Genomic DNA, 142,899 nt, shown 5'->3' with positions numbered 1-142,899 from the left:
TATGCCATTTGCATTGCCATGTCAGCCACCAAGCGCACTGGAAAAACACTGATTTTCTTAAATGTGAAATTGCTTTATTCAGTGTTTAAATGGTTTAAAACACCTGGGGTCTCATTTATAAAACAATGCGTAGGATCCATACTAAAATGGCGTGTGCCAAAAAAAGTTTCTACAATTAGGATTTCACCTCACCATCTGCGCGGCCAATTTCCCATCTCCAAAATGTTCATAAGCATGGGTCAGAGTTTCTCCCATCAAGTCTGTTTTTATAGATCATTTTGTGTGGAAAGTCACGTATGCCCTTTTCGGGCCTCAGTTTGGTGTGTACACAATGTTTATACTGTAAATGAGACCCCAGGTCCTTTTCTGTTGGAGAGGAGGAGACCTTTGCATTTAATTTGGCTGCTGGTAAAAACTTCCTGAATTATGATCACTGATCCCCTTTTCCACCAAGTTAGCTCTGGTTCTTGGAACCTTGGTGCTATCTTGCAAACGAGCCCGCTTTTCCACCAGTTTTAAACAGAACCATTGTAATCAAGGATGTGTTATCAACAGAGGGCATTGCACAATGCACATCAGAAGTGGTAGCAAGATGGCGGAACCTGCCAACTTTTGTTCTGTTATTGAAAATATTTGCTTTTATCCAAAAACAAGTATAGACCAAATATTAATGAGACCACTGATCATTTTTTTACTAATGATTTCTCACTTATCTTTATTGTTACTTTCTCCATCCTCTCCTGCCAAAATCTGGAATATGACACATCCACTGATGTTGTCACAGTTTGCACTTCAGGTCAAGGAAAACCTGCATGTTTTTGGTTCCAGCTCGGAAACCACTTTTCAGGTTCTGAACCAATGTTATGTTAGGTTGAAATGCTCTGTAAGGTTCAAAGCTAGGTGCGGGAATCAAGGAACTCTGAAAAATCTGAAACTCTAAGAAAGGAAGTTTTGGCTAGGTGCAATCTGTAATCATCACCACTAGATGCTACTATATCCCCCTAAATCTTACACGCTGTTCCTTTAAGGCAACAAAGTGACATTTACCTCTCATGGAAGCTTTTAAGGATTCACACAGTGTCACAAGATGGTTCTATGTTTTGGCAAAATAAAAGTTACATGTTGTCTATTCAGCAACTATTGAGACAAATACTTCATGCTCCTCTCTGGAAGTGAATTCTAATTTGATAATCCATGAATTGGCAGAAATAACATTTTAATTTTTTTTTTTAAAAATCATGTGATTCCAGTGTCTGGTTTCTTTACTCCTGTGTGACAGTAAACTGAATACCTTTGGGGGACAAAACGACATTTGAGGACGTCACCTTGGGCTTTTAGTTGCAGCTCTAGAAACAAGCCAGTGCAGTGTTTAGTAATAAAGTGGGGCAGGTTCTGGATAGACAAAGCAGTTATTCAGGACTCTTAATTTGAAACACAGCAAACAATTACAGCATATCAGATAAACACCACTGGAAACCACACACCATGTGTATGTAATTCAATGAAATGAAAATGATCAGTAGGTTATATTGACAAAATGACCAGCCATTCATCATAAAAAATACTGTAAATATAATTTAAAAAAAATGGTAAAATACCCCAAACATTATCAATATAAACATATTACATATGCTGCTTGATGTATGAATTTTATTGAATATGTCTAAAAGACAATGTAACAGCACACAATCACTTGGCTTCTTATGGGGAACCATCAATATAGATCAATCAATCATTAAAAACGGAGACCTGCAGTGCTCAATATGTTGCTGTCTCAGCCCTGCGACCTGTAAGGTTAGCTTCCCTGATGCAGTTTAAGTCTTCCAGCATCCATCCTGCAACACATCCTGCTAATGGAGGCACATTGTGCACTGACAGCCCCCTCTGAATATTTCATCTACCCCCTCCACCCCCTTTGAGACTAACAGGGATCAAGAGATAGTGGGGAGAAGATGGAGGGGAGAGCAGCAGGAGGAGTGCAGCATCGAGGGCCAAATGTACTCATACTGTCCCTCCTCCCAAAAAATGAGAAAAGCTGCTGAGGTATTTTAGTTCTCAAACTCGAAACAGACATTGATTTGGTTCAGACTGGTCTTTCTACTGTTAGTAGTATGAGTGGTTCCTGGGGTCTATGAATTCAACTGGATCCTGAAGAGGGCTAAAAAAGACAAATGTATAAGAATGACTGCATTAATCCACTAACCTTCTTCATTTACAGCAGCTATTGCCAAAAAGTCTTCTCAGATGATTTCCTTAGACAAAATCTTTGTTAACAGAGGTTTGATGTCGGTAATGTCTTTGACTTTACAAGAGAAAAACATAAGGGAAGTCTAATCCATTTCCCTATTAAATCCTATATTCAAAATTACACAGACACTATGTAACAGGATGTATTTGATGCAGAATGAGTGAAGACAGTGGGACTTACCCATTACTGTGTAACGTTGACCTAAATGTCGGAGCCGGGTGAGACAGAGACACACTACCCTCTACTGTACAAATAGCTGTATCACACAGACAGCTCCAAACAGCTGCTATTTGCAACTGCATCAGTTCATCCAGAGTCAGGACCAATTTGAAGTCTGATCACTTTTGCAAATAAATTTCCCATTGTAAAGTCTTCAAGTCAAGTTTAACCCTGCTTTTATTAAGACTGGAGACATTGGCTTCCATAAAGTAGTGCGTTGTGTTAAAACGTCCAGTCATGGGTGGATAATTCTGTTTATAGGAAGAGTTTTATTATTACATTTCAGCCAATGGTGTAATGACAGCTGGTGGGGTGGTTGTACTACTAGGTAGATGGGTAGGTTATCAAGGAGAAAGTGGGTATACTCTCTTATACACTCACTGGCCACTTTATTAGGTACACCTGGTCAAGTGCCCATTAATGTAAATAGTTAATCAGCCAATCACATGGCAGCAACTCAATGCATTTAGGCATGTAGACATGGTCAAGACGACCTGCTGAAGTTCAAACTGAGCATCAGAATGGGGAAACAGCTGATCTAATAATAATAATAATAATTACAAAAAAGAAAAAAAGCAATTGAAACAGTTAGAATTAATACAATTTAAAAGAATTATTAAAAATGATAGTGAAATGAACAGTTAAAAGGAGAACTTATAAAAGACATTTAGTAGAATGCTTTTGTGAAAAGATAGGTTTTTAGGTCTCGTTTAAAAATATCAGTAGTCTGTGGGGCCCTGAGGTGGTCAGGGAGGGCGTTCCACAGCCTTGGAGCAGCAGAGGAAAAGGCCCAGTCACCCATGGTGCGGAGCTTGGTTCTGGGAGCTTGTTTGGGAGGGTGTTTGTGGTTCTAGAACGGAGGGTGCGTGAGGAGGTCTGGGGGGTGAGGAGTTCCTTGAGTTACTCTACTGGGATCTTCACAAACAACCATCTCTAGGGTTTACAGAAGATGGTCCGAAAAAGAGAAAACATCCAGTGAGCAGCAGTTCTCTGGGTGAAAATGCCTTGTTGGTGCCAGAGGTCAGAGGAGAATGGCCAGACTGGCTCAAGATGATAGAAAGGCAACAGTAACTCAAATAACCACTGGTTACAACCAAGGTATGCAGAAGACCATCTCTGGACGAACAACACGTCAACCCTTGAAGCAGATGGGCTACAGCAGCAGAAGACCACACCAGGCGCCACTCTTGTCAGCTAAGAACAGGAAACTGAGGCTACAGTTCACACAGGCTCACCAAAACTGGACAATAGAGGACTGGAAAAATGTTGCCTGGTCTGATGAGTCTTGATTTCTGTTGTGACATTCAGATGGTAGGGTCAGAATTTGGCGTAAACAACATTAAGGCATGGATCTATCCTGGCATGCAACAGCGGTTCAGGCTGGTGGTGGTGGTGTAATGGTGTGGGGGATATTTTCTTGGCACACTTTGGGCTCCTTAGTACCAACTGAGCATGGTTTAAACACCACAGCCTACCTGAGTATTGTTGCTGACTGTGTCCATCCCTTTATGACCACAGTGTTCTGGGGGCTACATCAGGATAACACACCATGTCACAAAGCTCAAATTGTTTCTTGTTTATTTCCACATATAAAAGTAACAAATTATAGATTCAGTACAAATCACTCAATATAGAGAGTGGGTTAGAGAATGTGCAGGTGAGGTCGGAAACCCAAAGAGGGCTTATAAATTGACCCCACCCTAACCTTGTTTAGTCAAGGAAAATGAATAATGTCCATCTTATGGGGTAACGAGAAAATAGATATTTAAAACAGGTTAAATAAGAGAAACAAAAATGAAATAGGAAAGAAGAAATGAAAAAAATCAAATATCACATCATATCAGTAATCAAATAAACTTAAACTGGTTTCTTGAACATGACAATGTGTTCATTGTACTCAAATGACCTCCACAGTCACCAGATCTCAATCCAATAGAGCACACTTGGGATGTGTTGCTGAAAAATCTGTGGCAACTGCGTGATTGTATCAAGTCAATATGGACCAAAATCTCTGAGGAATGTTACCAGCACCTTGTTGAAACTATGCCACCAAGAATAAAGGCAGTTCTGAATACAAAAGGGGGACCAACCCAGTAATAGCAAGGTGTACCTTATAAAGTGGCTGGTGAGTGTATACTCCAATTGCTTTTTGGCTGATAGATCATTGTACTGTGAAGTGCCAAAACTGAGGTGGGTAACTATACAAAAAAACCTGTATACACCTCCTCTGCATCACTGATTTAGGCTTTAAGTTTTGTTTCTATGTTGATTTTGCAAAATGTTTTTACTGTTATTAATTTGCATTATAGTGTTTTGTATATCATGCTGTTATTTTTTCCTCTTTGTCATGCCTTCTGCAACAACTCTACAGTGTATCATTGTACTAAAAAGGTGCTAGTCTCATTTAACACTGACAGGACACAACTGCCTGGCTTTGTGTCTTCAGACATGTGTTGGCTTGCCTGCGTGTTTCACGTGTGTTTGCACAGCTGAGCTTACCAAAGCAATTAGGTTAATTAGTTTCAGCTTCTCTTCTTGAGTGTTGCAAAGTGTTGAATCAGCCAACACTGCTGGTGACCCGACACTGCCAATTAACCAATTAACTTCTTTCAAGAGGCTATAAAACAGGCCGACAAAAGCGCCGGCCGTCCCATAACATTATCTTTGGAGAAGTGTTGAAGATATTGAGGGAAAATGAACGGTGTGCGCAGTGGGAAACCTGTGTGCAGCCCACCGCTGCAGCTCTTCAACTGCGCCCACGCTGACTGCGGAGCGACTTTCACCAGACAGTGGAGACTGAAGGAGCACGAGACGGTGCACACCGGAGCGGTGAGGAGGAGATTTAAACCTATGATACTACTCGTTACATAAAGACACCACTGTGTTGACTATTTTAAAGGTGTAAAACTGTTGCCAAATGTCCACAGCGCCCGTGTCTGTGCACAATTGCCGGCTGTGGTCGTCGTTTCTCGAGAAAATCCCACCTGAGCCGCCACATGCTCCAGCACAGAGGGGTGAAGCAATTCCAGTAAGTCACAAGTCACAGTTGCACTACTGTTCACACAACCACAACCTATGATATATTTTTAATTTTGCCTTTTGCAGATGTAAATTTGCGAGCTGCACGCAGAGTTTCATCCACGCAGGCAAGCTGAAAAGACACGTGCGCTACGCCCACGGAGACAAAACCAAGTATTTCAAGGTTTGTCTAGTACTACACAAATGTGTCCACGAGATGGCGCCAAAATGCCACAGTATAACAAACAACCTGCACTGAAACACTTGATGTTCAATAACCAGTTTTCATGTCTTTGTCATTTTTCAACCACTTGACTGTTTCCCGCCAGTGTACCCAGCCTAACTGCTCCTCGACCTTCAAAAAACGCAGACTGTTCAAACTGCACTTAAAGGAGCACGGATCACCTGCTAAGTTCAAGTATGTCTGTAGGAAATTTCACTCAAGATGGTTAAGATTTGGCTGCAGGCTAGTGTAAAATCCTGTGGTGTTAAATCAGACTGTGCAGCTTTGTCCTGTGACTTTATGAAATGAGATCAGGACCAGAGGAGCCTGCTCAAGATTATGCGCTCGCCATTTTAATTAATCAGATCTTTGATGCCTGGAGTACAGGCTCCAGCAGGAGATAAATGAATGGTTACAGGCTGAGTGGGTGTGGCCCCAGTTGACTTAGTTAAATTTATTTTTACCCTTGCCTGTCCCTGGTGGGCTACTTAGGTGTACCAAGAACGGATGTGCTGCCACGTTCGACTCCCATATCGCCCGCAAAGCCCATGAGAAGAAGCATGCAGGTTGGTCTATTTCAGTCTTAGCAGGGGTCCTTTCATCTTCCATCAATGTAAAATTCTTTAATTAAAAGGGAGGCTGTGGCTGCATTTGCATGTGACCTTTTCTTGCATGTGATGATACTTTAATTTCCTGATACTCACTGGTCTTGTTTGGTCCCTGCAGGTTACCGCTGCCCACACGCTAATTGCCAGGTGTTTGAACGCACCTGGGGTAAACTTCAGAAGCACAAGGCAAAACATGCAGGTAAACATGTTGTCCTTAATTTACAAAATTCCTGAAATCTATCCCAAATTTTTGTGTTTGACAATTTTTAAAATCTGTTGTAGCCACGTTCACATGCCAAGTGTGCAAGAAGGTGTTTAAGAAAGTGGACGCTCTGCGGAGACATAAGCGGATCCACGCTTCCCATAAGCCCGTGCTGGTTTGTCCCAGGGACGACTGCCAGGCCTACTTCTCCACAACCTTTAACCTGCAGCACCACATCCGCAAGGTGCACCTTGAGCTCCTCAAATACAAATGCTCCTTCCCTGACTGCACACGCACATTTGCTATGCGCGTAAGTAACATGTCTTCTATAAGAGGTCCGTATAAGGAATATATATTAGACCTCTGATTCCCTTTTTTAATTTGCATCATGCAGAACTTCCATTTGAATAAGAAGTATGCTAATTGGGACGCTGCTTATGCCGAGCAAATTTATGTAGTTTTGTACAATGGTTGTAAAGAGCATGCTTGATTGGTAACAGCACAAATGAGTGACGTGATTTCTGCACATTTCGTTTTAAACAAAGTTCAACCTGTGTATTACATTATGGCTTCTTTTTATTCCACAGGAGAGTATGACCAGACACCTGCTTCGCCATGACCCTAGCGCCGGCACTCTGAAGGTAAGTCTGACGTCAGTATCCAGCAGTGCAGATGTGAACTAAAGCTACCACACAGCAGTGAGCTCTAAAGCTATCTGGCCAGGGGACTATTGATTTTGGATTTCTCTTTAAACGTGTTGAAATCTGACTCCTGTGTGTCCTTCCAGCTTCAGAGTCTGGCGTTTATATGATTTTGTGTCCAAGCATATCAGGTTTCTACAATTCAAGTGTTTTCAAACAGATGGTATCAAACTGCCACATTGTTCCAAAACTTCTCTCCTAAATGTTTTATGTATTCCAACAGAAACGTCAGCGACCTAAGAAGTCGTGGCAGAAGCGTTTGGACGGACACCATCTGCCCCTTGTTGAGGAAAACTTGCGTGGCCTCTTCGCCCTGCGCATGCGGATCTCCCGACGTGTCAAAGTGGAAACCAACCTCTCCGGCCTCTTCAATGAGCGCAAGATCCCTCACTATGTTGACCCCGAAGTCAATCTGCGCAGTCTGTTTGGTATCAAACAGCCTCGTCCTCTGGAGGAGAAGCCTCAGGTTGCTCCGTTGAAAGGTTAAATAAAAATCCAACCAGGCCAGCAGCACATTTTGACTGTTAAGTTTGAACTTCTTGAAATACGTGCAGACTTTTAAGTTGGACTGTTTCTTTAATTACTGAGAAATTGGGTTCCCTTTGTTGAGGTTTTTTATTAATGTAGCTGACATACATTAAAATATTTGCTTTGGAAATTTCAGATTGAATTCTGCTTAAAGACAACAGGTCTTAATTGAAATGCTTATTTTTGTAACATGACGTGTTGACCCAATAAAATGAGTTGCATTTTGATCCAATGTGGCATTTTAGTGCTGTTTTACCATCATTTGAGTGCTTAGAATCAACGGCGCTGGAGGCGTGCCCATCAGTAGCAGCTGCTGGAGAGGTGTCATCTCTAGGTCTAAGATTTGTTTGCTCAGGCTCATTTCATTGCAGTGGAAAGAGCATCTCATTGTTGGTGCACTCATACAGCTGTTCTCCTCCAGCATATCTTTTGTGCTTGCTTTGGCTTTGCATATTGGTTGACATTTGCTGAACATGTTGGAGCTCATTAAGTATGGACAAAAGGACTCGCATGAGTAAGAGCTGAGTCACAGAAAGCATGTCACTTTTGGGGGTGGATGTGACTTCTGAACACAAAGTAGATGAGTATCAGCTGTCAGATCTGCTCAGCTGAGGTTAAGCTGTTGCGGTTTAGATCCTGGCCTTGGGAACATTTACACTGAAGAGAATATTCGTGCTTGTGAGTACAAATGTAACCACTTAGATTAGTCTCACTGGCTTGCAGTAAAGCTGCATCCATTTTCATTAACCATCCATTTTCTCCTTCTCAAAAGGTTTGTGTTTTGTATTCAGATCTTGCACCTAAGTGAAGGTAGCAATACACTCTATGAACTCCCTACAAGTGAAAGTCCTGCTATCCAAACTTGAGTACAGAGCAGCATCAGCAGAATTAACTTAAAGCATTAAGGTGTCCACTATGCAGGCACCATTTAATGCATTGCTTCATTATGCAAACTGCATTTTAATGTGGACTGAAGTGGAGCTGATTTTAGCAGTTTCATACTGAGTGGCTTAATTTACTGTATAACACTGCATTGTGTTTTATATGCTCATTATAGGCATTTAAAATGTATATTAAAATATTTCCCTCTGAAAGTGGTGTAGAAGTATTGCAGCATTGAATTAAAATACTCAAGTACCTCAGAATTGCACTTAGTGATAGTACATGAGTAAATGTATTTGTTTCTCCACCACCGTTGGTCTGTAGTCAAGATGCTGTGACACTCCTTAATGTATATCTCAGGTTATTTCAACCTCTCTGTCAATAAGGGAGACTTTTTCAGAGTCTCGCCATAAAATATTGGAAATAGACTACAAACTCAAAGGCTACAATAAAAACATACATGTGAGGACAGAATGAAGCAGAATCTTCATGTATGTAAATTAAAACACTGCTTCAACTTCTTGCTAGTTGAGTTACTGGAACCTAAATACAATTAAGTATCATCAAGTAACGTTACGCTGAGGTCCAAACAACTTCTCTAAAGGTGAAGATAGATTTATAATATTGCAGGGAACAAAATACCCACAAAATAATACGTGGCTAGTATGATGTGTACTGCTCAAAAAAATTAAGGGAAAATGAAGGGATGTGATCAAATTATTCAAGTTGGAAATCTTTACTGATGTACACTTTAGAACAAAATGCTGTAACAATGGACAGTGGAAATCAAAATCATCAGCCCACTGAGGACTGGATTCAAAATCACACTGAAAATCAAAGCAAAATATGAAATCACAAGCTGATCTAACTTGAAATTGCAGCTCTCTGTGGCCACCACATGCAAAAACCATTCCCTTTGGGTGTTGTCTTTCTTTTGCCTCTCCATTGCACCTGTTGTCACTTTCATTTGCACCAAAGCAGGTGCAATTAATTCACAATCACTTGTGCTTCCCAAATGAACAGATTGATATCCCTAAAGGTTAACTGACTTGGTGTTATACTGAGGCATTTTTTAACCGTGTATTTTGATAGTAATCAGTGTTTAATGGCTGAAAGTGACACTCGCCTTGCTTCTTCATCTTTCGATTTACTGGTCATGCACCAAGAGGTGTAGAGGTCAAAAAGAAATCCACAGTGGGCACCACAGAGGAAGTTTTGAACCTCAAATTAAAAGTATGTAAGCGGCACATACTGTAGGCAAAGTATGCGGTAGGTGAAAATGTAGCTAGCTAACGTTAGATGTGTTAATGTTGTGTAATGTTAATTTTTAATGTTATGATAAGGAAGAGATGGTCACAGCCTACCTCATAGAATTTAATGTTACCTGCTCTACTTCATTAAAATCAATTTCTTTTTTTTTTTCAAAATATCTTTTGCACTGGCCTACACGTCCTAAACATATTGAAATATAAAATAAGTTGTAATTTCAGTAATTTATTGATCAGGTCCTATTTTATTTAAAGTTTTTTTTTAATGGTAATTTTCACTGCTACTTAAGTCATTTTTTTTATTGGAGTAATTGTACTTTTACTTGAGTATAGATTTTCCGTACTCTACCCACCACTGACTATACAACGATACAATGTATTTTGTGTAATTACATAAAAATCCGTAGCCTACATATAACCAGTGACATATAAAATGTTAGAAAATGGTGACTAATCTGTTTACAATGATGTAACACAGACGGAAGCAGCAAATCATCACACTGGAGGAGCTGGAACCAGATTTGTATTCATTTTTGCTTAAAAATGATCTAAATGATTAATCAATTATTCACATAGTTTCCAATCTACTTCCTACATGACCAATTGAAATATAAATTAAGTTGTAATTTCAGTAATTTATTGATCAGGTCCTATTTTATTTAAAGTTTTTTTTTAATGGTAATTTTCACTGCTACTTAAGTCATTTTTTTTATTGGAGTAATTGTACTTTTACTTGAGTATAGATTTTCCGTACTCTACCCACCACTGACTATACAACGATACAATGTATTTTGTGTAATTACATAAAAATCCGTAGCCTACATATAACCAGTGACATATAAAATGTTAGAAAATGGTGACTAATCTGTTTACAATGATGTAACACAGACGGAAGCAGCAAATCATCACACTGGAGGAGCTGGAACCAGATTTGTATTCATTTTTGCTTAAAAATGATCTAAATGATTAATCAATTATTCACATAGTTTCCAATCTACTTCCTACATGACCAATTGAATAATTGGCTAATCATTGTAGCTTTAGTTTGCAGCCAGGAACAAGCTCGCTGGATGTGTTACATTTCCCTGCCATCTAGGACAGAAATGAATAAGTGTATTTTTAGTATTATTAGAAACCGACATTTAATAACTTGCTCTGGTGTGCGTTCACAGTTAGAAATTACCTTGTGGAAAATTAAATAGCCTATAGCTACATTTTAAAATCAAAGGGTTTCAGAGCGTAAAGGCTTCCTTTTTGTTTCAAGACGTCTGTTAAATGGCTCCTCCTTGTATTAAACAATTCATTTTTTTCTGGTCCAGTGGAGCAAGGCAGAGCCCATTTCAAAGCTTCGGCTAAGTTGTGTAGCAGCTTGTCAGCTTGAGTTCGGACAGTGTCTTCACTGCTGTGTTTTTCTTTGCTCCGCCAAAGGTCATTTTCCTGACTTTGCAGCCTCAGGCTACCCTCCTCCCTTCTTTCCTTCGCTAGCTTCTGCTCTGCCTCTTTAGGGACCATACATTAACCTGTCCTACAGCAGTTGACCTGTAAGCTCTGTGGAACTGGATGGTCTACTCTGCACACCGCTTCATTCAACAGAAACACATGCCTCAAACAGCTGGCAGTGTCTGTTTCTTCCATAATGATCTTTCCTGTAGTAATTACATCTCTCATTCCTTTGTGAAATGTCAAAAGTGCAGATAAAAACATCAGTCAGACTTTGAGTGCCTCTTAAGATTGTAACGTTGGATGTGTAGCAAGGCTTTCAAATCCAACACATCTCCACTGAGCAGGAATTTAAAAGGATAGTCTTGTTTCTATGGCGATGCAACGCCATAAACAAAATTGTCTTTAATCTTTGTTCTGTTCCTTGTCTTGTCATTTGGATTTTTAAAATAAATGGGTCTGTGTTTGCAGGTGTTCAGCAGGTGTGGAAAGTACCGGAGTGATTAGATGTTCCTTCCTGTGCGAAGTTGTTTTCCACTGGTGATATGAAGTCCCACAAGAGTGATGACGCTGCCTGGTGTCATAGAGGTCGAGCACTGGACTGGTACCAGCAACACTATCAAACTGAATCACACACAGTTAACCACAACCTCGCCATCACCCTCTGACTCTGCGGAAAGGCCATGCCAATTATCCGGATAGTGAGCATGACATTTGGCATAACACGCCAAGCTTGATTTTTGCAGCATGTGCATCACAGAACAGAACAAAGGGAAAGTCACAACAAAATCACAGCATGGGAGATTGGGACACTCATTCCACATTCATGATTGCCTGATTAGCTCTAAGAAAACATTTAATAGGTTAATGATGGATTTTAAATAGTTTGTTTGTAACTCTCATTAGTGACACCTCTTTCTTATCCCTTTTCCATCGACATGGAACTGGTTCCGTTCTGGTGCCCGCACCTCATTTTGAACTGTTCAGAGCATTTTGACCAAAAATAAATTGGTTCAGGGCCCGAAAGGTTAGTAACTGAAGTGTGAATCATGACATTAGTGGCTACGTCATAGTCTCCTGGTTGGAAAAAGAGGATGGGGAAGGCAACAAGTCAAGTGAGAAATGGACAGTTTGTCCATGCTCGTTTTCCTGTGTAAAAAAGAAATGTAGCTGGTGGACAGTACCATGTTCTGTTTGGAGACCAATAACAAGGAAAACCAATGTGCATATATAGAATAAAAACATCAGTAAGCATCACTCAATGTGTGTTTTTTAATCTGATGAAAGGGTTTTTCAGTCCAAGTTTAAACAACATACGACAGGTAATAATGTGATTTGCCGTGCCCTTCCCATTGACTCCAATAGTCTGGCTCCTTGAGTACTGTCACTGATGTATGACCTTTCCTTCTTTGAAAATCCCTTGCTACAGGGCACTAAGTGAAGGTCTGTCTCTGCTGAGCTGCTGCTTAAAATGTATGTAATGGAAACACAGCATGTGTGGACTCTGTTGTGGTGGGTGCCGGTTGTTTGTTGACGTAAGCGGGCTCCATTTCTTTGCTAATGTTAGCCACTGTCGCACACTGTTAGTGCTGTAGCAGAGCTACGGGGAGGCAAGGCATTTGGGAACGCACGTAACATCACATCCTCTGGATTTTCCGGGAAATATTCAGTCCAGGCCCTTTTCATAGAAATCAATCCACAGGATGCTAAAGGCGACTGAGACAGTCTGAGAAAGTCTCAGTTACAACCTGTTGGCAATAAAAACTTATTTATACTGGTAAAAAGTTACACACAGAAACTTTAATATGTGCACTGTAAATGGCACAGAGAGTAGTTTTCCTTGGCCCTAACAGTCAGTGGATAATGATGGGAAATAATTTTATTTCCTGGAGATATGAAAAAATATTTTATTCATCATTCTACATGTAATCACTCTAGTTTTTTTGTTTAATTATACTGAACTATACTTTGATCCCAACTTACAACAGTATCATGCATATGGAAAAGCTCGTCTCACATTTTTAATCAAAAGTGAGCTGTTTAGTTGGCCTTTTCATTTCATGCCGTGCTAATGAGTGTAAGTAAAGTTTGACAGGGCTGAAATGTTCAATGCAAATCTCAAGCTGTCCTGCAAATCAACAGTGGACATCTGCGATGCCAAAGCTGCAATGAGTTTTGGCTGCCGCTGTTGGCAGTTAATCTACAGGCATGGATAATTAGTTTTTAGAATAAATGCAAAGTCTCAATAAACAGGGTGTACAGGCTCTGTGCAATAGGTCACAATTTGTTTCAATCTGCTGGTGGCTCCAAAAAGCAGTAAAAGCAGTGATTTTATCTGACTATTAAAGTGTCTGTGGTGACTTCTCAGCTTTATTCACACTTTGTGACTCAGATTGAAAAAACATACACAGTCTATTCACGTAAATGTTATCTTTTGCAGCTTTAATTGCTGGTGGCATACATTTCCTTGGTTGTTGTGCCCACACAAGGGCAGAAATGCACCCATAAAACACTTGAATCACCTTGATTCTGTTGTGAATCATGATTATCCCGGTGACGACAGCTTCTCGATAAAAATTGCCTCGACCTACAGGAACAAGCACTCACTGAGAGGTTTGACAAGCCACAAAATGACTCAACTAATGTCTTCGCTACAGTAAATAACAGCACTTTTTGCTTTTACCTCTAACACAACAAATAGTGACACTGGAGCTCTCTCTCTGTAAGGTTGTTACAGATCTGCCAGGAAACAATGAAGATGGTTGTTGTGGTCCAACTTTAAATTAACAAACACTGCTCTGTAGTTATTTGGCACACGCTTTCGTGCCAATGAGTATAAATAACTGCATCAACCTCCATAGGAACAATAACTAGAACTCATGAAAATTGTCTCTCACAAACAAACAACTAAGAGGATGTGTTATGTTTTATTTAGTAGTGCTATAATAACTACATCTGAGGCCTCTAGGTGCTATTTCTGAGATAATCTTTGAGGCCGTTTGTGGTGTTGGCACTCCTTTTGTTCACCCTTTTATTAGAGAAGTCTAGCTTTATTCCACCCAGGATCATTTTCTTATTTGAGTAGTAACCCACATCTCTCTTCTCCAGTCTCATTCACAGAACATAGCCACAGGGAAAAACTCAGGCAGTCACAGAAGGAGAAAAACGTTGCTTGAGAAAATCCCGAAACAAGGAGATAAATCGAAGTAGGTTAACCATATACAGTCGTCATGCCCTGATTTAGCCTGCTTCCTCCAGAATAGATGACCCAAAACCTCTTCTCCCCTCCCTTTTCTCCCTTTTCCCATGGCCCTGTTTGAAGGGAGCTTTTCGGAGCTGTAACACAACTGCACGCCTGCTAAATTGACAGGATTAACAAAATAAGCACAAGATAGGGAGCCTTCTGCAGAGGTGTAAACACACTCAGCTCCTCTGCCTGCATCAAAGTGTTTGGCACTGCAGCTATCTGGCAAACTACGTCAAGCTTAAAAAAAACTGTTGTGCTGAAAATGAATTAAATGACATGGTCAGAAGTGACGTATGTAAAAATTATTATAGATGTTTAAACATTTGTGAATGTTTTCAGATGTTACCTTGAAAACAGTTAAATGAGTGTGGATGATGGCAAGGCCACTGTCACAGGAAACAAATCACAGCTGACAGAAGGTTTGTGCCAGGACTGATGGTAGAATATGGGTGTAAAACCATTTTGAAGATTGAAAAATAATGAACAACTTGTGAAATATTGGTTCTGCTGCTTAGAACTTAGAAATTAAGAGCCTTTTTATACCTGGGGCCAGACGCATAAACAATGTTTAAGCACAAAAAACATGTGTACTCCTTTTCCCCCACACATAAACAGATATTTATAAAGTAAGAATGTGCATACCTCAAGCATTCTTCAGACCAGGCGTACACTCAGTTTTAGCTGAGATAGCTGTGGGTGAAATAATAATGACGAGAATAAAAATAGGTTGAGAGACGATAACATTGTTTTTAGGTTGTTCTCCCACTTTCACTGATTGAGTCATTGTTTTTGGAGTCTGTACAGCATTCTGTAAAATGTCAATCAAATGTGCATTTACAAATTTATTTTGAATAATTTATGAGCTATGAATTTCATCTTTTTAAAACACATTGACATTTATCTCCCTGTTAATTATTTCATTAATTTTGTCCTGTGAAGCATTTTGTAAAGTCAGTTTCCACATGAGTGCCACGAATGAATTATTAACCATCCTTCTGACGATTAATAATAATAATGTTGATAGAGATTTTGCCACAATGATGGTTTGCAGAAATGAAAAAATTGGTGATACAGAAACTTCAAGACAGCTGCTCTGGCACCGAGAATGACGAGACAGAGTAGGTGAAACTGCTCTTCTTTACTGTATTTCTCATTGACAGGTCTAATGAGAGGTGGAGGGGCACAAGTATCGATATGTAAACAGATGTTTAAGGGTGCTTCTACATCCATTTATGGCAGACTGTGAGTGTGGAAAGAAGGCTTGTGCTCGTGCACCCAGCACCATAGTGATAGAGATTTATAAAACAGTATGAGGCGTGCTCGTGGCTCTATAAATCTGATGAAAAGAATGCTAATGCACATCTCTGCTTTTGTGTGTACACACTGTTTTAGTCTTGAATCTACACACAGTTTTATGCATCTGGCCCCTGGCAATAACATGTGTCTTGGGTGATCCGATCACAAGTGGACAGTGCTAAATACAAGTTGTGATCCGATCACTCGAACAACTTGCCGAAGTCTGGGACGCGAATCTTTTGCAGCGTAAATGCTAATGTATTAGCTGGTTCCTGACAAGGAGTACTTCGTCATTTCAGGAGGTAGCGGTTGTTTTGGTGTCAGCACGCTAACACTCTATAACTTGTCTATTTTACGAGGGGTAATGAGGTGTTGCGTGACCATTCCTCATTCTGCTCTATGGAAGGAGAGTTGAATTTTGCTAACAGCTATATCTCCAGCTGTACTGACACAACCGCTAATGTGACTAACGAGTAGCTAGCAAAAGTGTGGATGTAATAACTGTGCATATGGGCCCTTTGACAATGGCAATAACGAAATCGGACGTAGTCAGCTGGCGACAAATGATAGGTACAGGTGTTGCTGACGATGTGTCTCGGCTGCCCACTTGTGATTGGATCACCAAAACGCATGTTAATACCAACTGGCCAGTGTTTCCCACATGGACACACACACACACACACACACACACACATTGTAAATTGAAATGAATTTGTATACAAAATGTACAGAAAGGTAAAATCATCAAGTTTTGAAAAAGTATTGCAATTTAATGTTGTCTTTAATTTTATTATCTTATATTAACTTATACTAACGATTAATCGTAAAACATTCTCCAGGCCCCCTGTAACTCTGCAGGACTTATTTCCACCCTGCCCAGCAGCAGTACCGTGGCGAACGGTCCCTAACTGCGGGGAGAACGAAGCAGGCTTCCTCGGAGGTCGAGGCGGGGGTGCAGCGCACCTGCGCTTCGCCAACTGGGTGTGGCCAGGCGGATTTTGCAAGTTTGGCACACCGTGCGCGCTGGCGCAGCTACTCGTCTGTCCCACCTCCATCCCTCCTACCTGCGCAAGTCGGAAAGAGGGAGGAGAGAAGGTGTGGAGTGGGTTTTACACACATCACACCAATCAAACGAGCCCCTCTCCTCGCCCTTAAATGCGTTGCGCGAAGGCGTAATGAGAGTTTACTCAATTCGCCATGGCAGAAGAGAGCAGCAGCGTCAGACGGCCAAACTTCTCCCAGGAGGAACCTGATGTTTTGGTCCGGGAGGTCTGCTCGCAGTGTCCAAATATACGGAACTGCGAGCAGACCTCCACGGGCTGATGATGCAAAGGTAGCCTGGGAGGAGGTCACCACAATTGTAAATCAATGATGCGTTTCTCTCATGCGCACACTCTCTCTCTTTCTCTCTCACAGTCTCACTCTGTTTCTTTTCTTTTGACTTTTCTAAGATGACAGATGATGAATATATTCTCCCTATCTGATGCTGTGGCTATTTGTGGTTGGCTGAGAGGGATGTGAACTCATTAATTTGCAGCTGTGTTAATCAAATCAGGTTGGGTTTCCATTACGTGTGCCAATCCCCTTTGATCTGACATCAGATGTGACGGGACAGCCGATATAGAGATACATTTATGTGCTGATTGCAGGTAGTTGCATTGAATAGTGGTTTTTGTGGGTATTTATTACATTGTTAATGTGCCTGATATTCTGGAAACCTGCCTGTGAGGTTTTGGTGATGTGTGCGCACTGTCCGCAAGCCAAACTTCAGCTTACACCAGCTGCGCTCCACCTGCGCTGACAATAGACCTGGTTTCAGATGGCGAGCTTTTAGTGCACCTTCGGCGAAGCCTTTTGGCACGAAACTGTCACTGCGCCAAGCTGGATCTGTCGACACCTCCCCCTGCTGCGCCACCACACCCATCTCATCGCACCTCGGTCTGCCAAACTACCAAACTGAGTGTGCCTCGGGTTGCGCTGCTCGAAACTAGCTCTGCGCGGGGTTCGCCACCCTGCGCCATCCTGCGCTGCGCCGGAAAACTAGAGCCCTTTGACTTATTTCCACGCTGCTGACAGTGGGACTTGCATTCATTGTGCCGACAGTGGCTTGGAAAACCGCCCATAACTGTGTCACACAGGGAAGAGGGAAGGCGACTGGAGTTCCTCCAACATTTGCGGTTAGATTATCATATATTTTTATTGACAAAAATATAGGCTGCTTCGGCTGATTTTTTTTTTATGCGCACATGTGCCCCTAAATATTTTTTACAGTTTGCGCACTGTCGAGCGCTGGATCTGACAGCCTGAGCACATCGGCACAAAACGCACGGCGTTGGAGATATTATTTATATCATGAGAAGTCAATACTTTCGGCAGCCTAAATCTTTTATTTAGAAACTATGGCAGGTTAAATTAAACTATGGCGGGCTGCCATAGTTTCGTTAATTAATGGGAAACAATGCTGGCTGTAAGAGTCTGCAGCCATGCTAGCAGCCCTGTGAGGCAGTACTTAGACACAGTAGTGCTTTTAGTAATTTTGGTTAGGGTTAGGAAAACATTATGTTTTGGCTTAAAACAGCGGTTTGGTCGCTAATGGGTGGAAATGTTCTAAACTCTTGTTAAAAATGACTTGGTTTTGTTGGTCACAAATAGTGGCCTGCTGCTGTCTGCTGCTTGGCAGCAGTGTTGCCAACTCTTTTCCATGAAAGTAGCTAGCACTAGCACTGGAAGGTGCCAGATGACATCACATGGTCATTGATGGAATCATCACAATTTTGCAGAATTATATTCAATATAAAAATACTCAACAAAATACTAGAATGGCCTTAGATCTATGGCACTTATACTATAGTGCACAGATTTCTCACACTTCCAATCCAGAGACCAAGAGCAACAACATAACCGCAGAAACTCACCACAACTAAATTCCCAGGGCGAACACCGTCTCCTTCTTCTGCCTGTCCTGCACCTACTGCGCAGAGAGGAGAGGAGATTGATGGAGGAAGAGCTGTGGACTGTGATTGCTCTGAGCAGCATGCATGAGAGTGAAATACAATGTAATATATTTCTGATTTTTTTGTTGCTAAATTTGTCACTAGTCACTTTTTAGAAATAATGTTGCTAAGAGGGTTTGAAAAGTCACTAAATCTAGTGAGAAAGTTGCCAAGTTGTGACACTACTTAGCAGCCATCTCACCATCTCACATCTTGAGAAACTCAGCTCATCCACATGTAATCTGAACAGTATTATACATAAGGGATGCACAAATGCATCGTATCTGTGGTTTGCAGAAAGGTACAATGCCAACATTTTATTCTGTGAATGGGCTGGGATTAACATGACGATAAGCAGGTATAACTTTTGCCACATCCACCATATTTTAGCATGTTAACATAGTAACATTAGCAAATTAAGTACAGCTGAGGCTGATGGGATGCCATTTTAAAGGCCTCTGGTCATAAAGCAAAGTATTGGACAAAGTGGAATTTTGACCTGAATGTCAGAGAATCATCAAAGTTATTAAAAATCATCCCGAGGGGAACACGAATGTCATGAAACAAAATTTCATGGAAATCCATCCAGTAGCTGTTATCTCAGTCTGGACCAAAGTGTTGGACTGACCAACCATCCCTACAGCCATGCTGTTAGCATGGCTTAAAAAATAGATTGGGACTTTAGGGATGAAATTTAAGCTTTTAACCCCTGAAGCTTTACTTACACTCACAGATGAGACACCTATGGTCCAGTTTTATTTGAACAGTGAAATAAATCTGGTGAGTATCAACACCAGATACCTACTACCTGTTGCATTATTCTATAAGGACATCTGCTCCAAGAGGCCGACGTGACCTTATGCTCCATCAAATTAACCCTGTTCTTTTCTCAGCCGTCATCACTGACCTTTCGGCAGACTTAATGCATGAGTACTTTGCTCAGGCCATCATGCCTATTGCCTCTTACCTCGCTAAGCTTTTACTCGAGATGATTTAAAATTCCTACATGAATGTTTGAACAGTCTAAAAGGGCCAGTTTTGCCCCCCGCTTTGTTGCTCGCCTTCCTTCAGTCAAAGCTAATGGTGCTGTAAATTCATGACTCACAAGCTGTTGAACAAAAGCAGCAGAGAGAGACTTCAGACGGACGCAAAAAGCGGTACAGTGTATGTTTATCTATGCGGGCAAAATTTGCCTACATAAATTCATTTGGTTCACAAAATTGACTTTCCAAGCAGGAGGTCCCAGTTCCTAGGAAACTGGAAGGGGCGCAGCAGTGTCCAGGACGCTCAAAGTCATCCAAAAAAAAAAAAAAAAAAGAGTAGATTGATAGTGTCTGTTTTAAGACTCCTTTGACGTTGTGTCGCGAGCTGTGAATTCAGAGAAAAAGCCTCTCCCCCGGCAGAACCGCCTCTTAATTGACTACTTTGTCAGGTACATTTTGTCTATTGGCATGACAGAGGAGATTTTGTTTTTCTCCCCATCCTCTTATAATAACACCTCTCAGTGACCTACCATTAGCTGTAGGCTGTTTATCATCTTTTCTCGATCATTAAATCTTGCCACATCATACATCAAAACTCTCCTTAGCATCTCTGCTGTTTGTCTTCATGCTCTCTCTCTGTCTTCTGTTCGGGGTGATTTTCATGGCAAAATATTCACTTCCATTTTTTTCCCATGCTACCTTTGTCTGCTTCTGCAATTTATAATCCTTACAGTTTCCCTCCCTGTCCTCATGAAAAATTGTGCAAACATGACTCCATGAAGAGGGCATAATGAGGTCAGCACATTTCTCTGTCTCAGGCAGAGACAGTGACAATGGTTATTTGTCTTTTCTTTTTTTTTTTTTTTGCATAAGAAATCACTTTGTGTCTTGCTATGCTGCAGATTATACAGTGTACTAGCTGTGCTGTGCCAGATTAAAGTGAAACTGAATTGCAGTGAGTCACATGTCCACAGGCTGACAACAGATTGATGGTGCAGGTTAAGAAAACCCCGTAATGTTCCTTCGCTGTGACAAGAATTTGCATAACACAGTCATGCACACAAAAAAAGGATCTCTGAAAATGAGACGCTGACATGATTTATCTTGGCAGACTATCACAGTCATTTTGATCAGATTAGATGTGATTTTCTTAGCCACTGATCTGTGCTGCCTCAGATGAGACCTGATTACCAGAGATGACAATTTAGGGTTGATTGCACTTCCTTCTGTTGACATCACAGGACTCAGCATTGCCCTTATTTCCTCATATTCAGTGTGTTTGCTGCTTCATCAATCAAAGCCTGGCTTCCGGTGAGTGCCGTGTGCTCCAGTCGAGCCTCACCAGTAATTAAAAATGCTGCAATGGGGCAATCAGGAAGTTTGACAGCTACCTTGTTTTACAACATCTTGAAATGACCAGATTAAAAACTCTGACCATTATAATCATTTATCAAAGCTGCCAAACAGTGAGAAGCTGATTAAATTGACCTTGATACACACCATATCTCTCTCCTGGTTGTATTCATTTTTCATAAGCTGAAGTTTGTGTGTCTTTGTGTCTGACTGTGTGAGACGTGCAAAGAGTCACTGATTGATTCCAACCCGCTGTTTAATCATTGTAAAGGAAAATGCACACTGAGCAGCGGGCGGTCCAGTGTTCAATTACCAGCCATGTAATTCTGAATGATTAGTTTACATGAGCTCAGCAGCATTAGAGGAGGAAAGGGTTACAATGATATGAACCAGCAGTCTGAGAGAGGCCTGGTTTATATGCAGTTTTGCATGAAAGACGCTTTATTGATCCCTTTGGGCAAATTGAGTCACTGTAGTAGCAACAGTAATTCAGCAGGGATCAAATGAAGTGGAAGTTAAGCACAGAACAGGATAATAGGAGAAGTAGAAAACTATGAAATAAAACATGGTAACTGTTTAAGAGACCTTATCTCAGGCTGTACTTTTAGGCTGATAAATCTATTTTGAGTTCCCAAGACTCTTGTGCGGGGAATGGAAAATTGTTATGTCAGTATGAGTAAGGTACTGTTTAATTCCTTTTAAAAAAAATATGGGTGCTCACTGCTCAGATAATACAAAGAACTGCTGATATGTTTTAATCATTTGGCAAAATGCACCAGTGTCAAGAACGGACTGTCAAGCTCAAAAATTTAAAGGAAAGGTTTAACATTTTGTGAAAAGTTAAACCTTCATCCATCCATCCATCCATCCATCCATTTTCAACCGCTTTTCCTAGGCCAGGTCACGGGGCAGCAGGCTGAGCAAAGTACTCCAGATGTCCCTCTCCCCAGCAACACTTTCCAGCGACTCCTGGGGGATCTTGAGGCCTTCCCGGGCCAGACGAGACATGTAATCCCTCCAGCATGTGGTCAAACTATTAGTTATGTTAGTCAAACTATTCATTTAGTATTTGTTGTAGTTCTGGCATATGGTGTTGCCCCAAGGTTAAGAAACAATTTTGTCTTGATTTTGGCGGCCCCTGTGGACCAAAGTGGTAGTGTTTTCATGAGTACCACCACCTCATGTCATAAAGATCTTGATCTGGCTAGTGCGTGCATTTGTTTCAAAAGCGAGTGAAACAAAGAACCAACTTATGTTTAATACTATTTTTCTTTTTTAAACAGCTGTTGCAGGATGCATAGTGATGAGGTAATGTATCCTTTTGTGTGGCTAAGATTAATAACTGTAATATGGCAATGATGAAATAAAGTTTCAGTACCGGCACATGTAAGCCTGCAACTAACACATTTGGTTGCTCTGTAATTGTAATTTTATTGAGAAAGGTAAAGTTATTACCATTCCCTGCATGTTGGTCATCATGCTCATAATCTGACCCTGTCTCTAAGAAGTAACAATTGTATGTTATGAAACTGCTTTCCTAATTACGTTTTGTGACAAAATAGTCGCTGTCAAGATGTTTCTTTCAAGTAACAAAACACTACATTCATGTATCACAGAGGCTTTGGAAGGAGGTGGTTGGGGAGGATGGCCAGCGTTTAGAAAACAAAAGCACTTTGGTTAAGTTCAGGGAAAAATTGGGATTTTGCTTAAATCTTAATAATGTAGTCACTGTGATACTGTGTCACAAGATTACTTATTTTGTCTGAAAACAACTCAAAAAAACAAGCAGGGCTTTCAAAGGCAAAATCATAAAAATAAAAAATGAGGGAAGCCACTGTGAAGCAAAGAATACATCCTTTAATGGCTCAAATCTGCAGCAAACCGCAAGCCAAAAAACACATACAGGCTTAAACATGCAGACCACTCTTTTTGGCCTGCCTAACGCTGTTTGCTGCAGATTTGAGCCATTAAAGGATGTGTTCTTTGCTTCACAGTGGCTTCCCTCATTTTTTCTTTTGTTGTCTGAAAACAACTTAAATAAGTTTTCAGTGAACGTTTTGCTTTTATGTTCATTAGAAACATTTTTGCAACATGCCAGAGATGTTAATTAGCAACGTCACCACATTATGTTAATAGAAGATGTAACTTGTTCAACATTATGTTTCCTGTACAACAAATTGTTTCAGATTAGTTGTATAGAAACACAGTTCTTGGAGACAGGGCTGCAACAAATGCAGCTAATGTTAGCTACATTCAACTAACTAAAGCAGTTGCTCGCTTTGTTTAAGCCACCAGCGTAAATCCATATATTAATGTAAAGCCATGTCTTGCAATGTATTTCATATACAAAATATACATATTATATTCCTGTCTATAAGGAAGAGGGCCAACTCAGGATCGGGTTTGAAAGATTTAAATCCAGCAATTCTCTCATCTGTTGAATGACCCATCAACGTTGACTTGAGTTTTGGCTCATGCTATATCAAGGTCTCTTCAGTCTTTTTTTCTCTTTTGTTTTTTGGTCTTTTCTTTGCTTTTGTCTCTCCTGATCATGCCGCAGCATTAGACTCAATGAACACAAAATAGCATATAATGTCAGAAATAAAATTCTCTGAGGAAAAAATTCCTCCTGCTTTCTTTTAACTGGTCGATGCCACTGCAAAACTGTGAAAATGTAAACATAGGCTCTTCTGGTCTGCGTGCTGTAAATTGTTTTGTCTAATTTTATGCATCAGACATGGACAGACATCAAGAATAATTATAAATCTTCTCACTGATGGTCCTGTTTACTTATATAGGTCATATAGAGACATAAGTATTAAACTGAAACTGTTTCATAACCAGTTTAAAAACTCCTTGTTTGATTAAATTAGAAAGTATGGAGACGAAACTGAGTTAATTTATGTCACTGCCAATGGTGAGTATTTTAATTTTGTGTATAGAGAAATGAAATAGTGTTAGGACTGTGGTTCAGGATTCAGTATGAGTGCTTCATCTTCTTCATCACCAGGCGCTCACAGTTTCATTTCATCTATCTGTCGACTAAAGTAAAGGTCAGCTGTGTAGAGAGAAGGATGACGTGAGTTGTTCACTATAACAGCTCATGTGTGTGTATGTGTGTGTGAGTGTGTGTGTGTGTGGGTGTGCGTGGGTATGTGTGCCACTAGCGATGCCTCTGGCTGCAAACTCCTGGGGAGAGAGAGAAGAGCAACAAGAAAGTAAGAGAGAGGGGGGAGGGCTCAGTGGGGCGGGTAAAAGCTCATGTTTCATTAATAGGGCATGCAGTGTGTGTATGTGTGTGTGTGTGTGTGTGTGTGTGTGTGTGTGTGTGTGTGTGTGTGTGCATGGGGGGATGCAGGGTCACAGATGACTTTAATTAGAGGGAGAATGTGTTAAACAAATGTAGGGCAATCACTGATTCACAGGAGCGTGGCGTCCATGTTAGTCTACCTCTAATCAGTGCCGATCAGGGGCAGGGCACACCGGGCGAGTCGAGCCCCGTTAATGGCATGAAGAAGACTGATGAGTCAGGAGCCCGTTTGAAGCATCAGTCATCATTACTGACTGAGTGCTGAATCACAGTCCGACCAGCGTCTCCTGGTATTATTTTCCACAGAGGGACAGTGAAGCTGCCCCGCCTAACTCCCTTCTTGCCTGTCAGTCACTTCCAATCATCATATCAGTAATAACCTCTGACTCCTGTCTGGTCATGGAGCGACTGACCTCCCCGGCCACCTGTCTGTCTGTGTGCTTGTCCATCGTGTCTCTCTACCAATAGGGATTTCTTGTTGACAAGCGCAGCCTTTGCTCTGCTGATAAGGAACATTCGCAGCCAGCCTCCTCAGAGAGAAGACAGGAAACAACAAGAGTCCTATTACAAGGATAAATAAATATATTCAGGAAATGCTCCATCTGTTCTGTAGTTGCCTTTTGATTAATAAAGACATAAAAATTATGCATGTATTGGGGTTAGATTATTGCTGATTAGTGCTCCATTTTTACATTTTAGCATGCACTTTGTCAAGAGAACATGCAGAATGTGGCTTGCATCTCTCACAGTAAGAAAGCCTGTTTCTCTCAACACTAGTAGCGTGGCTCTAAGGATGGCAACATTTTGCACATACACTCACGGTACCAACCACATATGACCAACACATACAACCACATACAAGGGAACATATGACCGCATAGGTTGTATGTTCTTACCCTCTACGTATGACCCATAGAATTGTTTCCTAAATCAGTGCCCCTACTAATGGATAACGTTATGAAACTGTCACAGCTGCACAAAACTGTGTTGTAAGGTTTAGGCAACAAATTTCCTTGGTAAGGTTTAGAAAAACTGTGGTTTGGCTTAAAATAAGTGCGCTTATTACTAAGGTATAGTCACATACATCACATGAAATACTGTGGCATATTATGTTATGCCAGGTTCACACTTAGATTTTCAGTGGAATGCCCATTTTACCAACTTCTTACAGGATGTGCCGTGCAAAATTCAGTCAGGAAGACAATAGTTTTTATGCTCTGGCTGTAAGTTTCTTTCTCCACTTGCCATTCACTCCTTGCATGGATGCCCGCTCATCTCTAGGTGTCGTTGTTTAGGTAGGTCATAGGAGTCATCAGCTGATTCACGATCAACCAATAGCACAGTGACACACCTTCTGTCAGCCTATTATCTCACTGCTCCTCATTTTAAATATGGTTCTCTCTCTGCCTTCGTGCGTGCCCTCCACCTCCCACGTCACTACCCAGCCTCAGAGTCAGTAGCCACCACGACAACCAATGTCTGGACTCCATGGGGGGGATTTATCTTGCTGCCGCTCAGATGTCCCTTGATCACAAAATATCTCTGTCTGGTGTCCAAGCGTCAAAAACGTCAAACCATCTTTTAATCTGCACACTCATATTCTATATTAACGATCATCTTTACTCAACTCTTCTGTCTCTCCTGATTGAACTATTATTAGAGACATTTAAGGTCCCTACAGGATATGTCTGAATAACTTTGGTGGTCCTCTGACTTTTTATTCAGTGTCACCAGCAGGTCTAAGTTCTCCTTTATTCACTGAAATATCTAAACATCTAGCCTACTTGATATATTGGTACACAAAATGTTGTACAGACATTCATGATTCCCAAATGATGAATCCTATTTACTTTGGTGATCTCCTGGCTCTTCATTCAGGGCCACTGTCAGGTTTATGATTACCAGCCAACCAAAGTTAGGAGTTAATGTTCGCAGGAACAGCGGCTATGTGAAGGTAGAAAGGCTATGTGCCTTAAGGGTCTGTTCCCCTGTGAATGTGTTAAAGCAGTTGGGGAAGAAACATAATGTGGAGCTGCAGTGTAGGTCACATGTGTCTGGGCTGCTTGGGAGGCTACCTCACGAAGTGAGATCCAGTTTCCGTTGCTTTATTTACACTGATCGCCTTCCCATCCCCACACTTCTTGACCTTGGACTGGTTAAGATTTAAAATTCAAGTTCAGGTGCCCGATACAGTTCAAAAAGGAAGGCTGTGACTAAGAAGAACCAAGGAAAGAACACAAGTCTGGGAAGGCCACAACCATCTTTCTAGGTTCAGAAAATCAGCCAGCTGAGGTCAAGCCTAAGCATACAGTCCCCAATGAGAGAATAAAGATATACTTTGAGAAGCTTGGGAATAGCTGGATGATACACTCCACACACGATAATGCTGGTGTTGTGTGTAAGCCCATGGAGCCTACAAGTGCAACCTGAAGATGTGTTGCCAGACATGCAATAAACAACACCTATTTGTGCCTCTTGAGGCAAACGAGAAGGCCACTGACAGAGCTGGGAATGGCGCCACCAAGGACACTCCTTCCACAAGCACCTGTTCACTAAGGACTGGGATGGAAGTACTCTACATTGATCAACCTGCAGAAGGATGCAGAGTTTTTCTGAAGGTCATCAAAGTGCTCTTATATAATGGAGGTCATACCCTTGAGTCACATGCCATCCTAGATGACTGGTCAGAAGGTACAATCATCCTCCATACAGCAGCTCAGTATGATGTATGCTCGACTGTAAGCATTGAGAGCACCAGAGCAAACAATTTACTCAACACATGAAGGATGATGTTTATATTCTTCTTCCCTCTTAAAAGCGAAGTTGACCACTGGTCCAATCGCTCCCAAAACTTAGTTTATTCTTCTGCTAGTTTATTCTTCTCTTCACTGCTTTGTCACACAACACTCCTTAATCCCTTATTTACATACCCACGCTGCTGTAAAGACAGAGATATCGTGTCTTCTACGAGCTTTGTTTTAAAGTGAGTGACTGAGATATGAAGAGGACCACTGATCATCTTTTTATCTCACTCGGCACTTCAAAACAAACCTTGTACGCAGCCTGGGTTTTGTTTCCTCTCCAAATTTGCTCTTTGTGGACTTTGTGCACTCGATGCCTCTTGAGTTTGTTGTTGTTGTGTGTGTGTTTTCTTTGTTTTAGTAAACAAGACTGTCCTTATGACATTTTTCCTCTTCTCTTTTGTTATGTGCAATGTAGGGAGAGGAAATGGGAGTGTAAATGGAATAGTGTGGGTATAAAATAAGAACAAACCTCATCCCCGCTTCTGTGCCATCTGTAAACTACATACTGTATATGTGACAGCATTATAAATTGCTTTTTGTCCCTATTTCTCTCTGCCAGCCCATACTCTATATTTATATGTGTTTGGTAGCTTGATGTCAAGGGGTAATGGTATGTTGTACCCTCAGCTGAAGAATTCTTTATGCTTCTGTCAGCCAGTATTAGTGACAGGTGTGTCTGTGTGTGTATTCTGGCAACCTGTCATTAGCCCTATTCCTGGAATGACTATTCATTTAATCACCCCCATTTTAGCAATTGGATTCCCCTGACAGCTGCTTTTGTAATTATTTGCTTTGCTTCGATAATCGCTCGCTTCCTCCCTGCACAAACAGAAAGTGTGAAAATTGCATACTTATAAAAAGAAACACCAAGCAGGGGAGAGCCTCTCTCCCTCTGTGTGTGTGTGTGTGTGTGTGTGTGTGTGTGTGTATTGCAGCAGGGAGTGGACTGAAATCTGTTTTGTTCTGGGATTTGGAAAAGACAACATATGCGACTTTCCCACACGAGACAATGCTTATTGTAACTGCTATTTCTGCCATGTACTGTAATAATTTGGTTCTGTGTATCATTTAGGTTTTGTAAATTCTGTATCTGATACTGATCATTGTTATAGCTTTCATCAAATCCCAGTTCTGACTTTTGGCATATTAATGTTATACTATGCAGGAACTGTAGGTCAAGAGCAGTGTTGGGTAAGGGATACTTTAAAAGTAATTAAAGTACATTACTGTGTTACTTTTTTAAAAAGTAACCAGTTACTTTACTTCCAACGTTACTCCCTGAGAAAAGTAACTCAAGCACTTTTAAAGTATTTTTGAGTATTCTACATTTCCTATCGGGCAATGGACCACAGGGCGCTAAGCCTACATTTTTTTGTCTCCAAAATTAAAGTTATGGACCACTTGCCCTTCACTGAGATCCAATTCTCCCATCACAGCCGCCACTTTGACCAGTAGAAACACAGAACGATCTGCTGCCGTAGACAACTGTAGCTATGACAACAACACCCCAGCATTTTAATATTTCCTCTAGGGATGTTACCACACAGAGTAAAAGGGGGAAATGATGGTGTGAAACAACAGAGGCACTTTGTCAACCCGCTGAGTTAACGTTACTGTCATTAGCATCAAGCTAGCAAACAATGGTACATCCTCACGGTCGGACATAAAGTAATAACATTAACAAATAGCGGTGGCGCTTTTACTCACCACAGCTGCAGAGGCTCCCAGCTTCATTTGAAACAGACTACATTATAGACGTCCCTTATTTATTAATCCCCCTGTGTGTTTATATATTTACTTTTTATCCGCTCCGCTGCCTTTGTAAAGTTAACATATCGCACCGTCATTTCAAACTCAACACTTGTTTCAAATTAAAAGCCCCTTATAACCTCGGCTCGAGAATCCCTCCATTTTCTAAACAGACTTTTATTCTGAAACATTTGTCAGAACTTCCTGTGGAAGATACAGTAGCTTGATAGTTTACTTATGGCGTTTCAAACGTAGCTCCTGCCATCTGCTGACGCTTTTAGGTGACTTCAACAACATGTCGGCTGGCACATGAACAGACACACTGACTCAAATAATAGTGAAAGTAATAAAAATAGGACAAGAATAACCCGATGACATCATACACGCCATGAAAGACGACCGGGGATAACTGGTGAGTACCAGCATGTAGCGTGTACCAGGCATAATGCAAGTCCTGAGTCTGAGATATGTCTGTCAGCGAGTCCTACTCCACCTATTGAGACTCCACTGCAGACAATGGCAGCATTTCTCCGACCACGTAGCAAGCCACAAGCTTGGTGGCTTCTTTCAGACTGATAGGTTTAACGTTATCTCCATTATTAGAACCAAACGACAGCCGTTGCTGTTTCGGAGCTGAAGGACCAGCGTTCTAAAAGTAACGGAAGTAACTGATGTCTTGTTTGAAAATGTACTTAAGTATTTGATTACTCAAACAGCAAACTAACATGTTAGGTTACTTGTTACTGCAAAAAATAATCAAAGTACTCTAACGCGTTACTTTGTAACACGTTATACCCAACTCTGGTCAAGAGTGAAAGTGAAAGCCAACCCCATACTCACTCTCATCTTGAATGAGCTTTGTCTGCTTCCCACTTTGGCCTGCTATTTTTACATTTTTTCAGTGCTGTGCCCAAAATTTTTGTGGCTTCCTCTTGGACGCCTACTGCTTACAGTCTGCCACCTGGTTGCTACCTTTTCAGTCCTAGTGCTACTTTTTCAAGTCCCAGCTTCACCTGTGCACTGTGCCCAGGCATGTCTCAAACACAGCAACAAAAAAAACCAAGAACAAAAAAAGAACAATTAGATTTACCGCCTTGCCGTTTTATGCCTCTGTGAACAAGTCAAGTTGCGGTTCTAATTTACATCCATGTCTGTCTAATATCAAATACAGCCAGTTGACAGTGCTTCAGATATGGATGCTTCACAAACATTTCAACCTGGCAGCACATAAGATCTATACAGTCAGAACAGTTTTAAGGTGGGCATCAGAGATTACTCAGTATCTGACCAAATGTCTCCCCTTCTGTTTCTGAGTTATGGTGTTGAATACTGACCAGAAAAGTGTTTTTGCAGAACATTATGAGCTCACAGTGAAGTTGACCTTTGACCTTTTAATATAGGGACATGGTGTCAAGCTCAGCTCACATCCCAGCTACATCAGCTGATCTCAAGCAGCCCAATCAACTGATGGAGTGGCTGATTGATGGAAGGGAGTCAGCTGATAGATCACATGATTCCTTTCTATGCATCCAATTGGCAAATCTCATTCAGGGCTCTGGCCTGCCTACTTTTGCTGCTTTCTCTGCACGCCACTTTGCAACCGGCCTCCACCCCAGCTCCTCCTTTTCATGCTGTGTCTGACTTATCAATGTCATTTCTGTTTGTCATTGATGCTGCTCTGCTCTGTTCCCAGGGGGTCTTTGCTGCTGCTCTCCCTGCCTTAGGCTATTCATGTAGGCACATGGAAGGGCAGGGAGGTCTGCTCTCTCTGCCTTAAGGCTATCTGCATGAATGCATGTAAGGGCAGAGAGGTGTGCTCTCTCCGCCCTTCTGCTTTCCACGGAGGCCCCAAGACAGAGCCATACTGCCAAATATAATACTGCAAATGGAAATAAAGCTTTCTTGGACTAAAATGTCCCTGACTGAAATGTTTTTATTATGTCCTATTAGACATTTGTGTGAAATTTTGTTAAAATTAGCATGTGGATTCTTGACTTATGGCCAAAAAGCTGTCTTGTGAGGTCAAAGTGACCTTTCACCACCAAAATCAAATAAATTCATTGTTGAGTCTAAGTGGATGTTTGTGCCAAATATGAGGAAATGACCTCAAGCCTTCTTGAGAGATTACAATCACAATAATGGGACAGATGGATATACAGGTGGACAACCAAAAAACATAATGCCTCCGACTATGGCTGTGGCCAGCAGTGAGGCATAACAAGTAAATACAGGCAGAGAGCAGGGTCTCTACAGATAAATGCACATTTGTAGTGGGTCATAATGATTGAGAGGGATTACTCTTATATGAGTCTATACATTTTTTTGTAAAATCCTGCATAGTATACTTTAAGAGACAAAACAAAAACATGATTCATATTTCTTCATGTTTTTTTTTTATTATAGGAGGGCAAAGGAAGGCAAAGTATAACAATTTCCCCCTCTGGTGATAAAGATGTTCAGCTGTAGTGAGCTGCTGACACATAGCTGTCAAGCAAAACTAGGTCTGTTTTGTTCCTCTTTCTCATATTGTGATTCTGTTCTACACCCAAGCCACAGTGGAACCTCTAGCACAAACATTTTGATGTTAAATAAAGGGACCACGTGGATGATGAGAGATAAAAGACGAAGAACACAATGTTCAGAACAGCAGCTGATGCTCTCTCTGTTCCCCTCTCTCTCTCTCTCTCTCTCTCTCTCTCTCTCTCTGTCTGTCTGTCTGTCTCTATTGATGTGATGGCTCTCTGTTCACCTGGACCAGGACCGAAGGCACAGGGGCTGTTAGTCCTGACACTTGCTTGGAGGCACAGTGAAAGGTCACGAGATGTAATAATAACAGCAGGGGACATTGTGAATAATGATAGTGGACATTTATTATACAGGAGCACAAGTAAACCCCTGCAGGGTCTGTGCAGGGTCAGCCGGAGAGACACTGGGCAAGATTTCAGAAATAACTACATGTACACCAGGCCCTAATTGTCCCCCTCCTGTTGTTTTGCTACCTGAGAAAGTTGTCATTATGGCCAAGCTGAGTTGGAGCAGCCAGCAGAAATGAGGCATTATTAATAGGTCATTTCACTTTTAGCAGCTTCCCCACCCCCTCAAATATTTCTCCAGAATCACATCATATGAAGGGAGTAATGATAATGCCTCCTTACAAAGACTTTAATCACAAGTCATGTCAAAACAAGAGCAGGAAAGAAAGAGGGAAGGAAACTGTCATTCTCTTGTTTGCCCCTCTCAGCTGTGTAACTCAGAGTCAGACTGACGCAAGAGAGACATCATCATGAGGGCACTGAAACTGATAGGAGAGGAGCAGAAAGAGAGACCGAGCCTGAAGATTGAGACAGTGAAAGACAGGGACTAGTCTGAAGGTCTGCGCCAATAAGTGAGAGTAAGAACGGAGGCAGTGAGTGATTGAAAGAGGCAGATAGAGCCAGAAAAATGAAATGAGAGGATTAGAAGAGGGAGAGAAAGATGGAACTGTTCAACGACGCCCCTCCACATTGGCAAAGTTTCATCAGCTTGAGAGGACTCACCGTACTCTGAGTCAGAGCAGATGGGCAGCACTGTCAAGTGTTAATAGAGGCATAGCAGCCACTGCTGGTGGCCAAGCCTTAACCGCTTCATGGACTAACCAAAGATCCCCTCTGTCAAGACACCGGCTATTGTTTAGCTGGTGTCAAACAAAGCCAAATTTATAGTCAAAAATCAAACACAGTTGGCCTTTATCAGCCAAAAAATGAAAATGTTGCCATTATTTATCCACTATAATGTCAAAACATTAGAAAGTAAGTGCAGCTTTGTGTCATCATGTGGATTAATTCTTCAGAACTGCAAAAAAGGCCCACAAATGATCCATCAGCAGCGTAATCCAAGTATTCTGAAGCCTTTTACACTCCGAACAACACACTGCTCTGTTCCAACTGTGATTTATAATGCAAAACACTTACAGTACCACTAAATGTACTTTCCAACAAAGAAGAAATCTGTAAATTAGTCCATGCAAGGATTCAGAGGAGAGGGGAACATAGAGGCAACTAGTAGTTAGCTGTGATCTTTATTACATCAAGTAGTAGCTGGTAAATAGTGTGTGACTTTGCAGTCAGTCACTAAGTCATTTATTAATTTTTTGTACTTGGCCAAGAAATGTCTGACAGTTGAGATAAAGTTAGAAGTAAAACGTGTTTACTAAAATTGAATAATCCTGAATGGTCTCACTCCGGGGTGAAGTCTAAGAGCAGACTGACCTGGCAAACACTGTGATGGTGAGAGCAAAGTGACCTGGCAAACATTGTGATGGTGAAACAAGTTCTGGGAAATGGCAGGAAATCACACACACACACACACACACACACGCGCGTGCACGGAAAGTTAGGTATGATGTTTGTCTGAGGAGGAGTATAAGAATGTCTGGTGAACTGCTCCACAGTGCTTTTTCATTGTTGTTGTGCTGTGTCTTCAATAAAATACCCACAGAAGGCTGTGAACCGATCCAAGTCATACGAGTCTTTTTTCAACTGTACAGGTTCACGGGGGGCTGCAGCCTCTCTTAGCTGACACTGGGCGAAAGGCGGGATACACCATGAACAGGTCAGCAGATTATCACAGGGCTGTGCATTGTGCAAATTTTAGGTGCGATTCAGTGAAGTTATTGAAAAAAAAAAATTGCATACATCTGGGCTATATTCATCTGCCTCATAAAAGAACACTGTTGTAAACTCTAACTCCCGGCTCAAACATGAGGTAGCAAACACCGACACTTGGTCAGTAGCCCTAAACGTCAAACTATGACGCTCTAGGTAACTCTCCAACCTCATTTTTGGATGTTCAGGGACAGCGTGACGATTTACGTCACATGCATTGTTTTTTTTTCAAAACAAACTTCTGTTTCCACAGGAAATGTACAGTTTCTGCTCATTAAATGCATACAGTCTCTTTTAAAAAACAAACAAACAAAAAAACCCCACAAAAACCCATACTTTTTAAGTGTACTTCCTTAGGTTTTCCATTGTCACGTGACATAGGTCATTAGCGTATCATGCTAAACATACTAAAACGACTAAAACACTACATGATCAAAATAACTTAATGGCCTTTGGTTTCACGTGTGAAACAAACAGCAACCCTTTTATACTACAGCAGCTGCCAAAAGATGCCGTCTCCTCATACTGCAGCTAAAGGGGGCCTCTGTGCGCCAATATCTGACACCGAAGGCCGCTGACCAAGTGTGTGTATTTGATGAGTTAGGGACTGAGACTGGTTTGAGAGGGCTCATGTTACCCATTACTATGGGTAACATGACACGTGAATGTGGTACAGAACCACTGACAATGTACGACTTACTACGCTGCCCACTGCTAAGTCATGCACAGCCACAGACCTTGCACAATACAATGACCTAACAAAAGACCGTGTCCAGCTCTGGCTGAACAAGATATACTCTGTGTTGACACAGTAAGAAAAAGATAAAAGCGCAGAGACGAGAAGAACATGAGGAGAGACTGGAGGGAAATCACAGAGGACAAGAGGCTGCTGAGCTGAACACAAACACACAGAGACGTTTGTATAGTCAGTACATTTGATGTTTGGGACAAATAAAGGCAGACTGCACAAATGGTCCAGCTTTCAATTTGATGCAAATGACGCACAACAAAAATTTACTGTGCTCTCTGTACGAGCACACCTTTGAAATGCTTAAAAGCAGAAACACAAATGCAGCCAAGCGAGCCTCAGCCCATTGAGTCTTCCAGGAAAAGCTTAAGCTGTCCACAAAATATTTTGATCTCTCATTTAAACACATAGGTAGTGACAGCAGTGTGGAGCTAAAAAAAAAAGACGAAAAGGTAAAATTAGTCTTGAGTGAGACTTTAGTCTGAGTTAAGTACACCTTTGCACATGGCAACAGGTTGAGTCTATCAAATGAACAAGCGCGTGTATTCAACAACAGCTTATTGTAAAATCGGCTGTGCATAGGAATTATTTCTAACAGAAGGTCGACTGTTTAGCCTTGAGAAGCTTGGCTTATGCTACATAACACTCCTGAGACAATGTTAAGCATGCAGCTCTCTTGCTGCTCTGACAATCATTCACATAATCCAATTTCCCTGCGTGAGTGACTAAATAAAGACTACTTTTTTTTTTTTTTGCAACATTTGCTTTCCTTGATTTGTTGTTTGCTAAAAATGTCATTACTTTCCCTCTGGTTCATGTAGCTGTGTGTGATTACATAAATAAAGGTCTGAATTACTTTCCCTCCAGCAGCGCCATCACATGATATTTATGTTGCTGCTGTTTTGAGCCTCATCTTGGCATTCCTCTGTGCACAGCAGTGTGTGTTTGTAGACAGTGCATTGTGCATGGATGTAACTGAAATCCACCATTACAGGCGTCTCATTTTTGTAGCTGCCTGCTATCTTGCAGGTGTTGAATATGATTACATATACAGAAAAACCCCCACTTAAAGCTATATGCTGTTTGTCATGCAGACCTACATGATCAACAGCATTCACACATGCACACATAGGTGTAGATTTAAGGGGGGGATGCAGGGCAATGGTATTTTATTCTGACAAAATTAAAGACAATTCCACTATAACTTGATGCAGGAAAAAAATCACTAGATTGTAGCAAATTTTTTTGGGTAGGACTCCAAACGCCCTGTCTCATATGTGTCACCCCCAAGTGTTGAAACCAAAGCTACGCCCTTGCGTGCACGAGCATCTTCAGCATGTGCAAATCATCTTTGTTTGTTCAGAGAGCACAAACTGTTTTGGAAAGATCTTTTATTGAGGTATGTGGCCAACCACTGACTCTAGACTCAGGATACATCCAAACACATACTTAACATTTTGAATTCTCAAAGGTGTGAACATGTGACGCTACATAAAACTAAGCACGATGCAAGATAACAAAGTGGTTACACTGGTAAAACTCATAAATCCAGTTCTTCTTCTTCTTCTCTCCAGGACAGTTGTATTGTCTATGCTGAGGCGTAATTCTCAGTTTTTCTCTTGACTTTAAAAAACCATCGGACGCACAAAGACAAGCCATCAGCCCTTCGACCAGAGAGCTCCATGGTGAAGTGAAGTCGCAGGTAAAGTATCAGTGAATACGACGGCTACCACGATGAACTAGATACCTCAACAGAACTTATTAAGATGACACAAAATAAAGTGCTATTCTTGTTATTACAAGAGAAGCTTATTTCTCACAGTCTCTAAAGGCTTTTTACAAATATTAAAATGAAGACTAAAGAAGGATCACGTTAGCTAGATCGCTGTGCTCTGAAAGAAGACATATGAATTAAATTATTACATCGTTTGCAGTGCCATTATCCTGCTCTTTCTTCATATTTGTGACACAAGCTGAGTTTGTATCCTCTCTCTGTAACAAGGTGTCCTTTTGAAGAAAAACATCAACTTTCTTTCACAGATGAATGAATCGATGGGAAGCATCAAAAGTGTGCCACCACACAGTACAGGAGAAAAAATACCTTCACTTTATGTCATAACCGAACAGCTGCATCAATAAAGAGAAGACGAGGGAGGCCAAACAGGGAGCGGAAGATGGAGATGACAGGCTGACATTTGATCAATGATGACTCGTGCACCCATGGGCACGACACTACCTGCACGCACGCACTGACTCATAATGGCTCGACACTGATGTCATTCCTCTCACTGCACCTCCTCCTCCGTCTGCTTTCCCCGTGTACTCCTCTGAGCTGTCAGTGAAACTCCTCACCGTGGTCAGAAAGATCCCCATTGTGTTGTTTTTCTGGCAGACCGGCCGCGCTTTATTTCCCACTGTTCTGGCTCCACTGAAATCGTGTTATGATACTGTGAAACGTTTGCAACACCCACTGCAGCTCTTCAGCAGGTCTCTGCAGAAACCAAACCTTTTATGTCCGTCAGGCTCCTTTATGTGAAAGCAGGAGAGCAGTAACCAACACTTTTACACTTGGAAGGTTTTACTCACAACAACCAGCAGAACCAGGCAACACCACCCTAACTTTTTCTTTCCTGGAGAGACACAAGTTTCATCTACCCTCCTTCTGATTTATCCTGCATCATATTTGCTTTAAACAACAGACAACAAAGTTAAGACCCCTATACATGTACACCAAAAAATAAGAGAAATTCCTGTAAGTTTAAGTTCCTGTCTGGTAGATAGTTGAAAGATAAAGTTTTTTTTTGCAAAATGTGTTGAGCTGACCTATTTGTGGAGCATATGGTCCTCAGGCAGATTTATGCTCCCTTACCAGAAATTAATATATGCTGATGCATTTTTTGTACCTTATTTTCATTGTTATATTATACTGAAAAAGTCAGGGGGAAAAAAAGTTTCTGAGTTGCCTGCGAAAAGATCATCAGAGCCTTCAATTTCCCTTTGAAAACCTTCTCATTGCTGCACTCTCAAGTTGGCAAGTGCATTTATAACTCAGCCTGACAGTGCCGAGGATTTTCGGATCGTGTCTCCTCCTTTCATCTGATTCTCCTCTCCGTCTGAATGGCAGCAGCTTTCTCTGGCAGGCAGTGGTTTGTCCTTGGCAAGTGCCCCATGTTGTGCAGCAGTCTACATGAGGCTGATATCAGTCCCCAGGCCACAGAGACCCTGACACGAGCAGATAGGGATGAGACATATGGAGTGGGTAGAAAGAAGAAAAGGACGCTGACAGAAGCATCATGTTCCCATGATGGGACTCAGCCTCCTCCCACGTCGGTAGACGTCTTTTTGATGGGGGAAAACAAAATCTGAGCCAGCATCTGGCGAGCATATTTAAAGCATTTGTGGCTTGTGAATCCTTTGTCTAACTAAACATTGATTTTTGTACTGGAAAGATAAAACTACAGTTCCTTTCTAAAAACAGGACTACTGCATAACTGTTCACTTTATTAAAGACAGTAAATCAATTCAACTGGACGCCATGTGTTCATGGGGGGCTGTGGCTCCAGCTCTTCACAGGAGTGTGTGTTTTTCATCCAGCTTATCTGTGTTTGGTCTAGTCAGGATTGGCTAGAGAGGCTGCGGCTGTTGTCTTGCCGAGGGCAAGGTGGGGGAGGGGTGATGGTGTTGGTCTGAGGATGGGTGCCTCCCATGGGGAAGTAGAAGTGGATGAATGGTGATGTGCACACAGACGCTCAGATCTCCTCTATGGAGTCAGCTGGGACCAGCCCTCTCTTCTTCCCGCTGCTTAGCTTCAGGAACAGCTCGCCATCTTCCCGCTTCCCCACACAGATCTGAAACAAGGAGGGAGAAACTGAGTTGCTCTATTTTCAGTGAAGAAACAGATACTGAACTATTTTCAAATTTATGGAATTCGAAACATTAATAGATCTTCAAGAACGTAGACAGAAAATCATTTGACTAAGTATCAGAATCTTTCTCTTAATGAAACTCAGCTTCAGGAAGACTAACTTTATGCTTCTCACTACCCCAACTTCCTCCAATCAGCTGATTATGGGCGTTTACTCTTCCAGTCAAACTAATCAAATTTTGCAACGACCTCTATCAGCCAATCATGTTGCTTCTGTCAAACTTTAAATCTGTTCTCCTCTCTGCTGCTGTCATTTTAGGTGATATCATTGCACCCTCCTCCATCCTTATCCACCCTCAGTCATCACATCCAGTGCCCAGGTCAAGCTCAAAGCCAACTCCTTATCAAATCCTGACCCTCAGCACCCTCTTCATCTCATCACCACCTCCACCAGTGTCTGGACTCACAAAGGAGGTTCCCTATTCTGATACGGCTTCACCACCACACACCTTTAAATACACGGCATCCTGAAGGGGTCGAATCGTCAAAGACTATTCGCATTTCTCTTACTTTTGTGCACATGTAAGGAAATATTCTTTCACTCTGAGTGAGTCTGTTCTGATTGAAATATGTTTGTAAATTAACAGAGCCAACAGAATGAATAAACATGCTGACAGTTGCCCACAGTTATTCAACGTAATTCATGCAAAGTATATCTTAATTTGTCAGAATCCTCTCTGAATATTTAAAGAAAATGGTGAACACTCATTTCAAAAACTACAATTGCTGCCCTGTTGTTGTATGCCTCCGCAAACCAGTGTAGTTACTCTTACAGTTTACATCCATGTCTGTGAAAACGTGAATGCTTCGCACACGTCTTTCCCCGGCAGCATAGAAAATCTATATCAGCACAGTTTCAAGGTGGACACCCAAGATTAGAGTCGCCAATTCAGTATCTGACCAAATCCCCCTTTGTTCCTGTGCTACATCATTCGAGAATGGCCAGAAAAGTGTGACCTTTTGGATATGCAATGTCATAATTTAATCATTTTATCCTATTGGACATTTGTTTGTTTGCAATTTTGTCATAATTAGCACATGAATTCTTAAGTTATGGCCAAAAATATTTTTTGTGAGATCACAGTGACCTTTGACCACTAAATTTTAATCAGCTCATTCTTGAGTCCAAGAGGACGTTTGTGCCAACTTTGATGAAACTCCCTCAAGGTCCTCTTGAGCTATTGCCTTAACGACAATGAGACGGACAGAAGGTCACACTGATCTTTCGTTTGACCGACAAATTCTAATCAGTTCACCGTTGAGCCCTAGTGGACGTTTGTGCCAAAGTTGAAATTTCCGCAATGGGTTCTTGAGATACTGCAAGGTCACACTGACCTGGACCCTTGACCACCGAAGTCTAATCAGTTTATTGTTGAGTCCAAAAGGATGTTTGTGCCAAAGTTGAAGAAATTGCCTCAAGGTGTTCTTGAGATATTGCATTCACAAGAATGGGATGGACAGAGAACCCAGAAATATGATGCCTCAGGCTATCGTCAGTGTGCAGGCATAACACCAACAACAACACTAATATTATATGATTTAGAAATACTGTTTTATAACGCAGCCCCTCATTTAACTATCCTGGAAGGATTTGGGAACATAATCCTTTCATAATTGAATTGAATTGAATTTATTCACAGAAGAATCATTGTGTTTTTAATTTTCATATTCAATTTTCTGACGTATTAAAGAGAAACTCTTAATGTAAACAGTGGTGACAGCGCAGAGCGTCTTCGCGCCGTAGGAAAACTAGTTTTGGATGTGTGGGTGAAAACAAATCTATGTATTTATTTGCTGAAAGTCTAAAAAGTGGAAATAATGAGCCTTGAAGTGCTGACACACAGACACAGAGATAATTTTGGTGCCAATTCTTTGATCATGCCTTGACCAGGATGTACCTCGCCTCTCACCCAGTATGTGCTGGGATAGGCTCCAGCCCCCTGCTATTCTGCACAGGATGAAGCGGGTGACACAAATAGATCATCACAAACAATGAATGATTCAAAATGTCAGTAGTTATTTGAGGGGTAAATGAGAGAAGGAAAAAGAACAATATAAGCGATAACACTGGTGTACCTGAGACTCCTTCACAGCCATGTGGCCTCTCTCTCGGTTGCCAGGAAAACTCTGGATGACCCGCCACACTCGCTCTCCTGGCCGGACCCTCTGCACAAAGTTGGCAGGGAAGAAGCCGACTTTGTCGCCACTCTTGCCCTGAAAAACGCAGGAGGACAGTACAGTCAGTCAGTCAGTGAAATGTATCTGGGTGTCATTGATGACTATTACATACAGTAATATAGTTGTGGGTGGACTGACTCTTTTTACAATTCATTTAAGTTGATACATGTAAATGTACTGAACCCTTTTCTTATCATGCAGCACAAACCTGGAATAACCTCCCAGATGATGTTAGACAAGCCCCGACCACTTTTAAATCAAAGCTAAAAACAGTCCTTTTTTACGCTGCCTACTCCACCCTATAATGACTGCAACCTTATTTTAAAACTCAATTTTTAATCATTTTAAATAATCTTTTTATATTTGCATCTCTTGTCTGCACTTCTGCTATTATTAATGGCGAGATTTTTAAACTGTAAATCATTTAGTAATTAATTTTACCTTTTATGTCTTTTCTCTCTTTACTCTTTCCTGTATCCTTCATTAAGTTTTATATTTCATTGCTCTGTAAGGCACTTTGAATTGCCCTTGTGTATGAAATGTGCTATACAAATAAAGCTGCCTTGCTTTGCCTTGTAGGAATGTGACTGACCAACAATCTGTTGTTCTTTGAGGGGCAAGTCAACCCAGTTACCTCTGCAGCCTTGTGCTCCATTCATGTAGCGTCAACATAATCTGAAAGTGAACTCCTCATCATGTTTCTAGCCTGATTTGTTTCTTTTGCTCTTTGCTATCATCAGCACAATAAATACAACACACCTTCTTTATAGCATCCATGATGCTTTCACATTACAATTTAAAGCTCATGGACAAACCAAAGGCGGAAGAGCAACCATTCAACGAGCATGTGAATGCACCATTGGCCTTGGCTAAGAGGTCTCCACTGGAGAACAATTTTATCAACACATTTTCACTCTAACCTCCTCACATATGGATGTTTGTACATGGACTTTCCACATCCACATCCGACGTGCAAGGTACCCTGGGTACGTTGGCTGTGGATGTTCTGGGACACCATGTCAAGTTCTGCCTGTTACATGCACTGTCTTCTTTCAAGATAAACTTCCGTTTTTTTTCCGTTTACATACAGTCTCTTTCAAAATATACACACTACATTGGTACAACACTGCAAATTTGCGTTTTTTAATTCAACAACTAACACACATGGTTGGGTTTAGGCAACAAAAGCACGTGGTTAGGTTTAGGAAAAAAGAACAGGATTTGGCTTTAGAATCTTACGGGATGCTAACACTGCTCTCTCGGGTGAAAGTTGGTGTTTGTAGGACCCATCCACCACCCCTCCCACCAGGCCCAGTCAGACTTTCGGCGCCTTAACTTTCGTCCTTGTCTCGCCACGTTTTCCCCTGACGCCACCCGGCGCCATTAAACTATAACTGCAACTGGCTGAGTATCATGCTGACGTTAAAGGACGCTTTTTAGGTTGGTTTCTGACACTGCAAGTCACTGCCCAAGCGCCAGATTTTGACGACTTCTGAGTGAGACTGGGCTCATTTAATCAGCCCTTGCTCTTTCATTCAGTGTTGTTGCTGCACTATGTTACAACATGTCACAAAGTCATGAGCAACCAGACGTTCGATAGGCTGATCTGTTACATAGCCTACTGGACACTAAAAAGAGTTGTTCAGAAATATAATCTTGTTCATTTTTGCCTATCACTGCTGCAACATCATCTCATTTTCATTCTTAATAAAGTAGTAGTGAATAAGTTTTATAGCTGCTTTTATTATGGCCACTAATCCCACTGATTCCAGAAGAATGTCGGTTTTGACTGACGCCGATGTCTAGACTGGCCGAACACTTCTGAACTTATTGATATGTTTCAGAGTTGTTGTCATCATCTTTTAAGTCACTGAAAAGAAAGACTTTCCTCATTCTGAATAGTAATGGCAAATTAAAAAACAGAGTGAGACGGACAGGAGGACGTTTCTGTCTGTGCAGTGACGAATCATTCAGGCTGCAGAGACAAGTGTAAAAACAGCAGTAAAAGAAGACGGAACACTCGCATTACACAAATTAAGGTAATAACTGTTTTGAAACGCAAAAAAAAAGAAATTGCTCCACCTTAATGTCAGATTTGTTTTCCAAAAAAACAGCAGTTTGTGCTGCTTTGCCTGCTTGTGAAAACAGATGATGTCTGAGCGAACCTCATTATGGAACAATATCCTACAGTTTATCATCTTCTGCCTCAGGTGTTGGTATTAAAGTGATTCATAAACCATATATTAGTGATGAACAGATGATTCACAAATTATACATAATTTAAAGGTTCTTTGGAGTGACAATGTTGACATGAAGTGTTTAATGACTGCTGCTTTCCTTTGGCTTACATGAGTGCTAGTAAATACTGGTCCACACACTCTGCTTTTTAGTTAAGCCTGGGTGCATCCTTCTTTTTCTGTGACTAAAAACCCAGACACACACAGATGCACATTTGTTTCCATCAGGAGCTCATTACAGTCTCAATAAAGATCTCTTTGAGGCTGCGAGACTAGTCTAGTTCATTATGTAAACTCTTGATAATTTTCGGAGGAAATTATGTTCTATTTCTGTCCGTGGCTGCCTGCATGTTTATGGCAGGCAAAACTGGAGCAGGTGTTATGCATTAACAGGCTTGTTTTAAAGACCTGAATTAACACTTGCGCACAGCCAATGCACACGCACACATTACACAGGTGCACACACATGATGTTTGCAAATGATTTATTACCTACCTTCCACCACTCTTCGTTGGAGTCGTCAGTGACCTGCACACGATCACCGGGCCTAGAGGAGATAAGACATAAGAGGAGATGAAAAAAAAAGGAGACATGAAAGGGGAGGTGATTGAGGTGGAGAGGAAAAGGGGGAGACGGGAGCCGGATACATAATGTGGAGATGGAGAGAGGGAGAGTGGCAAGCAAGAAAAAAAAAGTTGAGTGCAAGCACAAAAGATAACATTATCAAACTGTCACAGAAAGCTGTTGTACCGACGTTTACAAAGCTGTGGAGGTTAAAACGAGTCTTTGTGTCCCTCTGCAGAGGTGACAGAGCAGCTGACACCAAAGTCAGGAGGTCTACATGAAATACGACTGTGTGGCGTCTGCTGCAGTGGTGAAGGCTGGACCTAATCTGCAGCCAACCTGGCCTGCATGCTAATGATGCTACCAGTTTTTGATGAGACTTTTCTACACACACATTCACAGTGTACGCCCTGTCCTAGATACACAGGGAGGAACTGCTGTCCCAAATGCACTTCTGTATGTTGCGTCTCCTGGGTGTCTGCTCTCACTACTGCCCTATATGATCATTGCTCACACAGGCACACACACACAAACACACACACGCACAACTTTGCCCACAGTTATGTAAACTTACCAACTAGGGTAAGACCCATATATCTCAGCTGATACTGGCCATTTATGAAATATGAGACATTGTTCTGCTCACTGAGGTTTCTCCTAGGAGCACAGCTACTTAAAACCTAGGTGTATTTTTAGTTTGCTTGTATTTTGGATATATAGGTTATATTAAAAAATGTTCTTAGCCAGAGTTTGACAAACTCATTTATGCATCTTCTAGGTATCCGCATGCAGTTTGTATGTATATGCTGAACAGTAGGATTAGTCTGTGGGATGACAGCTTTGCTTAAATATGCCTCGATGATTCTCTAATAATGAATGGTCGGACATGATGTAATTTGCATATGCCACAGTCTTAACATTAGGACATAATTTATTAAACGTTGCATCAGTATTTCCTGTTGCTGTGCACCCGCAGACAGGGAGGCAGAAACAGTCGCTTCAGATGACAGTGTGAGAGTCTCCATTTTCTTTCTGCTAAATTCTCAAAAGAGTTAAATAAATAAATCAACCCTTAGTATCCCTTACTTTTGAAAGGATCTGCTATTGATCCAATCAAAATCTACGAAGAAAGCTAAACTAAAACGATCTTACTTCACCTTCAAACTACAGGCTTAAAATGGCTTAGATATCACTCTACATCTTTCCCTCATGTACTATCCTCTGATCTGAAAATATGCAAATTAGCCCCACCTCTATCATCACCCACCACTCAGCCACTTGCGTGTGTCTTGAGCATACCTTCTCGAGTGTTCAGTTTGAACAAGCTAATAACATATTGCTAATGTGAGATAAAACTCGTTCCTGATTGCCAGCTCTGACAAGTTGAAGTAAAAGTGAAAATTAGCTTGCTGGATTGGTTCCTTACATTTGTGACGTACCAATAGACTGTTAAAATAATGTACGTAGCTACTCTGACGTCACCCACCGCTTTGTGAACTCCCGTTTGGCATTACGACCGTCGCCATCTTGTTTGTTTTTGGAGCTAGAGGTGACCATATCTGAGCGAGAGGCTGGAGCTGTGGGGGAGCGAGGGGTGGATCTGACTGAGAAGCCAAGGACACAGACAGCCTGTCGCTCCAAGTGACCTGCCCTTGATTACGTGTAACTTTAAATCTTAATAAAATGTGAAGGGGTACGTTATATAAAAAAATCAGCCACATACAGTTGTGATGAAAGTTCAAATTAGCTATGGAGACCAGAACCATTTTTGTACCAAGCTTTAAGCATGTTTATTTCTTTTGTAAAGTTGGGCATTTTAACATGGGTGCTAATGGGGATTGACTCACTTTTGGAGCCAGCCACTCAAGGAACTGCAGTTTTTGTACCTTTGTTGGCTTCATTTTTCAGCCCCAGAGGTTACTGCTTGGATGTAACCAGTGTTTGGAGGGTTACGTTTAAAACATATTCCACCACATATTACTGAATACATGCCCTTAAATGTAACTTGTAATGTATTCCATTAGATTACACAAACTAAGTAATATATACTGAATAGTTTGGATTACATTTTAAATACTTCTCACTGCATTTGTCTGGGTCACATATTTTCATGCCAAAAACACATAACAGTGCCCTCTCTGTGAATCTCCTCTGCCAATGCCTTGTAGCAGGTGCACTGCACACACTTTTTAAAAGTCTGTTTAAGGAAAATGTGTGCCTCATTTGAATTTTACACAGTGTCCTAAAAGCAAATGTCGCTCTCTCTGTCTGCACTTAATCTGTTTAATGCGCACTTCTCTTACGTCATTGTGACAAACCACTTAGGCTGCCTATCAGCTGTGCGCTCCACTGGAGACGTAACCACTGAAGAGATGTGCAAATACTTAATATTTTTCGATGTTTGCTCTTTTAAAACAGAAAACACATGTTTTATATTGTGTATATATTTACTGGAAACAACAGACAGTATAGCCAACATTTACCAGAAACTTTCAGCTTCCTGGTCATCTCCCTCCAGCCACCTTATTTAGATTTTTGTAGTTAAATGAGGGGCTGTTATGTAGATAGCTCCTCATTCAGCCATTCTTTGCCCATTGTAGAGCTTTCAAAGCGAGTGACAGCAATAAATAGAAACAGGGCAATTCACAAAAGTTCAGCTCAAAACAGCAGCGCTGCCTCATTCACTGCCAGTTTGAACATTCCAATAGAAACAGTGGGGGGTCAATAAAAGCCCCACCACCTGCAGACCTTTTCCACAGCAGACATCTTGACTTGTCATAGCAGGAAAGGCGTGGGTGAAAGTAATTTTGTTAACGATGGCTCAGCTCCATCCAGTGTCCCAGTAAGCCATGACAGTGAGAACAGCATGTACAGGACCCTGGAACTGGCCCAATGCAGTCATTTCTAATGTTATAAATTACATGTAGTCTTCTCCTGCTATGAGAAGTCAAACTGCTGGCTGTGAAAAACTGTTCACAACATTTATACAACCAGGTGTGTTCACTCACTATGCTGGTTGTGGTTGTGGTAGTATGGTGTCGTCTGTGCTTGACTAACATGTCACTTTCCTGTTAGTTGCATTGCAACTGTCGGGGTTGGGCAACTTACACCTTCATTAGTCTTATTAATGCATAGGCTGTATCTAAAATCACTCCCTTATTCACTGTTTCTCTATAGACAGAGCGATAGATTCAACACTCAGTGGTTTACTCAATAGTGTACATGCCATGGATGTTACCTTTTCATTCCACTGTGGGAACAGGGCAGTACATATCTGCATAAATTTCACACTCAGAATACCAACAGTCAAATATAATGGCACAGGGTAAACAGTGCAATGTGATAACTAATATTTGTGATTTTGGACACAACAATGGAGCTTTGGTGACCTTAATTACCAGCATAGCTCCATTAAATCCTTCAGAATAACTGAAAACACCAGTGTGGGTGTTCAGCTTAAGTGCTCATGTTTTCTGTAAATCTTTTAGCTCTGCAATTTTAGAATAAATGCACCCAGAGTGTTCTCTAATACTGAAAAATATATTGATTTTACTTTTTCCAATTAAAAACATTAACTAGTTTTTGTCGCCTGCAGTCCATACAGGTCAAAACCCAACAGAAGCACAGAGACGTAATGCTTTCATTAGTGCACATACTGTATATTGTGCAGTCACACAGACACAGAGCCATAGCACAGATGGCTGTTGACAGTCCCATGGATCTACCTCTGTTGTCCCCAAACCATGCAAACACACATCCTGCCCTCATTTCACTGCTCCATCCTTCCTTTCTTCTATTTCCTCGCCCTCCTTCATCTTATGGAGCTTTTACTTCTATATTTGCACTTTGCTTTCTCCGCCTATTCCTCTCTCTTGCTCTCTCCTCCTATGATAATCTCCAGCACCATGCCATCTCCCCTTATGTCTCGCCTCCCTTTCATCTCTCGGTTGTTCGGTGTCTTTATCCTCTCCCCTGCTGGGAACACAGCTCAGTCGCTAGCTCTATAAGGGGACAGTGATGGGCTTCGAGTTTATAATTAGTCGTCCTTAAGGGCGCCCCGGCACCGTCCTCTGCAGATGGTGGGGACATTTTCATCCTGCAGGAACAACAGCCGGGGCAAAAACACAGACAAAGCAAACGCACAATAGCAAAAACACAATGCCACACGGGCCCTCCTGCACGTGTACACACATGAAAATGCTTGCCATCGGCAGTCTGGCTTCTACTCACTGAAGTTCCAGGTCATTCTGTTCCTGAGGCAGAAACTTGTAGAGCGCTACATAGGTGTGGATGGAGTGAACTTCGATTCGCTTGGGCACCTGGACACAGGGAGACACAGGGACGGGGAGGTAGTGAGACAGAAATACACAGTGGAGGAGGAAAACAACAAGGGGTGACAGTGTGCACAGGGTGATTAAACAGAGTGGTACCATTGCACTGCTCTCCTCTGCGGGAGTCTGAGCTTCTGCAGGAGTCTGAGCTTCTGCTTGAGTCTGAGCTTCTGCAGGAGTGTCAGCTTGGCCGCCGCTGTCATCATCCTCCTTCTCAATCTCGACATCGGGGACAGGGTCATCTGAGGGTAGCGGGAAATATTCTTAGAAGGTGCTTGGCACGTAGGCACCCACACATATGCAGTCAGGTGTGTAATTCTTTTTACAACCAGTCACAGTAAATCTCTCACTCACACATACGGACATGCAGAGGTAAACACCACATATGCATAGACACACATAGGCATGGAAATACAGCACATGTGCCTATCCACATCTATGGAGACAAAGACAGTGTTTTACCCCCTGTCTCCTGGGTTATCTCTTCCTCCATGCTGCACTGTCTCTGCTGCATCTCCTCACCTCCCTCCCCCTTATCAAAGAAGGAAATAGAGAGGAAAATGTTAGCACCAGGATGTCATTGAGGATGCATTTGATCGTGGGTGTAACACTTTTCTCTGCTCTGAATTATTCCAAATGCACTCCACACAGATTAGTTCTCTGTGTTGTAACAGGATCTGCATAAATGACTTATATGCTGTTAGATCATGTCTGAAAATGGTTTTGAAAAAGGAGACTTGCGTAGTGCTTCAGCTGCATGTCTAATGAAAAGAACACAGAGATCAGTGTCATCCATTATGCTCCTCACATATGATACCCTGGTGCTTAATTATAACACTTTCACCATAGCCTATGTCAAGTTAGATTTAAGTAGGGGACTTGCCTCAAATTAGAGGAATCTTTGAAAAAGCTTTGAAATTAATTTTTAAGCAAAAGTTTTTGGGAAATACACTCACTAATTCACTTACTGGTTGAGAGTTAGGTGAGAAGATTGATACCACTCTAGTGTTAGGCAGATGGTTAGTTTAGCTATGCAGGAAGACTAGAAGACCTACGCTGTGTCTCAATTTGCGATGTTCCAAACTTACATTTTGCTATTTTGAGTGCATAAGTGCGTTCACAATAACAAGTGTGGCGAAATACAGTGCACCATGAGTACCTGGATGGTGTACTAACCATCAAAAAGTTGAGTGTGGGACGTAGGACGACCTCAATGGTTGCCATCTTGGCTATGTAGCGGAAGAGGAGGGACCACAAAACTTGTGAAAATGGTGGCTGAAGAAGTTGCAGGTGCTCCAGCAAACACGTCAACAAGCCGGGAGATATTTTGGTGAATAATAATCGGTCAAGTATTGGCAGTAGCATCCCCAAGGGGGGGTAGCTCCTTGATACACTGGCCCCTTCTGGTGAAAATAATTGGAAGCTCATATTTTAAAATAGTCTGAAGGTAGTGGTATTTTGTGAAACTAAATAACGAAAGACATCCATGTTTGCATGGCTTTTCAGAAAGGAGATTAAATAACGCTCCAAAGTTAGGCTGGCGTAAGTTGGCGGTTTTCAAAGGCGTCCCATTGAACTCTCACCTCAAGATATCTGAATGAAAATGAGTTCTATGTATATCCCAGTGTCTCCCCTAACCTTGAGAAGACTTGTTCCCAGTGAATGTTTTGTTTCTTATTATCAAGGTTCTCCTTCAAATTAAAGCTGTATATTTGTGTTTTAAGGAAAAGGACAACCAGACGATTTGAAGAACAATGAATCATCTGGCCGCCCCTATGAAAACTTTCTGGACGTGCCACTGAATGTTGGTGGTAATGCTCCATCTGGTTGCAATTTGACATTAAAACTGAGAAGAGGAAGAGCAGGCGGTCAAATGTTGCAACTGCATTTCCGCCGAGTGCACAACAACTGTGTCCGATTTGAGACAAGTTATACCGTGTCAAAATTCATGCACTTTGCAACTAAGTACACAGCGTACACAGTGTACTACAAAGAAGTGTACTTACGGAAGAATCCAAAGTGTGACACAAGAAACAGTCCGGCACATAACCCTCCATAGAATGGCAAATTGCCTCAATTACAATTTGTTTTCTTTGTACAGATTAAATGAACAAGATATAACATGTAAATTGGTGAGATTTCGAGGTGCTAGTAAACAGACTTTGTGACGTTCAGATAGAGCTAGGCTAGCTGTTTCCCCCTGTTTCCAGTCTTTATGCTAAGCTAAGCTAACTGTCTCTTGGATGTAGCTTCAATCTCACAGTACATACAAAAGAGTTGTATCGATCTTCTCATCTAAGTCTCTGCCAGGAAATGAATGCACACATTTCCTAAAAATTCTTATTTATCTTTAGTAATCTATAGTATTACCCAATTCTGGAAAATATTTAAGATGATTTGTTTTTACAAAATATGTTACTATAAACTAGGGAGTGTGAAGACAAGTCACTGCAGTGCACTATCTATTGTCTCAGTACTTCACCAGTGAGCTGACCAATGGATCAGTGTCATAAAAACTTCATGTCTTAATCACACTGATCCAACTGTCCTCTACGCCCTAACAACAGGGTGATGATGTCATACCAGGCTGCGTGTTGGCGACTCTGACAAACTGCCAAAACTGGAGCGGCTCATCTGTGCCAAGGACGTCCCGTAGCGCAAGGCGGCATACACGGGGTCTACACGCATCCGCGCAGCCTCTGAAACCACACACACACACATTCATAAAACTCATGCACACACACACACACACTTAAGTTCACTTGATTTACTAACACACGTGTAAATTATTCACGCAAAGACACAGTGCCACACACAATTTGGACGGCACACTGAGATTACACTGTACATCATTATTTTTGTGCCAATCTGGAGGAACCAGAGGGTCTAAATATAACCGTAGTAACACAGTCGGTCCTGGACCAAAGTGACCCACTTTAGATCTGACAGAGGACAGCAGCCAGAAGTTAAGGAGACATCAAGACATTCCAATAATCTGCACTTGATTTATTTATACATTACTTATTGGCAGGAGATGTGTCTCAGTTTTAACAGCCATAATATATCTGTAGTTGAGTAGAAAGGGAATAGGAGATGGGATTTAAAATATGGAAATCCTCCGAAAGCCTACATTTAATGTAGATGGCAGTGCTTGGTGCTATCGGAGTATTTCTGAAGTTAGGAATTAAATTTTCTGCTCCTTTTCTCATCCAGCTCAACACGAGTCGAATGGAGGGCAGAAATGATTTCATTCTGCAGAGCCAGAACGACTCTATGCGCGTGTGTGTGTGTGTGTGTGTGTGTGTGTGTGTGTGTGTGTGTGCAGGATGAAGTCATAATGATTTTCAGTTAATACTGAAGTCACTGCCTCCATGCTCTTGTCAGATAGGTGATAAATTAAACAGGAACACTTACAGAAATTCTGCAGCAATAATGTATTTAGTGCGTCTGGTGTATTTAGAGTATTTAGAGGCGATACAGCTCATGCGTGCTGTAAATTTATTGCAGCATTTTCAGTGAAAGAGGCATTTCGGCAAAGAGCAATTAATTGCAGGGGAGTAAACAGCAGAAAGTCGTGCTCAGAGAGGTTTTGACCTTCGGCTTCTTTTCAGCGCTTAAAAGAGAATTCTATATGATATAGCGTCCTTCATAAATCTGTAAGCTAAAACACTCAAAAGCAACCACAGTTTGACTGACCCAAACAACATTATTCAAGAGGGTCCTCATTCCTAAACTAGTCCTTCTTTTACCTTAGCTTTAACCCAACACCACAGTGTGTCACCCAGCATTTCCAAATGGTAGAATTGTTGGCGGCGCTGTTGCAAAGACAACCACAATTTCCACAGTTACTCTGGTTGTTCCACCAGCCGCCATTTTTCCTACTGAGGATAATATCTGCAAAGAAATTACACTGATACTCCTTGGTAAATGGAGATAGCCAGTGATAGCTATCAGGGGAAACAAAAGGGCTATCCTCTTCATGTTTTATTGTGCAATGGTTGACACAGCTCCTTTCTGCTGTGAGTCAATACATTTTTCCCCACAAGATCGTACCCACTGGCAGACAGAGCTGCATAATGACAGAGTGGCTTATAGGAAACCGATCTAAATTCCGATGGTGTCAATATAATATAGCCATTACATTGTGCAGTCAACTTTTAGCCTACTTCATGATAATGAGTTAAGCAAAAAATGTGTCTACCATAAAGAAGCTCCATACGATATTCAGAGTGTATCCAAGGTTTAGAGGTGGTTGCAGGAAGACTGCCCTTTGTCCCCACTACCTAAAACTCCAAAGCCCATTTATTCAAAAATAGCTCTGCATTGTATGTTTCAAACCATGAATATATTACATGTGTCGACAACATTGTGGTGAATGTGTGGTTAGGTTTAGGCCCAAAAACTACTTGGTTTTGGTTTGGTAAAGATCTTTTGTGGCACAACAGTTGCTGGAAAAGCAGAGATGGGTTGGTGAAAAACTACTGGGATCGGTGGCTGAAATACCGCTGATACACACTGCGAAGGATCAGTTAAAACATCCAGGATCGGGTAACTGATGGGAAACTGAAACTTACTCCACAGAGTGTGTATTTTCAGAGGTGCTTTGGGAGAAATGGGCTTTCGTCTACTGGGGCATTTTTCTGATTTTCTGGGGCTTTGGAATTTTGGGTGGGTCTGTGGTACAGTGGTTAGCATTATCACCTCACAGCAAGAGGGTTCCTGGTTCAAACTGTGGGGAGTTCGAACCCAGGGTGGGTTCCCCAACCCAGGGTGGGTGGGAAGCCCTTCTGTGTGGAGTTTGCATGTTCTCCCCGTGTCAGCATGGGTTTTCTGTGGATACTCCGTCTTCCTCCCACAGTCAGAAGATATGCAGGTTAATTGCAGACTCTAAATTGTCCATAGGTGAGAATGTGAGCATTAATGGTTGTCTGTCTCTATGTGTCAGCCCTGTGATAGTCTGGCAACCTGTCCAGGGTGTACCCCGACTCTCGCCCAATGTCAGCTGGGATAGGCAACAGGATAAGCGATTATGTGAATGTATGAATGGAACAATGGCACAGAGCTAACATTGGTAACCAACCGGAGAGTGGGCGGTATGCTTCTGCGACAACTCTGTCCTGATTTCAACTGCTGTATGAACGCGATGCAAGCGGGGATGCTTAGCTAGCCATTGGGACACTGACAGGGACTCACATCCACTAACGTGCATGTGCTGCCTACCGCAACAAAAAGCAGAGAAACTCAGATTACAACACACACGGAGGGAGCGTGACTTTACATAGCAAATGTTTGCTGCTATATTAATACTCTGAATGTTGTATTCAGAACTTTTAAATAGAGAATCAAATCCTTGTTAAATTGGTGGATAATCAAATTTTAACTGTCATTGAAAAATTGCAACCTAGAGCTTTAGCTGTTAAGTACTTCCCTCATGCAGCTATTGGTCTCACCCTCATAAATGAGGTTTAATATGACACAATAAACTGCTCTGCCAAAAGGCATCTGATGTGAAATTACAGGGTCTGTGAGTGAATCCTTTATAAAAAAGAGAAAAAGCCATCTGATATTAATGTGTGTAAACATCAGATCAGTATTTTACCAAGCCTTTGGTTGGCAGAATTATGAGGACACTTTGCAGTGTGTGATTGTGAGTTTGGCAGGTTGCAGTGTCAGCTGGCCCTGGCAGAGTCCCAGGCGTCATGGCGCTCAGCACTGGGTGATGACAGCACTGTAGGTTAATTGCACTCTGATTCATGGATAGTGCAAGGAAGTGACAGCATGAGGTGCTAACCGTGATTCAGCGAGGCATACAGTATGTGAGACAAAGGACTGCATCACCTGCACAGATGTTCATCCAAAAGGTATGACAAAGAAAAACACGCTCCCATTCAGAGATTACGATGAAAGGAAGAACAAATTCAGGTGCATTTAGACACAAGAGTCTGTGCTTGCAACACTGTGTTTTAGCCTTCAGCAGATTTATTTGACAATGAGAGAGTAAAAATGTGACTTCTATTTTTAAAACCAATCAAAGAAAAGGCAGCATTTCAACGCTGTGAAGCTTTTTAAACGTGCAAACTGTAGTGCCAGACAATACCCTCTGTCAGTTCAAGGATAAACAGACAAACAAAGCATAAACAGAAATAAAGAAACGTAAACATTAGGACTTATAAATATTTATTCACATACTTTTAGGGTGCAGACCATCCGTCAGCCTCCAAGAGAAGCTGAATTTGTTCTTCCTCTTTATATTTTCCCTCCTCGGTCGTCAGGTGAGATGGAGACAGTTCTGGTTTTATTACAGCGCATGCACAAGCACACCAAAATCTACAAATAGACCAAAAGGCTAGACAAGAGCAGCATCACAAAACACAGGACGCATACACTGCACAACGATGCACATGTGCACTCACTCATAAAACACACACACACACAGGGACACTCAGGTATGCTCACCTTGGCTTGGCTGAACTTCCTTGACGACAGACAATTGGTCGTTGACGAGCAGCGGTGAGCTGAAGTTTCGTTTGAATGCTCCAGACTGATGGAGGAGAAGAGGAAAAGTGATTTTTTTCTCTTCAGTTTACTTTGTGTTCTTACGCTGAGCTAACGGGAAACTGGCTCTGTGTACTGACTTTAAGACATTAATAAAGTCATTTGAAAATTACCGAATCAGAAACACTAAGGACACACTGAGTGCTGCAAACACTGTGGAAAAAGAGCTAATTTTCTGTCACAAACCGAAGCAATGTGCAGCTCTCTTTTCTTCTAATTATGAACAATGAATTCACTCAACCACTTACGAGTGTGCACATGGCTTACACACAGGCACTGACATGTGATTCTGTGTGTGTGTGTGTGTGTGTGTGTGTGGTGCAATTTCACACTGAATTTAGCATAGTAAGTGTTTCAGCAGAGATATCAGTTTGTCTTCTCCTTGACTTGCAAATGAACCACTCAGTTTGTCATATTATGTTGACGTGAGAAATGCTCCGTAACACCTTTGTTGCTGTAAAGATACTCGAGTTCTCTGATGATATTTTACCTTTCCCTGGCCTCGTCACTCCCCTACCTCCCCCCGTCTCCGTCTTTGTGCTCCATCAAACTGCACTGAGCTGTTTTGAACAAAGTGCTCTTAAAAATTTTCCGAGTGGCTCTCAGAAGGTCTCGCCTCTTGCTGCATGCTAATGTCCTCTGCCCTGCACCAGAGGATAAACACAAAAGCTCTGTCTGAAATCTCTCCCAATTTGCTGCAGAGCGCGCCACACTCCTCAGGTCAAGAGTGTTCCAGTGTTTGTGTCTGCGAGTTCAATCTTCCACTTTTTTTATTTCTTCAAAAGCTGTTTTTAGTTTAAACACTGTACTTTAGACTGTTCCACAAAACATGTCAAAGTCTGCATGATCCAGCAGTACAGGTTCATGGTAAAGTTACCATGGTAACAGTGCTTTTGCTCAGGTTATTGAAATCATGATTGCAATCCAAACTGTTATTTTTGCCGATGTTTAAATTCACTGACTGTTGGAAATCTGAGGAATTGGAGGCTGGACTGACCGAGGAGGAGAAACTTGTGCTGCACATTTTCATTCTCTTCATCAATGTATGAAATACTTTGCTTGCACGTTAGTCAAGACAAATCATCACCTGGTGCATTTTGCGGTTTTCCCTTATTTTAATTGCTAAAGGACCAAAATTTAAGCTTTTCTTTGTAGCCCCAGAATTAAGGGCTACTTGAGATTTTTTTTTTTTAAACTGTCATCTGTCTGTTAAATATGACGCTACAGCCAGCAGCAGGTTAGCTTAGCTTTGCACAAAGACTGGAAATATTGGAAACAGTGAGCCTGCTGATTTGCTGTCTAAAGGTAGCACAATCTGTATACCAGCAATGGTGCTTATCCATTAACATGTCATATCTTGTTTGTTTAATCCTTAAATTAGATATTTTATGGGGGTTATATGCTGGGCAATTTCTTGGCAAGGAGCAGTTGCAAGGCAACCAGTGAAGTAACTGCTCCCAGCAGGAAAGAGTCCGGCACACATTCCCCCCCCCCCCGCGAAATAGCGAATTTATGGTTTCCATTTTGTTTAATATGTAGAAAAATCAACAAGAAATAACACGGTAATTCACTTTAGAGGTGCTGATATGCTGATTTTGCTTGTTCAGTGGCCCTTGGCGTCAACACTGAGGCACCAAGGCCCCTGTAGCATCTCTATGAGACACACTGGGTATGTCACACGCTGTTAGTAGCAAATGTACTTATTTTAACCCAAACCATAATTTTCTTTCTAAACCTAACCAAGTACTATTTTGAATCTACCTAAACATGAAATAAACCTTTGCTGGTTTAAGTTTATTTTGAAAAGACACTGTCTGCATGTAACAAGTAAAAACTGAACATTTCCATAAAATGTATAATGAGAATTGGATAGGTGCAGTGTTAGAGGCGGGGCCCTGTTCATTCATTAAAAAGTTGAAAAGGTATGAAATTGCCTGAATCTTACAATTTAGCTCTCCACTATCTAGAATGGGGATAAAATGATTTAATTTTAATTATTGAGAATTTCAAAATGTTATGGGACTAAATGGATCAAATCCCAACATTGAAATGTGTCCGTTTATGGAGGTTGTGAGGCTCAAAAAAATGTATCCACAGATTTACAGACGTCTCTTTCGCAATGAAAATCTATGACATCATGTGATAGACCTGGAAGTTGTAATTCCATGTTTGGCCACTACGCCAAATTGGCTTCTGTAGTGTATTATCATTCACTCTGAAGCTTTGGAATAGATGACCAGTAAGGGGCTCAGGGTCAAAAAAACATATATGGTTAGGGTCAAGAAGATATTTATAGCGTAGGTCAAGGATTGGAGAAATCCAACAAGAATGTCCCTCTGTTGTCTGTTTGACTTTGTCTCACATTTCACAAACACCACCAGGTCTATATAAGCAGGGAATTTGGGACTGTTTTCCAGAGCAGTTCATATTGGTATCGAACCCTCTCCAAGCATTCTAGATGCTTGATAGATGCTGTACTTCTTGTAATAAACCATTTCTTATGCAAGCAAGATGGTGTCATCGGAGACTTCTTCATCACCTTCACATCATCGCTATATAATAAACAACACTTCAAAGCCTGGCTCTGTTTTTGGGAGCATGGTCTCACTCCAAAGTCGTCGAAATCTGGCAAACCAAACCCTGTTCTTTTTTCTTAAACCTAACCACTTCCTTTTGTTGACTTAACCCAACCATCTGTGTTTATTGTTGAAGGAAAAAAAGCGTCAATTTGCAATGTTATTTTGAAAGAGACAGTATGTAAACCTTAAATGTCCTGTGAAACGGAAATGTATCTTGAAAGAAGACAACTTGACATAGTGTCCCAGAACGGCAACTAACAACGCACCCAGGGTACCTTGCATGTCATGTGGACATGGAATGTCCATGACCAAAACATCAATATGTGATGAGGTCGGAATGAGAATGTGTTGGTTTGGGGGCTTGTACATTTCCTGTGAAAATGGAAATTTATTTTGAAAAGACAGTATGTAGCAAGCAGAAAGTGACACGCCATCCCTGAGTGTCCAAAACTAATGGTAAGAGGAGTATGTAGAGCGTCATAGTTTGAAGCGTAGGGGCGTTGACCAAGTGTCAGTATTTGATGATTTAGGTGTGAGAATGTGTTGTTTCAGGGCCGTTTCTCTGTTTTAAGTCTTTGTGCTGAGCTACACTAACCAGCTGCTGGCTAACGGATGATTGCTGTATGGATATTTTGTCTTCTTTTGTAGGAAAATCTGAAATTTATCCTGAGATTCTTTATGCAGCTGGGTATTGGTATCAAACCAGATTTTTTGAAATTTGAAAACTAAGCCAAAAAACATCACATTATCGCCCACACTCTCTGATGTGAAGCACATAGAGACACCACAGCAGTGATTGCTTAGCACTAAAGATGTTACAAATTAAAAAAAAGGTGGATTCACAGATTACAGATACAGTGATTATGTTATGTCTCGGAGCATCAAATCAAACAATAAAATTCTGTGAGTGTATTCGCACCTTCCCGTGACACAGCTGCTGCGATAGTTCTGAGGTGCACCACAGGTGAGCAGCCATCTTGCACGTTTTACACCGCAGAGCCTGCTTGGAGTTTCCTGCCGAGAGGGACAGAGATGTGAGAATGAGAGCAGAAACATAGAGGCAGCCATGACGGCGAAGTACACAGCAGGCTGCAGATCTGCAACAGGCAGAAAGTCCTAACAAACCAAAGTGGCCTTCAGATCATGTGAGCAGGTTTCCCTCTGCTCAGGTAGAGAGAGTAATCAAAAGCCGTAGTGGTTTTACCAAGCTGGTGCTGACACTATCAGCTTCATAATCAACAGCTCCTCTTCCAAAACAAGCTGGAGAGATTAGAAAGCAGCTGGAGATATTTCAATGATAATCGATTTGGCATTGAGTCATCTTGCTTTTTCATCTTTGTTTTTAAGTGCTTCAGTGATAACAGCCACTGAGTACTGAGATGTTTAGTTCTCCCTTCATGTGTTAGGTAATAACAAATCCTCTGAAGACTGGTGAATGTTTTTAACGATTAAGGTGTTGAGTCTCTTTTTATCTTACAAACCAAAAATGAATAGATTTGTTGTAGATGGGACGACGTCGACAAGCCTATTATGGAGCACAAACAACAACAAACTGGATGGCTCGATGGAAACACCGCTACTACTTTGAAAAAAAAAAAAAAAAAAAGGATTCTACTTCGTCAGCTTAACAAGCAAACGGGCTGGACTGTGTTGAGGGACTGCAGAGGAGTACAGGGAGAGTGAGGTGATGCATCACATAAATAAACCCACAATGCATGCAAAAAAAAAAAAAGGCAGAGGAGCAGGTTAGAGTCTGTAATTGATCATAGTGACAGGAAGTAGATGTAGCAGAAATACTAGCAGCAGCTAGTAGCTCAGGCAAGCAGCAAATTGAGAGCACGCACATGTCTGCACTGCAGCTATCCCTGTTAATCTACTGGATTCTTCACGCATATAAACACAGAGAGAGCTGCGTTGAAGACATGTAGTCCAACTCTGAATCTAATATTCCTTAAATGAAGCAGAAAAAAATCCACCAGTGAGGTGAGGTAATTTAAAAAGTCATCTGTTTCAGGGGATTTTTCTCTGAAACAAGCGGCCCTATTATGTTCGTGCTACCATACCTGAAGGAAAAATATGACATTTTGGGAAATGTGCACATTATATTCACTTCCTGGCGGAGATATGAGATGAGATGATCTTCTTTTCTCCACCATAACGCAAATGCGTGTATTTCCCAAAAGGTTCAACCATTGCTTTAACGAGTTGTGGACTCCTAAATCCTAATGTGGTGATAAAACATTGTCCCCATATAACCGTCTTCAACGTCTTTAGCACAACACGTAATGTTCTCTCTAAGAAAAAGTGCTCTCCAGTTTGCAGTGGAAGGCAAAGGGGCCAGAAATCCTGTTTTGGCTTGCAGAAAGCAAAGAGAGTCCAGTGCTGTGTCTCAAATTGGATACTTATGTGCTTCCTATTTTGAGCACATGAGTGCGTTCACACAGAGATGTATGGCAAATGCAGTGCTCTACGAGTACCCAGATAGTGCACTCATGACGGTCAAAAAGTGGAGTGTGGAACATTGGACAGCAACATAGCAGAAGAGGCAAGGCAACAAACACATTTCAAACTTGTGAGATGAATTGTCAGCCAACTACTGCAATGAACACCAAACCAAAGCATTGTAGAGATGTACATGTGTATTTTTCCATTACCACTATACTGTTGTTGGATATAAGCCATCAGTTTGTTTATTTAGTTAATTCTGGAATAATTTGGTACTGCAAAAGATAACGTGAAAGCTAACGTTAGCTAGCTAGGTGCATCAGGCACTGATGTTATTGATGTCTTGTGGCGTCAGCTATACAGTCTTTGGGTTTAAGTTTTGTTTGGTTCTTATGCACGTTAAATTGTTGTCTTAATTGCAGAAGATTTTAGTATTAGATTTGTGGTCAGATGCTTGAAAAGGTATGAATATTCATAAATTGCAGCCACTACCATCGACGCGGTAGATCAGCTAGTGATAGAGCCGGCCAGTATCAACAACGGGCATTGGTAGAATCATGCCATGAAAGCATATATTGTGACAATTGTTCATCAAATGTTGGTGACAATGCTCTTCGTGGTTGTAATTTCCTGAGCAGAAGAAGAAAAGCTGCCAGCTCTTGTGATCGTCAGCGCAGCAGCTGTGTTTGATTTGAGACAGCACTACCCTGTTAAAATCATGCATTATGCAAGTGAGTACATAGTGTACGCAGTTTGGTACATGTAAGTGTACTAATGGAAGTATGCCATTAGTATTTGAGACACAACACAGGGCAGTGACCCTTGAGCCAAATCTGGCTCATGAGAGGGTGCCGGTTGGCTGGCCAACCATTTTCTAATTCACAATAAGAATAAGTTGATTCATGCAGGGAATTTTTTTGTACTTTGAACTTACATAAGGTGTCAGAGTGCATGAAAAAAGACACCCAAAATAGAGTTTGTCAAATGTAGTGCCAGAAATCCCCAACAGAGGTCCAGGCTTATTATTTATGTATGAATTATTTATGTTTGTTTATTTACTGGCCCCTGGCCTTTTTCCCTCCCAAGGGCAAAGCAAGTATCTCTGGTCTAGGGAGTAGATCGAGGACCTTACCCACTATCATGTGCTTGCAGTGCTGGCAGTTGGTGGGCTTGCGAAAGACATGGTCCTGGAAACAGTGGTTGATCTGTGGTCGGGGCGGCTTGATGGGCAGCGATGGGGAAAGGCTGAGAGACGGGGAGTGGGAGGAAATGGAGGGGTTGGGGCTGAGAGATGGCGAATTGGACGGCGAGCGGTCCCCAACGAGCGGAGAGCCGGGCAGCAGCGGGGGAGAAGGAGGCGGTGGGTCAGTGATGAAGTCCGGGGGCAGGCGAGCGTCGCTGTAGGACCTTTGGAAGAAGTTCTCCACGCTTTTGCTGCGCATGATGGTCTTGAAGGACAAAGAGCGCTTTAGTCTCTGGAGCTGCACACACACATTGACAGAGAGGGAGAAAGAGCTAAGAATAAACACAAGATAAGCAAGAATGCAGAGCCACATTTGGGAGCAATAACAAATGTCCAATGCGCCCTCGGGGCAGTGCAGGCAATATCCCGGCATCCATAATAACAACAGTCTGCTCTGTGCACCATGGGGGAAGAGGGTGACTCATGAAATGCAATATAACCTCATATGGAAACAACACATTAATAGCTACCTGTATGTTCCCCGCAGTGAGGCCAAGCATATTGTTCACACACTCACATTTAATGGGGCAGCTTGTGCATTTGGCCCATGGTTAAATAAGATAAGCTTTTTCTCTTTGAGAACACCCACCACCGTACATTGAGGACTGCTGTGTGCAATTGGCCCTGCTGTGGTAGTGGTGGCGGGGGGGCTATTGTGATGAAATGGGACAAGACAGTTTACATGGCGTTATCATCTATCAACAGCCTACCTTCAGGGCTCTTAATCTGATGGAGGATGCTCATTGGACAGATTGATCGAGCCACAGGATCCCTCTTGACAGGGCTAAACTCACATGCCTACAACATCCCACAATATCAAATTGCATGTACCCTCTATCATGTGTATTGATAGAAGCAGCCATGCTTGTGTCTTGTAAGCTGCATCGACCAAACGCTCTTCAGTAATTGATGGTTGCTGCATTTCAAAAACGGAACAATCAGACAACAAAACGTCACATCAGAGTCTTTAAGCTCCGTTCTCTGCAGCCATCCAGCATTGATTGGCTAGATAAATGCATGTTTCCTGACGTTTTGCACCGGCTCTGTGTACGGATGATGATGCTAGTTTCCTCGAGGGATAGGCAGCCATTTGTTACCCTGACATGCAGTGGCAGCGGGAGAGCAGCGTGAGGGCGTGGTCGTGTCGCAAGGGAAGAATGGATCAACAGAGACAGACAGGCAGACAGATAATCAGTAGGCCACAGACACTCTGTGTGCACACGCTCTGCCCGTCTGCGCTTGCTCTGCTCAGCGCCAAACATAATCACTTTACAGGGACATGCTGTTTACAGCTCTGCGTGTCTGGGAATAAGATATGAAAACAGTTTGTCTATTTGAGTTTGAGTGTGCGTTGGTGAGGCACACATGGAGGTAGAGCAAGAGAAACAAAAGTCGATGTGACTGAGCACATGTGCTCTCTGTATATGTCCCTTCATCAGACTCAGCACTGATGAAGACATGCTAAAGTAACTACCACAATACATTACATTGCTATTGTAGCAAAGGGTGCACATGGTGTTATTCTATGTATATTGTAACTATATAAACATTGTAGAGTCTGGGCCCCTATTCTAAAGCTTCAGATAGCTTATCAGAGTGTCCCATCTCATCTCCATTATGTCTCATGAATTGTACTTGTATTTTAACGGGGCTTTCTTGTGAATAAACTAAGGCTGACCCCTGACAGTAGAGGATTTGAATCATGAGTCCCAGACCTGTCAGTTGACTGAGATTCTTCAAGTCAAGCAGTTTTTTTGCAAGCTAGTGTACATCTGGGTTTTCAGTCTCCAGATTTAGCTGCAGAGTGAGCACTCCTCACTTTCAGGCTGATCTCCAGTACAGGCAGCTGCAGACCCAGACCCAAGGGAGTCTGAATGAGATGGAGGCAGCTGCTTGAAATGAAAAGAGGCTTTGCTCAGTCAGGCTCTGAGTGGCCAAGAAGTGGCCAATTTACAGCTCATACCAATCTGTCTTGAACCACAAAACATATTTTAGCCTTATTATTAAGGTAACACAGCCTATTAAGTCTAAATTAGCCAACTGACATTACTAAATGAGCATTCACTAACATGTTTTATGGCAATTCATGATTATTTGGAACTTTAACTTTGCAGAGCTGGTGGTGAAAGCAAATGAAGCTGTCCACACACTATTACATATTATATTCTCATCCAAAACTTTACTTTTTTGGATTTGGAATCCATAGCTAGCCTAGCTAGGGAGATTTAAGACTAGCCACTGCCCTTGAGGTTTGGCAAAATTTGGAGGAAAAGGCGTATGCTTGAATGCTTTCAGGGTTGTTTTTTTTTTTTTGGTGCAGGGTGCAGAAATTCTTAAGGCCAACAACAATTTTAATTTATTAAAATTAAAATGCTAAAGAAAAAATAGCTATTATTCATTTTCATATGATATTTTTTATCAAAGTCATAAGAGGACACCAAAGAAGGGCTGAAGAGCCATTTGTGGCTCCAGAGCCATAGGTTGCCTACCCCTGGCGCCGAAAGCACACATTTGCTAAGAGAGCTAACTTGGCTTGTTTACTATATTACATGAACATCGCTTGTTGCCCTGCTTAACCCCGTCCAAACTTTATATGGAAAAAAAGAGACAATCAGTTGAATATGTTTATTAAACAGCCAAATCCAATTCGACTGGTATAATTCTGAGTCAACTACTGCCTTAGAATAAAAAGAAACTGAATTGACTTGATACAAACAGAGTCAGTCTGACTAACGTCCTCCACTTTGATTTTCAGTTTTCACCCACTGGTAGAAGATTCAGTATTCCACAATGTAATAAGTGTTGCTACCTGTTCAGACCCAACCGACGCTGACTCAAGTGACATCACTTGAGGGAATTTATTAAACTTCACACAGCTCCCTGTGGAGCAGCAAAAGGCTCTAAACACTCTTTTTCAATCTTGGTAAACAGACTTTGATGTGTAAAATCAGCACGCTCTCCCTTTAAGGTGTTCAGAAAAATGGAATTCTCAACATCTGCAATTTTATGACTACTGGGCAAACTCCATCTGCTGATGGAGGCTGTGTGACACAATCAAAAGCTCCAGAGAGCTGCACATGGATGTTGTGGTGAGGCTGCTTTGTCAACAGTCATTTATACTTCATAGAGCGGTTATAATCCTCAAATGAACTCATGACCCTTTATGACTTACTCGTTTTCCAAAGAGCCATCAGTTCTGCAGTTATGAATGTTAGTGAGTCATTAATGAGGGATCATTTCTAACTCTCTAGTAAATAATCAAGATGAGTTGAAGAGCTGGAGGAAGTTAAGCTGAAGGAGGATATACGCCAGCCAAAAGGATCTTTCACAACCTGGCAACCCAAATGTTCTTATTTCTAATTTTCAGAACATTAACAAACAATCTATTAAACATTAATAAACTTTTTAAGAAGAACACCTTATTAGAAGGTGGCATGCATATTTAAAAATACTGTCTGTCAGTGGTGCAGTGCTTTGACACACGTCTCCACGTTTTCTGTGCAGTATCACAGTCGTGAGCCAAGCTCTCTCAATCAGAGCAGATGAGAGCTGGCATAACAGCTCCGGCTAGAGCACACGTCTCAATTACAGCTAATCTAATCATCTGTCAGCGCGCAAGCCTAAAAAGCATTCCCGCTAGCTTCCATTTGAACATTAACTGGGAGCGTCATACTTCTGAGTTACAGCCACTGTGATACCATGCCGGAGTCAGGGTCACGTGAGTTTCTTTGACAGGTGAAATGTCGATGAAGATGAGGCAGAGTGAGCCAAACTTCCTCAGAGATTACGCCCTGGGTGTGATGTATGATCTCGTCCCTTATGTATTATTGATCCCTGGCAATTTCATGACAATGCCTGTCAAGTGCAGAGAGAATTGCCTCAATCATTTCTCTTCTGTAATACTGAAATGAAGCCTTTCATCTGCAGGAACTGTTTCTCTCCCCAAAGAAACATTTGAGATTAGTTCAGCTTGCTGGTGTTACTCACCTAATAAATTATTTACATTATTCACATGTGACTCACAACACCGTGCAAAATTCAGGACCAGATATACACGCACCTGCATAGTCAATAAACTTCAAGTGGCAACAATCTCACTGCTATAGCCCAGATTTTGACAAGCTGTCTCAGTGGACGTTGTAAAAGCCCATAACTCTCACATCTTCGATCCATTTACCAACCCCCAGTTGTTCTCACATGATGTAGCCAACATAAATGTTCAAAATCGATGTTCCATGGAGAGACAGCAGGGCTGAAGCAGACATAATTCAATGATAAAGCTTTTATTTCATCCAAATATGCTGCTCTCTCTCCCTCCATCAGAATTTAATGGGGACAGGAGCCGTGGCTGAGATATATATGGGATGCTCCGGCCTGTCCAGAGGTCAAGCCTGAGCAACGAAGGCTTGGTCCCACTGGGAATGTGGCCATAAATACAGCCTGTGGCCATAGTCTGCTTCAGTTTGGACTGTTTTAACTGATTCGCCCAGTTGGGAACATTTTAAAAGGAAAAGCTTATCCAGTAGCTTTCGTTTAGAGGCTGCAAATGTCAAAATATGCACTCTGTCTGTTGGGAATTTGGTGAAAATGTCTTGGTGGTGGGGTCTGCATCACCCAACAGTCACCTCACTTTATGTAGAGAGAGAGATCTGTGCTGATTCTTTTCTCCAAATTTCTCTTATTTTACAAAAGCAAAAATAACAACTGCAATAAATACACACCTCCTCTAAACCGTTTTAAATCACAGTGTCAAAGTGAGTATTCAACAAAGTGCATGTCAGGAAAATATTTTACTTTCTGCAGCCTGTAATTTCCATTTTAAAACTGTTCACCAGCTTTGTGCCCGACCTTTGAGGCTGGCGCTCTATAAAATATGCACAATGAGATTTTTTTCTTTCACAGTGGACGTCACAGTGTTCGACCTTGTTCTAAGTGTGGATATTTCAGTCTCAAGAAGGATCGCCATGCTGTGAAAAACACAGTTTCTTGGCTCAGTCTAGTTCTAAGTCATTAGCAGAATATGTCACCCTGAGGTACCTGTTAGATGATGTATTTAAGGATATTATTATTTACACCTTCACTGTGTGGCTTCAGCTGTTCTGGGCAGGTGACTGAAAACTTAAATAAGGAGACAGGAAACAACTGACTGAACAAAGGTAAAGGGACAACACTGAGCTGGGCAATATAATGTTATGTCAATACTGTGTTATGAGCCTCGATATCATCATAAATTTTGGATGTCATAATATTGTAAGTGTTACGTTTTCCTGGTTTTCAAAGGCTGTAATACAGACTGTTCTAGCTGCTCTATTATTTGCCATTACCAGAGGTTTGGACTAGAGTCACATAACTTAACTTGAGTCAATCTTAAGTCCAAATATGATAACTTTATACTCGACTTGACAAAATCAAAAAAGACTTGCAACTTGAATTGGACTTTAACACCAGTGTCTCGTGACTTCATTTGGATTTGAGCCTTCTGACTTGAAAATACTTCACACCTTCTCCCAAGCCCAAAGATTAAAATGTATGATCTTTAATATGTGTGCCGCAAATAAATTCATTTCCCAACAAACTTTAACGCTATTCATTCCCAGCAAGTCGGCACGTCATTCCCAAGATCCACTTTGTTTGAACCAACCTGACAGCATCCAGTCAAGTTGCAGCAGAGATCCATGAAGGAGTAACATGACGTTACTGAGCACCAGTTGGAAAAAATGATACAAAAAATCACTTTGTTCATGTACAAAAACACAACAGGGGGTCAGAAAAAAGCAAATTGCAGTATGCAAAAAAACTTGTTTAAATAAAAGTGAAAAAAAATAAAAGCATTCATTATTTTTGTAAATTTCATATATTATTAGTCAGTTGTTAAAATGGCATTAAATTTGGTCAAGAGCGTGTTATGACTTGTTTAGGACTTGAAACTTAAAGTTTAGGACTTGCGACATGAGTGCAAAGACTTGAGACTTACTATTGACCCACCTCTGACCTCAAAAACTTTATTGCATGAATATTTTGTGAGCGCACCAATAGTCAACCCTACAATATCGTCGCTATATCGATATCAAGGTATCTGGTCAGAAATATCATGATATGTGATTTTCTCCACACCGGCCAGCACTGGGACAACCTGAAGGATTTATGATGGAGGAACAAAAAATTGCAAAAAAATACAGGTGTGATATGATCTTTGAGCACAGTGTGCAAACAGCTTTGGTCTTTACCATTACAAGAGGAGTAGGTGAACCAGTTTCATGTCCACCGTTTCCTTTCTTGGCTGAAGTTTGTCATTATGCATGGCAGCCTGGCAGATTCCTGCTTTGAATACGCGATAAGAGATGCATAATCACAGGCTGCTTCCACCATTCTGTCCCTATCACACATACATGTACACACGCACACACACACACACACACACACACACACAGCATAGACAGCCAATCACGTGCTGGCCCATACACACAGACTTTTCTCCCCCCTCTCTCTATTTGAGTGTTTAATGGAGGAAACACTGTATGAAATAGTAGTGTGGATTACAACCACTTCCCTCACTGCAGTGCAATTCCTCGCCCCCACATTCAGCTAACCCCAACATGAAGCTTTGCCCTGGCAACTCATCATCCATCACTCACCCAATCACTGTTCACACACAAGCACAACACAGTGACTGTCAGTGTCTGACGAGGGGAGGAGGATGTTATTTCTGAGTGAGCATCGGTGTCGACAAATAAATCTCCCTAACAGATACTTTTCTTCCCCTCATCAGCGAAACACAGCCAGTTATTTTTGTGGCTACTGTTAGCGTTCAGTATTTCAACAGCTCACACCTTCCCCTGAAGTGTCACATCAATAAACATCACAGCAGTGAAGGTGTTACATTAATCAATGAAGACCTTGGCCCACTTCAGCCTCCCTCTGCGACTAACTCCCCTCCTCACGTCACTCAGGATCAGTGTCATCTGGAGAGAAAGTGAAGTGATAGTTAATGGGATGTGAAGTGAACTTAAAAGTGTGTGTGGTTTCAAAGAGATGTTGGGAGATTAACTTGTGAAATGACAATGAACACACTAGGAATCATCCACGTGTGTCCTGCGGATCATTAGCAACACTTCAGCATTCACTACGCTGAGTGACTGTGTGACTACAATTAGCACTGTCCTGTGTGAACAGGTGTGTGTGTGTGATAAAAGCGGACCACTTCTAATATAAATGATGAGTCTGCCTAATCCATTCATATCAGAGACACACTCTTTCCCAAAGTGCTGACAGATGAACTGCAGCCATATTTCAAGCTCCTATCAGCTTTTCCTGCTCGTTATCTCTGCTAATCTTGGATAAAGACAGACTTTCATGAGGTGTCTGATTTTAGTAAAGCTAGTGGCGTGGCTGTAGTGATGGCAATGTCCATCTGTTAGTCAGTCCATCAGTCGTTTGGCCCACCACTTTGGTCCAAATTGAAATATCTAAAACATTATTAGATTGCCATGAATTTTTGCACAGGCATTCATGGTCCCCAGATCTTACTGACTTTGGTAACTCTCTGGCTTTTGATGCCACAAGCTGCTCAAACTTTTGACTTATCCTGTAAAATCTATCCAACAGATGGATTGGCCGATGTGTTTTACTGCCTACGAAAAAGTGATGCACTATAATGTGTTTATAACCAGCATAAAGGGTCTGAGAATAAGTGACCTATGCGCTACAGGTAGTCCTCCGTCATATGACAAAAGCAAAAAACGAAGTCAAATCATATAGAATAAAGAGCGACAAAGTCCATGAACAGAAGGGGTAGGGGTGGTGAATGGGTCAAACAAACAGGACTTTGACCCAGATCATCGGGGTTTGTGTCCCATGTGAAACCAAAATTCAAGGAGGAGCTATTTTATGTTATATATGTATGTAACATCGTGTCGTCATGTCACGTCACCACCAAATCATGATTCTTTTGCTAAACCTAACCTAACCTGTAGGGGCACTAATTTGTTAGATATGAACTGTTGTGTGTGCTTTTTTGTCAACCCAGTTTCACTCCGCAGTCATCAAAATCTGGTGCTTGGGCAGTGTCAGGCGCCAACGAAAAAAATGCCTATAATGTCAACATGATACACGGCTGGTTGCCGATATAGTTTAATGGCGCTCGGTGGCATCAGGGGAAACACAGTAGTAAAAGAATTTAGGTGGTGAAAGTCGGAGTAGGGTGGGCGGAAGGGGTGGTGGATGGGTCCAACAAACGTTTGCGTACCGTACTATTATAAAGCCAGATCCTGTTTTTTCCTCTAAACCTAACCACGCGTTAGTTGGTGGCGGAAAAAAACGCCAATTTGCATTGGTGTACTGATGTAAGGTGCTTATTTTGAAAAAAAAAGGCAGTGGCCTTAACTTGATATGGCGTCCCAGAACATCAATAACCAATGCACAATGAGTAATGTCGTATCTGGACATGGAAGTTCTATGACCAAATGTCGATATATCACAAGGTCCGAGTGAGGTGTTGTTCTTGTAAGATATCATTTGAACCACCGTTTAAGAATACCTTGTGTTGGAAGGCAACGTATCCTCATACAGTGGTTCATGTGATATCTTACTAAGTCTTATGAGTTAGTAACCAATGAATGACATTATGTACTTAATGTAAAGTTAGGTAGGTTAGGTTTAGGCCAGTAAAGGTCCTTTGGTTTGGTTCATAAAAAGAAACATGGTTGGATGTTTTTAGGTTTAGGCAAAGTTCTGTTGGTTAGGTTTAGGAAAGGTAACGATGTACCTTAAAATGACTCAAAGCTGGTTTCACATGGCTCTGACGTGGCCATGTTTTGTGACCCATCCATCACCACAACCTCTCTACTATTGGGGACTTTTTACTCCTGTCAGTGAATTGATGATCACATGATCGCAGCCTTCCCAACTACGTGGGTTATACATGAATTACTGGCCCATGATTATGTGGGATATAACGATAATTTTGGTACATTACTTTTTGTTGGTATACGTACAAACAGTGCATGAGAACAGCCTGACGGACATGAGGATGACATTTATGGGTATGAATTAAATGTCTTAGCTATCGAATGGATTACCATGAAATTTGATACAAATATTCGTGTTTCCCCAGGATGAATTCTAATAACTTTGATGATCCCATAACTTTTATTCTGGTGCCATCAACAGATCAAAACCTTTTGATGTAATTCCCATTTGCCTAATTTGCACTTCATGTTTATACTAATTAGCAAATGACAGCATGCAGGATCTTGAGAGTATCTAAGAGAGTTCACATGGTAAACATTATACATTACCCACCAAACATCAGCATGTTAGCATACTCACATTAGCATTTAGCTCACAGCACCATTGTGCCAAAGTACAGCCTCACAGAGCTGCTAGCATGGCTCTGGGCTCTTAATCTTGTTTTTTCTAGATATTTTTGTGTATCATTACAGAGCAAAATCACGCACAAAACTGTTATTAAATCCAATGTTGCAATAGGCAGTTTTGCATAACATCAGACAAAACAGTTTGGATAAAAACTTTCAATTTTCTTGGATTTATAGAAATTGCACAGCAGAATTTTGGAGAATATAAAACAACGCCATCATATCATCACAATATAATTTACCAGGAGACAGTAAATGATGATAGTGAATCATCGTTCAGCTCTAATAACATGTAACTGCATCTCTCTGGTTAATTTTCAGTCAGGGACCCGTTTCATTCTCCCTCATGTGTGCCTGCAACATCTTCTCCTGATTATTTAATAAAAGAGTAGACAACATCAACACTTTGGATACAACTGCCATCACTCAACATACTGCGTATTCAAGTGTTAGCATGAAGCACCAGAGTGAAATATCTCCTTCAGAAAACAGCCCGACTTGGCCATAAACTGTATGGTGTACAGTAACTTGTCATTTAGCTTTGGAGCCGTGACAAGTTCTCATTTTCACACTGTAGGCAATTCCAGTCACCTTTTATCACTCGACCGGCTGTGTGTGTGTGTGTAAGTGCTCACATCGAGTGAAGAAGATTGGTTCAAGAATCGAAAGGGGACACATGGAAGAATGGTGATGTTCTTGTCACACATTGGGCAAGCTGACAAGTGGGCCAATCTTCCAAAAACATGGTGTAGAGTATTATTTTAAGTCTTTATATCTCTGCACTCAGATATTGTCTTCTGCACTCATCTTAGAAAAGAAAGAGGTTTACCTGTGCACTTCCATCACAGAAAAGGCTCCCAAAGCATCAGCAGCCCCGAGAGATCAAACAGCTCTCAACAAAGAGTGACACTATTGGCTGCTGATTGCTGTTCAGGCATCTCATCTGCTCCACCAATCACATTTCTGCCAGCCTTGGCAATCGACCACAGCACATTTGTTGGGAGCCAGGGAAAAAGTCCATGCTTCCTTTCCTCTAAATCCTCTGGCCCTGTTTTCCTGTTCCTGGTTTGTGATATCCATCTTTGTGAGGAATTTGCTGCTGGTGGATCTCAGGGAGCATCTGTTATCAGAGCAAGTTCCCTGTCATCCTTATCTAATTAAAAACATCATGGACACATGGCTATGTGTCTGATTAGATTCCTTCAAAAATTAAACCCTGTGGCAGTGTTTAAAATAGATATGGGTGGAATATTGATGTGAAGCATTTTCACTCTCCTGAGACCACACCTGTACATATCAGAGCACTGACATTAAAGGGGACCTATTATGCTATAAATATACATATACACATATACATACACACACACACACACACACACACACATATATATATATATATATATAGATACAAAATGTTAACACAGCCAAAAAAGTAATCCTTGTTAGCATAAAATCTTAGACTTCAGACTGTTTATTATTGCAAGTGTTTACATTGCGTTGCCTACACTGCTACATGTAGCTACATGCTAATGTTCGTGAAAAGTGTGATCTTGGTTGGAGATTTGGATCTTATTACTGCTGGAACATGTCTGGCTGTGTTTTGAAACATTTATAAGTGATTTTTTCACAGTAGAAAGTGCTGCAATTCTTATTTACAGTAATTCCTGCAATGATCCCTCAAATGGCTGCATACAGTGCTGTAGCTGAAAGCATGTTCATTCCTATGAAAGTTGCTAAGTGGCACATGAAGCCAAAAAAGCTCAATTTCCGTGGTGTGAAATTACCCAGATCTTCCATATTGTGGGACCCATGCAGCAAGTACCCCAGAGACTTACCCTGGCTGTGCGGCTAACTTCAAGTTATGCCCTCCACTACCTTGAATAGGAAAAAAATATTATTTAATTTAATTATTATTTGATTATTATTTTATTTAATAATTATTTAATAATGCCCTTCTAGAAATTTGAAATGTTATCAGACCAAATGAATCGAATCCTGATAGTGAAATGAATCATTTCATGGGGTTTGTGACGCTAAAAAAATGTATCAAGGCCTACTGATTTACAGACATCTCTTTCCCAGTGTAAGTCTATGGGGAAAGGTCATTTTGGACCACATGGCATCATGTGACGGACGCGGTCACTGTAATTTCACATTTGGCCACGATGTAAAATTGTCTTTAGAGACTGGAGCTGTTCCTGGGGGCTTGGTGCAGAGATGCTGAGATATGGAAGACCTTGAAACACCAATCAGTGCAGACTTTTTCGGGAGGGGAGCTTAAAGAGACAGGCACTAATATAGAGCGTCTTACACAGAGGGTGAAGAGGTGTCCCAGTACAGAAAGTGTTTTTTGAACTTTAAAGTATGAAAACACATTCAAGCATAGACCCAAAATGCCAGTATGAACCCCAAAAGAGCATAATAAGCCCCCTTTAACATCAATATTCTCCTGGAAGGCACCTTAATGTACTCCTGTATGACTCTCCAGCAGCAGACAGCCAGTATTTAAATTAAGTTTAAAAGATGTTACAATTGACCTTTCAACTGAAAATCAGACGCATGTGAGCAGTGCCAGGAAGTGAAATCTATTTCACACAGAGCCTTGGAATTCAACCAGTGCAGTCTCAGTCGATTGGCAGAGCCGAGGGAGAAAAGGAACAGTGATTGAACGGCCAGCCCGATTAGTTTGTGGTATTAATGGTTGACCAGTGAATCATGTGAATACCAAACAGTTGTGCCTGGCACAGAATGTCGCCTAATTTTCTTTGGTAGCAGCTGGTGAGGAGTGGGGAACTGGAGTGGACCACAAACCGCAGAGGGCTCACCAACTTCCATGCTTCTCACAAAGGACATCAAATATTTAGATGAAGCATCTGAGTGTCACTTTGCTCCAAACACAGCCACAGCATGTGTGTGTTTGTGAGTGGGCGGCGAGAGGAAGAATGAGGCTGAGACAAAAGACTTAGCTAAGGGGAAAGTTGCATCAAGTGTTTGGGGCCTAATGAATCAAGTGTCCTAAAAGCCTTCCATTAAAAAGCAGACATTGAGAAAGCTTTCACAGCTCCCGCACTTGGAGGCCGGCCCTTGAAATCTTTGTTTATACAGTCAAGTCAACAAATTGAATGGAATCATAAGGACACTCTGTAAGGACACTTGAAGCTCAGGCAGGTCCACACTGTACAGTACAAGGATCTAGTTCTGTATAGGCACAAAATACACATATAAATAAATGTGGACATTTATGCTTATTGCAATATTCTTGCAGCGTAGAGGATAAAGTTGTTTTACACAGCGTGTGTGTGCAGCAGTGTGCGGACATAAAAGATGTGACTATAATAACCAAATAAAACCTATATTAATACAAATCTGAAAAGCATTAACTGTAACTGGTCTTAGATGTAAATGATACTCATTAAAATGCATATAATGTATTAATACTAAGCATAAATCTCCTTTGCATGTGTGTGTTTGTGTGCGCAGGAAGTGAATATGGAGAGACAGAGAGAAAACGGAGCAGACAGTGACATCACACCTTACGTGTGAGGTTACACCTAGTGACGCAGTCATGATGAATACAACTGCAATTGTTAAGGGTTGACATCAATATTACATAAACCAGTGAAATAACAAAAAAAGGGGGAATACAAAACAGGAAAATCTCAGGTAAATAAAATCTTTTTTTTTAATTACACAAGGAATCATTTTGCTTTCAGTGTGTGGAGGAAACTGCTCTGCAAAGTTTAGTGTCTCATTTCTCTTCGTTACAGAGATTAGACTCGTAAAACAGATCATTAGGGCTGAGTGTACTGAGTTTATACTTGCCTTGGATGACATCGGCTGGATGGACATGGTGCTTGGAGAGCGCTGGAGCTGAGAGTCGCTCTCCACCTCGCTGTTCTCAGTCATCATTGATACCGTGATGGAAAGAGTCGTTCAAGACACAAACACTTCAAAAAAAACTTCTAACTCCTCAAACTGTGTCCAGTCGGTAGGAAATCTCCGGCTTTAGCCACATAAAAATCTTGGCAAAGTGTGACAGATCCTCATTGCAGGAATTTGTGCGCGCTGCGAGGTGGACGCCTTATTTCCAATTTCTCTCTCTCCACACACACACACACCAACAGCAGCAGGTTGATTTAACAGTTTCTAAACATACACACGCTCACACCAGCTGTTTATATTTCGCTCAGGCCATGCAAGGACAAACATTCAGGATTGAGACTCGCGTGTGGGTAATTGTATCGCCCCTTGACGCGCATCGGGAAACTCCAATGTGCCACAATTCCGTCCTACAGTTTTTTAAAAAAGGTTCAAACCAGAAAAAAACATCGATGTGGAAATCTCTTTTCAGTGTAATAAATCCAAACAAAGCTGGTGCTCTGGAAGGCGCTGGCTGGGTATAAATCCAAAGCGAAATGTGCCCTTCACCAATGCACACACTTAAATTTAAGCGCAATCCGAGGCACGCCTTCCCGTGCGTCTGAGGCGCATGATTGGGTCAATTTTTACAACTCTGCCAGGATTCATTTAGACTGGATTCACGGGGCGGGGGCTTGTACTAAGACCAAATATAGACTGCCTCACAACTGGCAAACAGAGCGCTAATTTTCTCTTTGAGGTGATAAACAGGACGTTCCCTCATCATTTCTCTCCTAATTACTGCTTTTTAAAAGTCAGTTTTAAGCAGCAAAGCGAACCTGTTTAATTCATTGTTTAATTAATTTGTCTCGTCCTCGGTGCAAACTTAAACACCCACGAAAAGGTACCCTAACTACATGATTACAGCTCGTTCCAACAGGTCAATTGATGACACCATCTGGCTTTTATTACCATCTGCGCATCTGTCTATAGTTGATCAATCTAAAGGGGTTTCAGATCATGCAGTGTAAGTGATACAATATAAAAACAATATAAAGTATGCAGTTATTATGATTCAATGTCCCAGGCAGTGGTGTATCTCCCAGTAGGTGCCTAGGGGGACCACCCAAAGGGGGGTGGGGGGCAAAATTCCCCTGGCAAATAAATACAGTAAAACTTCAATTAGTAGCCAAGGCTATTATTTGCTTACATCACTGATGCATATATTTGCTCTTGCTTTGCAAAGATGGGAAATGCAATCAAAGCAAATTGTTTATTTAAATGAGTGTGAATATTACTTGTATAAAAATTAGGCCGCCAATAATATATCAATAATGAATCATTCATTTGATCTAGTTCCAACGTACAGTGCATCAGGATTACGGCACCTGACATACCGACACAAGACCACTTTATCCTGTTAAAACAATACTAACAACTTGGATTATTTTTAATAAAACATTTTTTGATCTGAGGACCTTTACGGACTTAAGGAATATGAATAACTTACAGGGTAATCGAGGAACAGACACACAATTTTAGGTAGCCAACAACCCGGATTTCATACATTTGAAGAACTACTTCTGCTACTACTACAAAAAATGAACTGCTTGGCAACCTGACCAATTGAGACAGATGATTATTATCAAAATGTGTAGCCACACCGGGCTAGTAAAAGGGACTGGGCATTTAACTGGGACCAGGCATTTAATTGAAGTTTTATGGTAAATAAATAAATAAAAATAATAAATTGAAATCAGCTGTAAGGGAAGTATTGGAGTAAATGTGGAGAGCATGAGAATAAGACAAAATGAAACGGCAAAAGCATCCTGGGTGCAGTAGTAAAAATGGGAGAAGATGAAATTAGCAAATTTGCACATACTGTGTTGTTCATTTGCTATTGTTTGTTAACTAAGTGTTTTTTTGTGTTGATCAGCTCTTATTTTTGTTAATAATACATATGATAAATACTTACAATACTTTTACAACTAATAATAATAAGATGGGGGTGGTTGGGGGGGATTTTGCCCAGGGTGCCGAATGTGCTGGGTGCGGCACTAGTCAGAGGGATGTTTCAGTGGTGATAGAAGTGGGTGGAGGATGTTGTTGCAGAGCTTTCTGCTGTGGGTCATCAGCAGTCCTACAGCAGAACAATGACCCATATAGGATGAGCTGCACTACTTTCAGTCTGTTTTTTGGGGGGAAAATTGTTCCCAGCCACACTTTTATTTTGTTATCAGAGTAAATTCCAATTGTCATTTCCCACCTGCCCTCTGACTGACTGAATAAAGCCGTAGCTGCCATGCTGCCCTACAGAGTTAGAGCTACATCAGGGTTGGCATGAAGCAGCTACAATAAGGCCAGAGGATTGGTACCTCTGATGCTTTCAAATGCACTCTCATTTCCTACCTGCTTCTTTTACCAGCCTCGGGTGCGTTTCAACTGATTGTCCCCTTTATAACACATCAGATGAAGGAGAATGAAGCAATAAGCTTGTGGTCACAGCTACTGATTTTTGCATTAACCTGATGAAGGTAGAAGACAGGGAGAGTTAAGGTAATAAGTGGTATTTTAAAGTGAATTTAAAGCGAATAGTGCAGCGTGAGACAGGGACGGAAGACTTCTGAATGTGATTAAAGTTAGTTTTTTTTCTATCTGCACTGCCTTATTTCACTGTAGCCTGACATCAAACTTTGCTCTAAGCTGTCAGAAAGTCCTTGTGCGTGGGTGCGTTGGCGAAAAGAGACAGAAGGAAGAAGACAAAGGGAAAGAGCCTCTGTTATCACATTAATTATTGCTTCACTCAGAGCCAGGGCACAGCAGATAGCACAGTGACTGCTGAAAGGAACACTCTGTGAAAAAAAAACAAACAAAAGCCAAGTCAAAAGTTTTCTGGTGTGTAGCAGTGCTGTCAAAAATAAGCTGTAACACAATGTCTTGGTAGGGCTGGTGTGCAGCGAGCTGTGATCTGATCCGTCTGTGTTCAAGCTCAGAAAACACAAAAGAGTTGAGAGAAATGCTGAAGGAGGGAAATACACATACACACACGCATTTAAATGTCTCCCTCTGAGCCACCCACCTTTCATCCTCCATGTGATCCCTCAGGTGCCGGAATGCGGCTGCTAAAAATGAACATTAAAACGAGTGTGGAAACACATTGATCTCTCGGTGATTTAGAGACGGGAGGGGGGGAACAATGGGAGGATGAGAGGCACAAAATGAGTCCCATGCGGCGGAAAACAGATCCCAGCCATGACAGCAGTCGTCATGGTGCAATCACAGGACCAGAGCTGCTGCTCTCTCCCCTGGAATAAACTGATACTGATTGTTCATCTGTGCTTTCACCTCCAACATGTGTACGTAAGTACACACAAACACAGAGACTTGACTCTTCATGTGGTGTCCCATGAGCTCCAAGAGTATATCATTTCATAAACACCCAAAGAGCCACATTTTAAACTGCAGACACACCCATCTGATAAAGGCTGTGCTCTTAGGATGTTTGCTGTTTGTTCCATAAATAAGAAAACTTACACTTGCACTGAGCATCTCAGTTATTCACTGAGCTTGTGAGTAAATTATGCTGACTTACAGTTCATCCTCAAATCAAAAATTCATATTTTCCTCTTACCTGTGCTATTTCTCAGTCTAAATTGCTTTGGTGCTAGTTGCCGAGTGTTGGAAATATTGTCTGTAGAGATGTCTGCATCTACTCATGGACGAGAGGCTTGTGCTCCTGACTGCACAAGATGTAAACACTGAAGGCGTCCTCCTCAGCTGAGCCGTAATGTTGGTTAGTCCAGTGGTCTGAAGTGAGCCAACAGTAGATGCACACTTACTTGTGTGTGATGAATCAGTTGTTGGGTGTAGTTTGGTAGAAAGAAAATAGTTCCTACATCAAAGAGACACTGTTGATGAGTTTTCAAATGTATTTTTTTTTTCTTTCTTTTTTTTTTTTTTGCGCTTTGAGCGCCACGAGCCGATTGCTATCTAGTTCCAATATATTCAAGAGAAGGCAGACATGTCTACAGGCGATATCTCCAACACTTAATAATTCACAACAAAGCAATCTAGACTCATAAACAAAACTACAGGTATGAGGAAAAACATGTTTTTTTGATTAAGAGTAAACTGTCCCTTTAAGGTTCACAATTTTGGAGGTTTTTCTGAGTGTTTACTTGATTTGTCTGCACCAGGATGATTAGGCCTCACAGTAGCCAGTGTGAACAGTAGGAATAATTACAGCAAGCAAAACCTGCTACAATGTTCATATGGGGCTACTGTTTTAAGAGAATCCACAACAAGCTTGAACCTATTCACTCAACCAGGGGTTCAGTAACTTTTACTGTCAAAAACCAAAAAAGTAAAAATACATATTTGTGCCTCAGCCTATTTAATCTAAATTAGACTATAAAATGTAAATTAGTTTCAAATGAGCATTAATTAAAATGGTTTACAACAAAGTAGCTACCCTGCAGTCTACTATTTATGATTATTTAATACTTTAACTTTGCAGCGTAAGAAGTGAAAACAAACAAATCTGTCCACTCACTATGAAATTTTCTATTTTCCTCCGAGATATTTTCTTTTTTGGATTTGGAATCACTAGCTAGCCTCACGAGGGAGACTCAAGACTGGCCATCGCTACTGACATTCGGCAAATTTTAGGAAAAGGCGCTGTGCTGTAGACATATGATGCACATAGTTGACGAGATTTTAAAATATTTTCTATTCCGTGTATAGGCTACACATTTGTACAGTTGGAAAATGTAAGTATCACTTTAGGGCTACAACAATACATAAACATTAAAATGTTAAAAAAATAACTCTTATTCATTTCCATATTATTTTTTGTCAAAGCCACAGGAGCAACTGGAGAAGGGCTAAAGAGCCGCAGGCTGCCTACCCCTGCACTAGACCCAAAAAACAAATAGGCCCCTGTAGTTTCATCTTAATTACTGTAATGCCCACTAGTGTGTTTTGATGCTGCTTTCTTGACTGGGTCCTCAAAACAAATCAGAGGAAAAGAAAAAACTTGTGACATCTAAATCAACAAATACATTTTTAAAGGTCTAGTGTGTAGGGTTTAGTGCCATCTAATGGTGAGGCTGCAGAACTGAAACTTCTGTTGCATGCTTGGAGTGCAGAAGAACTACGGTGGCTGATGCAAAAACATGAATTGGCCCTGTCTAGAACCAGTGCTTGGTTTGTCCGCTCTACTTAGGACAACATGGCAGACTCTGTGAAAACGGACCTGCTCCGTATGTAGATATAAACCATGTGTTAATTTGGCAGCTATTCTAGATTAAGTCTTAGTCTTTGGACAAGTTTCAGTTTTAGTCACATTTTAATCCGTCTTTTTGGTCGATGACAACTCACTGTAACCTTTTAGTTGACAGTAAGTAATGACATTTTTGTAAAAATGTTTTTTCCCCTCTCTTTAAACTGATCCAATTAGGCTAATAGAGGTATCAAAAATTGGAATCAAGGTGACAGGTGGTATAAAAAATTCATTTAGATATGTATTTTGTTTTGAAACTACAAATCATTTCTACACATTTCAAAACTTTCATTTCTTAAGCAGTGATTTTGACAGGTTTAAGATATGATTTACTAGCACACACTTACTGATCATCATCTGAAAAGCTCAAAATCTTTCAATATATGCTCCCAAAAACATTTACACCATAATATTTTGTGCCAATAGATGCCCCTAGTTCCTTCACACTGGGCCTTTAGCAACCACTGCAAAGTGGTGTCTTGAAGAATAGCCACATTTAGTAAGTAGTGATGCTAGTACTGGCCATTTTAAAACTGCCAAGATGTTTATATGAAAACAAAATGTTCCTCTCTATGATTCCCTTTAAAATAAAAAAGGTATTCTATCTGAGAGCCGGTGGCTCACCTCATGTTACTCCTGACTAAAGCAAATCAATCCATGACATTGGATAGCTGATAGATCCTGAATGTTGCCAGCAGCTGAGAGCTGAATTCAGACCAGCAGACGTGATGAGGAATCATTACAACTGGCTCACTGCTGCCATCTGCTGCTCTGATGAGGCTAAACAACCTGTAAACTGAGAACAAGCTGAACACCAGAGAAAACCAGACAAGTCTTAATAATATAGGTATATATTTATTCATACGTACATATTCATTTATATCGGTTAATTGTAAAAAAAAAAAAGAAAAAAAAAAAAAAGAGGAAAAGATTTACAGTAATTATATGAACTACAGTCATTGTCAAAATTGTTTTTGAAATTTCTCAGGTGTCAATCTACCATGAACACACACTGTAGATTCACTTCTTGTTGCCCTCTGTCCTAATCCTCAACCTTACTCCAGTGTTTGGGACCGAACGTGCATGAAACAAACTGATCTAGAGCGCGACAGCTCGACTTCCGTGTAAACTGGTGAAAGGTCTGACAGAAGGACACAGGGGTGGTTTGATACTGTGAGGAAAAATAATGAGTCCGGTGCTTTGCTTTGTAGAGCCTGTAGTGTATGTTGGTACCATGAAAAGCGTGATGTCTGGTTGTTTCCTTTTGTACATATAAAACCATCAGGAGTGGGTCTGAGTATCACTACCTGCAATTCATTCAAAGTGTTTGCCTTGAAAGCACGTGTTGTAGCTGCATTTATGACTCAGCCCCGTGCCACGTACGGAGCATGACGAGGGCCAGCAGGTGTTACAACCAGGCTCATCGACTAAATCCTATGACTTTTCCTTTTTCCTCCAGTTAACTGTCTTAACCCCAGAGTGCAGAGACAGAGTACATTAGATGTCTCCGCCATTTTGACTCTTAGTTGTTCCCTAATCCCCCATAAACCCCCATTCAAACAAAACAGATCAGACTGGATTACACTGGATTCATCTGAGTTTGTATTATCCTGCCTGCCGTAGCTGTCAAATCTCAAACTGAATAGAATCATCATTCAGTGTTTTTGCCCGTTGCCGTGCATCTAAAACCAGAACGGGGATCAACATTCCACACTGGGTTTACCAATTTCTGTCTTGTTTGCATTTGGGCAGGGTGCATTATGGGAGGGGAAAGAAAAAAAAAAACTTAAGGAGAGGAAAGCACGTGTGTGGGAGAAAAATCTGCTAAAGCGGCACACAATGCCTCAACAGCCATCCCAAGGACTTCTCCTTGATGGAAACATTCAGTAAGAACCAACATCATACATACATGTCACCGTGAACTCCTCCTCAACTCACATTTAAAAAAAAAAAAACACTTTTAACATGTATTACAATTGCACTGGCGCCAACACTTCCCCTGGACAAAGGCTACACTCCCTGGACATTTAGTAACAATAAACTCTTAATAAAAACACAAACACCATCAGATCAGAACTGAGGACTGGAAGAGGGCTCGAACTCAACTTGGAGACACTTAACTCATGACTTTAAACACAAAAGCAGGCGCAATCCAAACCACACCAAAACAGAAATGCAAAAAAGAAGAGGGTGAAGGTAGAGATCCAGAGGAAATCAAGAAAGAAAAGACACATTTATAAAAAGGAAGAAAAAGAGACACAGAATAAAGCAGGTGCAAGTGCAGGAGAGGGTAATCCATAAGAAAAAGGCTTCAATACTTCATAGGGCCCGGGGGGGGGGGGGCTAAGTCCATCATAGCCCTCCGTTGTGACAAAAATCATCCGTCAGCAGGCCAGAATTGTGCGCTCAAGACTCAGTTGACGTCCTCTTGCAGTGACTCCACCGCTCTGATCAAGTCCATGCCTCCGACAAGACGGAGGAGGTCACAGGTGGCAGGCTCCGTCACCCTGCAAGGCCTCATGGGAGTTGAGGAGTCGCCGATGCCACTCCCGATTTCTGTACTCGCCGCTGCTTGTGGTTCCTCGTCATCACTGTCCCCGTCACCGATGCGAAAACAAGAGCAACTAAATGAAATCAAACTAACTGAAAATAGACGTACTTTGATTGTTTTCAGTTGGCTTTTTCTTTCCATTGTCCTGGTCTGACCGCATCAATTCATGTAGTGATGTCAGACTTTGTTTTTTTTTTTTTTTTTTGTAAGTCTTTAGAACTTCTCTGTCGTTGACATGAGCTCTCACAGGCCAGCATCAGTTCTTCGGTTAGACTCCAGGTGAAGCGCTGGCTCATTTCGACTGTCCAAAAGCTCCAGCACATTTTTTGAAACACACTTTCACAACATGTGTGTGTGTGTGAGCTTTGCCACAGTTCCCTCAGGGAGACGGCGTCGTCAGAAACCTCTGCCCCCCGTCTCGTATCGTCATCTGTCGCTTAGCTGGCTTTGACTCTCAGACTCTGCGGTCCTCGCATATTTACAATTAGATTTTAAAAAACTAGAGGTGTTACATGCAACATTTGGCATCTTCGAGTCCCAACTTGTGAGTCTGAATTGGTGTCCTTTTTTTTTTGTTTAGAAAAATATTAAACTTTCTCTTCTTTTTTTCTCTTCAGTATATTGAAGCTTCTGATTGTAACAGAGAGACAGAGAGAGGTGAGGGTACAGGTGGTGCAAGCTCAGTGTGTGTGCGTGAAGACTTGTGTGTGTTGTTAGTACGATGCCAGTCTTAAATTCTGAGATGGTTGTCTTTGTAAAGTGTCTCATCATTGCTTTACGATAAGTGCAAATAGCTGCAAGTTTGTTTTTTTTAAATCACACAAAAAAGGCTTTCTGCTGCGTCCTGTGTGTGTGTCGGGGGTGTCTGCAGTTTATCGGCTGCATCGCTGCCCCTTCTTGAAATAAACAGCCTGCAGAGCGAAGTTAAACAGGTCTTACTTGAGTGCAGTTCCCGTCTAGAGGTAGCTGTTAAGTGACCTTCAATGGCGAGGGAAATATGTGTGAGAAGTTAGAGGGATTTTTTTTTAACCTTTTCAATATTCTGTTTAAAGGCTGTGACTGTAATCTGTCTAAAAGTGCTAAATAACTGAATTGCGTCACTCCCCTCAAATACACAATTTGATGAAGAGTTAAATCCCTTAACGGTGATGATCACATCTGATTTTTACACAACCCTCTTGTAATACTGGTTTGTCCACTGACCAGGAATGTTCTGATATTCTTCTAAGAGTTAATCTGTGTGTGTAAATGTGTGTGCGTATCAGAAAGCCTGTTGAGTATGAGCTGTCCGTGTGCGGTGGAGAGATTCGGGAATGTTTTCTGGGGGAAAGTTACCCAAGACCGTGTAGCGTGTTTTGGCTCTCTCCCTCTCTCTGCAGCTCCAAAGGGAAAGGGACACACACCAGCACGTACTCTATGACAGGGCGCCGGGAGGGAGACAGCAGGTCAGGGGTCAAGTGACGGGCTGCGGGGAGCTTGTACGAGGGACACGGGGAGGGGAGAGGGGGGGTTGTTGTCTTTACATCATAGCAGGACGCAGCAACGGCAAAACCTCTGACGGCTGCCCCCGACGGAGGGGGGCGGAGTGACGGGAGCAAAGTACGCATGCACTTTGATGTTAGGCAGATGGGTCTGTGGAGAGGAGAGAAGGACAAGTGTATTAATGAGTCATACAATTACCTTAATATCTTGAACTCATGCTTTCCAACTCCTTCAACATAATATATGTTTATTAAAATCCAAGACAGTCATGAGATCTGATGCTGATGAGACCAGCTCTCTCTGGACAGAGTGATCGCTTGCTTCCTGTTTTTCACCACTTAGTTTTGATGCATCACTTCTTGTGGATGGAGCAGCGATGCCAACATCAGAGTTGAATTTGGACAAAATCAATAAATCTCTAATGATGATCTACCTCTGAAACTTCTTTCGTTATTGCCTTCTATTTAAACTCCTTCTTCCTGCCTTGGAGTCTTTAGTAGAACTGCAATGTTTGGTCGACCAGTTAATTAATCGAGCAAAAGAAAAATAATCGACAACTATGCTGATAATTGATTAATTATCAAAGTAATTTTTCATGCAAAATGGCAGAAAATGCTGTTTTCAGTCTCTCAAATATGGAGATTCCTGCTTATCTCTGTCTTATATCATATTAAGCTGAGTATCTCTTGGTTTTGGACTTACAAACAAAGACATTTTAAGACATCACCTTGGACTTTGAGAAAGGGGGATGAATATTTTTCACGTTTTTCTGACATTTTATAGACCAAAAGATTAATTGATTAAGGCATTTGCAGCCCTAGTTATAAGACAGCATTTAGTGCAATGCTGCTGAAATGATGTGCCATCTTAAATTTTAGGTTCAACTGAAATCACTGGGATTTTGCACTGACCTGACATCAGATATACTCCTCATCATATGTCCCTAAGAACTCTGTATTTAACAGGCTTTCATTAAAGAACTAAAGGTGCCATGTGGAGCCTTTTAAAACAAATAAAAACAACTTTAAAACAAATAAAGACAGTGTGTGTGCCCTTCAGGTCCAACAACAGGTTGAATGAATTTCCCTCCTCATAATATTTGCTAAACCAATGTTGTTTTGAACAACTGCATTGTTAACATCCATGTTTACTTGCCTGCAGTCTTCTTGTTTCCTTTGATGTCGCATTAATGTGTTTATTAGCATGGAATAGTGTGAACCCATCGACAGGGACGTGCTTCACGTGTTATGATTGAGTTTCACAAAATCACACGCCCCATTCGCGAGATCTCAAGCCCATACATCAGAGCTGACCTTCAGATTACGCTTACTATGGTTTATATTTTGAAGACGGTGTCAAGAACAACTCTCTTGCCTGCATTCAGTGCAGTTAAGTGGATGAGATCGCCACGTGCTGTGCACATATGCAGATTTAGGAGGAGACCAGTGAAGCTGAGAAATGCCTGTGCAACTCTACCCGTCGAGTAGCTACTCATGTTAAATAGCAGTCCACTTCAGTGTTTTGATACAGCGGGTTTTCACACCTGATGTGAATCATACCTGAGTACACATGAACTACACTCAAGACCTCCTTTTTAAGTGGACCCAGGCACAGACTGATGAACTGTGCCGGGGTACGGTACACAGTGTTCACATTAATCAAACAAAGTGGACTTCTGGGTCAAGTGTACTCAGATCTTGGCCCTGGTTCCTGATGTAAAAGCCTCCTAAATAGCACCTTAGGGTTGTGATATATTGTATCACAAACTCACAAGCTGTTTTGTGGTCACTGTACTTTAATTAATAACATTCCACAATCCAAAACTAGCCTGGACGGCTGAGCCCAACAACACAACCAACTGGCAGTTCCAAGGATAGAAAGCATATGCATGTAGAGGCTCTGAACCATGTTAACACCATTCAGCATAAACCTTATTAAATGTGTTTATAAAAAGTGTGTTTACAGTATATTCCACATATGAATCAGTGCTTACTCACTGCTGTCAGCCCACACAACTCACCCTTAGTCTCTTGATGCCTGCGCGGGTGATCTGCTGGCAGTCATAGAGCTCGATGCGATCCAGACTATGGCAGCTCTTCAGGTGCTCCAGTGAGGCATCGGTGATCAGGGGGCAGTTGTCCAGCTCGATCACCTCCAGACGGTCGTGAGCGCAGGGGCCGCTGCCGAGGTGTCTGATGCCGTCATCGGTGATCAGCTCACAGTGAGACAGACTCTGCGGGAGAGCCGACAGAGGAGCTCCATTACTCAGTTGTCTGCTAGAACAAGCTGCGATTTGGTGCTTGTAAAAACAACAGGAGGGGCAGCCACACACTCACCAGGACTTGCAAACGAGGGCAGTGGATAGACAGCTGGATGAGTGTTCCATCTGTGATCTGATGCACGAATAAAAAACAGAAATAAATGTCATAACTGCAGTCTTAGTAAAACAGTGAGAACAGTGTTTGTGTTGCTCGGATTGTTTATTTACCTGCACACATTCTTCTAAATCCATCTTCTCAAGTTCATGACAATTCTGCGGCGGAAACAGAGACAACACACAGAGAGGACACATATGATCTAATGCACTTTGGTGGAGATTTTGATTTTTATGACAAGAATCTTGAAATATTTTGTTTTTTAAGAAGTTTTGCGACAAAAAACAATTTTCCTTGTTGTGTTTTGAGCAAAATCACTTTTTTAAGAGATTTCTTAGCACCACTCTGTACATGTATTCAAGATATCTTCTCTTTGACATCTAACTTAATACCTTAGATTTTTTTATATACGTGATGTAGTTTGATGTTTTATAAATCAAGAGATATATGTTTGATTTTTTGAAGTATGGCTCTTGTAAGACTTTTTTTCTGTGTCCTTTTTTGAATTTTTTAGTGTGAATTGTTTTATCATCCTGGACAGTTTGGATGGTTACCACACCTACCCTCATCTTGTCAGGCTATTGGTGTACAATATGTATAAATATAGGTGTGGTTTCCACTTTTCAGCATTTTGACCTGACGTAGACCCAAGTACAATCCAAACGTTGTCTTTATTAAACTTTTGTGGCAAGGAGTAAGTGTGCGGTGTAACTTTTTTCTTCATTTATGCTGTTTCCTGACAGCCTTGCACCCAGGTGAAGTGTGTATAAATACTCTCCAACAACAAAAAATGACTGTGACATTCACTTTAAATATTTGAGTCACTGAGCAAAGAGTCTACATGTATGTGTTTGCAAGAAACCAAAGTAGCAGATGCCACACTCACCCTTGCTAATGTAGTGAAGCCCACATCTGTAAGCTGAGAGCATCGAGCCACTTCTAAAATTCTGTAGGGAAAAAGAGAGCAACAAAGAGTTATACATGGCATCGTTTACAATCTTTGGGACTCTACAGTGGAGGGGCTTGAGATAACTTTGCACAGAAAAGGCACATTTATTCATTGCTCTCCACAGTCTCCATTATAAACTTGATCTTTACTGCAGGATTAAATAATTCATCCGTTTTTATGGTAATTATTTCCGCAAGCCATTTAATCTAAAAATGAGTCTTGCAAATGTTGTTTTGCCAGATATTTAAAAAAATCTGTGAGAGAATAGCTCCACTGAAGTTTGACCCATTTCAGAAAAGTCTCTTGAAGCAACTTACATCAGTCAGCCAGGGTTGAGCAAAAAGGTAAAATAGATAGATTAGATAGATAGCGATAGATTCTACAGTTGCAGGGCCTTGGAAGTGGTGCATGGTCTCGTTCAGATTGAGGATGTAAGTGTAAGCGTGTAAATTCACCTGAGGCGGGGGCAGTTCTGTCCCAGAGCGTGCAGGATGGCGTCTGTGATATTGGCACAGCCCGACACACACAGAGACTGCAGGCGGTGACAACCCCGGCAAATTGTGATGAGACCCTCATCTGTGATCTGCTGCTCACACAAAGAGAGAGTGTGTGATTGCATGTGTGGGATCACTTCCACATCCAGTGCTGGAATTTAAAAAACAACCACCTTTTCCTGTGCTCGCTGGTATGCATGAAAAGCAATCAGTGTATGGACTTGGCCTATATTTATGTATTTACACTCAGCTAATGAGAGCAGTTTCTTGTCTCTAGCATTTTCTGTTTTAAGTGTTGCTCAGGGAAAAGTCTGCGGAGATCAGGCAGAGGGAAACCAGGTGAGAAATAGCTCGGCAATAGAAAAGGAAGAGGAGGAATGGCTGTGACAAGATGAGATGATGAGTCCTGAGGTGTGAGACGAGGAGGAGAAGGAGAGATGAAGGGGGAGGATGAGAGGAGCATTCGGGTATCGACCAAAAGGAGGATTTTTAAAGACAGAAAATTAAATGCATTATGTGAGCAGACTATTGGCTATGTGGGCTGGAAGTCCACCATGAGCTTTGAGCTGATGAGCACAGTGTGTACTTCGTGCACATCAGCCTATACAACAATGTTGTGTGTACTTTTTTCTTTTATGCCAAAAATCCAGATTCAGGGGCACAAAAAAGTTTTTTCCAGTTTCATATGATTCATCTTTTATCCTTGTTAGCTGTACTTACTGAGCATGTCTGCAAGTTGAGTGTGACCAGCTCTGGACAGTGAGCCCCGATATGCTTCAGAGCCTCATCCTCTAGCTGTGAAAGAGATTGACAGAGATGACAGTCATCTGAAATCAAACTACATTTATTCAATTAATCATAAAGCATATTAAGATTATCCCACCAGCACCACAAACTGCAGCCTCTAAAATGGCCATAAAGTTTAATTAATGCTTCTGGCCACTGACTGTATATGTTTTGTCCTTTAAATTAATGATCTGTGACATCATCATCGAAATACGTGGTTGTTTTCACACTGTAGTGTTGACTGTTGATAGAACAGGATGGTGCTATATGAAGGCGTTCACAGTGTAAACAGTGTCTGGCATGCCTTTCCTCAGTCACATCCTCTGTTGCACAGGAAGTGATGCATTTTATGTTTGCGGTAGTATGATTGTGTTCTATAGGAATGAAAATAAGAGGAACTGGCTGGTATGGTGAGGGAGGGCCTCTATGATGAAATGTACAAAAAACAGTGCCACCTATACATGAGCGCAGTGTTGAGCAATAAGAACAGAGTGCCTAAGAAGACACCAGTGGAACCAAATGAGAAAGTTCTACAAATTCAATTGCTTTCAGATTAATCCAATTAAATTTTAAAGTTATCTGCATCTCATTATACTCTAAGTATCAAACACTACGAGCCTTGGTCTGCAGCATCTCCAGCTCACACTAGTTCCTGAGCCATACCTGTGTGCATCCCTTGAGGAAAAGGCCTTTAAGTCCAGGACAGCAACGCACCAGGGCCTGTATGCCATCCTTGGTGACCTGATCACACCAGGAGATGTTGAGCTGCTCCAGCAGGGGACAACCCTCACTGACAGGACAAAATCAGAAGTGGACAAGTGAGAGGTGGGAAACAAAAAAGCAAGATATCTCATTTGCTACTGGAGTGGTTTTGACAGAGAAAATCAACGAGGGATAACAGGTGGTATATGAAGGTGTCCAATACAGATTTTTAAAGAGTAACTTTGGTATTTTGCAACTTGGACCCAATTTTTCATGATTTTATGTCTAAATGTCTAATGGGAACAACAATTTTTGAAATTGGTCCAGTATTGAGCGATAGTGCTGCAGCTGGCAGCCGCAAAACAGACTGAAATGTCACCATGTGGGGCATATGCATCGTCAATGTACAGTACAGGCCAAAAGTTTGGACACACCTTCTCATTCAATGCGTTTTCTTTATTTTCATGACTATTTACATTGTAGATTCTCACTGAAGGCATCAAAACTATGAATGAACACGTGGAGTTATGTACTTAACAAAAAAAAGGTGAAATAACTGAAAACATGTTTTATATTCTAGTTTCTTCAAAATAGCCACCCTTTGCTCTGATTACTGCTTTGCACACTCTTGGCATTCTCTCCATGAGCTTCAAGAGGTAGTCACCTGAAATGGTTTCCACTGCACAGGTGTGCCTTATCAGGGTTAATTAGTGGAATTTCTTGCTTTATCAATGGGGTTGGGACCATCAGTTGTGTTGTGCAGAAGTCAGGTTAATACACAGCCGACAGCCCTATTGGACAACGGTTAAAATTCATATTATGGCAAGAACCAATCAGCTAACTAAAGAAAAACGAGTGGCCATCATTACTTTAAGAAATGAAGGTCAGTCAGTCCGGAAAATTGCAAAAACTTTAAATGTGTCCCCAAGTGGAGTCGCAAAAACCATCAAGCGCTACAACGAAACTGGCACACATGAGGACCGACCCAGGAAAGGAAGACCAAGAGTCACCTCTGCTTCTGAGGATAAGTTCATCCGAGTCACCAGCCTCAGAAATCGCAAGTTAACAGCAGCTCAGATCAGAGACCAGATGAATGCCACACAGAGTTCTAGCAGCAGACCCATCTCTAGAACAACTGTTAAGAGGAGACTGCGCGAATCAGGCCTTCATGGTCAAATAGCTGCTAGGAAACCACTGCTAAGGAGAGGCAACAAGCAGAAGAGATTTGTTTGGGCCAAGAAACACAAGGAATGGACATTAGACCAGTGGAAATCTGTGCTTTGGTCTGATGAGTCCAAATTTGAGATCTTTGGTTCCAACCGCCGTGTCTTTGTGAGACACAGAAAAGGTGAACGGATGGATTCCACATGCCTGGTTCCCACTGTGAAGCATGGAGGAGGAGGTGTGATGGTGTGGGGGTGTTTTGCTGGTGACACTGTTGGGGATTTATTCAAAATTCAAGGCACACTGAACCAGCATGGCTACCACAGCATCCTGCAGCGACATGCCATCCCATCCGGTTTGCGTTTAGTTGGACGATCATTTATTTTTCAACAGGACAATGACCCCAAACACACCTCCAGGCTGTGTAAGGGCTATTTGACCAAGAAGGAGAGTGATGGAGTGCTGCGGCAGATGACCTGGCCTCCACAGTCACCGGACCTGAACCCAATCGAGATGGTTTGGGGTGAGCTGGACCGCAGAGTGAAGGCAAAGGGGCCAACAAGTGCTAAACACCTCTAGGAACTCCTTCAAGACTGTTGGAAAACCATTTCAGGTGACTACCTCTTGAAGCTCATGGAGAGAATGCCAAGAGTGTGCAAAGCAGTAATCAGAGCAAAGGGTGGCTATTTTGAAGAAACTAGAATATAAAACATGTTTTCAGTTATTTCACCTTTTTTTGTTAAATACATAACTCCACATGTGTTCATTCATAGTTTTGATGCCTTCAGTGAGAATCTACAATGTAAATAGTCATGAAAATAAAGAAAACACATTGAATGAGAAGGTGTGTCCAAACTTTTGGCCTGTACTGTATGTCCACTAAAATGGTTGTTTTTGCCACCGACAGACTCAGATTGTTTTTCTACGTGTCTGACAACATTATGGAAAGGATCCCTACAGAGACAGACCTTTTCTTAAAGAGTAAGATCCTTTTTATTTAACCAGGAACAGCTCCGAAATCGCCACTACCAAACCAACCAGACTCCATTTAATAAACAGCCATTTTAGCGTGTATAGAGCCAGCATATTTTCACATCTAACTGGGTGAATTAAAGGTTTATTTCAACCAAACCAGAGTTGGTAATTGTTGAAACAATAGAAAAATGAACCAGTTTAGTTTTGTGAGTTTTATTTTGTATCTTCCAACTTTGAGTGAAATTCATCTTATGATGATTAAATTATCAATTATTTGAATGGAGTCTGGTGGCTTTGGCAATAGTGATTTTGAGGCTGTTTTATGTTAAACAAAAAGGTCTATCTTTGTAAGGATCCTTTCCATACTGTTGTCAGACACTTATGATAACAATCTGAGCCTGTCAGTGGCAAAAACAAGCACTTTTAGTGGATGTCTATTAACAATGCATATGCCCCAAGTGATTACATTGCAGTGTGTTTCATGGCTGCAGCACACTCGTTCAATACTGGACCAATTTCAAAAATTACAGCTGCTATTAGTCACTTAAACACAAAGACACGGGAAAACAGGGTCCAAGTTGAAAAATACCATAGTTACCCTTTAATATGTTTTAAATTCAGGGGATCTACACATCACAGTGTTGACAGTACACACCTGAGTGCTTTGAGTGACAGGTTGGTGATTGAGGTACAGGAAGCGAGGTCCAGATGCTTCAGCTTTGGACAGAACTTACTGAGGCTGTTACACGTGCTGCAAAGGAGAAACACAATGAGTGTTTTGAAGGAGAAGTGACACTATGACACACTGGCATCCGAGAACAATGCATGTACCTGTCAGTAATCTTGGTGCAGCCATTCAGACTAAGCAGCTCGATGTTTCTGCAGTTCTGCGAGAAAGTCCTACAGGAAAATATAACATTAATTTGATCAAACAGAACTTGCCAGCCTCTCTCTGAACTAAAACTAGAATTTCCACTGGGCAAAGTCTTCGGCAAACTCACCTCAGGGCGCTGTCACCCACACCCAGACAACCCCGCAGGCTCAGCTTCCTAAGGAACCCTCCACATCGCTTTGAAATGTTCTCCACCACCCGGCCCTGCAACAAAAACAATCCACTCAGTGTGCTGTATTTGCTTCTACACCTAAAGTAATGACAGACTAGGAGTGAAGCGTGAAGGGAAAAGTACACAGCAAAGATTGAAGTTACAGGTGTGAGTAAGGAAGATCAGATTTACTCACCTCGATGTCTCTCTGAAAGTCAAAGAGGTCGATCCGTTGCCAGTTGCTGCCATCCAAGGCCAGAACATTCCAGGACTGAGAACAGGGAGGGAGAAACAAGCATTTAGAGTTGTTTTTTTAAAATCAGACCACATACACACACACAGGACGCACACTAAAAACACACAGACAGTCTCGCACACATGCATCCACACACATCTTGTGAACACAGACTCACCCGTGAGACCTGGGCACAGCGACAGAGTGTCACCACATCCAGAAAGGAGAAGATTCTGGAAGACAGACAGGGACGGTTTAGAGACCCTGATCCCCGCTGCCAGAAGCTTCCTCTTTACATTAAACTGCCCTCAGCACAACCCTGCGTCTGCTTCCACACACAGCACAGGGGTGTGAGTCAATCAGCTAATATTGCCTCTGACTGCCGGGAAGGATAGATATGTTTACCCTGTTTGCAGGATAGATGTGTTTACTCAACCTGGGGTCCTGGCGTGGTAGACACGCAATGTGCTTCTGAGAAATGGAGCTGGAAACTTTCTATAAGATGCCCACGATGCAGCAAAAAACTGTACTCTGGTTGAAGCGGGGATGCGGCAGGTCCCAGCGCAGCCTGCCAGCCTCACAAATCAGGGTGCTGGACCTGGCCGGGCAGCACAGAGTCAGCAGCCGCAGCACAGGCAGCTTGGCTGGCAAGGCCGAGGCTTGAGTTATGGCCTTCATTTTCTGTTTGCTCAGGGGCTCTTGATTTTCTTTTTGCCTGAATTCAATTTGAATGCTTTATAGCCTCAAGCATCTGTTTTTAATTACAGTTTTTGCATAGGGGGAGCAGCGGTAGGGTGGGGAACAAGGGGAAACTTTCATGCTGGTGGTTAGTTTAGTTGAAATATTTGCTACAGGGCACATACAGTACATGACTGAGATGCGCAGTGTGTGTCTGTGTTTGGGGGTTGTAGTGAGAACGTGGTGGTGCAAGGCCAATTGTGTCTAAGTGTGGGATTGGCTGTGCCGATCGGGAGCAAAGGCAGGGAGGTGAGTGTGACGTATGCAACATGCCATTTTTGCTTGCAAAAACCCCACAGAGATTCTGACTGAAGTGTTTTGAAACGTCACTCACCGTAGCAACAGCTCCTTAGGCAACTTCTTATTGATGACCGCCTCATCACTGTTTGTGAACATCTGAAAGAAGTGCAGAGGTTAATATTAGTCCTGGTGGTCTGTTTTAATATAGCTGGGCCACCCTCCATCCACTCACCTCACTCAAGGTCAAGGATGGCCCCAGCATAAAAACAAGGATAAATGATCAGAATCTAAGCAGCTGAGATAGAGTCACCCTCAGTGTCAAGTCATTGAGGGTGACAGGAGATAAAGCAGCACAGGAGACTGGAATTTGTGTCTTCTAAGCAAAACCAGCAGGATAGGACTTTGTACTGTTGAGTAGAGCCGTGATGGCCTCTGCTTTCATGTTATCTCTTCCGCATGCATATTCCCTGCTTACTTCCTGTGCCGTTTACACTGTTGAACTCACACTAGCGTCAACAACAGCATGGACTGAGAGTGTACACTGGAATTAGAGCTGCATCGCTTAACTGATTCGCTGCCATGTTTCTACAGTAGCTCAAAGCGGACAAACAGAGTTTTTAATGTGAAGCTGCCTGAACGATTTAATGAGTTCTTAACAATTTAAGGTGAGCACAAATTAACAGGTGCTGGGCTATGATGAGATGAACAGTTTACGAGGAACACTGACTTGTAACATAGAACTATTTCATTCTGGTTTTAATCACCTGCTTCATTTGTTTCAGAGAGACAAAGATCTCTGCTGATAATTCGGCTCCCAGTAATGACCAACCTGAACAGTAAACACTACAGGAAATATAAGTGGGAGAAGTTTAAGCTCGTTGCAATCTGCAATCCTCAAAGCTAGGTGTCACTAATTCCCCCCTAAATCTTACACACTGAACCTTTAAATTAATCAGCAACTAATTTGATAATCGATAAATCAGTTTGAGTAATTTCTTAAGAAAAAGAAAAAGGAAATGTTCAGATTCGGACTTTTTAAATATGAATATTTTCTCGTTTCTTTGCTCCTTCATGACAGTAAACTGGATGTCTTTGGGTTGTGGAACAAAAACAACACATTTAGGGATGTTGTTGGCAAAAACTGGTTTACATTTTTCACCATTTTCTGACATTTCATAGACCAAACAACTAATTGCTTAATTGAGAAAATAATCAACAGAATAATCAACAATGAAAATAATTGTTATTGCTGAAGCTGTAACTAGAATTAGTTACAATATATTGTCTGTGACTCTTTGATGAATTACTCCAGATTCTGCAAACAACTAATGGATTTCCACACAAATAACTGCATGCTGTGGGAGCACAAATACGTGCCTATAATCCACAGAAAAAGCCTCAGTACACAAAGAGACAGTTAATTAGCATTTATTAAGACCCAGCTACTTAGATGCACACACACACACACTTACTGAAAACTCCAGGCGTCACATTATTTGTGGGAAGTAACACTGTGCTAGATTGTAAAATGTAAGATGTCGAGAAGATGACATTTGCGTGCATCCACTGAGTCACAACAAGGCGAATGAAGCAGCATCTGGCACAATCCATTTTCCTCCATAGATTTAGAAAGATAAATCTAAACCAGAGACGAGTAATTAAGGGGTGGGGGCTCTGGTGTGTAAATAAAAAGTGCACATGCTATTTACAATAGGCAAACATCTGTGACAAGATCAGCGAGGAATTTGCATGTCCTTATTTGCACTTCCTTACAGGTACAAACATGACACAGTCACGATCCCAAAATAAATTAAATGTTTATTTATTGTGTTCAAACAAAAAAAAATGAATGAGTCCTAATCGAGTTTGCTCTGTGCCTGTCCTAAAAGCACATTCACAATAGCTTCAGATTTTGAGGGACGTAAAAACTTAAGCAAACCTATTCATCAGCTCATAAAAACAAACTGACAGCTCTATCTGTTTAGAAATCCAGTCAGCTCTGGGTGGGTCAAAGCCTCTCTATGTCTCTCTGATAGACACACACACACATAGACACAACACACACACAGCTGTCTATGCAGGGGCTGCCTGCCAGCGCAGACGTGTAAAATTTTGAGGGAGTAAGAAGGGACAGACATTTCGCGTTTGGATTTGGGGCAAATTGACTCTGACAGCTCGCCCTCCACAGCGCTACTTTCTGGCCAAATAATCCAGGGCCATTTCCAAAGAACCAGATGCGCATGGTCAATGGGCATACACTGTCCCCTTTTGTAATCTAACATAAAATGAACCTGATGCTGTATGAATGTGAGCATTATGTTTTCTCCACTGGTCAGCTATAGCCAGCGAAGCAGGCCTGGCAGGAGGTAAAAAGCTGGGCGCACTGTAACCTCCAGCTAGAGATCATTGTGAAGCACAACAGAGACATATTTTTAGAAAAACTCTTGTTTTGTTGCTTGCTCAAATTATTTTTATACCAGTATGGCACTTAAACCTGTTCTTTACACTGTGTGTTGATGTTAAACCATTGGCTACATTTGGTTCAGATAATTACTTTATCCTTATCTATCCATGGATGTAATTAAGGACAACTTACTTGTTTAACACCCAAGAGACGAGCCATCAGCAATAAACAGACTGTTTTGCTGCCTCCTGCTGAAACGGCTTCAACAAGTCTTACATCGCTTCACCCACTCAAACACAAGGAGTGATAATGTCAATCACAATATGGTTATTATTTACATATTGTTTTAATTGGGAAATGAAACTAGGGGTCATTCATGTATGTCTACTTTTCAGAGAACTGTAGTCTTTTGTTAAAGGCTGCTATACAACAACAGATCTGTATCTACTGCAGAGCAGTAAAGCTACATGGAGATTAAGAGGAAACTTCTGGAAATGCCTGTCAAAGTAAAACTCTGCCTCACAGACAATGTAACAACTGGGTTCAACTACTGTGCATTTGATGACCTGAAACTGTTTTACCTTTACTCTTGGGGTTCCTTCCATTAGTCTTTTTCCATGTATTGTGTTTTTATCCTATATCCTTCAACTACCTAAGTACATGGATTGATTGCATTCATTTTCATCAATAAAAATCAACTAGTAACCAATTTGTATTGCCCCGCAAAAATAGACAAGGGAATGAAAAGAGCATGTATACATGACAAATATCTCAGCTCAAAAATCTCAGAGATTAGTCTCAAATAAAGCCTTCTTATAGACTGACAGCATCATGATCCATATAGAGTAAAATATACCATAGGCTAAAACAAACTGTATCACATCAATCATGCTCGTCGTCAAATTCAATGATTGCATGCCTTTTTCAAAAAACCTTAAATAGCATTTTGCATTTTAAGATTAGCACCTTTGTCAAACTCTACTTGTTATACTATACTACCAGGACTGATACAGGCTGATACATATGCATAGTAGACATACTGTATTGTATGGGCTTGCAGTGTCTTTATACTTCATACTGTAAAAACTTTACACTTCCCCTTGACAATAATTTAGCACATTTCTGCTGGGGCTGCAACTAACTATTACCTATTAATCTGTTGATTATTTTTTCAGCTAATTGGTTGGCTGTTTGGTCTTGTCAGAAAATGGTAAAAAAAAATGTCAGCTATTCCCAAAGCCCAAGATGACATGCTCAAATGTCTTGATTTGTCTACAACCTACAAATATTCAGTTTACTGTCATAGAGAAGGAGAAAAAACAGAAAATGTTCACATTTAAGAATCTGGAATCAAATTATTTTGACTTTTTTTATTACGATTATTGGATCATAATTATTAGATTTTTAAAGTAGTTGACAATTAATGTGACAGTTGACAACTAATCAATGAATCTATTAATCATTGCAGCTCTTACTTCTGCAAAAAACTACTGGGCTACTTCTAAAACTAATTCGCCTTTGAATTGTGTAGGAGAAATTAATCTTATTGTATGTTTTTCTTTTTTATCTCCATGTTTCCTGGCTTTATAGTACTTACTTTTATTTTGTTTTCTGTCATGCACCAATACACCAAAGCCAATTCCTTGTATGTGAACATCTACTTGGGAATAAATCAGATTCTTATGTCTTAACGAAAATGTTTTATGAACAGGGCTGTTGCTTTGTAAACCTATATACAATGTAAAAATATACAAAATGAAATAACCTTTCACATAAACCTACACGAGACAAGTTGAAGGAAAGACTGGAAATTTCTCCCGTTAAAACTAAAAGCTCCAGAGCAGGTACCCCCTCAACAGGAGCCCCAAACCATGACAATACAAATAATATTATGTTTTATTTTGAAGTCAAGGTCGCGGCACTTCCGGTATTCTCCTGGCCAAAATCCGCCGGAGTTGACACAGCAGCTCCACCGCAGCTGTCGGGCCAGAAGGTAACGGCCTGAATCTTCTGAGTCGTCAGCTGTTGCACCGTTAAAAATAAATAAAACCACACACAAATCCCACGCTAGCTGGGGATTAAACAACACCAAGTGCTCAGGCTACACAGCCCAATGTCACCGTCCGGATACATACATTCATACATACATATCGCGTCTGAGTGCAAGTTTTAAAACAAAAATATTGAGCTACGCTCGCGGCTGCGACACAAAGTTTAATACAATGGTAAATGCTACAGAACAACGGCGTAGCTTACGTGTGTGTGTGCGTGTGGCCCCTTGTGCTATCAGTGCAGGTTATGGTGTGTGTTACATTGTGGCAGCTCGGGCCTTTTTGTTGATAGTTGGCTGTGCTAACACGGGGTGCGTGGAGCAGTCAACCCGAGGCCCCCACAACCGCAGCGGCCGTGGATACACACTGCTCTCCATGCCAATAAAGAAAGGTCCTAGCACGTAAAAACACACCTCTGCGGATATGTGCACAATGATAACACACCTTCTTATAAAAGTGAAGTCAGCATATTCCTTTTCCTGGTGAATATGTTAACATGCGCTTCCTCGGCTGCTCCATGTAGCCTCTGTCTTTGTTTTGACGGCGCAAGGGGAGGCGAGGATAGCATTTTAGGACCTTTAAAAACCCTCCATTAATTGATGAACAGCTCGACAGGGCTTAGTGGGATATACCAAGTTGTGTCCTCACCGACATGACACGCCAGGCCTCGGCTGTGTTGTTTGAACAAAACAACAGCGTTTGACCTAATCCCAAACATTGACTGCGGAAGCTGCATCCACAGCACCATAAGCGTAGTTTTACAATAAATACAGCGACAGTCACCATGTAGGCCCATATCCTAACGTGTTTAACTGCTGTGTATGATGTGTATCAGTGACTGTCAGGTAATATTAGTGGTAGACTCACCTCAAACCGGCTCCGGGAAACACCATTTACCTCCTTCCCCATGTCGGGACGCTGGTTACCGACTCAATGAACTCGGTGTAGGCGAAGTGAAATGCAGATACGGGCCCTCTTCCTGCCGATTCCCCTCCACGACTATCATGCTACCGTCCTCTCGGTAGCTCCCGGGGTGCGATGTCGTTGTTTTTTCGGCCTGTAACACAAACGGCAAAGCCTGGTTTCTGATAAAATATGAGCTACAGGCAGCAGCCAGCCAATAAGCCAGCTCTCTTATCTGCTGGCTTCGCCCTCACCTCCTCCTCCTCCCCCTATACAGCTTTCCATCCATCCACACAATAGCCCGACAGGAATAGGACCTGGCAGTCTAAAATGGAGCTGCTACTACGCCTACATCACTTAGAAATAATAAATATAATGATGCTGAGCAGAGGCATGTATTGCCCAAACACACACACACACACACACACACACACACACACACAGAGAAAAAAACACGACAGGCTTACTCACTTGTTGGCTGCTCCTTTAACCACAGCTCGCAGTGCGGACCCAGTACATGCACAGGAGCTAAGATAAATATCAAAGTGGGGTGTCAACCTTCTGATAGCTCACGTAGCACGAATACATGGCCACAGGCAACAGGTCCTGGCCTAAATATTACATTTAGCCTATTATTAAAAAAATAGTCCCCAGGTGGTGGTAGATCTTAACACAGCGTAAGAAAAATAGAAACCATTAAGGGTGTGCGAGAATATATAAAGCTGAAGCCTACCTGGTATAGCAACAACAAATAACCCACATCTTAATTTTTCAAATCTCTAATAATCTATTAATTTCTCCGTGAAGGCTCTGTCATTGAACTGTAGGCCAAAGCCTAATTTTGTCTGTAATAAGCACACAAGCGGAGGGTTTGCTCCTCTTATGACACATTTACAGTTTGCATGCGTATTAACTTTATTCTGGTTCATGTTTTGTTCTCGAGAATACATTCTAACTTTGTTACTACTGTAAGAAACGACACTTCCTGGTTTTATTCTCCACCACGCCCCATTAGACAGCGCATCCAATCGGCAGCCAGGAAAGCAACTCGTCATTTTGCGTAATCATACTGGGGAACACAGCTTGGATGTCGTCTGCAGTGCCACATTAAAAACTGAGGGGCCTTATACATTGTCCACTGAGAACCCCCTTATTTCTTTCTCACCTACAAAAAAAGATTTTCGTTATTTCCATTCTTTTAAATGCTTTTTGACAGAAACATTACCTACAGTAATTGTTTTATTGCTGCTGCAGGTAAAGTTATTACTCTGTCTTTAGAAACATGTTGATTTTATTTCCATGTGATGTTGAACTGTCAAAGCAGACACTTCTTTTTGTAATCTAATTTTTATAAACTAATTTAAATGTTGTCACCCTATTTATTTAGTTTAAAAGTCATTAAACTTAGTTTACTTGGTAAGTGAGCATATGCAATTCTTGGCTTTTTGTCCTTGTTATACAAATCCCAGCTGAAACAGCACAAATCTACTATAGAATAGGTGTGTGAAGTTTGACTCCAGCTACCATAATAATCGACTTGACTTAACTCACTTTACGAAGCCCAAAGGAAAGACTTGTAAAGTCTTGTAAGAGTTCTTGTAAAGAGAGGCATTGGGTCTTTCCTTTAACTAGATCACTGGTTCCCAAACTGGGTGTCCCTTCCCCCACTGGGGGTCGCCAAAGCTGTAGCTGTGCTTTTAAAAGATATACAGTTGGCTAAATATCTCATTCATTTTTGTCAAGAAAACAACATAAAATCATTTTTAAAGTTTAGAGTATTATTCAAGATATAAACTTTAAAAAAACACATATCAGAGGATAATGACATAGTGAAGACCGGAACACAGGCTATATTTACCATCTTAACACCCTCGTCCTTCATAAAAAAAGTATGCCGTAAAAACAACCAAAGAGCAAATATTACAAAGCCTCAGGAAGAAGGAAACTGTAAATCTGCCAAAAAAGAAGCCTATAAGTGTGCATGAATGTGGTTTTTTTTTAAGTACGAAATACAGATTACATATGCTATTACATATTCCTTGTTCAACTAATTTATGTTTTAATGCATGTTACATTTTTCTATTTTTTTAATGAAAAGAACTTAAGTTCCTTGAAAAAATAAAAATCCTCAAAAACTATTATTATTATCTCAGTGTTTGTTATACTGATGCTAAGTTTGACTTGAGTGGTTTCTACTACACCTAACCTGATACTTGAGTTGTGAGACCAGTATAAGAGATTTGTTTATCACATAAAACACTTATGGTTTCTGTGCTTTATCTGCTAGATTACCTGGCCCCAGAGCTGCTGTGGAGTCATTTGATTAAAGACATCAATATAGAAATCTGCAATCAGATAAGCAGGGTTTTCAACCTAGATTGTGTCACATGGGTCCTCCTCAAGACAGAACCTCAACATTAGCAGAATTAACAAAGTGGAACCCACTATTATCATGTCAGTGGATACTGTACTTCAGAGGTGCATATTATTCCCCAACATATTTTCAGTTAAAGTAGCACAAACCATGACAAACAGAAAGCTTGGAGCTCTCAGGGCCTCAAGGCAGGTGCCCACGTTGCCTGCTGGTAATCCAGCCTTATCGTTTTTAAAATTTTAAACCCACCATGCCGATGCTTCCGTTCTCTCCGAGGCCATTACTGTGTTCTTTTCTTGCAAACAAAACCCTGTAATAATTGTCTGATGAACAAATTATTTTCTAACTTGCACAGATTGATGCATCTCTCTGACCATTTTGTGCTGCTGGCGCGCGACCACGACTACAGTAGGAGGGCTGTGTGCTGTGATAGGCCGTTGCTAAGATACGTACAAGATTGACAGCGTTCCGGTTTCCGGTTCATTCCGCTGTGCGCAGAAGTTGCTAGTCACAGGAGCCACAATGGCGTTTGTAGTCTCCTTCAGCTAGGGCTGTGGATGATATTAAATCCACTAGCATCGCCCTAAATATAGGCCTGGTTGATTCCCAGAGCCATTGATAATAAACTGGAACATCTACTGCACACGAAAATACTATGATTTCTAATCAATATTGAATTCATAGGGGATAAAACTTACATTAAAGGGAACATGTAAACAGTAACGTACCAACCGGGTCAAGTTTTCATTTTGTTCGAGAAACGAGCGTCTTTTTAATGAAAGCATTAGCTTGTTTCTGAATGCTAAGACCGTAAATCTGTGGAATAAAAACACCTTTACTTAACTTGGCACCGGACAAGGACACCTTTCACAAAGGGACTTTTTCTTTTTTACGAGACAGCTCGCTAGCCGCCGAGCATTAGCTAGCGGTGCTAGCTAAATTGAGACGGAGACGACACCACAATGCTCCGATGTTTCGTTGGGATCTTTTTCATTCACTGACTTATTCAAAGTACAAACTTCACAGCACTGGAAAACCACCGTGGCATTTTTCTGCTTTGACGAACTATGCTGGCGATCTCAGTGGAATGAACTGGCGCTGAGGAGGACTGGACGTGAGCGGCCTAGTGTGTTTATTTTGTGTATTTTCCTGCCCTGTTTTTGCTTGGTAACACTTTTGTTTTGGCATTTGGAGTAGTTGCTGTTCTCCTGTGAATGAATTGCCTGGACCACCGAAGCCCAGTCGCAGGAGAGGTAACGTTACCGACGCCGGCGTGAGGGATGCCTGGGTCGGACCGACACCATGGGACCAAGAGGAAGCCGGAATCTAGCAACAGCGGTGTGCCACACCAGACCCAGGCCTCGACCCATACCTCTGCGGGAGACAAGGCGAGCAAAGACGGTAGGGTGCAGTTAAAGTCTCCAATGTCCTCTTCCTCTTCAAAACGCAAACGGCATAAATCAACCAAACATAATCGGGAGTCCTCGGCGGCACCGGGACCCGAAGATTTTACCCTCGGCGATACGGCGCCACCTGGTGTCAACACGGTGAAGCCTCTGGTGGAGTACGATGATATCAGCTCGGACTCGGACACTTTCTCGGACCCACCGTCCTCGAGGCCTTCAGAGAGGGGGGGCGCGGACCGACTGGAGCCCTCACCTGACTACGATAGGGACGATATCGACAGAGAAGCCGAGAGAGAGGACAGGGGCAACAGACACCCCCGGAAAAAGTCCAAGGACCCTAATAAAGTTAGAGACTCTGGGAATGGTGAGCGTGGTTACAGAAAAAAGAGCAGCAAAGACCGCGAGAAAGGCAGCTCTGGGAAAAGCAAGGAGAAGGTGTCCTCCTCGGGCCCCTCATCCAAACGCCAGCAGACGGAGGGTGACTCTAAACGTGGGGAGCTGATGCTCTCCACCCAGGTACAGCCTGCAGCCAGTGTTGGTAGCACCACTTCCTCCACATCCTCGTCTCGCAGTAAGGAGAGCAGCCGCTCAGGGAAGTCTCGGAAAGACAAGCAGCAGCGCAAAGAGGGCCGAGGGGAGGGCAGCCGCAGCTCCTCCCAGAGGAACCGAGCAGACAGGAGCCACCGTAAGTCCTCCAAGGGCCACAAGTCGAGCCCTAAGGGCAAGTCCTCGAGAGGGGGCAGCCCTCGCAGGAAGGGCACCAGCTCTGCTCTTTCACCCAGTCCTAGAAGAGGGGCCGGCAGTGAGAGTCCGCAGGGCAGTGGCTATGGCCAGCAGGGGGATGACGGCTACTCCAAGCGGAGAGTGGCCCAGCAGAGTCCCAGTCCATACGGGGACATGTCCCGCCGCAGCAGGCAGAGATCAGAGAGCCCATATGGCAGCAGGCACAGGTCCTCCAGCTACGAGAGGGACAGCAGCCCCTACTCAAGGAGACGCTCCATCAGTCCCTATGGTACCCGCAGGTCCTCCAGCACCAGCCCCATGTCTCGGTGAGTACATACACCTTAGGGTGCCCTTAAAATCTTGGGGAATGTGTTCTGATTAGTTAAATATCTTACAACCACACACACATGCTGATGGAGGAAGTGTAGAATATCACAATTGTTTTATGGATTGAACACCATTTTACCCATCAACCCATCTATGTCTACATATACGTATATTTCATAGTCACACACATCTTTAAGTTTCGTGATCAAGGTTACTACTTATTTGACTATTAGATTAAACAAATATGAGCAGCCTGCTTTGTAGGTTTAAAGGCAGGCAAACCTGTTGCACACGCAGAGCCCCTCTCCCTCCAGCAAAATACTCCGTTTAAAAGGAAGTTAGCTTTAAGAGTCCTCTATTTGCCTATGCAACACAGACAAAAGCCAAAGGGTGAGAACATTAAAGGATGGAGGATGTCAAGACAGACAGGTGACCGCATGGTTTAACAACAGCCATTTTATTTTGCAGTGCAAAATGTTAGTGATGCAGGATTAAATTATATGTACTGTGTATAGTAAGTATTGAAGGAACAGAGATGCCCCTTTTGAGTTAAAATTTTATGTTGCAGTGGACAGACTATTTTTTGCACCAACAGAAGAGTAATGGTTATCTGTCGTTACTTGGGGTAAAACAGTGCTGAGTATCTGTGACTGTACTGGAGTCAAAGGAACAAGCTGTATCGCTTCAAAGTCTTTTCCGCTCTTGGCCTTACGTCTATATGAACTTCTGTTACGTTCCATATCAAAAGGTCAACATGATTTTCATTAAAAAGTGATCAACAGCCATTTTACTTTGCGATAGAAGATGCTTTTCAATTTACTAATAACTATGGTCCTTTTGTGAATGTTTTCAAAAAGCATGCAACGTGTTGTATCCTGTTCTCTGAGGTCAGGAACATGCTCTGGAATGTGAAATGTATATGGCATTTTTTATGACATTAAAAAAGCATTTCTTTTATTTAGACGCTCTGGCCGCTCCAGGAGTCGCTCCCCTCTGCACTACTCAACTTCTCGTCGCTCCTCCTCTCGTTCCCGAAGCAAGAGGCACACTTCCTCTGTTGCAGCGGGGGCCAGCTCCCACAGCAGCCGGCCAACTAGCCGCTCCCCTCCTTCCACCCGCCTGCCGCTTAACTCAAGCCTGGGAGCAGAACTGAGCCGCAGGAAGAAGGAACGGCAGGCTGCTGAGGCAGCTGCTCGTGCTAGTAGTGGTGGTGGTGGTGGTGGTGTTTCTTCTTCCCCTCCTCCATCAACACGTAAATCCGCAGGCCCCTCCTCCTCCTCCTCCTCCTCCTCACGGCCCACTAAAGCCGTGGCTCCCCAGCCAGAAAAAGACTTGGCAGCAGCAGAACCTCTGCCCCCACCACCACCTGCACCCTTACCCCAGGACGCTCCTAGTGGAGAAGATCAGGTTACTGCACCTCCAACTTCCTCTTCCACCTCCTCTCCTGCCCCTCCTCAGCCCTCTCCTCCTATGCCACCTGCTCCAGCCACCCAGGTTCCACCACCTCCACCTCAGGCAGAAATGATTATTCAGCCTCCTACACCACCCACCACATCCCAGGCAAAATCGCCAGCGCCGGCTTCTATACGCAGCCCTGCACGCCAAATCCCATTCCACAAGACGTCGACTCTGCCTCTCCTGCCTTTACCACCTGCATTGCTGGGAAACACTCAGGACAGGTGAGTCACACTGGACACTCGTCTCAAGGCAGTGAAAGTCAGATTCTTGGCAGCTTTCATCTGTGCTCTTAAGAATAAAGCCCACAGTACATGCATCATGATACACTATTGAAATCATCACCTTTTTCTTTTTGTTGTCACTTATGTCAGGTAAGAGTAAGACATTTCAAGATATCCCCTAGATTTGGTAACTCGTGGTGACGAAATGGTATCAATTCTGCCTCCTTTAGACAACAGACAATTTTCAACAAGCTTTGTATTATGGCAGTGTAGGTAGTATGTGTTAATGAACTATGGAAAACATCCCTCTGTCTTACCAGGTCTCCCTGCTCAACTCTCAGATCATGTTCCATGTCATTCAGCAGATTTTCGCTGGCTGTGTGTGTTGCTTGAAGTACAGATAGTTTCCTTCACATTTTTGTGTGCCTGCCATCACGAACACAGAGTATAGAAGTGGATCGAGAGACTTGATTCCCTCTCACTTTCTCTCTCAAACTCAGATCAAATGGTAAAACTAAGCAGTGTAGATAAAATACAAACCAAGATTCTCTTACTGTATTGCCTATTTCCCTCCTAAAATATCTCCAGAAACATATTTTAGTGCACTGTTTGACTATAATATGATAACAGGAAGGGGGTGCCATACTGTTTCTTGTTTTGTGAAAACAGAGGCTGAAAAAAATTAGATCAAACGGTAAAACTAAACAATATTGATCAAATATTAAGATTCTGTCACTGTGTTGCCTATTTTTCACCGCAGATGTTGTACGGGGCACATTTTAGCTTACTGTTGAGCTGTAATTCAAGTTTTTTACAAGTGCTTTTGCCATATTGTAAAAAGGGATGAGCTTGCATTATGTCACCCACCGGTGGGAGCATTTATTACATTGGTGCATCGCAGTGCATTCTGGTAGTTGTAGGTTTTCTAGCTTTAGAGCAAAAGCAAACACCACAGCCCTTTTCCTGTTTTCTCTCATCGTGGAGCACCAACTTCAGAAGTGTTTCCATCTTTCTACTGCATAGGCAGTTTTATGAAAAGATTGTGTCATTCCAGCAGTACAGTACTTTTTTAAATGATAATTATTGTCATACTATAATAAAAGGGAACAGCACACATCTGGATCAAACTGACACACTTGATTGGCACAAATTCTCCTTTGGGCTTACTGTACTTCAACTCCTGCATGTTAAGCCCCTGTGATAAACATTTACTAAACAGAGAGTGAGAGTTAAGTTATAGGTGTGATTATAGATTATCACAACCGTACGCTTGAAGGCTCATGCTCTTCTCTGTCCTACTCATAGAATTACATAGTTTTTCCTGCACAACTATTTGACAACAAACAACGAGCTTTTTAAGTACATATCTAATGTCTGCCTCTCCTCTGTCTTTAATCAATTACACTTTTCTCTAATCTCTGTGTATTGTTTGGCACTGTTAGTCCAAAGAAGTCCACCCCTCCGCAGAGGCTATCCAGGAAGGAGAAGGAAGTTCGCAGCCGGCCATCCCTCATCGACCTTCCTTTGCCGCCCACCCTGCTTGGTGGTGAATCCTCGCCCCCACAGTCCCCCATCCGCCAGGCCCCACCGCTACCCCAGGCAGTCCTTAAGAAGAGACCAAAGTCAGTTTCCTTTATTTCTCACCCACTTCCATTCTTCCTTTTCTTTAATCCCCCTTCAGGTCTAATCTGTTTTTGTTTTCTTTTTGATGGTCTACAGGATTTGCTGCCCACGATATGGTGAGCGCAAACACACCCAGAGTGACTGGGGCAAACGCTGTGTAGATAAATTCGATATAATTGGCATCATAGGGGAAGGCACCTACGGCCAGGTGTACAAGGCCAAGGACAAAGACACAGGTAAGGGAATATTACCTGGATGTAGTCTCTGTAGTGCTCTCATGTGTTTTATGTTTAATACAAGCAGAAACCGAATTCTCGCTGTCACAGGTTCTCTTAACTACTCTTTTTTACATGGCAGGTGAGCTGGTGGCTTTGAAGAAAGTGCGTTTGGACAATGAAAAGGAGGGTTTCCCCATCACAGCCATTAGAGAGATCAAGATCCTGCGGCAGCTCAAACACCGCAGTGTTGTCAACATGAAGGAGATCGTCACTGACAAGCAGGATGCACTTGACTTTAAAAAGGACAAAGGTAAGAGGATTAGTTATCATCTGCCAGCGCTGGGTAATACTGAAAAATAACAGTGTTGCTCCACTGCTGTCTCACTGAAACTTTCAGACATGTTGTACTTCTGACGATGATCAGTGACACGTAGGGCAAGTTTTACAACAGCTGTCAAGTTGAAACACCAGCTGTGAAATGCAACATGTCTGAAAGGAGGGTTGCCATGATGTTGATTTTCCTTTCACTACCATTGAGCACACAGCTCAGGGCTGTATTGATAATCAGATGAACCATACCACAAAAATGTCTGAAGAGAAACTCACTTATTTACCATGTAAGAGACAGACCTGTGTGACGGTGCCTTGTGTTTAAAAACCACAGACTTGCTTGATGCAAAAACATTCCTGTGCCCAAAACACAGATTGTTATACTTCTTACATTTTGCATTGAATAAGTTAGATGCTGTCTGCCATAACTCAGTTATTTAAATTCATGTACAGTTAAAAGTATCAAATCATAGTCAGTCTAAGATAAATTGATCAAGAATTTGAGGTGAATTTTTTTGGTGAATTTAAATTGCAGTGTATCATGTTATAGGCCTTGTTTCAAGTATGTTTTGTACAACTGAGTTTGATAGATGTATTGGAAATAATAGTTTTACTTCAATTTCAAGACATTAATAATGTAAAATGTTTGGCACCATCAGAAGCATTAGTAACTCAGATTTTAAGTGAAACCATTCTCACTCACATAGAAAATCCCCCAAAACTGGGAGTGATATAATTACTACATTTGGTTTGGGATGAAATTAATGTGATAAGAGTACCCTCTTCTACACTGCCCACTAAAAGCAGGAATATTGCCCTGTTACTCCGCATTGCTCTGTATAAAAGGTACGAACGCAGCATTGGTGGGGACAGAGTTGTCTGGCCTCTGAGCAGGGAACAGAGGTAGTAACAGCGCCAAAATTAGGTCTGTAAAAACGGGACAGCCGGCAGGATGGGATCATGGGCAGGTTTGGTGTGAGGTTTTCACGACGTGTTATGCGTGCGACCTTCCGTGGGACATTAAAAAGTAGCTGCTAACTACTAATAGTAGTTCTAGCTGCTAGTAGCTGTTAGCTTCTAACTGAAAGAAGAAGAATGGTGCCCGAAAAAGTCAGCAAATTGGGAAAACAATGAGGTCCTGAAGCTCCTTACCCTCCGAGCAGAGGACAAGATCAGCCTCCATTTAACAGGGACAGTAAATGACTGTTACTGCCATGTTATGCCATTGTTATTGTTTGTAACACACTGCTGGCGCACATGTTATGTCACACTAGAGGCTGATGCTGTTGTCTTACATGTCACACCTGTCACGCCTTTTTTCATTCTGCGATGCTGGCATGCTGTCTAAAATTATGCAGGAGCAGTATGATGCCACCATTGTTTGGTTCTGTGAGGCATAAAGAGGAGACTTCGTGGTGGGCCTTTAACACCATCTCTGTGAAAAGGGCTGATGATGATTCACTTTAGCAGCCCTTCTTTTAGGCTTTCAACCTACAGAGAGCAGTGATGCCCAGTCCTGCCATTAGCAATTACTGACAGGGGTACAAACTCTAGCAAAAGGACTCCCGCACACTGTCCAACTTGCAATAAATCATTTATTTGCGACGTTTCGGTACTATACCTTCATCAGGCAAACAGGCAAGGGGTACAAACTCCAAATTTTGCCCTTCATCCACACCCACTGCAGCATGAGCGGTGCCAGTGGATGCCTTAGGTCGTCCAGTTTCATATGATTCCAGTATCTTCACTCTAGCTTTAAAACTGACCCCGCTACAGTGGTTTTATATGTTAACCTGCCTTGCTCCTTAGTCTTGCCACATTCAGCTATGCCCATCATACCTGGTGCTTCTTTACACATTTTTTTGTGCCAGAAATTTGGCCATTGCGTCTCTACTCCTTTGTATTCTCTTGTTCTCTCTGTAACCTGTCTATTCTGTGTTGAGCCCCAGATTTTTGGTGAGGCACACGTGTGTTCTGCACATCTGACTGTTGAGACTCGGTTGTACCATTTTCATAATAACTGTAGGGGCTGGGGTATCAGATGACAAGTTGAAATTATAACAAATGTAATTGTAATGTAAATACATATAATTCATATTGTTGGTGATATAAGTCAGTAAGTAAATTGTTGTACTTGATCCCATTTAAGGGTCAACCATAGAGCATTGCATGGGTCCCTCCTGGGCCTTGGGCTGGGCTTGTCTGTACCCTTTGAAACCCCCTGTCAATAGGGCTGATGCTAATGGCAGCGATAATTTACACTTTCAGATTGGAAAATACACATCGCATTGTACTGTAGCTGGCTGTGCACTTGTGACAAAGCACAATAGTTGCACAGTTTCAGGCGAGTACTCATTGTAGTCTAATCACTGACTTTGAGCCAGGTTAAATTTACTGAGCTGGTCAAAGTACTTAGCAACCCTTTCATCACAAGACCACTTCTCTAACCTCTGGACTTGTATAATTGTGTGTCTGATATCTGAACACATCTTCCCTCTGCTGTTTCAGGTGCTTTTTACCTGGTGTTTGAGTACATGGACCACGACCTGATGGGCCTGCTGGAGTCGGGCCTTGTCCAGTTCTCCCATGAGCACGTCCGCAGCTTCATGCGGCAGCTGATGGAGGGTCTGGACTACTGCCATAAGAACAACTTCCTGCACAGAGACATCAAATGCTCCAACATACTGCTCAACAACAGGTAATAAACAGAGGACATGAGGTTCATTTGCAGTAGCAGCAAAGGCTTTACTTGTTGTTGTTGTTCAGCAGTAACAGCTGTTTCAAGTGACTTTATATGGTCAGTATGGCCAACAGGTTGCCAGATCTACTTTTTATTCATGTGTTTACTACCTCTGATTGCCTCACACAACTGGACGTTAACAATATCAGCTAGGAGCAGCACTATCCACATCAACAGCTTGGAACATTCCCTCAGATGGTTTAAATGCAGCTGTAATACTGTAAACTCAAGAACAAAAGCAGTCGAACGCTAACTTTAATGATCAGAATGCAAGCGTTTTGAGGTGCGTCAGCAGCAAAGCTAATTACTTAGCTACTAACCGGGTGCTTCAAATAACAGCAATGAAGGAATACAGCAACTTCTCACAGATGTTTGCTCAGTACAGCCCTGCATCTAATTTACAAACATTACAGGATGCAAGGGAAAGCTCCATAAGCTGCAACAGCTAAGATGCTTATAAAAAGTTGCTTAAATGCAGGTTTTGTTGTGGAATGGAGCATTTAGAGCCACGCTATAATTTGCTCTCACTCTCTGCTCCGCTACTGTACAACTGACTGTGTGTAGACACTTGGTGTTTGGACATTTGTTACTGCACCTGTCCTGTCATTTGCTGAGTTTTAACAGTCAATTTAATTTGGATTTTACCTTCTCAAAGTGCAGCATACATTTTTCATTCAGTTTAATATTACTGAAGTGATGCTTATATCAGGATTTAGTAACCTGAATCAGACCAAAAATAGATTTTGGATCTCCCCAGCAACAGCAAGTTTCACAGTTTTGTTTTGTTTAAATGCAAACTAGTTAGTCAAAATAACCTGCCTGGCTCAGGTAGATGAGTGGTGTTGTGTTTGTGTCTCAGGGTTGGTAACTATAATTCTCATTGTTGACAGAGCTTGTTTTTTTGTTGTGTGTTTCTTTATGCAGAGGTCAGATCAAACTGGCTGACTTTGGTTTGGCCCGACTTTACAATTCAGAGGAAAGGTAAGACAAGAGTGTTTGCCATCTACATATTGTTCTTCCTAAATTGTTATTGTATGAGACCTCATCTGTGTGTTTCTCTGATTTTACTATATGATTAATTATGATGATTGAAGCAGTAATTAAACCAAAACCTGAGCATGGATTTTCCTCTTCATTTACAATGAGTCACCACTAGATGGTGGTGTCTGTCACGTTGTTGTCCTTCAGAGAGATCCCAGTCACGGAAAGCGCTGGGGGCGTAGCTACTCTACAAATGATATCCAGTTTATCCTGTTCAATACCAGATAGTTTATCAACAGACCTTTTCACATGGCACATCTTAAAATTACTAAAGAAATTATTTGGAATAACTTGCTTGATCTTTATAGAATGGTAAGCAGCAAAATTATGGAGGCAGTCTGATATATTATTAACGAGTCACTCATGTTTATTATCTGTTGTTGTTTTTTTTTTCGATTTTGATTATTGTAAAATTTGTCTTAAATTTCATTACGAGTGGCATTTAAAAAGTCTTAGAAATCTGACGTGCCTTAAGCCGTAATATAAAACAGGGTTTGCACTCTGACAGAAGTGTTCTCTTCAAAGCTGAGCTGAGCTGAGCTGGGGACCAGTGTTAAAAGCTTTACGTTATAGAGCGGTAAAGTGTGAGGCGTTTGTGGACTCTCAGGGATATTATCTGTACACCATAGTCCTGCAGAAGGACAGCACCCAGATGGCACTCCTTGTGAATGTCCATGTTGAGCAAAGGTCCACTCAGAGCTCAGATATGAGCTGCAGCCATTTCGCAATTGATCAACAAAAGAGTTAACATTACAGCTCGGTGGTCTGTCCACACAGCCAATGATAACATGTCCTAGAAAACAAGGTTCATCTGATAAGTCAATAACAATTGATTCAACATTTCCATCTGTATTAGGATTACCACTTACTAAATCTTTTTGCACAGAGTACCAAATAGACTTATAACATAGAGGAATACTCCACTGCCTGGTCTAAAGATGACTGCTGCTATTTATTGAGTAGAGAGACACTTGAGATTAATTTAACCAAGTTTCAGTAAGACCCACAACAGAAAAATGTCAAGGTAATGAGGCAAAGTAGCTAATTAACAACTCAAAGCGCTCCTAACATCCAGTTAAAATAGTGTAAAGAAATTGATTTTTAGAGTAGTTTTTTAGAGTCAGTTTAAGTGTAATATTTGCAAATATCTAACTTCCAGAGGTGGGACCTAAGCCACAAATAAGTCTTTGCATTCAGGTCCCAAGTCCAAGTCATAATGCACTTTTCAATAAAAGTTATGCCAATTTTATATTTACAAAAATCATGATTGCTTTTTAAAACTTGCATTTATTTGTTAAAACAAGCTTGTTAAAAAGTTACTTTGTTGTTAAACTAATCTGAGCTTAGTATTAGCGTGCTAACTATGTGATATTAGCTTTGACATAACATTCTTTGTTCAAGTTCCAATGCCAAAAGACATTGGAAGTTGCGGGTCGTTTTCTGTAATTTTCAACTTGCATGTTTTGCATACTGCAATTCGTTTTTTGTTGACCACTGTGTAGTTTTTATATGTGAACTAAATCTTTGGGTGTGAGAGAAGCTATCAAGTATTTTCAAATCAAAAGGCTGTAGTCCAGGTGAAGTCATGAGGTATTAGTATTAAAGTTCAAGTTGAGTTGCAAGTCTTTTATGATTTTCTCAAGATGAGTCTGAGGTCATCAAATCTGTGATTCAAGTCACAAATAATCAAAAAGCATGTAAGTAATTATCAGAATCAACATGTGAGAAAGGTGACCGAACTGAGTAGTTGGAAAATGCTGCAGAGTCACTCACTGGTTGAGATCAACACAGTATGTTTGGATCACCTAAATGCATTTTAAAGTTTAAAGCGGATCTATTTGTACTGAGTCTCACTATCTTCTCTCTGTTCTTGCTTTCTTGCTCCCAGTCGGCCGTACACTAATAAAGTAATCACACTATGGTACCGCCCCCCTGAACTCCTTCTGGGAGAGGAGAGATACTCTCCAGCCATTGATGTATGGAGCTGTGGGTGAGTATGATACTGTCATGGTAGCACATCTGTTTGTTACGACTTTATTTTCACTTTAAGCCCAGTTCAGATCAAAAGAGATAAGAGAGAAAATCAGAGAGAAAAGTTGCAGCTGTGTGAACTGGCTGGTCTCAGCTCGACTCAAGCCAGCTGATGGTGTCACCTGCGACTGAACTTGTCAAGTCGTGTGTGGGGGGGGCCCAATCAGCTTCTAGTATAGTCAGCTGGCCAAGTCAGTAACAAACTGTCATCAGACGCCATGTTCACTTGACACAAGCTCTCCTTCCTTCCCAAGTCTGTCTCATTTACATCCCTGTGGCTGTTAACACATATGTCTGTCTCCATCCTAAAGGTGTGTTGGAGTCAAGCGGTGGGTAGCTGCTGCTGCCCACTGTATGCACTCACTGGCTGATTAATCGGTGCTGGTTATGCAAATTATTGTGTCATATCTATTATGAATATTGTCAGTCTGAAGCTCAGATTGTTTTTTATGTTTCTGATGTTTCATCTCTACTGGAAATGCAACTGTAGGAAAGTATTTGACTATCACTATCCTCATTCATATTTTAAGAAGCTACAATTTAAATCCAGCCACAACATGAGCCTGATAAGCTGGAAATCAGAACCAAAGTAAAGAGAGTCTTCGCTATGGTGACGATACGCTGTCTTGTCTAGTTGGGTTGGTCTGAAGTGGCAGGTTTTGAGAACGTTGCAGACCAGCACATTGCAAATAGTTGCAAGTTTCAACTTGTCTTGTCGGGCATTTTTGGTCTAAACTGAGCTGTCTTTACTGTTTTCTCATGTAGGTAGGCTCTATGACCTAATGTAAAAGTAGACTAAAGTTTTTTTAGCTGAAGCAACCTTTTCATTTATATTGGACTAGTTGCTTTGGAAAATAGGCATTGAGTCTGACATTTTCATTTCAATGTCACTTGATAATCTATAAACTTTAAATGAGAAAACATCAAAGCTGCATTATCTGTTTTGTTTTGTTTTGTTTTGTTTTATAAAGTTGTATGGATGTCTTCTTACTCAGTATCCTCTGACTAGGTGAAAACTTCCCACCCACGATGGTATACTGATACTATGGTTAATATGTTTAGTGATATGTTTTTATGTAATGGAAATAAGGATTACAAGTCATACATTTCCAAACAACTATCACACTGTGTTTTGTGTTCATATGCACTTTGGGATTTTTTTGGTCTATGATTATTCATGTTGGAAACTGAGAGAAAAGTCTTTCTTATATGATGTATGCCATTGGAAATGTAAAAAAAAAAGGACTTATTGGTCACCGTCCTGTCTGACAGTGATTCTGGTACACATTTTCGCTTTGACACAGTGTTTTACACTAAGTTTGAGCTTTATGTTTGTATGTGTATATTTTCTAATCACCTCTACCCAATCTCTGTCGCGCCTCAGGTGTATTCTGGGAGAGCTCTTTAAGAAGAAACCCATCTTCCAGGCGAACCAGGAACTTCTACAGCTGGAGCTCATCAGGTAGGCTGTCCTTTCCTGAAAGCAATTTTGCGTTTCCTAGGTGCAGGACATGCTGCAAAAACTAGGGTGACAGAAGCGTATCGACAGCCCAATATTGAACAACAGCCGATTGTTGCGTGATGTGTCAGGGCTCTAACCAGTCTCACTTCTCATGCCTCAACCTTACCAACTAAGGTAACAGGTGCTAGTTAGAAGGGTGTGTCATGCCTTCGCTATCCTAGAAAACATTTGCTTCCTGAACATAACATTTCAAAAAATAACTTCTGCTGACCCAATCACACCCCAACTTTCTGTATCACTGAGCCCATCTTGTCCTTTCTCTCTTATTCAGCCGTCTGTGCGGGAGTCCCTGTCCTGCAGTGTGGCCTGACGTCATTAAACTTCCCCTCTTCAACACCATGAAACCCAAGAAGCAGTACAGACGGCAACTGCGGGAGGAGTTTGCCTTGTATGTAACCATGCAGAGCTTCCCCAAAATAACAGTGATCGACCCCTTCGTCTGTTTCTGCAGTTAAAAAAAATCTTTCCCCTTCTGCACAGTTTACCAACTCCTGCCTTGGACCTGCTGGACCGAATGCTAACCCTTGACCCTGCACGGCGCTGCACGGCGGAGGAGGCTCTCAACAGTGACTTTCTGAGTAACGTTGAGCCCAGCAAGATGCCGCCACCAGAGTCAGTATTCCCATGGCCTCTGCTTTCACCTTTCATTTATTTTGTTTATTTCTTATTGCTAGAGAAAGTGGGAAAACATATTAAATGCACTCTGCAAGTACTTTTTGTTGAAGTAGTTATCTCTTTTGTTTCTATTTGATTGATTTCTTTTTGTATTTTATTTTCTTTGTTTTTTTTGTTGTTATTGTTTTTGGGATGTCTTCCTACCGGCCACGTCTCCAGTCTTCCTCACCATCAGGACTGCCACGAGCTGTGGAGTAAGAAGCGACGGCGTGCACGTCAGAGTGGGGTGCCTGAGGATGCTCCTGCACTCAAAGCGCCCCGTAAGGATGTGACCGGGACCTCCAGCGGAGAGAACAGCCGGTCCCAGAGCAGCCCGGCTGGAGCCCCACCGCCTCCACCTGGAAAACCACCCTCCACGTCCAACTTAGAGAGTGAGTTGTCAGGTAACAGCTGTCTCTCACAAGCATTCAGTAGAATCACAAATGGACATATGATATGGGGTGCCCTTCATGGCAGTGTTTTCTGATTGTCGTGTTATTACTGTACTTACTTGTTACCTTTGTTGACAGAGACGGAGTGCAGTATGCTGACATACTGTTGCACTGCTTACAAGTGAAAAATAATTTAGAATGATGTAGAAGAAATGTTTATGGATCTTTTTGTTTGCACAGAATATCATTTTCATAGTTTGAATTCTGGTTGCGTGAATGTGTTCAGGCCTGGGAGTTGCTGCAGAGCAGTTGAACCAGACAGAGTTGGCGGTACTGCTGAACCTCCTCCAGGGACAGACGGACCTCAGCCTGCCCCAGGTGGCCCAGCTCCTCAACCTCTCTAACCCAGAGACTCTCAGCCAGTCGTTGTCGGCCCTCAGTGAGGCCTCTGACCACCAGGGGGCTCCAGAGGACCAGGCCCAGTCTGCTGCCAGGTCCCAGCCCCCAGAGCCACCTCCCGAGCCCCAGGAACTCTCGCCGACATCCGGAGAGCCACAACTCAGCCAGGAAGACCAGGCCAACCTGCTGGCTCTCATTTTGGGCCACATCATGAAGCCACAAACTGAGGAGCAGGGCGACGAGAGCAATGGCGTCCAATCAGAGGAGGCACTAATGCGCGGTTCGTCCGCCTCTACTACTGAACGCAAGGGCAAGTCTAAGTTTAGTCTCTAGAGGGTGGAAAAAAAGGAGGAACCAGGGTCAGCTGAGAATTGCTGGGGACTGCAAGAATGAGGAGAGCAGGGCAGAGAACAAACAGAAGCCGACTTGAGTGTTGGTTCTCAAAATTCCTGTATGCTGAAAATACAATTTAGACTACCTGAGGAAATCAACAAATGATTAATTAACCAAATGAATTAGGCCGTTAGACTTATCATACACCCCCCACCCCTTCCTTTATCCCTGACATTCCCTGAAGGATAACTTTGGTACTTATTAACCTGGACCCTATTTTCCTGTGTTTGTCCAGTACTGAGCTAGAGGGCTGCAGTCGGCAGCCGTGAACAGGCTGCAATGTAAAATACTCCGAGCAAATGTGCACCATCACTGAATGTCCACTCAAAGTGTTTGTTTTTGCCACTGACAGGCTCAGATTACTATTTTAAGTGCCTGATAACATCATTGAAATGATCCCTACAAAGAGAAACCTTTGTTAAATAGTAAGATCCTTTTTGTTGAACCAAAAACAGCCCCGAAAATGCCGACCACCAGACTCCATTAAAATAGTGATTGATTTTAATGTGTATAGAGCCAGCATATATTCACCTCCAACCAGAGCTGGTGATTGTTGGAACAGCGGGAAGACGAACCCAGACGGTTATTGTTAGTTGTTTCTGTCGACTTTGAATGAACTGTGCTTTACAATGATTAAATGACCATTTATTTAGATGAAATGATTTCAGGGCTGTTGATCTTAGTCTTTAACCAAAAGGTCTATCTTTGTAGGGATCATTTCCATAATCTTATCAGACACTTGGAATAACAATCTGAGCCTGTCAGTGGCAAATTGACATTGCACAAGTGTCTGTGGTGGTTACTATGCGGCCTGTTTTGTGGCCAGGTTGAAAGAAACCAAAGTTAGCCTCAAAACGCACTCACCATTGTCCCCCTTTATGACCACAAATATTGAAAAATACAGACCTCACAAAATGTCTGTTGAGCGTTTGTCGTCATGTGACCCTGGTACTCAATAAACCAGACAAGAGTTACGTGTTTTTTTTGTTTTGTTTTTTTTTGAGATAAATAAGGTTCACACTGTATTGTTCCCTTCCACGTTTCTCCCACTTCCTTGTTTCTTTCTCACAGTCTGTGTTTCTGTGTCTGTTCCATCTCTCCACACGTGCTCTCACCTCATTTTCATGATAAAGCAGGTGTCATGGATTCTTCACAGGAAGCGATGTTTCTTTAAACAGTCTGTAATGTCAGCCTTTTTATGAAGAAAAGTCTAATAAATTATCAAGTGAAAATAAATGTTTTGAATCTTTAGACCTCACCTGCATGTGTTTCTTTTAACTTTGGTTTGTCACACTTTTATTTTTTGTTTAAAACTGTTCACTCTGACTCAGATATTAGTTCAAAATGTGATTAGCAAGTTGAATAAAACTATTGACTATGCTGCTGACACTGGAATGGTAACAGTCCTGTTTTCTTCTGGTTATTTCTTCTGCCAAGGCCTCTGAAACCTTCGTCACATTGGTTCGCCTTGCACTGCTGTAGATTATTAAAAAAAATAGACTAACCCTAATTAGTAATCTTGTCCTGACCTTTATAATACTTAAAATTCTCCTACATAAGTCACCCTTTCTGTTCATCCAGCTGTACATGCCCTTCCTAATGTTTTCTCACCTAGTTCCTGCATTGTTTTCTTTCTGTTTAAGGTGGTTGTTTGGAGGAAAAACAAATACAGGTGCATCTGTTTTGCATACATTAATATTTTTGGACCCATGCACACAACATACAGTAATTAAATCCAATGCATTATGGTGTTTAATAAACAATCTTTATGATGTGATGATGAATCACATCAAAATAAAAGCATTTTTTTTTCTATTTTCAACATTGAGATTTACCTGAGTAGATCCATGATTGTAGATTTTTCACAGGCCAGTTCTAAGCTTTGAATATTTTTAGTATTTATTTCACAGTATCTAAGCTCTGTTGATAGGTTAACAAAGTTAATTTTATCGCAAAAATACTGGTAGATATTTTATGATTGCTCTCGTGTACTTGATGTGAAGATACATTTATAGTGCTCTGCTCTCCCTCTTGTGGTGAAGGTAGGAATGTCAACATTATGTGCCATGTCAGGCCCATACGTCAAAAACACACTTTTAATATCTGTTATTGCAAATTAAACATAGAAGATGACAAATATGATTAAGGGTTTTAGTATAGTTGGTCCATATGTTGATTTATATGCCAAGTGTGCTTTGATACCTAATGTTTTGTTCTCTGTCCTGTTTGGCCCCTTCAGATGCTGCAGCATCAAAAAGGAAACCGCTTGAGGCCAACCAGGTGCCTCCATCCACCGAGCAGCGACCACCCTCTCCACCCGGGCCACCTCCGTCAGCTCTCCTCCAAGGAAATGCCCAGCAGACTGGGTCTGAAACCCAACCCAGCCAGGACATCAGCCCTGCTGTAGCAGCTGCCCTGCTCCAGCTCATCTCTCAGCAGGACTCGGAAGCTGGGGCTCCTCAGCGCAGCAAGGACCCCTCTCCCGCTGTGGACGCTCTGGCCCGGGGACAGCCCCCTCCGCCCTGGGTTGCCGATTCGCCACCTAAACCTTCGGCTGCAGCTGAGGCCCCAGCAGGACTGGGGACTGCTGCTCCTACCACTGCAGCACAGTTCCCTAAAGACCAGGACCTCCGCTTTTCCCATGGAGCTGCCCGCTGACACTCAAATCCCCAGTGACACAGACCTGGGTGTCTTGGGACGACTCCAGCAATCCTGGCCTGAAGGGAGAGGCAGAGGGACACCTACAGATAATGACTCACTGGAAGACCATGAGCAGGTAGCTAAAGTTGAGTCACAGATTTTGAAAATGAATGTCTGAAAGAAAGAGATTAAAGGCCTCTACAGGTCATGAACACCAGTGTCCTCTGAACAAGTGTTGTAATGGAGGGAGTGTTCGGACCTGGGAGGTCGGTCTGACCTTTAACAGTCCATTTAGGGACAGTCACCACCTGCAATCCCTAGCCTTTTCCTGTCTACTAAAGGTCCTGACTTGAATGAAGTTAAGCTTCCAAATTGAGTGCCATGCAGCTGACACTCAACTTAGAAAACAGCTGTGATCTCTTTATTCTTCTGTTCCAAAACAAATGATTGTCATGTCCACTGCAGTGCCCATCTCCAACAGTTATCAGTGTTTTGGAGAGTGAAGTCGCTGTCCTCCACTCTGTGATGGAAGACTACCAGAAGCTAAAATATTGCGAATGGGTATATTTGAGGCTCACTGATGAGGACCATGAGTTTACCATTGAAAGTGACATGCTGGCTAGTTCCCTTGCTTTCAGCCTTGTGCCTCCTTTGTGACCCCAGCGACCCCTGAATGATCTCGGCCTAGTGGGGAAATGTGGGTTAGGTTTCTGCTTTGGATGGCACCTACAACAGTGTACATCTGCAGGACTGTATTTCTTTTTAATTCCACCCAAAGGCTGTTGCATATTATATTCTGTCATCAACTGAATTGCGATGTGTTCTCGGCCCACGTGAACATTTCCTTCCTTTACGTACAGCAAACCTGTAGTACTCACCCTCCCGTCTCAAATATGGATTAAACCACTACATTACAATGGACTGCTCCATAATACACACGCTATTCTGCAAGTTGAAGTATAAAGCTATAAACGTACATATATATATACACAAACAAAAACTTAACTTTTCCGGCTTTTCCTGGTGGGCTGTGAAAGCCTCATCTTATATGTCGTCGCCTCCCTGCCAACTCGTGCAACAAAAGCTTTTTGGTTTTTTGGTGCAGTTATTTTCTACATAAAGAAAATGATACACACTTAAAAAAAAATAATGGTCCATGGTTCTGTTTACTTTTTTTGTTTTGCTTTGGAAAAGGAAAGGGAGGAGAAAATGGTTTCATGTGTCTGTAAAAAGAAAAAAAAATATTTTGTAATATGTGTTTTCTTTGTTCAGTTTATTAAAGGAAGTAATGCGACCAGTTGAACTGTCTCTCCTGGCATCTCTGAATGTTTCCCTGAAGCGGCCACTAGATGGTAGGCATTCACTCACACTACAGCTCAAACTACAGGAAGTCGTCACAGTCGGGCCTCAGCAGAGCATGAACAAAGTTGAGAGCTGCAGTTAAAGCTGAGTTACACACCAGGTTACTGAGATTTCTTATTATTCTTAAAGGGAAACTACGCCCATCTTCCAAATTCATGCATGTTATCCCTATGGTCTAAGGCCAAAAAGCTGAGTGACATGAACAACTCTCTCAAATCCACAAACTGAAGTACTAAAAATCAAATTTATGATGTCACAGGGTATTAAGACAGGAGCTGCTCTATAGACAGTGAATTGGGAGAGATGCTGTGGATGACACTGAGAGCACCCAGGGGAATGCTCTAGATAAGTATAGTATAGTATAGACTGAATCACAATGTTTGCTCACATTAACTTCCAAATACCCCCACGTCATGTACATAAAATGAAACAGCGCTGAGCACACACGCTTCAGTTGCTTAATTTTTTGGACACCTAGAAAAAAGCCCACACAAACAAATCAACATCATGTTCCAGTATACGCTATATTTAGAATATTTCACTGCTTTACCTTGCTGTCAGACAGCCCTCTCCGATGTGGAACTTAAAGCCACCAGATGCGATTCACAAAAACAGTGACTTTAACACACGGGAGATGTTGGTCTATCGCTGCCTTGATCAGCTAGTGTGTGAGGTAACACAGTGAAAATATTCCAAATATAGTGTCCACCTAAAGGGATTTTTTTAGGTGGCTACATACATACATTGCACCACCATGTTTAATTATATGTCTTTAAATGTTACAGTTATGGCTGAAAATGTCATCAGAAACAATTGCTAGTTGTCTACCTGGAAGTGTTAGCGCAACATCACAGTGATTCAGTCTATGTGGAATAATTTTCTTTTTAAAAACTAAGAACACTACAACAAAATAAAGACCCTACAACATTCCGTGGGTCTACAGAATCAGGCTCCAATTCACTGTCTATGGAGCAGCTTCAGAGTTTTTACCTGATGACATCACAAGTTAGAGATTTACTTATCTGGTCTCTGACTTTGAGAGAGAGTAGCCCATTTTCCCTTATATTGATCAAACTTTCCTAGGACATGGAGATACCATTGCAATGCTTAATTTAGATGATGTTCCCCTTTAAAGGTCCAGTGTGTAGGATTTTGGGGCATCTATTGGCAGCAATGGTATATAAAATTCATAACTAAGTTTTCTGCAGTGTATAATCACCTGAAAATAATAATTGTTTTTTTTGTTTCCTTAGAATGAGCTGTTTATATCTACATACGGAGCAGGTCCTCTTCCATGGAGTCCTCCATGTTGTTCTACAGATACCCAAAATAGACAAACCAAACACCAGCAGGGCCACTCAAGTTTTTGTGTTGGCCCCCGTAGTTCCCCTACGTGCTTGGCACACAAGAGAAATTTCAGCTCTGTGACATCACTGTTAGACGCCACTACATCCTACACACTTGACGTTTTACATCGGAAACCCCTTATTTCATTCTACAGGCTCATTTGACTAGAAACATATCAGTTAAGGAAACTTGATTATACAAGTAACAAGTAAAAAACTGGATTAAAAGTTCACAAAATTCATAATCTGAAATAAAAACATAAAATCTATAAACACAAATTAAAATAATACAAACATCTTGAACATGGAAAATATTTCATAAGGTTAGACCAAGGCAGTAATTAAAATATCTCAATAAAATATTAATAAGAAATATTAATAAAAAGATGAGCTTTCCCACAACAGGCAGTGGTCAATGTTGGGCTGTTGGTGAGTGTCTGTTGCCCTCAACGGTGCAGTGTGTCATGCACCATTGCCCCTGGCTGGCCCTCATCAGCTTTTTTTTTTGGGACCAATTCAGTGTGTTAAATCGGTGATGGCAGTGCTGCCAATGAATGAAATCACACTGATTAGCAGTTCAATTCAGCGCATAAGAAGGAAAACGGAAGTGAGGAAAGTAAACAAACAGCTAAAGTCAAGAGGGAGTGAGACCAAAACTTGTTACATAAGGTAAGATTATTTTTCTCTGGCTGTGGAGCTCTTCAGCTGGATGCTGGTGGTTTGATGGTTTGTGTTATTATTCACTGGTGCATGGTGCATGCTCTGTTCATTCAACATTGTATTCTGTTGTTAATGTGCTGACTGGCTGACTAGTGTCAAGATGTTTTCTCTTATTGAATGACGAATACAGACTACCACTGTCTGCTGGTGTGGAGAGTTATTTCCGCTCACACTAAACGGCGTCGGCTTTAGGGGTGTGTTCATGTGCAACTTTTTGGTTGAGACACAGACAATGTGAGACAATGCAACAGTCTACCTTCATTACTGCTGGTTCTCTGAAGTCGGTTTGTCGTGTTTGGGCTTCAAGGGGTGAGAGGGGTCTTAGAGAGCTTGCACTGTTTTTCGATACAAAGTTCATTCTTTCAACAGATTTATTTAGCTAACTGTAATTTATTTATGGCACTGATTATTTATAAATAAAAAATACAAACAAAACCAAGCTTTCCAGACTTTTTGCGGACCCTACTCCTATTGGAGCTGGTAATCAGACCTACTATGCCACCTCTGAATGTGCATTCTGTTGTATGTCCTTTTTCTCTAATAGCAGACAGATAATGTGTCTGCCATCAATGTTGCTATCAAGTTTGACTTTGGAGCATGTGATTGGAGGATTAAAACACTATACATTTTGGTGGCAGCTGAAGTGTAGTTTAATTCTCCCTATTTAAGTTTTATAATTAAATGTTTCCATACACTGCCTAATATGTTAAGTATATGAGATTGACCCCGCCAGACAATGATGTGAAGTGCTCCCTTTGCATCAATCTTATTTATGTGTTGATTCCGTTACCACTTGGGTTGATCTCTTTATGAAGATACTGACAGGCAGACAAGGATCATAAACTCCAGATTGGCAAAGAGAGAAGCCTGCGAGGTTCATGCAGACTGGCTGTGTGTGTGTGTGTGTGTGTATATGTGCGTGTGTTTGTGTTAGGATTGGCCTCATGCATACCCAGACCAGTTCCTCACTTGGCAGGCTTACAGAGCCGCTTACCCCTCTGGCCCACCGAGCAGCTGAGCCCTCTGGGTGAGAGATCCTTTCAGAGTGGAGGCAGTGGGAGGCTCACCTGCCCTCTAGCACAGGCCCAGTGTGAGTGAGATGAGACGGTGCTGTGTGTGTATGAGGGGTGTGTACGTGTATGTTTCTGTCTGATGCTTTCGCCCATCGGGACTCCAAATAATAGTGAATGTGCCCGCAGGGAGTTTCCACAGGAGAAGTAGTGGGCACTGCCAGTGCCAAGTCACAGAGACTAGACGAATAAATCAGGACTGAGGAGTGAGGAGAGGGAGGTGCACGAGGCTGCGCCATCAATCAGAAAGGCACCTTATGGGGAATGCCCATAAATGTGCCATGCTGCCAGTCTGAAGCACGTACTCGCCATGGCAGAGACAGGCGACGGCGGCATTCAAAATGGAGCCTCCATTTCGGATGCCGTCGCTTCACTGTCAGCAACAGTGATTTTGGAGGACTTCCAGACAAATAGTGGACTGACTCATAGTCCATTTCAGTCAATTCATAGAAAAAAATTATTCATGCACACGCATTTTTTTTTCATCACTTCTTGGTCCAATTTCGTCAGTCCCTGTGCAAGCTGATGGTTAGAACACAAATTTGGAATCTGCAACATATTTTACCAGAATCTCAGCCCTTTGTCCACCATGTGAAATCTGGCAACCTTGAACAAATCGCAGCTCCTTCTAAAATTATGTAAAGTGATAGACCCAGCTCTCACATCACACATCTGCCCAGACTCCGGCTGACTACAAAGAACACTTAGGAACGTGAATCCTTCTGATTAAATGTACACCAGCGACTATTCAAAATGCAGATGAATCTTGGGCAAAAGAAATATGTCTACTCCACCAGCTATTGCAAGCAGTCAATCATGGTTTATTTTTTGTCATAGAAAGTCTGGTTTAAAGCTGTGAAAGTGGATAGTGACCTTTCAGATGCTGAAACTTTCTCAGCCACAAAGTTTATCATTATTTTACAGCAACAAACAAAGTTAAGATTCTTAACCGCCTTTCTGTCTCAACTGGTGTTACATTTTACTTTGGCAGGACACTCACTCAGGATGCAAGAAAAAGAAGAGGAGGGCAAACTGGAGTGGAGAAGGCGAGATGTAAAGAAACACTTTGAGTTAATCAAACGTTGAAGAATATTTTACACATTTATACAGCATTTAAACAAACCTAGTTCCTTGACACTCATCTTTTCAGACTCAGATTGAGATTTACTCACTCCAAGTCCATATTAACATTCAATTGAGTTTGGGTTGGACATGTGACTGATGCAGGCTCCTCCAAACAAAACATAACTATGAATTCTGCAGCTGAAGCACTCCATAAATTCAGTCGCTCATTTTTTATCGCTTTGACTCGTTACTGTAATAAAAATCTAGATGAAATTTGGAGGTAAAAAATAGGAGCTGCACTATCTCTTAACTGACTCTTTAAGACAAGTTAATATCGCTTGCTACAAATGCCCAGTCTATGTGTGTCTGTGTGTGTCTGTGTCTGTGTGTGCGTGTGTGGTAACTCCTTTGTGCGGTGTAAATCTGGGCCGCTGTTGTCTCTCTGAGCCATGCTATGGTTTGATGTTGAGTTTGATGACTGAGGCTGTTTGATCAGTGACTATGTGTAAACTCAGTGAGGGGAAAAAGGGACTCCCACAGTCCCACATCTGAGACACACACACACACACACACACACACACACACACACAGAGTTATCAGAACAGCTAATGTAAAGCACAAATAATAAACCAAACATGTACAAATCAACAATATTTTTTTTAAAGTATTGTTTTTGAAGGGACATTTATACACTTTCATTCTTATAGTTGAGCAACAGGGAAAAAAAATACATTTAATTATGAATGCATCTTGGGTAGTGAGCAAAATGTGCTGCCTTCATCAGATCCCTTCTTTGTCTTCTATCAAACAAAATTTAATGTCAGTCATTTCGTTTATGGCTACATCTTTATTTATGTGATATTTCACAAAATTGATTGACTTTATCCCAGCAGTGATATATGCTTTAGTGCTGAAACAGCATGCTTTATTGATGCCATAACACCATCTCCATTTCTACTCAGTTTATAGTTTTGTGAGAAACTGCTGTCACACACACTCGTTATTTCTTTATCGCTCAACAGCAGTGAGACCAACCAGAGAGTTTTTTTAGGAGGCTTTTGGATTGGACAGATGATACAGATGTGTGTTGATTTTATGTGAAGTCACCAGTGCCAGGTCATAAAACCCAAAATAACCTGGAATCACATTCGCTTTTTTGATATAAATTCTATCTGCTCCATCAATAGAGAGGTGAAGTCCCTCCCCTTTCAATAGAACCTTATTTTGGAAAAAAAAAATGTACAGTGTACTAATAATTTTTTGATCCAGTTTAAATTGTGCCATGAATTACACATATAATGTTTGCCAATTTAAAAGACAATTTTGTAAGTTAAGAAGGTCAAGGTTTGTCATAGTACCATTAAGCGACAGTCACCAGTGCTGAAAAATGAAGCCAACGCGAAAGTGCCAAAACTGCAGTTCCTTGAATGGCCACTTGAGGCTGGCTCAAGAAGTGAGCCAATTCTCATCGAAATCCATGTTAAAATGTCTAACTTTAGAGCAGAAATAATGTTACTTTTGGTCTCTATGGCTAATTCCCACCTTTGTGACAACTGTACAGGGGTGAATTTTTATATAACACACCCGTTTACATTTAATTAAGGTTTAAAGTTAGGGCATTATTAAGGGCGGCCCCTCCACAGCATCAACCTCTCATCAAAATATGGTCACTTCTGGGTCCAAGAAACCAAGATGGTGACAACGAAAATGCAAAATTCAAGGCTTCAAAATGGTAGTGCTCAAACCAGTGGGTGACATCATGGTAGCTATGCCCATTATTGTATACAAATCTATGAATACCATTTAGTTTTGTGTGAAATTGCTCAGTCTTGCACAATTTGCATCACAAACACCAACATGCCTGTAACCTTGGCACATTTAACTTTATTCTTCCAGAATGTAGGAAAAAGTATCAAAGAGGTGAAAATCACTACACTTAAATCACAACTTTTAGTGTGAGTGCATCTTACTTTGCACTTCTGGATGTGTCTCTCTAATTATGTATTTTCACAGGGTTATACTTAAACTGTTTTATGTCAAACTGCGGCTGTCTTGACTTTTCTTTTAAATTTGCAAACATCATAAGTAATTTCTGACCATAAACTGTATAAAACAATGGACGTGGCCACCGTGATGTCACCCGTTGGTTTGTGGACTCCTGTTTTGAAGCCTCGAGGTCAGCATTTTGGCATCGCCATCTTGGCTTCTTGTAACCAGATGTAACCATAATTGGACGAGAGGGTGGAGTTGTGGACAAGCGAGGGCTGGATCTGACTCATAGACTGTAGCAACACCTTGCAGATGACCTGTCACTTAAAGCAGCCACAACCTTAATTGCGTTAAGAACATGTGTGTGGGTCAATTATTTAAAATTCACCCTCCACACAGTTGTCATGAATGTGGAAATTAGCAGAAAAAAACAAAATTGTTTTTTGTATCAGGACGTAGACATGTTTCTGCTCTGAAGTTGGACATTTTAACACGGGAGTCTATGGGGATTGACTTTTGGAGTCAGCCTCAAGTGGCCATTTGAGGAAGAGCAGTTTTTGACACTTTGCATTGGCTTCGTTTTCCAGCCTGAGTTTGCTGCTTGTTCAAACAGGGTCAAAGAATTATTTGTCACTTGCCGTTAACTAACACATATTTCTCCGAAATAAAGTCCCATGGTGGTCCACTGGAAGGGGAGGGACTTTTCTATAATGAAAAACAGGGAAAAAGCTCAAAAGCAAAAAGACACTGGCTTTAAAAAACAAACATATTTCTCCGACCTTTTTGCAGTTATCTCTACTTCAGCCAAAGACACATCACCCTCTCTGCATGATGCTGCACTTCTGCAAACCAAAGTACTTTTCCAAGGTCTAAGCATCTCATTACCAGCTCAATTCAAAGAGCTTCATGAGCAAGGCAAGATTATTGTCTCTATCTGTGTGGATGCTGCCGCTTTAAGGGCACAGGGGCTGCTGGGAAAGCAGTCAGTGAGGGTGGTGGAAAAGGAGGAGGAGGAGGAGGAGGAGGAGGAGGGTGGTGGTGGTGGGTGGTGGTGTAAGGGGGGGGTGGACGGGCCCTGCAGGACCATTTGTGCTGAAGCTCATTTGCGCAGCGACACTTAATTGGCTACAACAATTAATTAATGTGTTGGAAAGTTGGCACAAAAAGTTCATTTAAGAGGGTTTTAATAAGCAATTAGAGGAAAAGCAGCGAAGAGGGGGAATTACTGGAGAGGAAAGAGAAAAGCAGAGATGGAGCGAATGTCTGGCCACTAGGAGTGTGCACACCCGACTGTAGCAGGGCACAGCGCTTTGTCTCTTTCACTGACCCTTCAGTTTTGAAGAGCTGATGAATGATTAGGCGCTATTATACTGCCATTATATCTCTTTCTGAAGCTCTTACTGCTGCTCTTAAGTGGACTTGAAACCCATGATGCCCTTAGATTGTATACATATCAACCCCGATGGCCCCTCCTGCCCCTCCCGTCCCTACCTCTTGTCCCAGCGCCCAGTGTAAAATATCGCATGACTAATGAGTGGAGCAGGTTGGAATCCTGGGGAAGATGTCCTTGGAAGACGAATGCATTTTCAGCAGAATAATTAACTTAATTAACAAATTCACATGCATATTCATCAGCCTATTAATGTCTGCTCCGCGCTGCTTGATGAGCAATGCAATAATAACCGTTTCATTTGCATATTTGCATTCACACTCACACCCTTCTCCAAATAATTAAAAAAAAAAAAAAGACACAGAGTGTAGGAAACTCAAAAGACAAGAAAGTCACTTGGCCCCACGCTGTGTTTTTGCAGGCGCTCTTCCACCTGCAGCACAACTGCACACAGACATCTATCTCTGGAGTTTCCATCTCTGCCGTCGAGCTGCTGCAGTTGAACTTAAACAAGATTAGAAGTGTGTGTGACAATCTCTTCCTCACCCTGTCTGCACCTCCAGCCTCCTTCCAGAAATCACTGCATCTCCCTCTCTGCTTCCTCTCTTACTGCTGCACACTCTCCTTCCTGTTTTCTCTCTCCTCTTGTTATTTATTCATCCCTATCAGATTCGTCTTTAATTTATTTATTTCTGGCTTTTGAAGTTGGGCTGCCTGTCAGTGTATGTATGTTTTGCTGGAGAACTTGTATGCGTGCGGCTGGCTGCGTGAGGGCCGCTGACAGTTGTGTTATTGTGCCAGATTGAAACTAAAGGAGCAGCTAGCAGGGATGGAGATAAACAAATAAATGTGGAATGTTCACGTCCTTTTACTTCCTTGATTTCTGTTTAAGGGCTCATCATGTGTGTGTGTGTTTTCTTTCACACTGGATTTGTATTCTGAGTAGCAGAGATGCTGTCTCTCTGTGTCTCTCAGCTACTGTCAGTGATGAAATGTGTGTCTGGGAGTGAGTGTGTATTTCCTGGGAGGCTGCAAGCATCTCAGTCTTTCATCACAGTGTGTGTATTTGTGTTTATCTCTTTGAATCCAACTTGTTCTGTATCATTGATGTCCCTTGTATGTGTTTGTGAGTTCCTTTCCAATATTTCAGATGACAGTGATGTGAAAGAGAAACGTGTGTGTTGCATTTAAACCGGACGTGGGGCGAGTGTGTGGGTGTCTTTCATTGCCTGTTTCAGGGAGGGGCTGGGGTCCACCGGTGCATTTGTGAAACCAAGCCTGTGTGTGTGTGTGTGTGTGTGTGTGTGTGTGTGTGTTTGTGTGTGCGTGTGCGTGCGTGCGTGTGCATGTATGTGCTGCCAGCTTGTGTTCAGACAGCAGCAGTTTGCGGAGCGAGAATTAAAAGTAGGGAGAGATGCCAAGTGAGTCCCTGGAGACAGATACAGGGGACAGAGAGAGAAGAAAGAGGAAATAAAAAGGATTTCACACACACACACACACACACACACACACACACACACACACGCAGTCACTCACACAAAGAAAGCCTACTAGTAGCCCATCACACACCCCACACAGCAACACACTCACACACATTAAGCTAGTTTTTTTTTTAATGTAGTGTGATGTCTGCTTTCTTATCAGTTACATCATCAGGTATAGCTGCATTACAGTATCACACTGCATTCCCTAATCCTAATCATAATCTAATTCTCTGATTTAAAGCCCAAAACCAATTGTTAACCCTCAAACAGGCTAATGAAGAAGTAATGAACTAACCATCCCAAATGTCCTCACATTCCATAAATATCTCAGAGTCCTCACAAAGGTACAAGTACAAGAACACAAACACTCACACACACAGATTGAGATAGATCTCTCACCTTTTTCTCTGACTCCCTGTCCACTTTCTCTCTGTCTCTCCCTCTGCCAGCCTGGTGAGGTGACACCCTGTGTGCAGTGTGACACTCAGCTGTCACCTCCCACTCCCTGCATCACACCTCTGCCCCCTGCTGGGCCAACCCCGTCACGGCACCCAGACACACAGCCGGCCAACCTCTCCTCCTCCTCCTCCACCTCCTCCACCTCCTCTGCTGGTATGAAAACTGGCAGCACTGGACATCACTTTTCATTTTCTCACTCATGCACTTCAACTTTTTTTTATTAAATATGCAACTATATGTTATTCTGTCTTTCTCCCTCCTCTTTTTTTGTATTATTAATGTATTAAAATGTCTCCCACAGGAATTTCTGAAAAGAGGGTCATACTCTAGGGTTGCAAACAACAACAAGAGCTAATCAGAAATACACACAAATTAATATCTTGGCTAAGCAGCAATAATAATAAATACAAAACAATAAAAGAAGATGGTATGTGCAAAAGTTCAGCTTCTTTTTTTGTACTGTGCCTGGATGGCTTTTCATTTGCTCTTACTCTGATGCTCTTTGCATACACTCCACTTCACTATACCCATCAATGCTCTAGCTTTAGATCTTCAGTTCACTTTAATTCAAATCAATCCAATTCAGTCCATAAAGCCCAATATCACAAATCACAATGTAGGATCTGAGGATCCTTTTTCCCTTATGCTCATTTTTTTTTTAAATTAAAACAAAACAAAACCTCCAGGTGGTGCCCTACATGGTCACCTATGTCACCTATAGGAAGATCTGCCATTGACCAGTTACGTCCATCAACTTGGAGACAGCTGAAATCTATTTCCAACCTATTTGACTTGTAACCCTTAAAATAAAGCAATGTCTATCCGTGACCCCCAGTCACAATTTGGGTAGGTCTGTAACTTTAATCAAAGGGTGATTGTCCACTCTCACATTGGTTTATTTGATGATGTGGGGACCTTACCTTGCAGAAAAGTGTCTGCCCACTCAATAATGCAATGAACTGTAATGCACGTTTTAGAGCTCAGAGAGCTAAAATGATCCAGTATATCACAAAAAAAGACCATGAACATTTTTTACATGGCATATTTTTTCCTTTTCTTTTCTTTCCTCTCCTTTAGAATGACCCCTTAAAATAGACCATGTGAGTCCTTAGAAGGCTATAACCCCAGGGTGGAAACCATGGATATAGGTTGTGAAATTAAAAAAAAAAGGTTGTGAACTGTTATATACGGTCACATTTGTTTTTAGAATGGTATTGATAAAACCCTCAGGAAAACGCCAGTCCATGTTGTGTCACCTTCAACCACAACAGCATCCCAGAGTGCTTTTCATAACACGACACGTGGAATAAATTTCACACGACCTACGTCGTTAAATCTGTTTCATTTTCCACACATGCTCTGATATGACGCAAGTTTTAAAACGTCATCATACACGTTTTGGTGTATTTGTTTCAGCTGTGATGTCATAGTTTTTTTACCACTATAATTTAAAACAAAGATCAATTCCACAAAGCAAAACAACAACAAAAAAAAAATTCTTCTAATTTTGGCTTTCTTTTGACAATTTTGTCCTCTTAAGGCCTCTAAGGAATATTTATAAAAAGCAATTGCAGAAGAATTTCTTTTAGACATACACAAGCTCTGATGAAGGGTTGAAACAGCTTTATAAAGCTTTGTAAAATTGGACAAGTTGATCATGCTTAAAAAATCTAGCAAAAAATTGCCTTGAAAAAGGTAAGTAAATATAACGATTAGTCTCAAGTTGTTTTATTATATCTATTTGTCAGATTTACTTAAAATTAGGTTGTCTTTACTTAATTTTGTGAAGTTTTTGCAGCTTAAAAATGCAACCTTCAAGTGTACTTTAAGGTGTTACAAGCAAATAAAAGGTTAGGAACCAAAGGAAACATTTGCAGTTGTTGGTGCATTTTCTGCAGCATTGGTTTTACATGCAGTAATTTGACAGTGTCAGTGTCATGAGGCAACACACTTGACTCTTCAGGCCTTGTTAGTTGTTTTGCAGACTGAGAAGGGAAGAATAGTCCAGTCTCATATCTGAATAGCAGTGTGTCTGAGCGTGATACCAGATGAGGACGTCATGGCTCTCTGTCATGCTCAGTTGCTGTCTCTTTATGTGCTTTTATACCTGCACGTCTCTGGGCCCTCTGAGTCACTAGGTGTGTGTGTCCAGCCAGGCGGGCCAGTGGCGAGCGGGGACGGAGCGATTGAGATATAGAGCATTAGTTGGTGTCAGGAGTAAATTAGAGGCCAGATCTGTTTTCTAATCAGAGCACAAGCACCGTGTTAGAGGAATTAGGGCGACAGCTGCTGGGAGCTTTTTATTCCTCTCTCTCTCAGCCAGAGACAGGCAGACCCCAGCTCAGGGACCACCTCTTTACCACAGCCACCTGTCAACACCGGTGTGTGTATGTGTGTGTGTGAGCGCGAGCACATGCATGTTTCCCTCCCCCATATGACGTGCGCACTCACATACATGTGAGCACACATCTACTGCCATGCCAACCTGCACACATGCTTACACACAGACACACAAACGCCGTCTGGTACACTGACCTCCCTCTATCTCTGAAATTAATGACAGTGCAGGTTCTGTGTGCATGCAGCCATTCGTGCTGTGTTTATGTTTTCCGGCAAGTGTGAAAGGCCCTTATGAGATATCAAATTTAGATAAGGTGGAGCGGTGGGCGGCCTTGCATATGTCTGTTTACTATGAATCCCCGCGAAGTCCTTAACGGCACATCAACCCATTGATTCACAACACCAGCTTTGCAAGTGAACAGATATTTAAAGACATCGACAGATGCACTGGTGGTAAAGAAAACAAACTGAAACAATCCTTATTTGTTGGCTACACTTTAAACTTAAGTGAGAACGTTTAGTAATGAAAGCAAAGAATAAATAAGGGAAGTTCAAAGACAATCGCATCCAAAGAGGTCAACAATTCTCATTCTTTAGGTTTGCCTTTAAGTCCAAAAAAGCCCTGAAATACACTCACACATTTTGTTCATTATTCAATAACATAACTGATGTTTAAATCTAAGGATGATTGATGATACCAGGGATGAATAAATGAATATCGTGAGCTGCTTGTGCTGATTTTACCCAGCAGAGTTCTCTTGTGGGCAGGATTGTAGGAGGGTGAGAGGTGTGGGAGGTGGCATTGAGATTCACACCGTGTCACGTACTTGCTTCGGAAATGTCACCTCTTTTTTTTCTTCAGATCAGCTGAATCCGTGTGGTGTTTGGAGTGTTTTTTCAGGTAATGTGCAGAAAGAACGGATTTGGAAGAATAGTTGTTGAGATCATTACAACGGGTCTTGTTAGAACGAAGTGATGCATTTTAAATTTAAACAGGTGCTTATTATTTCCGTGGTAAAATTAGAAACAAGTGACATGCCTGCACAACATCGTCTATCAAAGAGACTCTGCTTGAGTAGGGCAATTTTGTAGATAAAGTGGAGCAATATCATTTTGCAAATTCTGAATATGAGAACAAACTATTTGTCAATCAACAAAAAACATTTTAATTAAAGTCATCCTTTGTCTTTTGCACATTGCATACTAGCTTTTGCATATTTATGCATGTCATGGGAAAATGTATTTGTCCTTAGAGGTCACCTCTTCACTCTGCATCTCCTTAAATCAGGTGAGATGAAAACCTCTCTCCACTCTTTGGATTTTTGGATGCCCTGTAGGTAAAAATCTGACCTCAAGCCAGTGCCTTGCTCCTTATGCTTAATCCTTTTCTCTGATCTCTTTCTATCCTTTTCCTTGATCTTGACCTTGTTTGTATTATTTGTTCCAAAATAATGGCACCTTATTTTTTAGTGTCTCTCTGCACTTATTTCTCTTGCACTTCCAGAAATGTTCCTTTCCACTGTATCTGTCAGGTTGAGGCGGAGAGTACAGATAAGAATATAATTTACATCACATTTTAACACATTTAGAGGAACATTTAAATTGCAAAATAATAACTGACAGTTTGTCAGCCTTATTATTTTTAAAACAATAAATCATTTTCAGCATGCTTACCAGGAGGTCTAAGGAAAAAAAAAAAACATAATCACACCCACTCCTATTACATCACACTAAACATAACCTGAAAATCCAGTAGACATCCAGCTAATAACATTATTGTGACTGGCTGTCGACTGAGTGTCCCACTCACCACACTAATACAAACCACGCTGTGTGAATAGTAAGTTAGATAATCCAGTTTTGCAGCGAGAAATCTGGAGGAAGAATCAGGGTTTGTAACACACGTCTCTCTTTTCTAACTTCAATTTAGGCGACAGTCTCGTGGCTTTGGAGGCTAATTTGCTATTGGCTGAAGTCTAATAGAGAAACACGCACAGACACACACACACACAATCACGAGCACAGTCCTCCTCTCACTCTTGCACATCCCACACATGTGCGCCGCCACACAGTGTCATAAATAGACAGACAGTGCCAATCTGAGGCCTGGATGGGAGCCAGCTCTGCAGCAGCTCAGTAGTTAAATTATTAACACCAACTGGGAGAGAGACAAAGAGAGGAGCGGATCAGGCTGCTCAGCGGAGAGGAGATCTGGAGAGGAGAAAAGAGGAGGTGAATCGAGACAAGCCAGACATCAGAGGGGCTGAGGAGGTTAGCTGTTTAGGTGTGTGAAGATGGAAAGAGACAGGAACTCGTGTAAAATATAAAAATATCTTTTTGATTTTCAGCAGAGTGGGAGAGTTTGGGATGAATACAGATGACAACAGGATCTTGGTGTGTGTGCGTGTGTGTGTCTATGAGGGGAAGGTAGAGAGGTGGATGTTGAGGTTTTTCATGGATGGCAGTGGAATACTAATGGTGTGTGTGTGTCTGTGTGTGTTGGTGTGTGTATTTAGCAGAGTGAGGGGTGGGGAAGAGAGATGGAGAGAGATCTGGGGATGTTGGTTCTGATCCAGAGAGTTAATGTTGCGCTCATTGATGGATAGAGTGCCAGCCATGAGGCTCCATACCCACACAAGATGGATGGAGCACTGCTCTCCCTCTCTTTCTCTCCCTCTCTCTCATGTTCCTGCTATAGTTTGATGTCTCTCATCGTATCGCTCTCTCTTTTTCAAAGCTAAACGGTGATCAGAGAGCTCTGCCACAAAGCCACCATCAGATCCCAAACAGCAGCAGTGTGTGTGTGTGTATGTGTGTGTGTGTGTGTGTGTGTGTGTGTGTGTGTGTGTATCCATAGAGAGGTTTTATGATTTGCCATCATGTCAGCTACTCCTGTGGCAAGGCATCTTGTGTCGTGTTTTGTGTGTGTGTGTGTGTGTGAGAGAGAGAAAGAGAGCGAGAACATCTAGATCCTAAGCATACCTGTATATTAGAGGCGCAATCAGTTATCCAAATGCAAATTAAACATTCACTCCATGACCAAAACTTAATACACAAGACAGAAACTTCTTCTCGTTCCCAAACTAACTTACAGATCTGTAAATAGATCATCCAATAACAGGTAAAAGTGGCACGCACATCCCAAAAAAATTTAATGCTGGGTGCTGGACCAAAAGGTAAGTATGGAATAAAAGATAAAGTCCGCACACCAAAAGCTGCTCCTTGAACAATTTATTCATGTGTTACGTTTCGGGCCCCTGCCCTTCATCAGACATGAAGTGAATGTGAATACACCTCCATATATACACACACACAACCCCTCAGGGTCACCTGACACAATCAAGTGAATAAACCACAGGTGTGAGAACAATAATCATAATTATCAAACAGAAAAGAAAAACAGAAAAGACAAATATATATTTTTGATTGATGAGAAACAATCTTTAAATGCAGTCCAATGCAACAATGCTAGAATACCACTTTACAAAGATTCTTTAAGAAGGTTCTATGAGAAAATCTTTAAGAAAATCTTTAAGAATATGCGCAGGTATAAGGCCTGCAGTGCAAATATAAATATAAACAAATCCCACACACTTTAAATATCACATAAAGAGAACATCAAGTGAAGACCATCATAAATTTATGCGATATTAAAAAGGGAAAAAAATGTTCTGTAGAGGCGTCTCTAATAAATATCAAACACAGCGATATGGCAAGTGCAGACAATATGAGAAACATGGCTCACACAGTAGTAGCAGAAAACAATCAAATCCAACATCATACCAGCTACTGAGGGAACAATGTAAACACAAATGACAAGTTCCTAAACCCATGGAAATGAAGCGCACGGACCACACACATCATAAAAAAGGCCTGAAGTCAAAATCAACATTAAGCCCTTTGGGAGCCAAAGTGTCCAGGGTATATATCCAAAAAGCTTCTCTTTTAAGTACGAGAGAGTTAATGTCACCACCACGTGAGGGCTGTTTAACTAGTTCTATACCTATGTATCTGAGAGAGGAGACATTATGCGAGGCTTGTGTGAAGTGCACTGCCACTGGACGTCTGGTGTCGTGGACCTGTAAATAGACAAATAAATCCATGTTATTCACATTGTTTTTAACAAGAAAACACAGCAATATTTTCAGTTTGGATCAGTAAAGAATCACAAAATACTTATTATCCATTTATCAGCCCTGTCTCCTGGAAATTACTTTTACAACCAACTAATATGAAACAGCAAATATGTTTTAAGGGAAACATAATGCCCAGCAAATTATGATTTCTATTAACATAATGAGGAAATGTTGCTGTTTAACATGTTGCATGTCGCACAAATGTTGATACTGAATGTTTTGGCGAAAACGCCACAACAGTATCCACTCATAGTGACTACTGCATTATATTTTTTACTACCTTTTTTATAGTATTTAACTAAAATCCCAATCTTTCCCTGACCTTAACCAAAGTGCTTTCGTTGCCTAAGCCTAAGAAAAGAGTCTGGACATGAACCAAAAGTTCTGATGTCAAGGTCCTGCACTTTGTACGCCTGCCATCCTCCCCAAACATCTTCTTCCAGAGCTCACACAGGACATGAATGCAGTGTTTTGTTACATGAAAGAAATGTCCAGGCAGCGATTATGTTGTCACAATAATGTCATTAAGAAAGCAGTTTGGTGATATACAAACAAGGAGACAGGGTTGTCATCTATATGTCAAACCTTCCTATTTCTGTATTAGAGATCATCTAAAAAAAGAAAAAAAAGAGCTTGTCCTTGTCAGTAAGATGCCAAATACTCATACTACATACCGTACTTTATCAACCACAAAGCTAAGAAAACCCCAAAACTATAAAGTAAAAAGTGTCTTTGGCTGTGTGTGTGTGTGTGTGTGTGTGTGTGTTTAAACTTCTGAATGCATGTTCAGCAAGAAACCAAAAATGAAGTAGTAGTATTATGTGTTTTAAAGTGTGTGGGTGTGCATGCATGTAGAGTATGTGTGTTGTTTTTATTTACACACCCAACTAAAAGCTTGACTACTTTGTCTGTAAGGCCCCCGACGCCTCCACCGTGCACACACACACACACACACACACACACACACAGACACACACTTTACCCAGCTTCCTCCTTTCTGGCGGGGGCATCGGGGGGTGAAGTGATCTGTGCGAAAGCCTCCTGTTCTATGCGCCGCGCGGCTGAGGCAGAGGGGGATTGTGGGTAGCTGCTGTCTGCAGGGGTGGGGGGGTAGAGTTAGCGAGGAGGGGAGGGGTGGATGGGTTGCCGGGGCGGGCGGCAGCAGATGGCGTGCCACACTGTGAGGGCCGTCGGCTGGCATCCAGAGGAGGAGGAGGAGGGAGGGAGGGGAGGATGGGGTGGTGGGGGGGTGGAGGGGAGGGGAGGGGAGGGGGGGGGGTACAGGGATTGGAGGGGCATTGCTCCCAAAGTGCCAGCAGGCATCAGGAGAGAGGGAGACAGAGGTGAGGGGCTTTGGTGGGAGACAGGCAGACTGGAAGGAACCCACAGACTCTGAGATTAGAGCTTAAGCGGGGCTTGGGAGCAGGATTTCGCTGCTAATTGCATCCACTGAAGAAGAACCAAAACGACAGATTTGTCTTTGAACCCTAATTCACTAGTGACTTTTGACCTTCTCCACTTCCATACAGTGTCTCCTGGTGCCCGCCGCCGAGGGGGTTTGCACACTGGGCCAAGCAGAGGTCCACTGTTGGCATATTGTTGTCTGAGGATTGCCACCGATGTAGCATGAGGTTGGCATGTGGAGGGCATCGGGTTGGCATATGTACTGTGAGGAGTTGACACAGGGTCTGCTCTGATGTGACATAAGTTTGGCAGGCTTGGCATCAAGGTGGCACAAGACTGGCACCGGGTTAGTGAGGGGTGCTGAATGGATGGTGTCTGTCTGAGAGGTCGCGGATGTGTGTGTGTGTGTGTGTGTGTGTGTGTCTGCAGTTTCGGTGCTTCATGTCTCTGATACAGACAAAGTACATTCTTCTCTTAAATAACTTAATAATGTTACTAAAGTAAAAGTACGTAAGTTTTATCAGGAAAAGCTTCTCTGACTGATTTGTTAATGTTAAGGCCATCGCCAGGGAGTCAACATTGAGGGGGACCAAATCTGATGGGGTCGGGGGTATGGGGTCCATTTAAGATTCATAAACTGGCCCATTTACAGCAAAAACAGGCAAACCACACACAGAACTGCAGTACACTGTAGCACTAGTAATAATAATAGTAATGGCATTTTTTTTTTCATGTTTCTTCATGATTATAATTTAATTTGTAAGTGATTATTTCAGATGGTGGATGACAACATTTTTTAAAATATTTTTAGCAATATATTGAGATTACGTTTTAAGCATTTTTTAATATGTGGGGGAATGTGTCCCCCGCAAAATATGTTATAATTGCTGCCTTGGGTAAAGTTATAACTGATTGAGGTGAAGATAATTTTATCTAAGTTATATATCAATCAATCAATCAATCAATCAATCAAAAACTTTTTTACAGACTTAGGGTTCATTCAAGATGTTACATACAATAAATTGCACAAAAATGTGCATTAAAAAAAGTCATGGTTTAAAAAAATTATGAATCAGTGTCCTACAAAGAGACAACACCAACCTCTCCACAGCTGGGATCGATGGAGCACGGTGCTAAACCTTATATTTAATAGACCAAAGATGATTTGATTTTTAGAATTTGGCCTTCCTGTTTAGTGATTTAAGTGATTTAATCTATAACAACGCATCATATTTTTGACACAATGTAATGATTTCTTTGTAAAGCCTTAATCTGGAAAGTGAGTATTGACTACAGTTGCAGTGTAACATTAATCAAGGACGCAGGTTTCATTTGAATGTTGGAGGGGTTGACACATGTGAAACAGAGGTGTTCAGGGATGCTCCACCAAAAAAATTTTGAGCATCAAACATGTAATTTCCTGCATCCTTGTTCCTTCTCTGCATCAGTTGATGGTGTAAATGTTCTTAATTTTGTCAAACTTAAAGTCCTCTGCTACTTTCAAATACACATGTTCTGAAACAGAGTGAAGTAAAAAGTGCAGTTTCTCTCCCTATGTATGGCGGAGTATGGTATAAGTGTCTCGAATTGGTATTGTACTTGAGAAAACACACTTTCCACCACTGATGAGCCCCAGAGCTGTGTATGTTTGTGCTTTGAAACTCCTGTCGCTCTCACTCAGGAGACGGCACGCAGCACTTAAATATTTCATTTGCAAAATCTTTGTCATTCCACATTCATATGTGCACATGGCACGCTAATGCTAACCCACATCTCTCGCTGACTTCTTCAAATCTGTGCTAGAAGACTGTGCTAGAAGACTGTGCTACATGCACTCAGGCATACTAACGCTTGCTAGGACACACTCCTGGGCCATTTAGGTTGACCTACTTGGTTCGTATGTTCGTTGCCCTCCTTCAGCCACAGTTCTAATTCTTTCCTCTGAGTTCGATGATTGAAACGCTTTAGTGTCGTTATACCTGTGAAAAGGTGACCTGCAACATGCATTGTGGTTTTGATCAAAGGCTTTGAACTTGAGATGTAATTTGGGTCACAGTCCTGGGCGCAGAGGAGACATCGCAGCTTTTGGAGGTGAATGGGTCTCTTTTTGTATTCACCGCCAGCGCTTCACATTACCTGCAAGTATTGTTGAAAATGAGTCTCTGTCTCCTTCTAATTAAGGTGCGGGTAACAACCAGCACCTTCAGCAGAGCATGCACATATGCAGACAGACGCAAACGCTCAACACACACATATGCACCCGTTCACACACACAAACGTGCACACACAGAGACATCACAACCCGCTGCTGCTACCGCGGAGAAGGGTTGAACAGATGTTGAGGAATTTAAGATGCAAAAGGGAACTGGGACTCCCCCCCCCCCCCATACACACACATACCCACCCTATGCCCCACCTCTCTGTACACATACACACATGCACCCACACATCTAGTTTTACACTCTAACACACACATGAATCTACATATATTACACCCAAAAACTTGATACATCTTTCTTGTCTCTGCACCTTTAGATTCCGTATGTATGAATGCTCATGCACAACACGTACACACACGTGCATGCACAAAAGCAGACACAAATACACACGCGTACATGCATTGTGGCCCACATCCCCCTCCAGGCTGGCCCTGCTCATAAGGGGCACCATGTGGCACTCTATTCCCTCTGGCACGAGGCACCAACTCTGCCAGCTCTGCATTGTCCTCTGCCTGCTGGAGAGCATGCGCCCAAGCCGTGGCCCCTGTCTTCCTCTGTCTTTATCCCTCTCTTTCTCCCTTTTTCATCGCCTCTCCTCTTGTTTACCGTACATGAACCGAGATGGATGTCGTTTGCTCGCTTTCGGTCTCCAAAGTGCACCGAAACTTAAGATGAATGGGTGTGTGTTTGTGATGGAACACTGTTGGGAAATCTTGTTCCCGCGCCTCATTGTCTGCCTTTGTGTCCCGCCAAATTTCCAACCTTCGTCCAACTGAAGTAGTAAATATTGTTGTAAAGCGCTGGCATAGACGCTTGATAGCTTGGAACACTGTCAAATAAAAGCCGGAAATTACATATATTCTGCGCCCCAGTGATTGATTGGTTGGTTGGAGCCATCTTTTTTCTTGTTCACTTCCCTGTTGATTGAATTGTATACCTCTCACAGCAGCAAAGATCCTGGAAAAAGACAACGGGAGCATTTTGACAGACACTGCTCCAGATCAAGACATGATAGACACAGCTTTGCTTTGCTGGAGCATCGTCTACAGTGAGGTAGAGGAAGATTTTGCATAAGATACCCAATTGTACTTCAATTTGCTACATCTATGTATCATATTTTTTGTCATTCTAAAATCATATAGGCAAAGAAAGTGTAAAAATCTTAATATGTTAGTGTTTACAGGGGACATTGCTGCGTTTAGTAAATCTGTGTGAACTGTGGATCACTGTAGCTGCAACAGATAGTCACATTATCACCTAGGGTCATAATTTCAAAGACATTTACCCCTTAAATTGATGCAGAAAAGGCACAACTTGGTGCACAAAAAAATCACCATAAAGTAGGAAATTGAGTGTTTGATGCAGAGGACCCTATATCCCAGTGTCCCCAATGTTTAAACAAAACCCATGCTCTTCAGCTGTACTGTATTCTGTTCTATTTGCCTCACTTTAATTAGATTAGATTCATCTCAGTGACATTTTTATGATTATTTAATGATATTTGGTCCATTTTAGCAGCAAGTAATAGTGAGAAGAAAGAAAGAAGAATATGATTGAGAAAAAGCAGCGATTATAAACAGAAACACATTTCAGCAATGCACGAAACAGCACAAATAATGGCGGTGACAGGTGCAAATATAATGACATAATGACACTGAGATTATGAAGTGGAGAACAATACAAAAATGCATTAATTAAAAGATCAAGTTTGGTAGTGTGTGAGTCATTAGTGGCCTGTAGTAATTGACAAAAGTCATCAGAGCCATCGGGAGAACGTTGTATGAGTGATGCTTTGATTCGTTCGGTCCCTCAGAGGGAGGCAGCTCCGTCCCTCCCTCCACCACACAGCTGCTCTGAGGAGAGAGGGGCTCGGCGGGGCTCTGGGTAGCCTTAGCTCTCTGTGCTTGGGTGAGAATTAGCCAGCTTTAGTGCTCGCCTCGCCTGGTAATCCCTTAATCTGGCTAGGCTGAGGAGGAAGGCTTTGGAGGAGAGATGGTGTGTCAATCCATGTCTTCACATCTCTCTTGGCACAGCGAGGCACACACAGAAAACACGGAAAAGTTTGCCGTCGAGAGTTGTGCCGTGCCTTTAATGAATTTGGCGCGTTATTCAGTGTGAGGTTTTTCCATCTCCTTTAACACGGTGTTGCATTTCTTAAAAGTCAGTTTAACGGTGCCAAATTTATTGTGATACCTTGGTGTATTTTTATAGTGCGGCAATGGTTGAGGAGAATTGTAGCCTGAATTTCACACCATGGTACTGAGAGTATTTCTTAAATCTAAGACCACATTTCAAATACACACTGTTGCTTCCTGGGCCAAACAGGATGTTGCTCCTTCAAACCCACTAGACTCTTTTTTGCATGAACACAACATTGACACATTATTATTATTATAAGAATAGAAATTATAGCCACTTTAATTATGGTTTGCACTTCAGCTACACTGGGGAGAACATGTTTAAACAAATGCATTTTAGTTTTGTTTTGTTTTGATTTTTATTTGGATCTCTTCTAGCACATTGGCCAATCCTCCAAGAGTCCACAAGTTTAGTTTAGTAGAAATGGAGAAAAGTCAAGACGGACAAACCATGTCATCCATTGTAGAAGGAGGCTGAAATCCAAAGCTCAGTGAAACCAGACATACTCAATATTATACTAAAAACCAAAAACCACCCAATTTCTCACAGAGCCACTCTTTTATTTTCCACTCCGTTTTTCTTGGCTCGCTGTATTTCTAATTGGCAATGGCGACTTGTTCCATTCCAGTGTTCATGTATATAATCACAAATATTTGCCCAAACAAGGCTTAAACCATGTTACATACACAGATTTCTTTTCCTGATGGCTCTGGTGTAATGTCTCTGTGCAATTTCTATCTCAGAAAAACACTGCAAGTAGCGTATAGCCCAATACGTGTGGCCTTGTAAACTCCAGACGCTTCACTCTGACCAACTTGTGTTGAGATACCTGCACACGTGTTTGGTGCCACGGAGCACGGATATCTGCCTTCTCTCAAATAAAATGCAACTACCGGTAGATGGCACACAGCTTGAGGTGTTCAAATGCCCAAAAAATCCATTTAAAAAACTCAATAGCAATTTCTCTTTCCAGAAATCATGATCAAGATAATCCACAGATTTTGTTAATGTAATTTGCCGTTGCAAGGTATAAATAAAAAAAACCACATACTAATAATAGTGACAGTGAATCCATTTTTATAAAAGACAAGTGACAGTGGCCTGATGATAAGTGATAGTTGAATTATACTCCTGCTAATGGTCTATGAATAACAAAGCA

At 41.7% G+C, this 142,899-nt stretch overlaps 4 protein-coding genes across 11 annotated transcripts; 2 read left to right on the top strand and 2 right to left on the bottom strand.

The window, feature by feature from the left end:
* Positions 1-4,944: 4,944 nt before the first annotated feature.
* Positions 4,945-7,963, top strand: si:dkey-208k4.2 (P43 5S RNA-binding protein-like). Its single transcript, XM_049561924.1, has 9 exons — positions 4,945-5,296; positions 5,395-5,495; positions 5,573-5,669; positions 5,815-5,903; positions 6,201-6,274; positions 6,435-6,515; positions 6,599-6,828; positions 7,106-7,159; positions 7,443-7,963. The coding sequence occupies exons 1-9, from the start codon at positions 5,162-5,164 to the stop codon at positions 7,704-7,706; spliced, it is 1,125 nt and encodes a 374-aa protein (XP_049417881.1). The 5' UTR covers positions 4,945-5,161; the 3' UTR covers positions 7,707-7,963.
* A 29,155-nt stretch (positions 7,964-37,118) lies between these two features.
* Positions 37,119-74,318, bottom strand: LOC125880071 (SH3 and cysteine-rich domain-containing protein 2-like). 3 transcript variants are annotated; one of them, XM_049562314.1, is made up of 11 exons: positions 73,717-74,318; positions 60,410-60,758; positions 54,155-54,239; positions 53,888-53,958; positions 50,282-50,397; positions 48,161-48,230; positions 47,798-47,940; positions 47,598-47,686; positions 43,299-43,350; positions 40,465-40,602; positions 37,119-38,311 (listed from the first exon to the last, which is right to left on the bottom strand). In XM_049562314.1, the coding sequence occupies exons 1-11, from the start codon at positions 73,801-73,803 to the stop codon at positions 38,213-38,215; spliced, it is 1,299 nt and encodes a 432-aa protein (XP_049418271.1). In that variant the 5' UTR covers positions 73,804-74,318; the 3' UTR covers positions 37,119-38,212. The 3 variants fall into 3 exon arrangements, with proteins under 3 accessions (XP_049418271.1, XP_049418270.1, XP_049418273.1); XM_049562313.1 differs by lacking the exon at positions 53,888-53,958 and adding an exon at positions 57,752-57,846 and having other exon boundaries at positions 73,717-74,316; XM_049562316.1 differs by lacking the exons at positions 48,161-48,230; positions 50,282-50,397; positions 53,888-53,958 and adding an exon at positions 57,752-57,846 and having other exon boundaries at positions 73,717-74,315.
* Positions 74,319-81,767: 7,449 nt separating this feature from the next.
* fbxl20 (F-box and leucine-rich repeat protein 20) lies at positions 81,768-104,973 on the bottom strand. Of its 4 annotated transcripts, none has more exons than XM_049562318.1 (17): positions 104,952-104,973; positions 98,597-98,653; positions 98,090-98,279; positions 92,862-92,923; positions 91,968-92,022; positions 91,751-91,825; positions 91,513-91,607; positions 91,343-91,411; positions 91,167-91,262; positions 88,334-88,460; positions 87,605-87,679; positions 86,846-86,976; positions 86,328-86,388; positions 85,555-85,599; positions 85,403-85,459; positions 85,087-85,299; positions 81,768-83,216 (listed from the first exon to the last, which is right to left on the bottom strand). In XM_049562318.1, the coding sequence occupies exons 3-17, from the start codon at positions 98,129-98,131 to the stop codon at positions 83,109-83,111; spliced, it is 1,311 nt and encodes a 436-aa protein (XP_049418275.1). In that variant the 5' UTR covers positions 98,132-98,279; positions 98,597-98,653; positions 104,952-104,973; the 3' UTR covers positions 81,768-83,108. The 4 variants fall into 4 exon arrangements, with proteins under 4 accessions (XP_049418275.1, XP_049418274.1, XP_049418277.1 ...); XM_049562317.1 differs by lacking the exon at positions 104,952-104,973 and adding an exon at positions 101,872-102,002; XM_049562320.1 differs by lacking the exons at positions 98,597-98,653; positions 104,952-104,973 and adding an exon at positions 101,872-102,007.
* Positions 101,619-119,910, top strand: cdk12 (cyclin-dependent kinase 12). 3 transcript variants are annotated; one of them, XM_049562311.1, is made up of 14 exons: positions 101,619-102,954; positions 103,918-104,634; positions 106,077-106,256; positions 106,354-106,493; positions 106,615-106,785; positions 109,314-109,503; positions 110,470-110,526; positions 112,475-112,576; positions 114,002-114,079; positions 114,411-114,527; positions 114,620-114,751; positions 114,974-115,185; positions 115,472-115,894; positions 118,217-119,910. In XM_049562311.1, exons 1-14 carry the CDS (start codon positions 101,780-101,782, stop codon positions 118,633-118,635), a joined length of 4,113 nt encoding a protein of 1,370 aa, XP_049418268.1. In that variant the 5' UTR covers positions 101,619-101,779; the 3' UTR covers positions 118,636-119,910. The 3 variants fall into 3 exon arrangements, with proteins under 3 accessions (XP_049418268.1, XP_049418269.1, XP_049418266.1); XM_049562312.1 differs by having other exon boundaries at positions 114,974-115,197; positions 115,472-115,864; XM_049562309.1 differs by having other exon boundaries at positions 114,974-115,197.
* The last annotated feature ends 22,989 nt before the right edge of the window (positions 119,911-142,899 follow it).

Source organism: Epinephelus fuscoguttatus, linkage group LG19 (genome assembly GCF_011397635.1).
Source record: "Epinephelus fuscoguttatus linkage group LG19, E.fuscoguttatus.final_Chr_v1".
NCBI lineage: Eukaryota > Metazoa > Chordata > Actinopteri > Perciformes > Serranidae > Epinephelus > Epinephelus fuscoguttatus.
The sequence above is the reverse complement of the archived record's forward strand: the minus strand, read 5'-3'. Positions and strand labels throughout refer to the sequence as shown.

Excerpts from the sequence above, each read along its gene's own strand:
- si:dkey-208k4.2 (XM_049561924.1), top strand. The coding sequence starts at position 5,162 with ATGAACGGTGTGCGCAGTGGGAAACCTGTGTGCAGCCCACCGCTGCAG. Across the intron at positions 5,670-5,814 it reads ACAAAACCAAGTATTTCAAG|TGTACCCAGCCTAACTGCTC; the intron begins GTTTGTCTAGTA and ends GTTTCCCGCCAG. Across the intron at positions 7,160-7,442 it reads CTAGCGCCGGCACTCTGAAG|AAACGTCAGCGACCTAAGAA; the intron begins GTAAGTCTGACG and ends GTATTCCAACAG.
- LOC125880071 (XM_049562313.1), bottom strand. The coding sequence starts at position 73,803 with ATGATGACTGAGAACAGCGAGGTGGAGAGCGACTCTCAGCTCCAGCGC. Across the intron at positions 50,398-54,154 it reads GGAAGTTCAGCCAAGCCAAG|AGGCTGCGCGGATGCGTGTA; the intron begins GTGAGCATACCT and ends GTGTGGTTTCAG. Across the intron at positions 40,603-43,298 it reads CCAACGAAGAGTGGTGGAAG|GGCAAGAGTGGCGACAAAGT; the intron begins GTAGGTAATAAA and ends TGCGTTTTTCAG.
- fbxl20 (XM_049562318.1), bottom strand. The coding sequence starts at position 98,131 with ATGGGGAAGGAGGTAAATGGTGTTTCCCGGAGCCGGTTTGAG. Across the intron at positions 91,412-91,512 it reads GTGGGTGACAGCGCCCTGAG|GACTTTCTCGCAGAACTGCA; the intron begins GTGAGTTTGCCG and ends ATTTTCCTGTAG. Across the intron at positions 91,263-91,342 it reads TGCACCAAGATTACTGACAG|CACGTGTAACAGCCTCAGTA; the intron begins GTACATGCATTG and ends TCTCCTTTGCAG.
- cdk12 (XM_049562309.1), top strand. The coding sequence starts at position 101,780 with ATGCCTGGGTCGGACCGACACCATGGGACCAAGAGGAAGCCGGAATCT. Across the intron at positions 114,528-114,619 it reads CTGCGGGAGGAGTTTGCCTT|TTTACCAACTCCTGCCTTGG; the intron begins GTATGTAACCAT and ends CCTTCTGCACAG. Across the intron at positions 115,198-115,471 it reads CTTAGAGAGTGAGTTGTCAG|GCCTGGGAGTTGCTGCAGAG; the intron begins GTAACAGCTGTC and ends GAATGTGTTCAG.